Below are 126,724 nucleotides of genomic sequence, written 5' to 3'. Positions count from 1 at the left end.
CTAATGTTGCCTCCTTGCTGCTTAGTTCTTGGGATCAGAAGTGAGAAGAAGAGGAAGGGAAGGATGAGGGAGGAAGATATATACAAGGACAAGTATATAAGTGAATCCTTTGTATCTTATTTCTAAGACAAGAAGGAAATGTTTGGAGTGCTTTTTACTGTCTTTTTAGATGCTAATCAGGAGTAAGATATCCTATGACTGAGTAATAATGAGTAAGATGAGCAAAATTTGTAACAGACTGTAGATGCATCAAATATTGGATAATAAATTTAAAATTTTCCCACCACATATATCATTGAATTATTCTCATACATCTGTAGATTAGGAATTAGAACATAATCCCCATTCTACCACATCCGACAGATCAAGATCCCAATCACTATGTTAGGCATTAGCATATCTTGCAAGATCCCAAGCTATACTTAGAGGTGTAAATGAGCCAAACTTGAGCGAGCTGGCTCTAGCTCAGGCTCGACTTAGCTTAACTCGACTTGAGCTCGAGCTGAGCTAGACTAAGCCCAACCCGAGCCCGAGCCCAAGTATGAGCCTAATTAGGGGAGGAGGAGGATAAGGTGGTGGTGGCTTGCCAATAGAGATAGAGGATGTCGATGGAGGAGGAGGAGGAGGAGGTCGGTCGAATAGAGGTGTAAATGAGCTAGACCAGGCCCAAGCCCAAGCCGAACTCGAGCCCGAGTCTAAGCCTAATTGGAGGAGGAGGTGGTGGTGGTGGCTTGCCAATGGAGAAGAAGGATGTTGATGGAGGAGGCTGATGGAAGAGGAGGAGAAGGAGGCCGATGGAATAGAGGAGGAAGAGGCGGTCAAAAGAGGTCGCTGGAGGAGGTCGAAGGAGGAGGTGAACGAGGAGGCCAACGATGGAGGAGGAGGTTGATTTTGTTAGGGAGAATATTATTAGACTTAGGTTTAAATTGAAATCGGAGCAAGTAGATCAAATCAACCTCTAAATGTTCTTATGACTTTGTTGAGACTTCTGGCTTTAGGAAGGCAAACTGATTGCCACTTATCAAGTCTAATAGGACATTTTTCAATATCTTGCAAGATTCCAAAAAGATATTTTATTTCTTGACATAATATCTCTCATACTATCATATACGATCAATTAAGATTTCAAACAAAAATGTTAGGATTGGAATATATGGTAAGATTCCTAAGCAAATTGTTTATGCCTTAATATATCCTACTAATCAAGATCCCAATTAAGTGTTCTACTCCTTGTTTAGATATTTATTACTGATATCAATGCTCTCATAACGATCATACTTGTCTGTATATAAATATGTCATGTAAAGCTTATAGTTAAATACAATATAATTTCTATCTCATTTTTTTTTCCCCAAGCGCTTCTTCTTCCATGTTTTCCTGAGTATTTTCACTCTTTCCTGCAATCATTTTACATTCGCTTGAAGAGTTGAAGTGATAGACGGACTGTTATAATTTCATAAATTTGTGTTTTTATATTAATTGATTTAAATATAAATTTGTAAATTTGAGCTGAACAAAAATGATTTTTGAGCACTTATTATTCTATGATGTGGTTGGGCGGCTCGGTATAAATCTTATTGGGTTCAATGCAAGCTCATAACGGGTGAGCCCATTGATTTATTATATATATTCTCTTTGTATACATTACCCTACTTTATAATATAATTATGATTTACGGTCTATATTTTTACTATTTATAAATCGAGTTCTATGACTTAGTAAATATGTATAAAAAAAATACCATATGTTATATTTGAACTAACAGTGTGAGAATATTCCGTTAAGTAAATATATTTTATTTCTAAATAACTAAAATACCCTTATTTATAAAATAACTAAAATGTCCTTAGTATGACTTAGTTGAGAATATTTTCATAATTTTTTAGTATAATTAATTTAACTTAGAGATTTGGTTAAGTTTAACTAATTTATCTAACGGTAGGTTTTTTTTAATATATATTTACTAAATCATATGGCTTAATTTATAAATAGTGAAAATGTATGGTGTAAACTATAATTTTATTATCTCTATCAATATAAAGCCTAGGTCTCCTCACCACTCTATAACCTAATATTTTTGCCTCGTTGAAAGTCGTCGATTGAACCGGAGTAGGAAAGGAAGACTTACCTAATCATCTATCTATAGGTTAGAAAGTGAACAAAGATGAACCATACATGTATGATTTCTTATTTTAATCTATATTCTAGATTTTGTATAGAAATTGATCCAGATTTTATCCAACACCGACCATATGATTAGTGACATCGAAATTTATATCAAAAGAAGAAGAAGAAGAAGAAGAAGAAGAAGAAGAAGAAGAAGAAGAAGAAGAAGAAGAAGGTATACGCGTAGGCTATGGTTGTGGTGATGAAATACTACATGCATGATTAGCCGGGACCTGAGAGAGAGCATTAAGTTGTTGAAATTGCTCTTGGGTAATTGAAAGTTGTGGAGGATCATCATAAGGGAATAACCTTTGGTGTGGTAGCCTGGAGGATAACCACGAAATTTATATGGTATTTGTCAGTATTGTCACTAAATCCTAATGGTGAATCTGCATCTATTCGACCACATAGGCACTATATGCCTATCAAATTCTCTTTTTTCTTTCTATATGGTATCTTTGTATTTCATGTCGTCTCATATTTTTACTTGACCACTGCTTCATTTAAGACCTTTCGACATGGAGGATAATTGGGATGAGTAAAAAAGTCTCTACATCTCCAAACATCTGGCATTGCCGTCTTGCCATCCTTCACTCTCTTTGTCTGGACTTGTTGACGCATTCTAATTCTACTATTTCGATTGCTCCCATGATTATATTTGTTTGCCCTTTGATTGTTGACTTTTTCTAGTATGTTTTAAATCATGTTGACATTTTGTGGTCGTTTTCTATTGCTTCCCATGATGGCTTTTAAAATTTTCCAACCACTGTGGACGGTCGTTTTCTATTCTTTAATCATTTTGTATACTTATTTATACTAAATTTAATTTGAGTATCAAACAAGTGCACAGTGATAATGGCTATGAATTTAATATGCGAGATTTCTTTGATGAAAAGAAGAGATTCATCAACAGAGCTGAGCTGCCTCAACACCCCAAACTAAAAAATAGTTTTGAATGCCAACACTAGTATATTCTCAACATTGCATGCACTCTTCACTTCTAAGATAACATTTATCTTCATTTTTTGGGTGACTGCACTCTCACAACTACATACCTTATAACCTTTTTTTTTTCCTCCAAACTATCTTATACTTGTTTGCAGTATTTGGGTGTTTATGTTATGCTTCCACAAGTACACAAAATAATTTCAAATTGATATCATGCTAGGCATGGTTATTTTTTATGTTATATATATCCTTGTGGTGTGAAAGGCTATAAAATCCTTAACTTGATGTCTTCTTTATGGTGTATCTTTATCTCTGATATGATTGTCTATCTTCTGTTCACCATGCTATTGCTCTAGTTATATCTTTCTCATGTCAAACCTCACACGTTTAAGTAGGCCATCAAACATATGATCACTAGCATTGAAATCATGATAACTGATTTAGATCATGATATATATATACCAATTTCTCTATACGAGGAATTCTTCTATGCTCTAGTTTAAGATTTGAACCCAAAACTCTGCTTGTCATATAGTAATGCTTTATATAAAAATTTTCATCTGAAATCTAATCAGTATTATTTTACATGCATTAAAAAGTTCATACATCTTCTACAATTTTATCTAAGAATCTTTAAATTCAACTATTTATATTGATAAAATATTATTAGAAAAAGTTTATTGTTGCACTTTAGTCCATATCATAATAATATGTTTAAGTATTTAGATTGAAATACATGAGGGTTTCATACAACACGAGGGAGTTGCAATATTGAAACATATCCTTAGTCACACTTCTTCCTCCGGTAGCTATCCTACTCATAAGTCCATTTAGAAGCTTGGTCTTATTTGTTTTGAGTTCAGGAAAGTCTTTGAACTTGGTCAGGACTCCTAATCAAGTTCAGTAATTAAATACTAAATTAATTTTTTTTCTCTTAATTATATTTTGTCCTTAAATAAACAATAATATATAAAATTTAATATTCTTTCAAATTGATTCTAATTTTACTTTTGATAGTCTTGCTAGTCTCTTCTCTTTTTTAAAATATTTATATTTTATATTATAAAATATGTCATGTTATATAGATATATCAAATCATATCCATTCGAATATCTTCTCTCTCCTATCCTCTCTCTCCGTACTCACTGGGGATCGTGTCAAATCATATTCAAATGAGCCTCTCTCTTTTCATATATATACTTAAGCATGATAATGATTATTATAGATATCATATAAGTCAGTAAATCATTTTAAATATAATACACTTAAGTTCATAAATAACTATTATAGACATCATATAAGCCAATAAATCTTTTCAAATATGCACTTAAGGTAGCAAATACTTATTATAATATTCATATATTGTACTATCATAATATTCATAATATTTGTATATTATAAGATATCATATAATATTCACATATTATAATAATGACCACCGTTTCGACATGAAAAATATATTTTTGTAAATCAAATTTATGTATCATCAATTTCCCTCTAAAATAAATATTTTTTTTTCTTTTTCACGTCACATCATATCACAAATAATAAATATATTTTTAGCATAGCTCAAAATGAAATACCAAATTATCTTAGCCTAATTTAAGATAAAAAAAATTTATGTCAGCTAATCTAGTTAAAAGCTTAACCTCGAATCTCTGCATTACCGATTTAGGAAAGGATAAGTGAGTTTTTGACTATTTTAAGTTTGCTTATCAAACATTATACCAAAGTAAGTAAGATCTAAACTTATTTATAGAACTAAGTGGCAATTAGTCCATGAGAATACCACCTAAGATAATTTTGACATTTATACAAAAATTTATATGGGTTAATTAGTAATTGTATTTAAAAAAAATTCTCTATGAACAATTTTAAGTACACATAAATAATAAAATAGAAATGTATATAAATAGACAAATAAATTGCTTTTACATCGATATCTATTTTACTACGAGGTTAATAAAAATTGCTCATCTAGTTAGCAATAACAAATCTACTATCACTTACGTGACATCTATATAGACCAGAAGTCATAGTCTTACAGATATGTTTGCAATAGTTGCTTGATATATAGCATAACCAAAATGGTCAAGACTTCAATAATTCTCTCCACCTCTCTCTCTCTCTTTCTTTCGAAATCAAGCTAAATGAGAATTAAAAACATAATAAATTAATGCCAACTCCAACGTCACAATGATTAAAACGAACTCAGAAATCAAGCAAGTTGTAATCCCTACGCATCTAACGAGATCTTAATAATTGCATGTCAGGTTACGTACTGTAGATGCTCTACTTTTTATCACTTTGGCCAGACTCAATCATCAGACTAATTATTTTATCCCCCTCTCATAAGTTCTAAGTTAGGTGGTTGATACGCATCGCAATCTAGAATAGTTGATTGAGCTATTTCCGTGCATAAATTTGAGACAAAGAACACACACACACAAAAAAATAAACTTAAACTCATTGACTATTTGGCATGATTGTACGTCCTATGATAAAAACTACTAGTGTAAGGAGGGCAAATCTAACATTATTCTCCCTACTAGTGTAACATATACGTAAACTAAGGTGAGAGTTTATAATACTCACAGCTACAGCCTCCAATATATCCGATTGAGTACTGCATGAGCCTGGCATCACTGTGCAAAACATCTCCATTACTCCCCTCCTGGACAACCATAAATGGCGGACTATGCTGCTTCTTGCCAAAGAGGAGGACATTCCAAGACTTCCATGAGCAAAATTGGCTTAAGGATCCCAGACATAATTATTATGGAGAACCAGCGTGGCCCAATACTTTCTTTGTATATTTTTTTAGTAGTAATTCTAAATACTATTGAATGCAATGTCGGTTTATCGGTTCTAGAACAGTCAATGATTGATGAACTGGCGGGTCCATTTCTCAAACAGTAGCAAGAAAAAGGCTGCAATAGATTCATAGAATATGTCTAATTGCAGGCAGCTGAAATTAACACACACAAACATGTTAGATATATATTACTAAATTATTTATTATCATTAAAATAGACAGTGTTAAAAATATTTGTCAGTGATTTTCTTTTCTTGTACTATGAAACTAATAATTTTAGACAGTTTTTGAACCATTTTAGTTGTTCTTTTCTCATCTAAATTCAGATTTGCTCGTATTTAGTTTTGTTTAGAATGACATTTTCAAAAGAACTCAAAATTTTTTATGGTAATTATAATGTTAAAAAACATATGTAATAGTAAATGTTGTATTTTGAAACTATTTCCTTTTATCATGAAATGAACTGAGCACTTCGAATTTAGTAATATATGAATGTATCATACCCTCTCCTACATTTTATTCTCTCTCAGGATTGGTCTGGAAGATTTGCAGAGAGTTCTGTGATGGTCTACAATCCTTTCAATAGAAAGTATATATATATATATATATATTAACCGTCAGGCAATATAACTTTTTACTAAATTCATGCCGAGTGATTAGTAGTTTACTTATCAATTAGGAATACATTAATTTATTACGGCTAGGGAAAGGATTTCTTGGAAAGGGGGAGCTTTTGATCTATCTACTAAGGAGGTTGTCATTTTGTTTCAACTTTCAAAGCAATGGATAGGATCATGCTTCTTATAATATCATAATTAATAGTCCATTTCTTTTCTCATTTTACACGGGTAGTATAGTTAACTTAACTCATATATTTGATTAAGTTTAACCAACAAATCTAATAACTTAACCCACATATTTTCTGTATATATTTACTAAATTATGAAGCTTGATTTGTAAATAGTAAAAATATAATTATAAACGTAATTTCATTAACCGATAATGTGTTATATGCAAATTTCTTTTTTTATATATATATAGATGCCTCTCAAATCTAATAAACTATTAAAATTTTATCAATTTAATTATAAAAAATAAAAATATTTGTATTATTATTCGCTTACACAAGTAAGTAAGGAACTTCGAAAGGATATACATGCAAAAAAAATTCTGTTTTTAATTCAACTCTTGCAATATAGTAAAGTGCGACATAAAATCACATAGGGAAAAGTTTTTTTTTTTTTCCCTGCAGTTATATAAAGGTTGAATTAAAAATAATCAAAGATCAGGTGTAAACTGCAAGAAGCATAGATGCAGTGTGTGAAATGGGAAAACCCCACCAATCTAATGTGTTTTCTTGTAATGAATTACAGTTCATACCTCTCTAGTTTGGTCTGATCTTAACTTATCTGATTATATTTAAGCTTAAGTACTTAATCATTATTAAGGGGATATAAAGTATTTAATTACCTCTATAAATATATATATATATATATATATATATATATATATATATATATATATAGTCTAATTTGATAATGGTAAGGGTGGTGTAGTTATTTAGCAACTTAGTTATGGCTGAAAAAATTGATGCCAATAATTGTAGGGGGGAGCTTAAAAATGGATGATAAATTTAACTGTTATAACTTGGTGAACGACAAGAAAGTGTGAATTGAAATCATATGAAGTATATATATAATTATAATTTGTCCTTTTATCTTAGCATATTGATAGCAAACTTTGGAGTGAACTAAGCCTTATATATATATATATATATATATATTGACTTCTTTTCCAAAAAGAATGAAAGAGAGAGTACAAGTGCCACACAATGCTGCCGAATTGGTTTGTGAATATATAATACAGCATATCGTCTAATATAAGAAGACAATAACTCTAAATTTATAGTTGTTCTACGTATTAACAATGATAATAACTATGATAATAACTATGATAATAACTATGATAATAACTATCATGATCATCTCATCTCAAAAGGAAGAAACTAGTAAAGAATTACCATCCAGGTGTAAAGAACCAACCAACAACAACAACAATGATAATAAATATCATGATCATCTCATCTCAAAAAGAAGAAACTAGTAAAGAGTTACCATCCAGGTGTATGTGCATGGTTTTCACAGGCATGCCAGATATACTGTTAGTTTTGCATCACATCATTTTAAGTGGATCCAATTAACTCCACACGTGTCTATATATATATATATATATATATATATATATATATATATATATATATATATATATATATATATATATAACGAGTGTTTGTTAGGTGACTTCAATTGCACTATAAACTAATATCATATCACTCTAAGAAGAATACTGCTACAGTGGTGTTTTAATTAGTGACAGATGACGAGAAATATAGTGGCATTTTATAGACTTCATCATTATTAAGTTTTTTTCAGTGGCAGTCGTAAAAATACCACTATAATATTTATATTGGATTTTATATAACTGTAACTTATTATAAGGTGTTAAATGAATACTTTTTATCAAAAAAATGATTTGATTTTTTTCTAGGAAAAAAATAGTAAAGTGGATTTCAAATCATAAATTGTATATAATAAATGATTTTATTTAAAAGTCATAGTTTTAGATTAATTATTATTATTATTATTATTTTTTAATGCTGGTAGTCACACTCAGAGAGACGCGCAGCCGTCCGCACCCAACCACCACCATCAATTCGTCAAAATCCAACTACCTCATCTATAACGCAGATGCCGTCTGGGAATTGCTACCCGTTATGAGCCATGCAGACACCGGCTCAAGCCGATGAATCGGCTGGGCTCATCTTGAGCAAGCCGCACATGAGCCGATGCCGTTGGATGCAATGATCAACGGATCCCAGGAGTCAACTAAGAACGGCTTCTGTCACGCCATTGACTGTAACTTTCACCATTGGAAATCTAATAACCCCACTGGATATATCGTCACATAGAACTGCAATAAATAATGAGATGCATTATATTATATTTCAAATAAATTACTTTCCAGGAGGAAATAATGTGGGAAATGTGAAGCTATTATGAGAAAGTCGTTGAGACTTTTTTTTAAAAAATATATATATATATTTAAACACAACAACCCAAAGTAGGGTATTTTGTATGATTTTAAAGGCAGAGCTACATCACTTAGCATTCTTAAGACATAATTTTAAACAAAACAAGGATTTAGTTGGAAAATAGCACTGCAAGTTTTGGCCAAGCTAATAATGGATAAGTAACTTCCTGAACTTCATAGTTAATTTGTCCCAATGAAAGATAAAGAAAGGATAGAAGTTTTCATCAACTAGTCAGCATTTTTCCCTATCTGGCATACGAACAGTCGCAGTGGAGCCCTGCATAGGGATAGTTAAGACTTAATAAGAGACAACTACCTCTTCCCCTTCCCATTATAAACAAACAAGCATCCATCCACAAACTTCATCTGCATGTAGTAACTCAATCCTCCTCCTCCACCTCCACCTCCTCCTATTCGATCTCAAATGGAAAACGCTCACCGAGAACATCTCCTCTCCTCTCTCCTCCATCTCCTCTCCCTCCTCTCCCTCTTCCTCTCTCTCTCCATCGAAACCTACATCTTTATCTACAGGCTCAACCCCACCTACCACCTCTTCCCTCTCCTCCTATCCCTCCTCCTCCGCCACTTCCTTACTCCGAAAACTACCCAAACCCACCTCTTAGACTTCTCCTGCCTCAAACCCCAACCTAGGCTTCGAGTCCCCATCCCGGGCTTATTGGAGCACCTCTCCCTCATCAACTGCTTCGACTCCGATAGCGTCGCCTTTATGAAGAGAGTCATCACCTCCTCCGGGATGGGCAACGAGACCTACTTCCCCCCTTCTCTCCACTACATCCCTCCGTCGGCTACCTTTCATGACTCCGTCCAAGAAGCCCACATGCTCTTCTTCCCGACTTTGGACGACCTCTTTGCCAAGACCAACGTCTCGCCTTTGGATATTGATATCCTCGTAGTCAACTGCAGTGGCTTCTGCCCTTCTCCTTCCCTCTCCTCCATTGTGGTCAACCGCTACGCCATGCGAAGCGACGTCAAGAGCTTCAACCTCTCCGGCATGGGCTGCGCGGCTGGGGTCGTAGGCGTCGACGTGGCGAGGAGCCTCCTAAAGCTCGGCAACTCCTCCTACGCCGTCGTCATAAGCACCGAGATCGTATCCACCGGGTGGTACAACGGGAAGGATCCAAGAAAGCTGGTGCTCAACTGCTTCTTTCGCATGGGTTGCTCCGCGGTGCTACTTACCAACAGACCCAAGAAGGGAAACCCCAACCCTAAGTATAAATTAGTGAAGCTAATGAGGACCCAGTTCGCCTACGACGACCGCGCGTACAAGTCGGCGTCGAGGGAGGAGGACGACGAAGGCATCACCGGGTTCTCCATCGAGCGCGACCTCCTGCGAGTCGCCGCCGAATCGATCCGCTTGCACGTCGTCGCCCTCGGCCCGTCGATACTCCCGTGGCGCGAGAAGCTACGTTACGTACTCTTGCACGTAACAAAAAAGGCAAAGAGGATAGAGTTCGTGCCGGACTTCTCCGCCGTGATAAAGCACTACTGCCTCCCGTCGTCGGGGAAGCCGATAATAAAGAAAATAGGAAAAGGGTTAGGGCTGGGGGAGAAGGAGATGGAGGCGGCGCTGATGACGTTCCACCGGTTCGGGAACCAGTCGTCGGCGTCGATGTGGTACCAGTTGGGGTACTTGGAGGCGAAGGGGAGGGTGAGGAAGGGGGATAGGGTTTGGCAGCTGGGGATGGGAAGTGGGCCCAAGTGTAACACGTTGATATGGGAGTGTGTGGGTGAGATAGACGGGGAGGAAGAAGGGAGGAAGGAGAAGAAGACGAAGAAGAAAGGGCCATGGATGGATTGCATCCATAGGTATCCCATTGATGAAGAGCATCAGGATTTGTAGCTATGGGACTGTGTGGCAGATTTGTAATATAGACTATTGGCATAATTAATAACTAATGCCTAATTTTGGATTACAATTTTTACCCTTGCTGATTACTATCACCTTTCTTTCTATTATAATAGTTTTCTCTGCCACGTAGGACTACTCATTGAATTTGCATTTACTATCCTATATTTTTATTTATTTATAAATCGCACTGTTTTCTATAATATATCTTAGTGAACTACACATAACCAGACTCTTAAGTTAAGTTACTAAAGACATTACCAAAATGTTCTTACCCATTCTTAATTACCTCCTATCTCCTCACCTAAAAATTCCCATCTCGATTTGTAGAATGCGTTCATAGTGGATCCCTTGCTGCCTTTCTGTCGTAGTTCCTCGCCGGCGATAATGTTTGTCCATTATCATCCTCTAGACGAAGTAAGTATTTTTGATGGACAAACAAATTGATCTTGATGGAATTAATATTTGTTAAAAATTGGCTCAAATTCAGTTTCAGCAAAAAATTCAGCATTTCTGTGCCGCGTGTTCGAACGCGCCCTGAGAGCGTTCGAACGCGGGCTCAGACAGAGAGCAGTCTGTTAAGCAGGCGTTCGAACGGTCCCAGCTGCGTTCGAACGCGAGCCAACCCAAGAGCAGACTTTCTGCAGGTATTCGAACGGCCCCAGCCGCGTTCAAACGCGGACCAACCCAAGAGCAGCTGTTTCTGCAGGCATTCGAACGGCCCCCTCCCGCGTTCGAACGCCCCTTGAGTTTTGCTGTATTAACATTGGGTGCGTTCGAACGTGCCCCGAGGGAGTTCGAACGCGACTCTGAAAATCCCCAAATCTGAACCTGACTATAAATACTAAAGTGGGTTTTTTAGGGTTGGTAGTTGGAAGAATATTAATGAGGGTTGAGCCATCATTGTATTGAGAGTGATTAGAGTTGTTAAACTCTTTGTAAGTGAGGGATTTGCATAGTAAAGAAGATTGCTCCGCCCGTGGACGTAGGCACATCGCCGAACCACGTAAATCTTGTCTCTCTCTCTCTATTGTCTCCATTGTTGTCTTTGTTGGTGCTTGCATATATTAGGGTGTTAATCCGTGATTAGAACTTGCTTAGGGCTTTTCTAACACCATTAACATCCTTATTGGAGTTTTTTTCAAGCTTTGCATTGTGTTCTCTTTCACTATTCCCATTTGAGATATTTGGGGGTGAAGGTCTTGCTTCCGCTTCCTTCACCCATTTGGTAGATTTGCACAACAATATTTATTAATATTTTTATGCCATCTGCTCTAATAGTGTTAGCGTTAATCTAAACTAGGAGATTTCTACTAATAATTTGTGAAAATGCAAGGTATGATTTATAAATATTAAAATATAAGGTATAAATCATAATTACGTGAAAATATAGAATGTTGAATATAAATTGCTTTATTTAATTATTTTTTAATAGATCATGTGCCTTTGATATGGTGTTCGATCTATGGGTGTGATTAGGATGAAGATGATGGGTGGTTTGATGATGGATTCACGACTCGGTCGATATTGACTCTACTCGCAACATTGGGTTCATAGAATATTTTACAATGTCCAAATAATATCAAACCAACGGGATAAGATCACCAACCTTCAGATCTACAACCTTGGTATTTACGACTTCTCCAGATTCGGAATCTATTGATGATGAAACAAAGGATTAATCCGAGAAAGATAAAGAAGACTAATTTAGTTAGTTAGCTAGTTTTATCTTGTTGTTTGAATTTCAAATAAATCAGATAATCCGTATGTGGATACGATCCGCTATGGATTTTTACTTCTATAAATAGGAGTGGACATGTATTGATAATTAGATGGAATTGAATTGGGAGAAATCTGAGTTTAGCCAGTTATTATTCTCGCCCTTATCTTTTTTTACATTAGTCGTTAGATTGTCTTTATCTTCATAGGAGTAGATCATAACCGTAGATCCCCTTCAAGCATCCAAACCCTAGTCACCTCCTACCACCAGCAGCCACCCTACTACACGGCCGTCCACCACCCTCCGACGACCGCCACAACGTCGGATATTACTGTTCTGCCCTCCCTGACGTATCTCTACTATTTTATTTTTAATTTTCATCCCGACCTCCGATTTAGGTGAAACTAGAGCCATTAGAACCCTAACTCATGAGGCTACCTCCACCTAAAGTTTCATAATCATCCAATAGATAGATCATTCCAGATCTGGTCCGTAACACAATCTAACCATTGAAGGGGCTAACAAACTAGGGTTTATCTAACTTTTGACCACTGTTTGGCTCATATCTTAAGATCTAGCCATTCAAACCCTACGATCTTGAATTTATTTGAAAGCTCTTTATAAGAACAACAACATCCAAATTTCAGGAAGATCCAACAGTTAGATTATTCGGCTTCTTTTGAAAGTCACGTCCTCAATCTAGTTTAAAACTATTACGGATCGGATCAAGCGGATTCGTAACAAATTCGGTGGGCAAGAGGAAGAGAAGAAGCAGCCAAATCTAATAGACAAGGTTAGTATAATAGTTGAAGGAGGGAGAAGGACGATAACCTTAGCTTTAGAGAACAAGAGGAAGGAGATCGAAAGAGATGAGAGGTGGAAGAAGAGACAAATGCAATATTTATCAATGATTCCCTAGATTAGGTTGTTCTCTGCATATGTAGAGGCTAATCCTAAACTAAATAAACATATAAAATAACCTTGTTTAGACTAAGATTGTGTCAGGCATTCAAACGGCTCATCGAACGTTTAAACAAGTTGATGAAGCACTATAAAATGGTGCTCTTAGGCTACAGCATCATGAAGCCATTCGAGTGACGGCATTCAAACGACTCATCCGTTCAAATGCTTGAGGTCAAAACTAGGAATTCCTTAAAAAAAAAAAAAAAAATCTAGATAGACGGTTCGATACAACGAACCCAATATTCCCTTTTAAGATGATTCAATTAGGCTCGGATCACATGAGCATCTAGGCTATTTAAAAAAATATACTAATCCTGTTGAATATATAAAGTTGGATTGCTTAGTCAATCATACTAGAACGAGTCAGGATAAGTTTACATCAGACGTCTATAGTGCTTTAATAAAAAAATTCGTCACATATCAATCCTATCGTACGTATAAGAAAATTAAACTCATAATCTTTATTGCTAGTAGAACTCAGCTGGTCTGCTAGTCTAATATCTCTATTATAAACACCACAAAGGACGCTAATACTGCAGTTTGTTAATGCTGTATTTAATATGGTGGGGTGGAGTATTGTCACCTCATATATTTGGATTTCATTAGACCTGATGTCCGTCAACCTTCCAGCTCTCATGACGCATGACATCCGCTAATTTCCACTTGATTGTTTATTTTTAGTTTGCAGAAGTACCTAAATCGTTTTAGTCATAGTTGGTTGATTGTAATGAATAATGATGACTACCTTTGACTATTGGCTACTGAAATAGTAATTGAACGGTGTTAAGTTAACATTCGCTATCAAACTTGTGCTTCTTACGTAGGTAGAACCAACGTGATTACGTAATTTACTGATTAATATTTTAATATAATATACAAATAAAAATCTATATTTTCATAAATAAAACAAGTAAAAAAGTCTATAACACCAAGGCCACAATAAGCCCAAAATATATATCCATAAAAATATAAATCAAAACTCACGTAAGAGTTACAAACCATCTAACTTAATTTACATAAATAGAATAAAAATAAGAATTAGAAGACTAAAGGCTGGTCTTTGATCACGAGATCCTTTACGAGCCTGGGGGTTATTTACTAATCTGAAAATAATTTCACCAAATGGTGGTAAGCATAAAGCCCAACAAATATTCACTGTTATAGTCTAAAAGTAGTGCGATGAAAAATATAACAATAAGTAAATATGAATATATGCATCATGATCAAATAGAATGTATCAGTACCACATACTCGTCACGCTCATCCGATGCGCATATTCATTAGCAATCAATAATTTACTATACATCATCCAGACTATCAACTATCAAGTCCTCAAACTCGAGCTCACACTGAGCTCCGCCCATAGGCCAAGACAACACTTCACCACATAATAATCATCATCTCAAATTATCAAGTCTGTAACATGGGCTCATATAGAGCTATGCATGTAGGCCACATCATCATTTACACTCGACCACACACATCCCCCAAGGGAGGGTAGACCTTACCGATAGAATCGCTAGCCCATCACCCGGTGAACTACATGACCAAATGTCTACAATCGCAGACTAAGGATCTCAATTGTAAACCCATCACATAGGTTAATGTCACACATCAATACTACCATTCGAGCCCTCGGCTCCACACCATCGCATCACTATGCGAAAATCATGAGCCGTCGTCACTCACGAACGTCCTTACCCTATATCATCTAGTACTGTTAGGTCTACGTCATCCTACCCTTCTCTATCTCTATCTTAAATACTCTAAAGAGTATGACTCTCGTCAATCAATAGTAAATCGCTCATCGCCCGATGAAATAGCTACCTGATTGTCTATGATCAACAGATTGAGACGTTTTGTGTAGGCCCTAATATATATAAATATAATAGTATCCCCCGCCCCTAATCCTGGCTAGAGAGGTGTTAGGTACTATCGAGACGCAGCAATCACCCCCTTTATAGTCGTGCATGTGTATAAGTTGCATGATATTTTACAGCATAACAAACATAATACACACATCGTTATCATGTTTTGCATGCTAACACACATGTTCATGCCCAATAAATATAATTAGAAATCATAATATATGAAATCTTACCGAACAACAAAATAAAATTACCATGCATGGCGTGCAATAATAACGGTAAGGAAAATATATGCATACACATGCTATAATGTGATAATGTTATAAGATAGGTTATTTCATTCTCTACACTACTCCTAAATCATAGAAGTTTCACTTGCCTAAACTGCTTTCCTAATACTAATTGGCACTACGCCATGGAGTCATCCTTATAGGGTATAGAGTCCACCTTGCTAAGAAAAATAATAAAAAGCATAAACACAAATACCTCCCATTGATTAATTAAATAACTCTACTAACCTTCATTATAGGCTTGGATAGGTTTATCTATGGATTCTCATATTTATTAATTAGGTTGAGCTAGCATAGCTGTACTAGCGCCTAATACGTTATTAAAAGTAATTTAAAATAATTTACCTCAATTTTGTGTTCAACTAATTATTATTATTTAGGTAAATCATATAAGCAATACTAAGTTAATTTGCATAAGATAATCTACTTAGTATAATTTTCCTACAATGATCTGTATTAATTCTTCGGTAGGAGCAAAAAATACAGATACAACCAAATCACTAACTCATTTTCTAAAGTTAATTTTACTGAAGTTCAAATCAACCATGCTAAACGTTACGTAGAACTAAATCCTATTAAGAGCAATTATTAAAATTAATCAAACCACTCTTTATCAATAATTAATATTAAGGCTCAAGTTAACAAAAATAAAAGAATAAGATGACTAGCATAATTAAAATGATTATGATACAACTAATTGGCTTTGCCTCAAGGCCAAGCACAAACCCACAAAAATTAGGCCCATAGCCCCAAGGTTACTAGGCCACAACCTAACCCACCAACAAACCTAGGTTGAACTGCACCTAGCCCGACCCAACATACGGGCTGGGCCGCACCCAGCCTGAGACGGCACTTAGGCTAGCTGCACCCAACCTCGAGTCCGAGACACCCCCCCTCTCTCCTTCCTTACCTTTACCAAAAAGAGGAAGGAAGGGTAGTTGCTGGTGGTCATCGCCGCTGGCAGCCGGGGCCGACAGACTAGTTGATGCCCCATCGATGGAGGAAGGCACCCACGATGCTTACTCAACTGGTGGGGAAGACAGGGACCACCCACTGACAGGCAAGAACCTAATCGGTATAGGGGAGGGGAATATGTCAGCAAACCCGGCCGCCGGCAACCTAGCCGACCTACCAACATGCTCCCCTCGGTAAGCAGAAGCTAGCCGAGGGGAAGCCCAGCTACTAGAGGTGGCCGACAGCTAGGCGAGGGGCCATCCGGCTGCTCCAACCATAAGGGCGTTGAAAGAAACCACCAAGGGCATCCTCGCAAAGAAGGGAAGCTCACCGAACTAACACGATAAGGCACGAGACTATCGATCGGCCAGATCACGGCGAGACCGAGAGGAGGAGAAAACTAGAGGAAATTCCTAATTAAATAACGAATTGTAAATCAAACTTATCTAGAGGATAAGGGAGTTCCGACCCTTCGATCTAGGGGGTCGGTGGTTCCGGCGGTGCTCTGGCGCTACAAGAAAAAGGTAAAAGGGAAAAGGCTACTGGCTAGGAGAAGAAAGAAGAAAAAAAAAAGGGAAAGAAAGAGAAGAAGAAAGAAAAGAGAGGGGAAGAGAGGAAAAGGGGTGAGCGGTTTACCCTCGTATTAACGTTTCCTTTAACTTAGCAACTCAATCACATTTGTTTCTAGAGAAGGCAAAGTAGAGGAAGGCCCAAATATATCTGGAGGATTAACATTGTTCTGTATGCCAGTCTTTATTGATTCATCTTCTGGCTTGAATAGGAAGAAATGAATGAGAGCAGCAGCAAGGATCTTTTTTTTTTTGGTTGAATTAACGAGCTAGAGACTAGCTAAGAGTTACAAGGGAAACAAGGTCAATTTAGCACTGGCTATCTAAATCCTCTGGCAAGGGGGAATTCTTTCCCCACCTTACAGACTGGGCAACCTGCCAACCTAATCAACTCAACCAATCAGCGGCTCGATTGCACGAGAACAAAATTCTTTCCCCAAGCAAATTGAGGATCCGTTGCACCATAGACCGAATAGTAGAGAGAAACAATAATATTCTATCCCTTAGTGAGTTAGCATAGGTAATAATATTCTATCACTTGAGCCAAGTCGGATTTGAGCCAAGCTAGAATATTTCAATCCAACTACCAACTAGCCTGTGAAATATCGAACTCAAATCAGGCGTAACAAGTCGAGCATATCAAAACTATTTTAGCAATATTATTAATGAGTCGAATGTATCGGATCAGGCTCATCAAATAATTTTATTGTCTTCGTTTAGAAACACTTAATACTAGCCCTTGGTACATCAAACTTTTAATATGGAACTAAACAACCATAGAAACTAGGAAACGAGCATAATGGGCCGTGCTTTACGAAAATAAATAACTCAACCCTTTCAATTCCATTCTACGACTAGAAGAAAGGCCAGCCAAGGAGAGAGGCAGTTGATTTCTCTTCTGTCTTGCCCTAGTTTAGTTGAAGACAACCCTTGTTTCTCTCCCATCAGTTAAATGAACAGCCTGTAACAATGTGAAAAGATACAGAAAGTGTCGTGACAGTTTATAGCAATAGAATCAACATAAGTGAGGTGGAAGAGAAGTTACTCAGTACAATCTATCGCTATTTGAGTTCCTACATGTTCAAATAACCACTTGAACAATCTCCCTATGCTTATGAACTTCGAACTGAGAAATCCAATAATTTGCAGATTTCTTGACAGCTTCCTGACCTTTCCGAAGTTGTTATGTATATTAATGTTGAAAACTCTTTGCCATGAAAATCCAAACAAACTGCAATGAAATACATAGAAATTACATCAGAATCAAAAAGGGAAACGTGAGCTATATGAAAAGAACTATTGATTTTAACTGTTTATGAGATGCTTGCACATTGGAAGAGACTCATTCCACGTATAGAATCATGCATAGAAGCTACTGCAGAGGAATACGTAAATGTAATCTTGCAAAAAGAATAAGCCATACTGAATCTGGCAGAGTCATGCTGATAAAGCAATTAGAAACAACAATTGCATCATTGAGCAACCATTTATTAAATAAATCTTATATCACCTAGTTGTAATCACCTCTATGTTCGTTGGGTGCTACTTGGAAGGTACTCGCAGTTATTTGTTTTTGTAGGCTACTGGCACGAGTCTCTGTCCTGCTAAAAACAAGCAAAGCTCCATGTTAAGTCCAACAAGAACAATGAGTATTTCCTCCCTCCAACATTCTTTATTATTTTTAACTTGATCCAAATTGCTGAATGTATAAGGAACTACAGTATCGATACTGTGTGCTTTGAACAATAAATGATAAAAATCCAAATCATTTAATGCGATAGTTAAAAATGCTCATGTTGTATGAGTGTTTCTGATTTGAATAAACATTGGTTTGATTGGGACATCGTTACAAAAAAGATCTGAATTGCCTAATCTTAAAACTCGTTACCAAACTCGAGATGAAGAATTCAAGCAATCTTTAAACTTATTGTCTCCAAGATTATTTCAAAGGCAGCTATAAAATGAAAATACATTATTACCATGTGCATATGTATTGATACTGTATGCCTTAGAAGAATAAAAATCCAAAATCATTTAATTCGATAGTTAAAGATGCCAATGTTATATGAGTGTTTCCGATTCAAATACCTGTTACAAGCCAAATTTTGGATAATCTGAACGTAAAAAAATTATGAAAGTTAAGGTAGTGATAGCCTCGTGAATTAAAATTCTAATAACTATTCATCTAATTAGATGTCGGGATAAAAAAGATATAAATAAAAGAGTGGAACAAGATCCGAACGGTAAAGATCCAACGTTGTGGCGGTCGACGGAAAGTGGCGAACGACCAAAAGGGGTGGTGGACACGTAAGGTAGAGTGATTGCTTAAGGTGACGACAGCTATGAGTTGGAGATAGAATTAGGATTCTAAGTTAGATCTACTCCTAAAAATTAAATGGCTATATTAATTTACTTATATTTTTAGATTATCTTACTCTTACTTCTAAGATAGTCTAAGGCTAAAACATAATTCCTAATTCTTCATTGGATGCTTGGATGAATAAATAAAAAAGTTCAGCTTCTCTATATATAGATGTCGAGTATGATAAATCATATTCAGACTTAACCCTAAAGACTTATACTACTTAAACTAGAACTTACTTTAGAAACTTACATGACTTAATTAAACTTATCTTAGTAGCTTATATGACTTAATTGAATTTGCCTTAGTGGTTTACATGATTTAACTATACTTATCTTAAGAGCTTACATAAAAAATAAATATGATTTAATTAAAAGATAAATAGACTCGATCCATCGAGTCTAATATCCTTATGATACGACCCGGTTTGCATCAATACCAAGAACTTTGGTTCAATTAGAACATCATTACAAAAAAAATCTGAGTCGCTTAATCTTAAAACTCAGTTACCAAAATCAAAATGGAGAAATCAAGCAATCTTTGAACTTATTGTCTCTGATATTTGAGGCACCATAAGTGGATATAATTAAGCTCCAGTTGCAAGTAATAGGAAAACCACTCACCTTCACATTAGTAGATCTATAGATCTTTAAGATCTTTCCAATATCAACCATTGCACTGACGGACTCATATGGAATCTTGAAAGAGATTAAAAAAAAAACTTCAGGTAACTCAATAGTTAAACGTTTCCAGAATATTAAAAATGTGTAAACTAATTTATCTAACGGTGTGCTCATTTCATATTGCTTACATTAGAGTTCGAAAAGATCAACTCCTTCTGAATCTAATAATATTCCCCTTGCAAGCCCCTTCTGAATCTAATCATATTCCCCTTGTAGCATAAGAGATCTATCTTATTCAGTAATTAGTATATCACACATTTGCAGACTAGTTGATGTTAGATGATAACTCTCTCACATGTATAACCTGAAGTATAAACTTCACACCTTTTATGTCTATGATTGAGATCAATGGAGATACTTCCCTATTGGATAACTAAGACTCATATTCAATGTCATGATTTACTGAGTCCAGGATAAGTAACTCCAGCATTACCCAATGCACTAAGATGCCTCCGCAAGTCCACCAATTAATGTATTCTCCATAACATCCTTGCGGTGATTAAATAGGTTCTCAGTGCACTTCAATTCACAAACAATACTGTTTAAAACCCATTCCAATTGGTCAATCATATCCTCAGGCATCCCTTTTGCAGAAAACTCAAGAATTTTTCCATCAATTTCAATCATACTGCAACCAGGTGTAGTTTTCTTAATTCCATGGTCCTTCATATAAGATCTAATTTTTTTCACATCTGCAAACCTATTAGCCCTTGCATATATATCTGAAAGAATTACATATAACACATGATTGAGAGGATCCAACCCAATCAGATAACTGGCCACTCGCTCTCCTATTTCAACATTCCCGTGCATTCTGCAAGCACCAAGTAATGCCCCCCAAACAAATGAGTCTGGCTCCACAGGCATGCTGTTGATGAGGTGTTCGGCCTCTTCAAAATGCCCTGCTCGCCCTAGCAAATCAACTATGCAAGCAAAATGCTGCTGTTGTGGCTCAATGTAGTAAACCCGTTTCATCACATCAAAACACCACCGACCTTTTTCCACGAGACCAGCATGAGCACAAGCACTTAGAAGAGCACCAAAAGTGACATGGTTTGGCCTCAATCCTTGCCTAACCATCTCCTCAAAAAGACCAAAAGCCTCCTCTGCAAGACCATGGGTGGCAAAGACGGAGATCATTGCCGTCCATGCCAAAACATCTCGCTCCGACAACTCCTCAAAGACCTCAATAGCTCTCTCCACACATCCGCATTTCCCATACATGTCTATCAGCGCAGTCCCAATAACCACATCAAATTCCAGCATATGCCTCTTCAAGTAACCATGCACCCATCTCCCCTGATCCATTGCCCCCAAGGAAGCACAAGCTGCGACCACACTCGCAACAGTCACCTTATCCGGCTTAACATACCCATCAGATGCAAGCTGCATCTCATAAAACAAACCCAGTGCCTCCCTCGCCCGCCCGCCCCGAACAAACCCCGTAATGATCGCATTCCACGTCCGAACATTCCTCTCCTTCATCTCCGAAAACACGCTCATCGCTTCATCCAGCTTGCCACACCTCAAATTCCCAGTCAAAATCGAGTTCCAAGAAACTACATCTCTAACACGCATTTCATCGAACAACAACCGCGCGCAATCAATAAGTCCGCAGTTAGCATAAACAAACACCAAAGCATTTTGGACGAAGAGATCCGCGTCGAAACCCAATTCAAAGACATGGGTATGGAGGCATCGGGCTGTAGTTAGGTAGGAGTGGACAGAGCAGTGCTTGAGGAGGAAAGGGAAGGTGAGATGGTCGGGGAGGATGCTGAGAGAGAGCATCTGGGCATAGAAGAAGAGGGGGTTGAGGGGAGAGGAGGTAGAGGAATGGATTCGGATCATGGAGTTATAGGCGGAGAGGGAAGGCGACGGGAGGTGGTAGAAGAGGGCGGAGGCGTAGGAGAGGGAGGAGGGAGAGGTGGTGGTGGTGGAAGAGCAGGAGAAGAGGAGGCGTGTGAGGAGGGAGGTGGAGGTGGAAGGGGAGAGGTCGGGGGAGGTGACGATTTGGGCGTGGATTTGGTGGAGGTGGTGAAGGGTTTGGGAGCGGGCGATGAGGCGGGCGAGGACCCGCGAGCGCATCTCATATTTGGCGCAGAGGGAACTTCAAAAAAGTCAGGTAGAGGTGGAGGTGGAGCCAAGAAGGCTCATCAATTTGCCTAATCATGCATTTGCCTATCAAAGTAGGATGTCTTTTAATAAAAGAAAAAAAAGGGAAAAAAATATAAACCTTTTAGGCTTTTTTTGTTTATCTGAACCTGTTCCGTAATCAAATATTTTTTTATTTTTTTTATATCTAATTAAGTTTACTTTTAAAAAATCAAGACTAAAAAATGAGACTAAGTAGGTTTGGTCGAAATTAACACCTAATAGCTTATATAATTAGTTTCTTTTTTTTTAGGATGATGAGAATGATTTTTGATATTTTTGCGAGATGATTACTCTTCACTAGGGCTATCAAGCTTGACGAACGGCTTGGGCTCAGGCCCGACTCAGCTAAAGCTCGAGCCGCTAAAACCGGCTCGAAATTAATATCGAGCTAAGCTTGAGCTAGAGCCGGTTTGCTTAGGCTCAGCTCAATAGGCATTATTGCCTAACTTATCACCCTCGCCTATCAGGCCATCACTGAAACACCCAAACCTTCAGATACACGTGTAAACCGCGTGGGTAAATCCTCCACGCGGTACATCACATGACCTGTCAGTACAAGGATTTCACAAGGCACACAACCACACAATTTCACCATAAATAACTCAACTAAAGGAGTCCGGATATAAGTTCCACAGGCCACAACAAGCCTTTCAAATATACATCCAAAATACTATGTTAAAGTCCAAAAAGATACAACGTCATCATCATACCCTCGCAGGGGCTTAATACAACTACTCCTCGCTACCCGCACCTGCGTCCCCTAGCTCTGAAATAATACGCCACGAGGGGTGAGCTTACAGCCCAGCGAGTAGGATCCATATAATCTAAAATAATGACATCACAGGTGTATATCCAATGTATGCCTATATTTGCTAACGATAACGACATGCTTATTAAAATGACTTACCATAATTTACTAAGTCAATGCAGTTGATAAGGATTACCAATCACTATCTTGGAACATGCTAGTTCCTAAACATATTATGATAAGTTCACACAGATATAAAGTTTGAGACAATCTCTTATTCGTACACATCTCAATCATAGGTTTACATATTATGCATAGCAATAAAATAGCAGTTTAGTCATCTCATGTCTACCAAAACAATAATCATACTTATCATCGCTCACCGAGCTATTCACCACACAGGGTAAATACTCTTACGAAACAATCATCCATCATCACATACATCGAGTGGGGATATATACACATCTAGTGGTAATATCACCTACACGTGTATGGCGACACTACATGTGATTGGTTGTCTGTGGCCATCAGACTCAGGACCCCGGTCGTAAGCCCATATCTCACTCTCTTTAAATCATCACCGCCCTCGGCGGGAGAATCGGGAGCCCTCGGCTCATCAACAGACGCCCTAACCCTGCGTCGTCGGGTACCGCTAGAGTTATATCCCCGCCTCACAATCATGTTCTTCTATCATCATAATCTAGTCCTAACTATGCAGTATAACTACCTGAATGCCACGCAGGCTTCCCGACCTCAGGTGTAGGCCGTTAATAGTATAGACATATATGATACACTCTGCCCTTAACCCTGGGCTGAGTGAGTAGGGGTACTGCCTAGTCAGAATTCGACTACTAATGATAGGTGGAAGTGGTGCAGTGTTTATGCGTGTATAAAGCATGTTATAGTCATCATGATCATTACAGTCCATATTCACAGCAATCATACATCTATGCAACGGTATACCATACAGGACACATGTAAAGCATTATCATACACATTAACATTCTCATGATACTATGATGAACAGGTTATAAATAACTACATATGCAAAAGATATAACAGGGAGTACCAACTGCATGCATTAATACTGACATTTCCTACTGTATCATGTTATTCTAGATTTGTATAACTCTACTCGCCTGGGGGGTCTCCACGGTATGGTAAAACTCGTCAGCTAGTCCGGGATCCCAAAATCTTCCTCACGCGGTGTCAATCCTATTAATTCACGCAAGTAAAGTCATTAGCGAACTAATAGAATTAATTATCTTATTAGCACATTTATGTTTGGTACGAGTCAAGGGTATCCTAGGAATCTTATGTTATCCCGAAATTAAGGATCATGCTAATCAATTTAGGTGAAAATGATAAACAGGGTTATAGGGTCCCAAATGGCCCCAAATGGGCTAGGCTAGAGGCAAAAGGGTAAGCTCAAACCTAACCTAATAGACAAGGGGCCAAGGTGGGCTGCAATTGGACTGCAGCCCACAAGTTTGGCCGAAGTGGGCTGGGTCCAACCACAGCCCACCAAAGGCTTGGTTGGTGGGCTGCGGTCTGCAGCCCACCCAACCCAAGCCTAGTGGGCTGGGGTCTGGACCGCAGCCCACCAAGGGGCTCGGTGGGCTGCGTCTGACCACAGCCCACCCAGGGATCAGTGGGCTGCGGTATGACCGCAGCCCACAAAAGAAAAGGGGGAGGGGCACGGGGGGTTAAACAAACCCCCCCTCCCACCCACCCACCCACCCTCCCTCGGTATTCCCCAGCCGAGGGAGGAGACGAAGGGAAGGTGGAGAGGCTAATGGGCTGCGGGGCTACGGCGGCGCGGCACGAGGCCGGCGACGCAGCGCGGGGACGGCGACAGCATGGGTCCGGCACAGCACGAGGCTGAGGAAGGACTCAATTAGGGAAAAGCAAAAGGGAACGGGGAGGAGGGCTTACCGAAAAGGGGGCTGGTCGGCAAGCTCGGCGGCTTCGGCGTCGGCAACCCACGAGAAGAGATGGAGAGAGGTAGCGAGGTGGAGAAATGGCGCGATCGAGGAGGGGAAGATGGGGTTTAATGGCGGTGGGAGCAGGGTAGTGTGCACGGCAAGGGAAAGGGAAGAAGAAGGAGAAGAGAGGACGCGCGGGGGGTGGGGGGTGGCAGGTGCCTGTGACGCACGTGCTCGGCGCGTGCGTCACGGGATTTTTTTTTTAAATTATTTTGGGGTGTTACAATCACATTCACCTATCACCCTCATCCTCACCCTCATCCACCAGGCCACCCTTGCCCCACCCTCACCCGCCCGGCCTCTTCTCCGTCGGCCTCCATCGGCAAGCTACCGCCACCTCCTCCCTTTTTGTTAGTCTCCATCGGCAAGCCGTCGCCACGACGCCACCTCCTCTCTGTCAGCCTCCTCCTCCTCCTCTATTGACCATCTCATATGGTCTCTTTTGGCAATCTCCTTAATCGACGTTGGGCTCGGCATCGGCCTTCTCTTCTTTCTCCACTCCGTCGACCTCTATCGACAAGCCACCGTCCATGCCACCGTCCACGCCACCACACCGCCTCCTCATTCTCTAATCAAGCTTGAGCTTTGCTCGGGCTTGGTTAGGCTTAGCTCAAGCTCGAGTTGAGTTGAGCTAAGCCGAACCTGAGCAAAATTATAAGGCTCGAAAGTAATTTCGAGCTGAGCCGAAGCCGGAGTCGGCTTGCTCAGGCTCCGCTCGTTTACATCCCTACTCTTCAGAATGGTCATTTGGGACCTTCGAATCTTAGGATGACTAATTAAATTTTAGCTAATTTAGCGGCTTTTCTTTTTAATTATAAAAAATATTTATAATATATAAGCTTACTGCACAATATTTTTTTTATTCTTGTTGTAATTTTAATATTTTTTATATATTTATTTATCTATTTGGGTTTATTTATATAATTATTCCTAAAACCTTTCAAAATACATAATAGCCATTACATTTTTAAACTATGAGTATGGCCATTAAAATACTTTGACTATTTTAGAATTGACATTGTAGTTAGTTTTAATATGATATTTCTAATAAATTATTATTTAAGTAAATACATATAAATGACTCAAATATTTTATTTTAAATTTAGAATGTAAAATAGTTATCAACAATTTTCATTGTGCATAAAAGAATATTTTTTTGTTGTATTATAGTATCGGATCACCTCATAGGGGACATTAGGTTTGCTAGGATAAACTAGGTTATGGTCATGATTTTCATTTAGTAGTAGCAATTTTTGGCTATGGTGTTCGAATGACACTAAACGTCATTCGAACGCCACAACCCCATCAAAGAATAAGTGCTCTTGGGTTTTGGCATTCGAACAGTCTTAGCCTGTTGTTCGAACACCACAGTCTCGTTGAAGAATAAGTGATCTTGGGTTTTAGCGTTCGAACGACCACAGCTCGATGTTCAAACTTGAGACTACAGCCCAACAAATAATGTTCGAATGCTAATCCAACAATATTCGAATGCCTGGCGCTGGTGTCATTATATTAGGGTTAATTTGAATTTTTTAAATTTTGGTTAGCCTCTAAATATGTGGAAGACGACCATTTTAAAATTAGAAAAGAATATGGATATTTCTATCGTCTCCTACCTCATCTCTCTCAATCTTCTCCGTCGATCCAAGGCCGATGCCGTCAAGCTGACGTCATTCCCTTCCCTCTCAACTACCGATCCCTCTAGTCTAGTAAGTCGGCCATCTTCTCCTTTCTCCCTCAGACCCTAACCGTTAGATAGCTCTTCCCTCCTCATTCGTCGATCCCCTTTCTTCTTTAGGATTGACTATCTTTTCCCCTTTTTTTCTTTTTAAATCATATATTTATTATACATTATCATCATCTCCATTATCCTTCTGCTCCCATTATATAGATTTCACCATCTTTATTAATTCGATCACCAAATCGCCCCATTCATCGCATCAAATAAATCATCTTAGCCTGGTACACAATATAGTATCAAAATAGTAGATTACCGTCATGGTCACCACTAGATCCATGGTAGCACAGCATCTTAAGGAAACATCTATGATAGTCTTCAAAGGGAGAGAACCGAACCCCAACTCACCAACGGTAGCCATGACAGTCCGTTGATTTGGTCCAAATGATGAGATCGATGCAAGTGTCATTTTTGGATTTACATGCCTCGATTCTAGTATCACAATAGGCTCTATAGGCCTCAATCAAAGGATGGATGCAAGTCGTCATCGACTCAACTTTAGCCCAGGACATCAGAGATCCTCCTTCGCAAACACACCCCACCACCACCTTTGCTACGTGATGGAGGATCACTAAGGCATACACCACCACCAATGGAGCCCTTGCTACCCCCACTAACAATGGGTGCCGACCGTAGGCCAGCAAATATGGTTGCTCTAATTTGTGAAGCATTTTGCCCACCTCCACTATCATTGGAATCTAAGGAGGATCTCGAGCAGACTAATGACCCTTGCATCTTAAGCCAAAACCTCCACTACACTTGAGTCACCTGGATTCAAAATAGTCTAGGGTCCTCTCAATCTTGGTCACATTGAAGATCCAAGAAAATTTGCCAATAATGGATCTTCACCCCTTGGCTCCCTGAGAAGTGAATGTCATGCTTGGCACTCCATGGTTCTATAGTTTGGGTCCAGTCATTTTTGACTTTGTAGAGACATGGTTAGGCTATAAATAGCCTTGGCCGACCATCTTCTCCCCTTATTTCGTTCTAAATTATAGATCTACCTCATGCTATCATCATCCCTAGTATCCCTTCCACTCACATCCTATAGATCTCACCATCTCTACTAAATTGATCATCAAATCGCCCCATTCATCCCCATCAAATAAATCATCTTAGACTGATTCACAACAATAATCTTTTTAAATCTAAATTGTGTTTTAATTATAATTAGTTAGATCTAACTAATAGAACGAGAACTTTGAAATAGCCCAATGATTTCAATAGCATCTATAATGTTTTAAAGAATGTAGTGGCGATTATAATTTTAAAACATTTCAGTGGCAATAATGTAAAAATTATATATTTGTAGACCTAATCATTGGGCCGATTCGCACAAGTTCTCTCTGGACTCGCTTAACTTTAACAATGCTAAGCTTGGCCTAACCCGAGCCCAAAATGGTAATGGACAGGCAAAACCTTTGCCTGCCTAACGAGCATGTGACGCTGTCCATTATGCTCGTATATTTCTATGATTTTTTAGTCTCGCATTGAATATTTACTATATTAGATACCACTATATAAATATGTAACTAAAATATTTTCATAGGAGCTCTATTACATTTAGTTGTTATGATATGACACTTTTTATAACTTGATCCCTTATGTCTGATATTTGGCTCGCACGATAACCACAGTATATATTTGCCCGCTCTAATCTTATAGGCTAGTACATTCAATTTTGGGAAATAATTGAATGGACAATTTTTTTGTATTCTTGTTATTAAAATTTTAATATTATTTAATTTCTTTAAGTTTATTATATATTTAATATAATAATAAATTGTGGATAACTCCACTTAGACACTGTACTGTTACTATTTTTCATATATGCCTCCTAAACTTTTTTATTACTTACGGAAAAACTATGAAGAATTTCCATATATACCAATTGTTTGAAGAAACAAAAATAACTATATTGATCTTTAAACTCAAAAACTTTTTTAGATTAGGGGTGTGTGTGGTAAAATAAATGTTCAAGTAGTGTATACGGAAAATTGTGATAGTTCAGATAGTCTAAGTAGAATATCTCTTTAAATTAAAATTGAATATAATATTAATCACTCTTTAATTAGTAAAGTAAAAGATTAATTGGAGATAGCGATAAGATAATTATAATTAATTAAATAACCAAAAACATAATTCTTCTTCTTCTTCTTCTTCCTTTTTTTATATATAAGTTTTTCTAGTTATTATTTAATAAGAGATCGTTGTGAGATAATTAAGATTAGTTAAATAATAAAAAATATTAATATGCATGATTACTATTTATTTCTATGTAAATCATAATGATGAAATATGTAATAAAAGTTGTTAAAGAATAATGAAAGTTGTTAATAATATTTTTTATCCTTTAATTCTTTTTTATACAATTTTCTCTAATCACTTTTTAAATAATAAAACAAAAGAGTAATTTGAGATAGTGGTGAGATATTAGAATTAGTTAAATAACTATAAGCATGACTCTACATGATTATTATTTATTTCATATAAATTATAATAGTAAAAAGTAATTTTGCAGTGTGTATAAGAAAAAGACAAAATTTGACAAAAATATGAAATTTGTTATATATTTGGGTTCCATAATTTTTTGATCAATTCAAAAGTCTAAGTAAAAGTTGTTTATATATTTTCTTCCTTTTCTACTTTTTATTCTTTTTCTTCTATCATTTAATCATCCTCTTTTTTTTATACAAGTATTTCTAATCGCTCTTTAATTAATAAAATAAAAAATTTATCATAAATAATGTTGAGATAATGAATTAAATAACAAAATATATAACCCTATATGATTATTATTTATTTTATGTAAATTGTAATGGTAAGTATGTAAATTCTACGACATATATAATAAAACAGTGATATTTGCATATATTTGTGAAAGTTGTAATACATTTTCTTCTTATTTATCATCTTATTTTATCTCTTAATATTTCTCTTTTTTTTTTATACAAGTTTCTATAATTATTTTTTAATTAATTAAAAAAATAATCGGAGATAGTTGTCAGATAATTAGGAGAACTAAGTATATTTTTGGTGCAAATAATCCTATAATATTCCAAGCTGTTATAAGGATAGGAAAATTTACATATAATACCCTGCTTTTAACAAAATTACGGTTTACCCGCCCTATATTTTTACTATTTACCCTGGATTAGATATAATAATATTTCATTAAGTAAATATATTTTATTTTTAAAATAACTAAAATATCTTTATTTTATATAACTAAAATGCCTGGATTTATAAATAGTTAAAATATAGAGGATAAACTACAATTTATTAAAAGATAGGGTGTTATATACAAATTTCCCGTAAGAATATAGGCTGCGCCAGTTACCGCACCAATACGACACTAATTAGAGGTAAGATCTCAAGGAGAAGTTTGCAAATTATCTCAGCCGTGTTAGAAAACGTTTACTTTCCTTTCTCAAGCACAAAGCACCGTTTTTAACCAAATAAGCAACCCTATTGACGATCCAATAGCACCGAAATCCATCTCAATCTTCCCTTCTTTCCCCGTTCTTCTCCTCTCTTGCTACTTCTTCGACGATAATATTTCAACAATCTGGTTTCCATATTATCTTCCATCCCCTCCCTAATAACGGCTTCAATTCCGCCTTCTTGATTTGATTCCCCTGCCAATGTATGAGCTACTTCAAGAATCTCGTTGATTCCTTCTCCACTTTCTTCTCCGGCGCCGGATTGGGTTCTCCTTCTTGGTCCTCGCCGGAAATGGAGAGTAGCTCCGGCGAAGGTCCTTCCGTCGTTAGCGAGAGGGTCGTCCTCAAGCTGAAGGGATACTTCGAATTGGCGAAGGAGGAGATCGACAAGGCCGTACGGGCCGAGGAGTGGGGTCTCGCCGACGATGCCATCACGCACTATAGGAATGCGCAGCGCGTGATGCTCGAAGCCAAGGGCGCGAGGGTTCCGGATGCCGTCTCATCTAGGTCAATGATCCAATTCCTACTCTTTATCTTTTTTCCGTTTCTGGAATTCTATTTGAACGGGCGCTCTTATTGGGGATTATAGCAGCGAGAAAGATCAGGTGAAGATGTACCAGCAAAAGATAGCGAAGTGGCAGGGGCAAGTTGCAGAAAGATTGAAGTTGTTAACTCAGAGGACAGGGGGAGGTATACCGTACCTTCCAATCTATATTTGCTTTATTTTGCTTTCAGTATGTAAAAATCTGATACTTTTTTTCTTCTTTTCTTCTTTCTTTCTCTTGTTCTCTCTTTTATTAGGAACGTCAGGAGTGACGGCAAAAAAGGTATGGATATGTCGTGGCATGGCGTTTGTACTTATCTCAGTGCTTTGTACCTTCATCATGTCAATTGTTTACGTTCATGATTTCATCTAATGAAGATTGCACATGCCCTAATTGTAATGATGGCTGTCAAGCTTCTACCCTCCTTTTTATGTGCTTGCAACTAACTGTAGGACGACAAAAAGAATATGAAGGCATGTACCTATTTGATCTCACAAATGGTGCTCAAATATGTTTGCTGATGACATTTTTCTAATGATGAAACTAGAATAGATGTAATCTTCTAAATAAGAATTATAGAGAATCTGACGACTAAAGTCATGTCATTTTGAAAAACTTACTACATAGAATTTCTTTTTATCAACGATGAGAATTCTTCATTAATATCAGCTAGCGATATTAAATGACTACCAGTACTTATGATAGCATCTCAGCTATCTATTCTTGATTCTTTTGGAGGCTTCCTTGAGTGAAAACAATGAAACCAACTTTGTTGTTAGAATCCTGACTCCTGTCATCTTTCTCTAGCATCGGATTATCTCATCTTATACTGCTTTCTCTTACTTGGTGATCCAACATTAGATTCCTGGAATACTTACGCTTTTAGAAAAGGCGATATTTCCTTTGCTTCAGATTTCATGAATTACACTTGATTAGAAAACTTATGCTTTTGCTTCAGATCTGATAGAAAAGATGACCTTTTCTCTTGCTTGCTATATTTTCAGCTTAAGAAATTGATTGAATGATTTTTTTTATTTCTTTAATACATGTAATTTCCTTTGCTTGTATAGCATGTTCCAGGCCATAATGTAGTAAGAATTGATTCACCAAAAACATCTGGCATCCAAAAGCCCACATTTCAGAGCATGCCCACTTTAAAGAGTAATCAAGCGATTGGGAATCAGAAAAATGTTAATGGAGGGTCCAGATCTGTTCAACGTACTGCTGATAGCTCTGATGAACGGCTAGTTGAAATGATAAATACAACCATTGTAGACAGAAGTCCGTCTGTTAAATGGGATGATGTTGGTAAAGATATTCAGAATCATTCCTTTCAATTTTTTTTTTTGTAAGTTTGGATAAAATTTTATATTTATATACTCGCCTTATTTCATTATAGCTGGTCTTGATAAGGCTAAGCAAGCTCTAATGGAAATGGTAATTCTACCAACTAAACGAAAAGACTTATTTACTGGCCTCCGAAAACCAGCTAAAGGTAAATCTACTGAATTTTATCATCCTCATTTTAGAGCTTGCAATATTAAGAGGCTCATAAATTGGTAATGTCAATCAGGGTTGCTTCTCTTTGGACCTCCTGGTACTGGGAAAACGATGCTTGCCAAAGCTGTTGCATCAGAATCTGAAGCAACATTTTTTAATGTTTCTCCCTCGTCTCTGACATCAAAATGGGTATGGTCTTGTTCGAAGCATACACTTATATTTCTATTTAGTGGTCTATGATAGTTTTCTTGTTATGCCAAGTTATCAACCAACTAACAATAACTTCTTTTTTTGTGGCAAAATAGTTTGGGGAGGCCGAAAAACTTGTTCGGAATCTTTTCATGGTTGCTGTTGCTAGGCAGCCATCTGTAATCTTTATGGACGAGGTCTTTATTTTAACCTTTTTCCTTATGTTCATTTGCTAATTGACTTTTTGTTGTAATGTTCGCATGAACCAATTAATTCTTAATTTGGTTTCCATATTATCTTCCAGTTCTGTGTTCTAGTGAAAGGCATTGTTGTATTTCCAATTTTCCATGAATGAGTTCAGATACTTCGTCAATATGTTTCATGTGATTATCAGTATTTTGTTATATTCCATTGGTGCACTGAGAGAAAGTATGAAGTGTCTCAATTGTACCTTGGCACTCACTCTCATTAGTTGTTATGAAAAGTTAGCATATTTCTTTATCCTAATATGATATTGATAGGAAAATTTTAAGTCAAAGAGGATGAATATATGCTGATTGATTATCGTTATGAAGGGCGAAAAATGGCATCTCAAGTGCACATGCAGTACAACCAGATTGGATGAAGTGATAAGGGCAAGTTCGTCAGAGAATTATTTGAGAATTTTGGAGTGAGAAACTATTTATCATGTTTCACAAGCATTAATTATAGCAGTTGTCGACAATATGAAGAGATAAATGGTTGTTGTCAATGTCAGGAATGAGAGCTTGGGCATTTTGATTTTTAAAACCTTGTTTGTGAAAGTACCATGTACGGAGATAATTCTTTTGAAGCTTTGAAGAATAAGTAGGTGAACCACAAATGGCTTGCTATTACTTGAAGAAGAGTAAGCATTCTAAATTTATAAAGCATCATTTGAAGGAGACAGAATGATGTGAAACAAATGGATCTTTAGGATTCTAGGAACGATGATGGTGAAAGAAAGAGAAAAAAGAATGGGATTTTACACCTCCATTCTTAATTAGGGTTTCACACCCAAAACTCACATTGGAGATCTCAAAAAAAAAATTTATTTCTTTATTAATCCCGATTGAGTAAAAAGTTGGCCTATATATAGACTTTACAAATGACAATAAGCAAATAACACCCTAAACAATTGCAAAAAAGTAAATATAACCCTAAACACCATAAATAGTAAATGTATAATAAAAATAATTAACTTAGACTAATTTCTTAAAGGAGAAACTACACTAATACATGTGATTGTGTAATATGTTATCGATGTCCGCATCATACTCCCCGAGTGGGAGAGAACTCGACTCTGTCGAGTATGTCTATTGCAGCATTCAGATTGCTCCAGTCTCACAATTTCCTAGCACCCCAAGTCACTTCAATTAACCCTAATATCATTAAATTTAGAGATAGGTTTCACACCTCCATCCTCAAGCAAGGGTTTCACACCCAAGTTTTTCTAATGATAAGACTTATCCTTAGTGACTTTAAGCAGTGGACTGAGACTTTTCTCATACTTCTCTAGTCTGTCGGGCTTTTATCGTTCTCAGTCAAACCAAGTATCATTATGTTTAGTCATAGGTTTTACATCTTCACCCTCAAACTAGGGTTTCACACCCAAATTTTCGTGATGTCAAGGCTTGTCCTCAGTTTCAAAAATGACACCGATCATAGGGACCGAGAGAAGAAGTTGATGGGAACATGAGTCTCTCTTTCCTACTATTATTTTGTGGAAGTACCATGTACGTGCACAGTGCTTGCATGGAATTAGCTTTGATTCATTATTATTATTTTTTCAGAACCTCTTATTATTCCGATTTTTGTAATATATGGACATGAGTCTCTCTTTCCTACTTTATTGGTAAATTTTTAGAAATTTAAGAATCCATAAAAAACACTTAGGTGCATCTGCCTGCCCCATGTGAGCATTGTTTATGACGATGGACTTCAATTAATTCCTACTGTCATCAGTACCATCTTTTGGACTACAATATACTAGTTAAGTGTTAAACCAGATGCTATTGTTACAAAAGAGTAATTAATAACTCTACCTTTTGTAGAAGCCAAAACCTTAGACGGCCTTTGTAATATCAATGTTGTTCCAGGAAACTGATTTGAAAATTATTTTCTTGAAGAACTGTAGATGTAAACAGGCAGACAATAGTAAAGGATAAATGATGAAACTGCATGTGGACTCCAAAGTTCAAACTATTTGAAAAAAGATGTTCAACAACCAATTTAAGTAGAAGCCAAGCTGATTTAGTGGTTATTGATAAGGTACTTGGAAAGAGTGGGTAGACTAACTGATTGTAATCAACTAATCATACAATAGGTTCAAAAGTATAATTTGGGCATCAAACTTACTAGTACCTAGGAAAGGTCTTTGTGATGTTTATGGGAACCTTTTCTGCAAGATACAACATATGTCTTTGTATTTGGATCTGCATTGTGGCACGATGTCGTCACATGGTTGTTGGAGCTGCTTTGCATTCTGAGACTTATGATTTGTAAGTTGCACATCAAGACAAGACGAGAAATTGGGTTGGGTGATCATTTTTCATAACAACTCAAAAGAGGGAAGGATCTATATTCTTTTTATCGTTCACATACTTATAATACAGCTATAATGGATCAATTGCATGTTCTAAATTTTTAGACCACATTAGTTGATGGAATCCTACATATGGTCATGTTCATGGATTTTCTTGTCTTTTTTTTTCTTTACTATTGGTTTTTAGTTGAAGCCCGATGGTCAATAGATTCTTTTAGTTTATTAACAATGAACTGCATATCGTGTCATTCCGCAGATTGATAGTGTCCTGTCTTCAAGGTCAAATAACGAGCATGAAGTCAGTAGACGGCTCAAGTCAGAATTCCTTCTCCAGTTTGATGGAGTTACTTCTAATCCGGATGATTTAGTAATTGTTATTGGTGAGCTACTTCATGCTTTCTTGTGGGCTCTAATATTACCTCTTGAGATATCTAGTACCTTCAATGTCTGTGATGACATAATTATTTGAATTTGGATCCAAACAACATTTTGATTTAAGTCTATATCCTATCAATTGAAAGCTAACTAGGAAATTATGATACTTTAGTTCAACGATACATTCATCTTAATATGTTTCGTAGATGTTAGAATTTAGATGGCAACGAGTGTTATAGCCTAAGGATTTTATGCTGCCTAATTATATATTATAATATATTGGAACCATGAGTGTCATCTATTTCGTTTCACTTGATCATCGATCGAATGTTAGTACTTCAAAAGAACTGATATTTTGAGGCACTGTATATTATCAAGCTATACAGTGAGGTTCTTAACTTGGATGTCATTATTGATATGCATTTTGGTAAAGTTGGCTTTTTATCTTGTTTGATTCTAAATCTTTACTCTCAATTGCATACAAAATGACATTCAAATCTTTATCTTGTTCTTCTCCAATTTTTTACTTGTTTATATAGCCTACTTAGCTCTTAATTTGCTGGTCTATATGTTCAAGAAAAGGTATCCTGGTGTATGTAACTTCTCCCATGAATGTTGGGTCTGATGTGGGAAGATGTATGTATTCTTACTCTTGTTATCATAGTTATTGCTTCTATGACTTGGACTCATGACCATTTGGATGCAAAAGGCAAACATTACAATCACACTAAGTGTTGCTCTGTATTACTGTCAATAAACATTATCATCAAAGCAATAATCTACTAAATTGATGCCAAGGTAGCACTTTCTTTTCTCAGGGAATCAGTGGGTGGTCATTGCTTCTCACGACCATCATCCATTGTTGACATATTTAGATATTATTTTTTGTTTGTTAAGATGATTACTTAACATCCTTATTTTATGGTAAATGCTATTACAGGTGCTACCAATAAGCCGCAAGAGTTGGACGATGCTGTTCTCCGCAGACTGGTGAGGTTCATCGTCAAATGCCTAGTTGCCTACTGTCTAATTCCCTCTATTCTTTCATGTTAATGTCTAGACAATTCTATTTGGTCATATTGATAATCCAGTAGGTCTGGGATAGTTGCATATGCAATAATTGTATGTAGAAGATTTTTTATTTATTACAACGAAAATAATCAAAAAAATTGTGTGGTTTAAAATTCTGATTTTAAAAGTTGACTCTAGTTTCTATGTTAAGAAGCTGCTAGTCCGAAGAGAAAATATCAGCATTTGGTTGAAAGAATGTAAACGGAAATTTATTGCTTGGTTCAAGCGAAGAAATGGACAATGTTATTTTGAACTTTCTGTAGTTGTTCTGTGAATCATTTTTCTTACTTGAATTAATGATCATTTGATTTGCAACATAACAAACTTGAATTACTATTGCTATAGTATTAATACAAATGAAATGTGAGGAGCTCAAGTTTTGGTACCAATTAATGCAAACAAGATTGCTAGGCTAGTTTAGTTTCTAGATGAATTTATTTAAGAGCCAATAGGTAAAGAACATCTTATATTAGATAATCTCAAACAAAAGTTCAAAATTAGAAAATCTATGTTTTTAACGATGAACTCGGTTTGCCAGTAAACTGAAGAAAATGTTAAAAATTAATTTTGAAGTTTAGTATTAGAGATTGAGTAAACAATGCTGAAGCTCCTAAAAAGCATAGTGCATTAGACTGATCTGATGGGCATGAATAGGGTTAAAAGGTATTGGTAGTGTCAAGATGTCTTATTTATACAAGGTCTAGACTCTAGACCAGCCATGACCTCGAGAATTATTCAAAGTTTCAAGACCAAAATTACACTTGTCCGAGCCAATTTAAGGCCTTTGTCCTTTCGGTTAGAGAATATATTAACTCACTTGTGTTGCTAGGATGCTTACCGGAAGCTGGAAGCAGGAACAAAACGAGCTGGTTCCTGTTCTCCTAGAGAGAGATGCTATGTTTAATGTTTTTATGAATCATTCAGGGCTTTGATTGGTATACCTACTATTTTGCTAACTAAATAATTAATGTGCTTATCTTAGAATTTTACATTGCATTAAATCACTGCTGTTAGGAAATAACTCTATAGCTCAGAAACATTATTTAGGAGATTACCAAGTATAGAGAAATCCTCCTATCTCTCTTTTTCTAGCAATCTAAACATTGTGACACAGATTTGAGTAGCAGGAAAAGGCTACTTTCTTTTCCATTTTTTTTTTCCCTTGAAGTTAGACTATGTTTATGCTAACACTGGTTGTTTTGATTTCTGATGCATAAAATATTCTTAATTTCTTATTAATCAGATCAGGTATCATCATTATTAGATTTGCTATGTTTTACACTATCTCACCTTTTTAATCAGGTGAAGAGAATATATGTCCCCTTGCCAGATGCGAGTGTTCGGAGGCTACTTCTCAAGAATCAACTTAAAGGACAATCATTTTCATTGCCCAGTAAGTAGCAAGTGCACATGTCTCAGTTGTTTCTGTTGGCATCTTCTATAGCAAATGTTGTTCGTATGAGGGTTTTCACGACATTATTTATGTGTATCTGTAGATCATGTTATCTTTGCTACATTCTGAAACACTATTCTAACATGTTATGTCTATAGATAACATTTCACCTATATATATGTACATATGTTGGGCATACATGTAAAATGAATGGCGCAAATAGTGTTGTAGATGACAAAAGTAAATAATATTGTAAGTTAATATTAGTGATCTTTTCTTGTTTATGATAGTAATTCTATATGGACCACATGTATAAAGAGATTCACATACCAACAAAGGGAAAGATTAAATATATGCAGAGTCAATGATTATAATGCAGAAGCTATATCTCATTTGACACATTAAGAACACTTGTATTGTCATTTACTTTGGACTGTGCCTTGTCTCTCCAATTTTCTTATTTCATCAAATAACTTTTGTCAAAATTCGAGTGCATATGAAACATCATTCTTCATTTAGTAAGTCATGTTGAAAGCCTATCTTGTGGTCACAAGCATAAAATCCTCAGTTATCACCTTTAATTGATTCCAATCCTTATAATTCATGATATTAGTCACAACCATCATAAGAAAAGTCCCACGATCTCTAGTCTAAAGTTGTATTGTCATACAAGAATAATGAAATCAAGTCATAAAACAACACTAGATGACTTCAATTTTATAAGTCCATTCTGTGAGGTTAATTTAAGAGCAAACTGGGAGAGAGAGAGAGAGGAGCATCACTCCCACTATGGATGAAAAAAATTTGCTCAATCACAATACTGAATTCTTTTTGAACGTGGTAAAAGTCCTAGCTTCAGGACTCATTGAGCCAAGTTGATCTCAGTAGAATCAATTCTGGTCGGCCAAGATTGTTAGATATTGGTTTGGACAAAATTCACTATATTTATAGCTTGGATTGAATAGAGAGAGATGCTAACTACCATAAACCGATTCAAAGACAGATTTTGAATAGTATTACACAAGAGGGTGTCTTAACGAATGACATGGGTGTAGCAAACCAAAGAACTAGGCAGGCTTAACCCCATTGTTGTGATGTTGGTTCCACAGATTGAACCTAGGGTCATTTGCATTAAAGGAAGCAAGCTTCATCATCACAATAAAAGAGACCCTCTATACATATTATAGTATGATAAATATACTTGATCAGTTGTTTTATGTTATCTTGGCGTAGGGTTTGCCAGTGGCCAGTTGGTACATTAGGATACCTACACTGATACACACAGTACAATGGACTTGTTATGATAAATCAAACACAGAGAGTTGAGAGTTTCTGCAAGGTTAGGTACAGTTGTTTCTTGTCTCTCTTCACTTTTCTCTAGCTTTTTAATCTCAAAAATCTAGAAATATACATACCCAGTTAAGAAGTGATATGATTGCATCACGTGCCTAAGGATGCGGTCTAATGCATTTGTGTATCAAATAGTATCCAATCTTACTAATGTTTTACTTTTTATTTTCAATCTCAGTACATCCTTTTCCATATTCTGTTTCTTGAGAACTTCTAGCAGTTCATTTTAGAAACGAAGTCTAAAGAAGTTTAATAATAAGTCTTTTCCTAGTATTCTTCAAATTCTTTATCAAAATAAAGAAAGTGTACTATCCTTTTTTCATTTATTTTTACAGCCATCATGAACATCCTTTCTATCCTAGTTTTACAGTCATCATAAACCTAATTTCCTTGCCCCCATATGTCACCATCACATCATAGGGCAGGCGTCATTTGTATTACATCACAATTTTCATTATTATTTGGAAACAGATATTGTTTGATATTCCCACTCCTAGTTCCCACTTTCACTAGCAAAAATAAAGTTCAGAGAAATATTTGCCCAAGATTTTCTTCTAATTTGTTATTCATCTAAGAGCTTATAACTTGTATCTTGCCAAGAATAAAGACTTGAACAATTCTATGTGGAATTATGCATGAGAGTTACACTGGTTTGCACTTGCATATTATTGTCCAAGATTCGTGAATTTTTTAAAAGAAGAGAGTAAAGGACTGCTTGAAGATGTCAGAGAGAACGAGTAATATAAATTTATTGGTCAGCGAAGTGGGTCAGGAAGAAAAGAAATGAAACGCTCTTCTTGATTTAATTAATGTACAAAATCGATGATACATAAACAAATAACCTTGCAAATTGACATATGAATATACCTTATGCAATGAATAAGAAAACCTAGCAGATGTTCAAGGGTTATGGTTTATATATAGCTAGAGCATTGCAAATGCTACTCACATGGGAGGAAAGCAACGCAATTAGTCGAATATCACTCTGAACAAACTATGGGCCATTTATCTATTAGAAATGTATCTGGGTCCTTTTGTAGTATAACTGATTATATGGCTTGGTTTGTTTCATTTAGATCCTCTTGTAACTGAAATTACTCTCCTACAGGTAGTGATCTGGAAGGACTTGTCATAGAGACCGAAGGTAGTAATATTCATCTGGCATTATATCTCTCAATTATTGTGTCTCTGTGATGCTTCCCAAAATAACTGTTTGTCCTCCTAGGATATTCTGGAAGTGACTTGCATGCGTTGTGTGTGGAAGCTGCAATGATGCCAATCAGAGAACTTGGTCCACAAGACATTCTTACAATAAAAGCAAATCAGGTGAATGTCAACATTTGCAGTACTCTCTGGTGATTGTGAAACTCTATTTCAAGTTAGTTGGAATGTTACACAGTCAGCCTCATTTCCTTTCATTTTTCCTTGGTAGTGGGAGCTGGAAGGTAATGTGCCACCTGCTCTCTTATAGTATTACGTTGTGGATCCTTTCTTCCCTAGCTCTAGCAAGCTTCTGAAGGATTTCGCTAGCAGGTTACAGCTGAACCTCAGAGAGGTTGCCCATTTTGCTGAACCTTAAAATGGACCACTAACTATTAAGCATTTGCTTCATTATAATTTGAGGGACAGGCCACACTTTTGTTGTCTAACCACTTAACAGGTCTCTCTCAAGTACCATGGTACCACCTGCACTAAGATATCCTCCATGTACAATACCATTATCTAAAATGCTTCACATATAGTTTAACCCATAGTGAAGCTTAATCCTTGAGTATTATCTATAACTAGCAGTGTCCCTGCTAAACTTTCTTTACCATTGAAAAGTAGTGTAATCAGAAATAGTTTGCAAAAGTTTGTCTAGCTTTCGAAATTGTAGTTTTGAGGATATCCACGCTTGTTAGGAAATTAAAAAAGTTTGAGAAGTTCATTGCTGGTGTGTCAGATATATGCCAGTCTTAAGAACTTATAAGTTACATTCCTTTGCAGGTAAGACCACTGAGATATCAGGATTTTAAGAAAGCAATGGCTGTTATCAGACCAAGCTTGCAGAAGAGCAAGTGGGAAGATCTTGAGAAGTGGAATGAGGAATTTGGTTCAAATTGACACGTGATACGTTATTACATCATACAGCTGCAAGAAAACATTTATCTTGTGGTCTTGATATGCTGAAGGAGGTACCTCGCTTTGATTCAGATATTACTTTTATTACACCATTATTGGCTGCTCGCTTCCATGCATATCCAAGATGCAGGCGGATAGGTGTATCTTTCCCATGGTTTCGCATAGTTGTATAGAAAAGGAATTATATAATTGTATAGGAAATCACTCTTATTGAAATACTTCATGCTGGTTGAAATGAGAGTTGTAATCTTGAAATACAGCTAATAACATAGTGTAAATTATTCGTGATGCTTCTTTGCAAGTATTGCTGAGATTCTGTTTGTATTTATATTACACATTTACTACTACTATATATAGTCCTGCAATATAAGTCCTTTGCAGTAGATGTTGATTTCAGGTAGAAATAGTTACTAATATTTTCTGGTTTTCATAGGTCTCACTTAATCATCATAATTATACGTTGTTTTAACTGACAAGCAACTTTTATTCTTATAATACATACAAAGAAACGTATGCAAATTTGATGGATCACGTGGGCGATATAGATTGCCCATATCGAACATGCCCATCCCATCAAGGTCATCATCCTTTATCTACAGTTAAATTCTCTTATGGCTTCTCGACTAAGTTCCTCAGCTTACATTAGTTGAATGCCCATTTTTGACGCAATCATAGTTGTGTCAATGATTTAGTTTACTTGTCTCTAATCACTAAAAAGCCATACAGAGAGAGAGAGAGAGAGATGTGGGCCTAGCCATGCGCATGTTCTGTCCCTTTTATCCGCAGTCTGAAGGATACCTAATTAGGTATTATGTTACCAATTGCAAAAATTCTTGGACCGAAGCCACTGGACCCTCCATTCACTTGAACCCTCTACATTCCTTGCACTATGTTTGATGGAGAGAAAAGATGCGAAGGTAAACCAAAAGCAAAAAAAAGCAAAAAAAAAAAAGTCTTAACTCTCTTTGGAAAAATTTAGAGAAAAAAAATATAAACCTCTACATTGCTTTCTTTTCACTTTTGGAGAGTAAAAAAGAGAGAGAGAGAGAGAACACGGTTAGAAGCTACTATTTCTTTTTCTTTTTTTCTCCCTTTCTTCCCTCCCTATGCTCTTCTAAATATTTTATCAGAAACTTTTTTCTTAATTTTCTCTCCTAATCAAAACAGGGTGATACTGCTGCTGAGAGGTGCACTTCGCTCCTTTTTAACCTTTCCCGGTAAATGAGTATTTGGATGGTCATTATTAAAATAAGTGGACGTCAGGTGCCTTTCTTTCGAATTTTTCGTTAAACTGAAAAAGAATAAAAAAAAAAAAGAATAAAAACACTCCCTTTCCCTCCCACCACCGTCATCTACCGACACCCTCCCATCATCCTCCCTCGAATCCCAATCCGACGTCCTCCCCCCATTTCTACTCTCTCACCTCTCCCCATCCATCACCAACCGTCCGATCCTCAGATCTACAAATCTCCCCCTCCCTCCTCCCTTACATCAAATCACAAATAGCTCACAGATCCCATCTCATCTACCTCCCCCCCCCCTCTCTCCCCCTTTCCTTCCTTTACTACTACTACTAGTACTACTACTACTACTAAGAAAACCCAAGACCACCGAGAAAGCACACCTCCTCCAATGGTGGAATCCTACACGCAGCGCCGCGGCAGCAACCCACGCCTCGACCCCTCCTCCCTCATCGCTATCGACATCCCCCAAACCCCTCCCTCCAAATCTACCACCACTTCGTCCTCCTCCTCCACCGCCGCCACCGCCTTCATCATCTTATCTTGGTACTTCTCCAACATCGGCGTCCTTCTCCTTAACAAGTACCTCCTCTCCATCCATGGCTACCGCTACCCCATCTTCCTCACCTTCCTCCACATGCTTTCCTGCTCCTTCTACACCTTCCTCTCCGTCCGCTTCCTCCGCCTCGTCCCCTCCCAATCCGTCTCTTCCCATTCTCAGCTCCTCAAGATCGTCTTCCTCGCTGTCATCTTCTCCCTCTCCGTCGTCTGCGGCAACACCTCCCTCCGCTACCTCCCCGTCTCCTTCAACCAGGCTATCGGCGCCACAACCCCATTCTTCACCGCCGCCTTCGCCCTCGCCATCACCTGCCGCCCGGAGCCCACCCCAGTCTACCTCGCGCTCCTCCCCGTTGTCCTCGGCATCGCCGTCGCCTCCAACAGCGAGCCGCTCTTCCACGCCCTCGGCTTCCTTATCTGCCTCGCCTCCACAGCCGGCCGTGCCCTGAAGTCTGTCGTCCAGGGCATCCTCCTCTCCTCCGAGTCCGAGAAGCTCAACTCCATCAACCTCCTCATGTACATGGCGCCCATTGCCGCCCTCATCCTCCTCCCGGTCGCCCTCCTCTCCGAGCCCGGCGTCGCCGCCGCCACCCTCGCCAAGATCCGAGAAGAGCCCAGCCTCGCCCTACTCCTCTTCGGGAACGCCACCGTCGCCTACCTCGTCAACCTCACCAACTTCTTGGTCACGAAGCACACCAGCGCCCTCACACTTCAAGTCCTCGGCAACGCCAAGGCCGCCGTCGCCGCCGTCGTCTCCGTGCTCATCTTCCGCAATCCCGTCACGGTGATGGGGATGGTCGGATTCGGGATCACCATCCTCGGGGTCGTGCTCTACAGCGAGGCCAAGAAGAGGTGCAAGAACAATCCCTCTTCTCCTCCTTCTTGATCTAATTGATACAATTTACTCCATTTTTTTCCTCCCCTTAGACGAGATTAACATTGTTGTTGAGATAAATCGGTAATAAAATTTTGGGTACAGTTTGAATTCTTGCATTTTGGTACTCGCATTGGTTAGAGAAGAAGCAAAGCAAAGGACCCACTTAACCCAATTCCTCTTTTTTTTTTAATCTTTTCTTCACTTTAATGTCTCTTTAAGCCAAAGCAAGATGCATTGGGTGGGGGAATATGATCTGTGATGAGAGAACCATAAGTGCAAGCTTTTGTTTCTTAATTTTTCTTCTCTCATACCAATGGATCTGATTCAGGGCATTTCATATATGCGGATTCCTTAGCACAGAGAATAATTGTAAGGGAATTAGTTTTTAAATAAAGTGCAAGTGATGATTGCCTTCCAAGCAAAATATGTCTCATTCTTTTTTATCAACACAAGCATTTCAAAATTGTGCCACTCGGATAGAGTAGACAGAGGTCCAAGATCTATATTGTGGTTTTAGATTTGGACCCAGATCCAAACCTGACCAGTTTTTAGTTCAGTGGGTATATATATCATATTAGTGTTAATTAGTTTCTCATTTACTTTTTATAATATTTTTAACCTCATTTCCTATCCATTATTTATCCAATATGCTCTTATCTCACACAGATTAGAAATTCCAAATGATTACCTTTTTATATTTAAAATCTTCTTTTAAAAATAAAAATTGAATAATCTGCTGAGCACCTAAACTTATAACTCGACAGTGATGCAATGTTTTCTTAACAAAAATATAAAAAACCAGACTGATAACTAGATTTTAAGAAAAAGAATTTCTTAATAGATTATAAGTTTGTAGGTTAATTATAAATCAGTACCAAGAAACGAGTTTTTGACCAAAAATAAACCTCCTTATAAACTATTGAGCAAATTTATTAGCAAAGAGGGTCTCTATATCACTATTATCTTAGAGAATAAAGAAAGTGTCTAACAGTTCAATATTTTATCTTTAAATATTTTATTTTAACTGAGTACTTTATATACAAACTATTTCATTATAATCATTCCAGTGAGTTATAAATGTATCAGTTGAGTTGGTTAAAATAGAGTCTCTAATTTTGATGGGAAAATAATAAGGATAAATAGTGTTGTTTTAAATTTTCGGTCAACAACTCTCAGGTAAACGACCAGCATTTATCATTATAAGCTGCAATCGTGTACGGCGTACTCCTCAAGTTGCGTCCTTGCTCTAACTCGATCCCTGTTTGGTTTTTCCTACGAGACTGCCGGATTAGTAGCGGGTACGGGTGGCAATTACGGATTGGGTCAGGATAGACAAGTTTGTGTGTGTGTTCTGTACCTCATAGATATATTTCAGCAAGATCTATCTGAATTATTACACATGTTACATGCTTAAATCCCTTGTCCCCGTCGGTGTTCATCTGGTCGGCGGAGTTGGGCTTAGGTCGAGCATAAGGTTAAATTTAAAAAATATTATATTTTATCATATCAATATAATATACTTTTATAAAAATATTTTTGTTATCTTTCATCGAAATATACTTATATATTAATATTTAGTTTACTGAATTATTAATATGAAGACTAAAATAATTATGCGAATATATAAATATTATAGGTTGAGCCATAGACAGGCATAGTGAGTCGAGCGGGTAAAGATTTAGCTTATGTCGTCTACAACTATTTCGGGTTTGAATTGGGCTTTAGCCTAAATAAGACTCAAGTCGAGCTTAATCCAATTAAAATTGGATGAATTCGAGTGGAGTTTGGACGGGTTAAGTCTAATGATCACTTTTTACTTTTTCTGTATAACTTTATAGTTATCTTTTCTAATTTATAATACAGAATTTTTTTGAAACAATACCTAAATGAAATAGTAAAGGTAAGGAGATGTTGCAGCTCTTTTTGACAGAGAAAAATATAAGGACAGAGCCACATTTAGAATTAACTAATACACCATTTAAGAAGTGCAAGATTAAATAAAAGAAGAGAAATCAAGATGTGATGTCTTATGATAAAATAATTCAAAACTCTCACAAATCCTAAATAAGAGTATTAGAAATCAGATCCTTACTTCCAACCGAAATTGTTTATTAGTTCTTTTTTCTAAAACAATATGCATCAAGTGCTAAGAGAAAAGTCCAAAACCTTCCTAATCTTTGTTGGGACATGTATTTGGGAAAGTGAAATTCACTCCCAAAATAATGAATAATATGCTGAAAGAAGAGGCAGTGGGTGAAAGAAAGAGATATGAAGAAGACTCTCTTGGAAGACCATAAAGCCCACAAGAAACTTTAGTATTAAAACCTCTACGGAAAAGAGCTTTTTAATATGAAACCTTTTAGAGATGGCAAGACGAAGAAAGAAATATTCTAGCTTTCGAAGGTAAGGATAGCTTCCAAATCCATGCTAAATATCGACAAATCTTCATCAATAATAATTCAGTAGAAAGAGCTGGTGCTAAAGACTTTATTAGAGTTGAATCCCCAAGTGACAACATCATGAAGATGAAGAAGATAGGAATGAAAAATTATGTTGGCTGCATCAATCTCCATCAAAACGTTTGTAGAGCATCGACGAGGCCAAGATAAGTGAGAGCTAGAGAGTTCTGCTACTTTAATTGAGAAGGCTAATAAGAATAGCCTATAAAAAGGGTCTGTAGAGCTACTAACGTAGTTGTTTCGTTAATATGCAATTTAACGTAGTTGTTTCGTTATGTAATGTTAGCATATGTAGTACGATGTTAGTACATTGGAAATGGTGATAGGCTTTGATGGTTGTTTTGATGTCGCATGTAACCTATCTTGGGTAACCTCAAGAGATTTCGTTTTGTAATCAATAGGCTTTTTGTCTTCTTTATTTTTGTTTTTGGTTTTTCCATGTATAAATGGCCAATAAGAATGATAAAATTATGTCACATAAGTACCATAATCCAAGGGCAACAAACTTTGCGATATAATGATAACTAAGGTGAAAATAAGATAGTTCCGAGCAAACTAGATGCCTCACTAAATAAATTTATATTTGTTAGCAAGTATAATTGCTAGTAAAAATCATATTTTTTAATAAATAAAATTTTTAATTAACAATAAAAAAATTATTTTCTACGATAAATATTGTCACTAAATCTTAATTTAGATGTTACAAAATATGTACATGGATGACATGACAAATTAAAATCATTAGAAAAATTATAAATATTACAATCACTATTTTTAAGATGACGAAGAACTTATAATAATATATATTGGCGACAAAAGAAAGTGTTTTATGATTCTATTGAAATTTATTAGTTTCCTATAGGCATTTTGTCAAATATATTTAACCAATTAAATAATAGAGTAATTATATATTCATATGCTCTTATTAAATATATTTAACCAATTTTACTACACCCAGAAAGAAAACACCCCACCATAATATATGGTACCTCTAAGACATAGTTTATATTGCCAAATATTCACACATTCACATAGTGTATCAATTTTAATTGCCTATATTATATATATAAAAAGATAAGATAATCTACTACAAATATATTAGTTTTCTTCAACATATCTGAAATAAAATAAAATAGCAGATAGAAATTACCATTTAGAGAGAGAAGAGGCCATTGGCTTAAGATTTAATTCATCTTTAGTTATATTAATTTTCTAATATAAAAAATAAAATAAAGAAAAGGCTTAATATATATATAAATGGCCAAGCAATAGGCAACACCTCACTTTTTATCATTGGCCTCGTTTGTTTGTAAGATCTTTAATTTTATATTTTTTCAAGAAAGAAAAGAAAAGAAATATTATTTAATCACCACGATTAATTACAGTAAACACCGCTCACGTCAAAATTTGTCACAATGGTTCTGGGATTTACTTTGTAAAGATCTCGGACTTCACAAAGGTACTAGCTAGTATTTATTCATTTTTTCCTGCTTCTAAAACTTTACTTATTTATTTAGAAAATAATACATGGAAACAGAATACAAGCTTGCAAAAGAATTACAGGAGAGCAAACGGATGGAAGACACATTCTCTACGCATTGTTGTGCTCTAATTGTTCATATATATCTCTTTCAAAAATATATATTTCAAGTGATTCACCTGGAAGTCTCACTTAAATTTCCCCAGTAAAACACCCCTACCTATCTCGGAACCCGTCCAATGGATGAAGTGGCCACCTCCCTGCGCATTATTTCAAGTGATTCACCCTGTAAGCTCGCATCAGATGTATCTGCACTAGAAACCTTCAAGCTGCTTTGTTGATAGACCTCCAGTGGATGATGCAATCTCTCTTTCAACTCAGCTACCACTTCACTCATGCTTGGCCTCTGGCTGCCCACCGGCATCGTGCACCTCTTCGCTACGTCCACGACCTTCCAGACGGAGTCGGCGTCGACATGTTGGCCATGCAGCCTCGCATCGACGACTTCTGTCACGTCCCCTTTGGAGAGCTTCTGCTGCACCCATTGCAATATGTGACATGTTTCTCCCAACTTCACCACTGCAGGTAAGCCTGTGATCAGCTCCAGGAGAACAACACCGAAGCTGTATACGTCGCTCTTCTCCGTCAACTGGAAGGTATTATGGTACCTGTGTAAGATTTGTTATCACCCATACGTTGTCTAAATTAAAAGCTCATTATGTAATGGGATAATTACACTAGGAGTTTATTGTCCATTTTTACATGAACTCCTCATTTACTTTTCATGGCATTATGAGTTGGGATATGATCGATCGGAAACAACTGGAATTTAAATTTATATCCTATAGTTTCAGGTTGCATAGATTTCTTTTGGGAAGAAGGACTATGTTCTCCATTTCTGTCTAATGGATGCTGATCGGTGGTTAGTAGGAAGAGTAACACTATGCCCACAAACATGAGTATTTTGACCAAATTATCTAGCTAGGACTCGTCACAAATAATCTATCTTCCAAAATTGTTACCTCAAGAAGTCAATTTTAGACACATCGACTCATTAGTATTTTACGTAAGATATAAAATACTAATTTTATTAGCAGTTTACATGGGATTTACATATAAATATAAGAATATATGAAGATAGTGAGTATGCTAAGAAGATTTGACCTTAATTTATCTTATTCAGATCTGAATTCGATATATTTCTCTAGTTTATGCTATTGTAATATAATAAATTTCTCTAATTTATCTCTAGTATTTTAAGATTATAAATAAATATAAATTAAGAAATAATATTTTTATTCTTTGCATAATATCCTTAGCCTGAATAAATCACAGACGAGATTAACTTTTTATATTTAGATAAAACGTTCAATTTTTTAGTGCTTAGTAAAAGTTAATAAGTTCAGTACTTTTACATTGATGCTATGAGGCAGCAGCTACCATGTCTAAAATAGGATTTATAGTATTAAATTTAAAATAAATTTGTATATAACATCCGATATTTTAATGAAATTATGATTTCACTCTATATGTTTACTATTTATAAATCGAGTCTTATGATTTAATAAATATATGTAAAAAAACACTCTACCATTAGATTAATTAGTTAAATTTAACTAAATTTTTAGGTTAAGTTAACTATACTAAAAAAATTATGAAATACCCTCAACTAAGTCATACGGAGAGCATTTTAGTTACTTTAGAAATAAGGGTATTTTAGTCATTTTAAAAATAAAATATCTATAACTAAAGAATATTCTCACGGTGTTAGTCCGAATTTAATTTAAGATATTTTTTTTTGCACATATTCACTAAATTATAGGGCTCGATTTACAACAGTAAAAATATATGGTGTAAATTATAATTACGTTAAAAATACAAAGTATTATTTGGATAAATAAATTTATAAGGCCTAATTTAGTTTTTTTTTTAAAAAAACTACTTACGCCGAACAATATAGCAACTTATCAACTCTTGTTGGTTTCTCTACCACCCCACAACCACCTCCATCAACATACAAGGTGATACCAAGTCCAAAAATACTTAGAGACTCTCCACAAACGGTATCAGACGTTGCATCCTCCTGTGCAAGCAGTGAGGGAGGTGCTTGTGAGGTGGTGAGAGAAACCAATTAACAAGAGTTGATAAGTTGCCATGAATCATTCTGTTTGAAGTTAGCATATATACGTACATTGTTTGATGCATATAGTTGCATATAGATGCTAAGATAGAGAATTAACATACTCTGGATCTAGATATCCTGGAGTGCCAGCTATAACGTTGGTCGAGATATGAGTGTCAGCATCGGTGTGGAAAGCCTTAGAAAGCCCAAAATCTGCAAGCTTAGCCTCAAGGTTACTAGACAAAAGGATGTTGCTGGTCTTCACGTCTCTATGAACTATAGGAAGGCTGCATCCCTTGTGCAAATACTCCAGCCCTGCTCAATAAATTAAGCTTCTAAAATAAATCTTATCGAATGACAAGCTAAACCTTACAATGTGAAGACACACCTTGTGCTGCGTCCACTGCTATCTCAATTCTCTTTCTCCAACTTATTAAGATTTTTCTCTCTCCAGCTTTGTCTGCACTAACATAATTAATGATACATGCTTGTGAAAAGAATAGTGTTTCCCTGACTTGTTTTAAGCAAGTACAATGTCTCACTTATTTTGGTGGAGTAGAGATTGATCAATCTCGGTCCACTCACTATATATCCAGAAGAACACGTTATGTTGATCATAAAGTAGGGTTGTATTAGGGGATAAAAGATTAAAACCACCTATCACTGTACCAGATATATGAAGTATTAGTATTTGCCATTCATGCTGGCAACTTTCTAGGTATCTCTCCTACGTGGGGTAGAAATTTAGATAATTTGATTTTAGATAAAACCAGGTGGGGCAATTTATAATTTACCTAATTTAAAACTTTTTTTTTTCATTTATCAATAATGTAGCATTATCAGTAAGGAAAGATTTTAACATCAAGTGGTGGGGGGGTGCCCCCATGCTTGAATAGCTACCTCTTTTAAGCTAATTAACTATTAAAATTTGTTCAATTTAAATATAAAAAATAATCTATCTTATATTAATGCTCATACCCATGAGATGATCTCTGAGACTTCCTTGTGACATGTATTCATAGATTAGGGCCAGATGGTTACTGTCTTTGCAAAAGCCAATCAAAGTCACCAGTTTTCTGTGATGAACCCTTGTGAGGAGCAAGGCCTGCAACCAAAAGAAATCATGATTACTCTGTCTGCCAGCAACTGGATAACCTTATGCAGCATTATATTAACAAAGGATAACTTAGTTATTAGCTCCTAACACACCATCCACTAATCGTCACCCTTTCTATCACCAAAGAACTTCGTGACAAAATAACATAAATACTGAGTTGATCCAAAAGATAAAGTTATAAGGTAAGGACAAATAATATATATTATGTCTTTTAACACACTTTTGGATTGCATTGCAGGCCCTAATAACACTGCATGTGAAAAGATGATAGACAAGAATCTCCAAGCGATGGCTACATATTTGGAGCCTTTACAAGAGCCCCGATGGACTCAAATATATATATTAGGCTCCATATTTATTAAAATAATATTTAATATATATTATTATATTAGCTATTTTAAATTACTTAATAGGTCATCTTAGTGTTATTATTTTTTTAATAAAAAATATATGGTTAGAAAACTCTCATCGAGATCTTCAAAATAAGACTAATATTCAATAGTTTCAGAAGTAATTTTAAATTGCTAATTTTTTAATTAAACGCATTGAAATTACATTACACAAAATAAACATCGAAATAAGCACTAAATATCATTAACTAAAAATATTAAAATTATATTACATAAAATAAACAGAAATTAACCAAATATAATAAAAACAATAGATGTTTAATTTTGAGTAAATATATTTCAGGACACATAATTTATTAGACTCATTTTTATAAATAATAAAAAAATTTAAATTTAAATTAACTCAAAAATGATTTAATATTAGACTCATTTTAAAGGTCTCGATGAGACCTTTCCAATAGTATTTTTTTTTGTTAAAAATTGATTACTAAAACTAATTATATACTCAGTTTAACCAACTAAATTATTTAATAAAAGATACAGATGAAATTAAAATTATTGAATGCAATAATTATTGGGTAATTTTGATATTTTCAAAAAGTTAACATGACTAATGGAGCCTGGCTCCATTTTCATAGTGTGGTTGCTAGCTCCAAATTTGGAGCTAGCTTTGGAGCCTGGTCGGAGCTATACCGGGCTTTAAATTCTAAATTTAGAGCTCACTTGAGCTCTAAAACTAGCTCCAAATTTGGAGCTAGTAATAGTGGAGCTCTAAATTTGGAGCCCTAATATGAAAATGGAGCCCGGCTCCATTTGTCATTTCAACCTTTTGAAATACCAAAATTGCCCAATAACTATTACATTCAATAAATATTAAACATCTATTGTTTTTATTATGTTTGGTTAATTTCTGTTTATTTTATGTAATGTAATTTTGATATTTTTAGTTAATGACATGTAATACTTATTTCGATATTTATTTCGTGTAATGTAATTTTGATGCGTTTAATTAAAAAATTAGTAATTTAAATTACTTTTGAAACTATTAAATATTAGTCTTATTTTAAAGATTTTGATAAGAGTTTTCTAACCATATATTTTTTATTAAAAAATAATATTGCTAAGGTGACATATTAAGTAATTTAAAATAGCTAATATAATAATATATATTATATTATTATTTTAATATATATGGAGCCGGGTGCGTTGGAGTGCACCGGGCTCTTGCTCCGTTCGTTTTCCTTTGGCCTCCAAATATAGAGCCACGGTTGGAGATGCTTAATAAAATATGGTGTACAGTATAAGCTAATACTAAGAGTTAGGAAATAAAAGTAGATTATAGTTCTAATATCATATTAGATAACTAATTGATCTAGAAACTTAAAGTTGTCAGTTAATTAGGTATCAGCAATGTATGTCATAACCTTAACAAATACCTCAGCCCAAAACTCTCTGTCTCCTTTTGCATTGTAATCACTTTCTTCCGTTGTCGGATCAGTACTGGACGTCTCCTGAGCCGATTTATTATAAGAGCATATCTTGACTGCCACCTCCATCCCGTCTTTTAAGCAACCGTGGTAAACGGTTCCAAAGCCTCCTCTGCCGAGGACTCGTCCAAAGTTTTTGGTGATTGTCTTCAGCTCTAGATACGTGAATTCGTCAACTCCTAAAGGCTTGTCGAAAGTTACCTCGTCTTCTCTTGGTTGTCTTTGTATGGAAGGCGCCGACGCTACTGGACGTAAAAATTAAAGAAAGATAAGATCCATCATGAGGTAAATCTTATTAACTGTTTGACTTTATACTTGTAGATAGAGTAAATTAATTAGTTCACATGTGCGAGTTAGAATGGAGATGATGGCTGCTGTCTCAACTTACAGTTTTGCTTTGGTGTGCTTCTTCTCCGATAGAGAAATATCAGCAATAGTATGGTTAATATTACGAAAGTTGTTGGAATAACGGTTGCTATGACAATGGTGGTAGGAGTCTTTCCAGAGCTACTACATTTATTCCCGGGTTGACACAGGTTCGGGTTGTTTCCAACTCTTGCATCCATCAAAGAGAGAGAGAGAGAGAGAGAGAGAGAGAGAGAGAGAGAGAGAGAGAGAGAGAGAGAGAGAGAGAGAGAGAGAGAGAGAGAGAGAGAGAGAGAGAGAGAGAGAGAAAAATAAGAAAAACGAGGCTCATGTTGGGCATAGCTAGGTTGTATAGGAGGAAGAAAGACGTACTCTAAGTCAAGCAAGCCCCTTGCTTGCTTTTGAAGGAGAGCGTCTGGGATCGAGCCACTGAGTTGGTTCCCTGAAAAATTTCTGCAACAAAAGAAAAAAAAACAATTGATGATCAAACTAATACATATTTCTTCCAGGGCTTCATAGATCTATGAAAAGAATGTGCTTGCTTACAGCATGGCCAGGGGTAAATCTGCTAAGAAACTTGGTATCGAGCCTGATAGATTATTGTTCGATAGATCCCTAATGAAAGAGATGGTCAAAAACTACTAAAAGAAGGAGGAAAAAAAAGTTGGGAAATGGCATTGGCTAACATATACTGTTCTTAGATAATAAACTGGAGAAGTACTTTGCCACCTACAAGTATTTGATGGCTTTAAGTTTCGCAAGAGCTGTGGGTATGCCACCAGTTAATCCATGTGAAGAAAGGTTTCTGCAGGACATTCGAAGTCATTAAGTCTTTGTTTTCATACTAGTTAGAGAAAGAACAAAGGGAGATGAGAGATGATTTATCCGATTATTTCCAATATTTCTTTGGAAGAGCTATTGTACTTACAGACTTGTAACTCTAGGAGGACTAGAACCAGAAATTGTACAATTAACGCCTTTCCAAGCTAATTTCTCCGGAGCGCATGGATCACCTTGCCAAAGTTTTTTATGATACAACCCTTTGAGGTCCACCATTCCATCAACTGGTAAAAGGTCGATCGACAAAACATAAACAAAGCGTTAGCAGATAAAACGTTTGCAATAAACTCTCATCTCAAATAGATTTAATGTAGGTGATTACGTACCATCTCCTCTATCCGTTGCTAAATAACTAAAATACATAGCTCTGTATATCTCTAAAGCATTGAGAATTGGCGGAAGGGTGGAACCAGCCGCTCGTTTTATGTCAAGAGTATATTCAGTTGCCGTTCCAAGGTCGAAGGTGAGGTTTATGTGACTTGTCCAAAGATAGTCAGGTTTGAAATTGCTCACTTTGAGTTCATCGTTAACGAAGACGTCCAAAGATCTCTTGACAGAGTCGAAGTCAGCAAAGTGCATGTATATATGAAACATAGGACGATTGTCTCTCCACGCAGCGTCCCATCGATAAGCAAGGGTAGTATTATCTTTCGGTGTGATTGCAGTCTTCATGACGATAGATGGCACTCGAACGGTGTCCTCCGGCCTGTTCTGGATGTCTTTAGTTGCACCGATGGGAGTCCAAAGTGCATCGTTCCACGGTATCCAAGTGCGATCATAAGTGTCGTTTGGGTACCTGTCCACAAAATATTAATAGAAAATTCCTTTTACATATATGAATATAAAATCTTTAGCAAACTGGAGGGGGTGGAGTACTGCGAGACGGTGTTTGCAAGAATAAATATGTTGGATAAGAATAGCGGTTTGGTTGCAATATCTAGGATAAGAGATACGGAGGATCAAAGTTAACATTATTGTCATTTCCTTAGCTTTTGATGTATAGTTGATGTTAGTAATTTCATTTTACATATAGAAAGATATGTTATAGTCAATTTTGGGATTATATCATCACAAATATATATATAATTGTCAAATTTTGTGAGGCTCATGAATCGCTCGGCTTGAATTACGCTTGGAATTAACCTCATTAATGGCCAGATTTGATTAGCAATTATACTTTCAATATTATTCAAATCCAAGCTTGGTTACATTTAGGTTACATCAAACTCAGCAAGATTGCAATTTTTAACTAGACCCAGCTGGTAACATGTCGGTCTTTAATTATCATATAATTAACAACACCCACATGCATCATTAGAAATGGATAAATAAATGTAAAGTTAATTACCTTATTATATCAGAAGTAGTTGCTCCCAGATCGGCCCTACCTAATCCTTCCAGTGAGATGGTCGGGGTCACGTCTGCGTAGGAATTTGGATCGTCAATAAACCTCAGCTCAAGGGAAGATATGAATGGAGTTCCTTTTCCGGTATTCTCTAAACAAATAGAGAAGTAGTCCGTTGTGGCCATAGTTATGATCTCATAAAACTGGAGAAAATATGGATCCGTGAGGTTCACAGTCTTCCAGAGATTAACCCCTATATAGAGATTGAATTGCAATGGAGTACTGGAGCTTGGACTAAGTCGACCATCGTAGTTACCATAAAGGAAGTAGCTTCTTATAAGATATTTTCCACCTTGATGTATGCCATTGATGGTATAACAATTTAGAGATCCATCTGGGAAGCTTCTAACGTCCTCAAGCTGTTTTAGATACCAATAGTTGATTATGTAATTCTTAGAAATGTTGAAGTTTTTCCCAGTGTCAATGTACTGGGAATCAGGAGTGTATACTATCCCTGTACTGCTGTCTGTGTAGCTGATATCTGCGGACGTACCACAGTCGATGCTCACAAAGCCTGCATAAGAACACGGATATACTATCAGTTGCTGATGCATCTCTCCCAGGAAAAACTAAGAAAGATGGGTATTTTTTCTCCACATTGTGGTTGTCTTAATGATTTTTATGCAATATACTTTCTCTTTATATAATGTGGACGAAAAAAATATGATACTTGAAAGCATTGGATAATTGGGCTTAGCAAGCAGTGCGCATTTTTTATGTATAATATGTAGATCTATTTAAGCAGTATGTATGCATTTTATACAGTCAATACCAACCTTTTATGGTTACATAATTTTATTTTAAGTAGTTATAACCTTTTGTTGTACGTACTGCATGTATATGTATAGTATAAGATATTATGATCACAGAAAAATTTGCATTTAACGATTTATATTTTCAAGTATTTGCGGTTTCAATTTTTGCAAAATCATACCTTATGTTCTATTAGAAATTTGTTCAACACATGTTACCATTAAATTTATAATTAACTAAACTTAAATAAATTTTTTATGTTAAGTTAACTGCATTAAGGATGTTAAGCACTCTTACCTAACCTAAAGTCATATTCATGTACACAAAGAAATTCATCTTCTCTACAACCTAAAATACAATAATCATAAACAATAAAGAAATCGATCAATTGAATCCATGACAAGGAATTAACACATAGTTCTATTCAATTAATTTAATTTTAAAGACTTAATATAATTCTCTAGAATTTCAAATGAATTATTCTTGGGAAGAGTTGTGACATTTTTTCTTAGAAGAGTTAACAGATCCATTCGTCTAGTTTATAATTAGCGTACGGGGCTCATGATCTATCAATAAAAGAAAAGAAATCTGAGTGTCTTTTATGACTCCAACATGCTGAACTAAACTTCAGATCCCAGCTAGTTGAGAAAGCTTAAACAATAAGGGTTATACTAATACAGTAAGCATACATACCGGGCTGCCCATAAACTGCAATAGCTCCTGCTAATAGACCTATCAGGGCAAAGTTTATTAACACTTGTGTCTCAGAGCAGTAGAGGTACATCGCCATGGCCGTGATCTCCCCACTATCAATAACACTGCATAAGAGAAGTTAATATATACGCCAGTGATAGAGGCATCGATGGGTTGGTTCCTGTGAGCCCTAAAATACTGTTGGATTGATGTTTGTATATATATATTTACACATCGCCAAGTAGTGGTCCCCATGAGGGTTATGTGTTTTCTGATTATTAAGTTCATTGCTTTCCCCCATAAGTTTATTTGCTCAGAAGTGCTCTTTCCTCTTCAAAAGGAAAAGGAAAACAACTTGCTGTCTGTTTCTCAAATCCTAACTTGTTAATGGAATTTGTACAGGTGATGACTTCGAATTGTCTTGAATGAGAAGACACGTAGCTTTCAGAACAAATTATCGCCTTGTTGTGAAGATTACATTGAGCACAAAAGGTCAGCGCCTGGAGAAGTATAAACCAGCGCTAGGAAGCGACGTGATTAATTAGTATAAATTAACTATGTAATCCCTACCTATGCTGATTAATTGGCTAGCTCTAAATATTACATGTCAGACTAACCTTTCTCTCGTTTTCTTTATTTTGTCAAAGAACCTTTCGAAATAAAATGGCGCAAGGAGATCAATTGAAACCAAACCACACGCGTTAGAAAATCTACTGGTCCTTTCACAACGACCTCGTCAGCATGACATTTCGTCCACCAGAGAGAGAGAGAGAGAGAGAGAGAGAGAGAGAGAGAGAGAATTTTCCCTGATGAATTAGGGTTGTTTACCATGGTTGACAACCCCGGTACATAAATTGTTGTTTTCCTTTCTTTTTTCTCATGGCTTATCAGTAAGCTGAAGTAGGTACTGGGAGTTTGGCTTGTTTTCAGCAAAGGAACGATTAGAGAGTACTCTTCTAGATTGGTATCAATTCTTAGGGGTCTCCTATTGCTGTTGATTACCGGATCCTAATTAATGTTAGAACATAAAGTATAAAAAAATATCATTCTTTGATATTTGAGTTTTTAGGGTAGCAGATTAATTAATACGGTAGATTTCAAGTCCTATTCATTTGTCATTTGAAAAATAAAATACTTTTACCAATTGAAATCACACACATTAGAAATTGGGTTTTATAAGAATATTTTGTTTTTGTATTTTCTCATAGTGGATTTGATTATTTGCATTGTCTATGGATGTACACAAATTGCTAAACCACGATAATCTTGTGTATTTTTTATGTGGATGAATTTTCTTTTCTTTCGCAGGTTAAAATCTTTACTTTCTTGTGGGTAGTACCATTTAGCAAATACAAAAAGGAAAAAAAAAATAGAGAGAAAGTTGAGGAGTGAAAAGAGAGGAAGAAGAAGACTGAAGAGAGTAGTGAAAGAGGCAGAGAAAAATGAGACAAAGAAGAAGACACCAATTTTGACTAGGAATGTGCTACCAACAGCTAAAAGTAGGAAGGGAGGGGAAGGTGTTACCATAGGCTAAGGTGCTACCATGTGGGTTAAGTCAGTCGAGTCAAATTGAGTTAGCTCGTTAGATTTATCTTATTAATTTAAATTTTAAATAAAGCTGATAATATGTATATGAATCTGATTTGCTAGGATTTTACTTATATTGAGAGTGGTCATGTGTTAATTATTATCATTGAATGTCTATGAGTTTAGCGAAATATTTATTATCGTCATTATCTTTTAATATAGTCGTTAGATTGATTTTATCTTCATAGGAGTAGATGATAGCCGTAGAACTTCCAAAGCTTCCAAAATATAGCCACTATCCTTCACTATGAGCCACTTTACTATATGGTTGTCCACCACTTTCCAATGATCGTCACAATATTGGATATTTACTGATCTGCCCCGTTCTGATCTTTCTCAACTATTTTATTTATATCTTTTTATTTCGACTTCCGATTCAGATGAAATTAGAGCCATTAGAATTATCATAATTTTTTTATATTTAGATCAGTCTAAATTTGGTTCATAATATGGTGGTAAAAATCAAGAAGAGAGAGGAAAAGAAAAGAAGAAAACGAAGAGAGTAGGACAAAGGCAGAGAGAAAAGAGAGAAGAGGGATGGTGATGCCCATAGAGATGCTGACTTGGGGCGTTCACATTTGAGACTGATTAGGAGTTGGAGTTGGCAATCTAATTGATGTTAGAATTCAACTTTGATTAAGAAACAAGAATGATGATAATCACGAGTCACGAGTCATGACTACCTAGAAAGCTATCAAGGCAAGGCGTTTTCATCCAAATTCAATTATTTAGGTATTCAAATTAGGATTTTACCTTTTAGAGAGTTTTATTCTTATTTCTTTGGGTGATTTACACCATAAATCAAAATGATATTTTATTTTGTTAGGTTACTCATTTTAATTCTACTTTGTAGCCTCACCTAATTTAATTTTTAAATATAAAAATGATCTAAGCAAAAATTTTGAGAATTTCCTTTACATCAAAATGCAAGGAGATCTTATTTACCAACCCACACGTGAAGCTAATGACCCAGCTGCCAGCCCGCAGCCCGCAGCCCGCAGCCCGCAACCCACAGCCCACACCCCACACCCCACACCCCACACGTGAAGCTAGTGACCCGTCTTCACCCATGCTACTCGCATCAATTTCGTGCAATCAATAGAAAAGCATAGCCGACAAATTAAATGCTAATGCTTAATCAATATCAGTTAATTTATAAATTGACTAGAGTTGGTAAATACGCTTTCCATGACCAAGGTAGGGCTACTCGTTTAGAGCTCTACCCGAGCTCGGCTCGAGCTCTAAGCCGAGAATATGCTTGATATATAATATGTAAGATATTATATATATATATATACCAAAATAAATATATAAATATTAGATATTACAGTTGGTTAAAATTTTTTATTACTTAGCAAGTCTGGGTTTGAATCTTACCTACTAAATGCTATTTTTTTTCCATAAAAACTATTAGATGTTAGTCACATATTAGAATCGGCCCACGTAAGCTCAACTCGCTCAGCTCATTTACACTCCTAGATTAAGGAGGTCATATGATCAACTCCACCTCTAAATAATTATTGTGGAGAAAATTATTTTGCAATTTGGTGGCTTGGCTTGATGTTGGAGTAGGTCTCGGCGACATTTAGTTCAAAACAATTGTTCGGCGACACATATGACTTGAAGCCTAGATTAGATAGTTTATTATATAAGCAAAACCTTGGTAAGGCCCAGTTAGCAATTTCGACGCACAATGAAATAATGTTATTTTGAGCCAATTTCAAGCTTATTTTGAACCCGAGTTAAGCTCGAGCTTAGACAAGCTGCTCAATTAGCAATTAATTCAAGCCTTATCAATTCAATATTTTTGAGTCTGAGCAAGCTTAAGTTGATTTAGGCTTGAATCAAGCTTGAATCTAACTTGAAATAAAACCTAATTCAACTATAAAGATATAAATATTATTAAAATATAAATTACAAGCAACAAATATAATTGTGTCACAAAAGTACAAGCAATCAAATATATATATATATATAATATATAATAATAATAATAATAATAATAATAATAATAATAATAATAATAATAATAATAATAATAATAATAATTTTTTGAGCCTTATCGAGCCAACTCGGATCAAGCCAATTTAATTTCGAGCCTAGCCAACTCGCATCAAGCCAATTTAATTTCAAGCCTAGTTTCAAGATCAAGCTCGGCTCAGCCTGTTTTAAAGCTGATTGAGCCTTATAGAGCTGAGCTTGAGTTGGCTCGATTATTTTTACAGCGCTACATATTATACCTTGGACATGAAATCCTTCTCGGCAATTGTACTCAATGACATAGCTACACTAAGTCTGAAATGAGGTACAACGGTGTACTCACTAATTTTATTTTGTTATCAATATCAAACCGCTGTAATATTTATTCAAATATTGCTCTAGTGTCAAACATACTATCCCCTTTCTTTTGTCTCTTCATTTTAAATTCTTTATGCAATTGGAGCTTTAATTTATCAATTTCTACCTTGCTCTTAAATGCTATCAACATATTATCTATGTATCAGAGCAAATAGATAAAAGATCCATCTTGAAGCTTTCTGAAATAGACACAATGGTTATAATGACTTCTCTTGTACTTTTGCCTCTGTATAAACTAGTCAAAATATTTATATTGTTGCCTTGGAAACTACTTTAGGCCATATAAGAACTTCAATTTGCAAACCAAATTCTCTTTTCCCCTGACTTTGAATCCTTCTAGCTAGAAAATACAAATATCATCTTCGAAATCCGCATGCAAGAAGGTAGTCTTCACGTCCATTTGAGTCTTTAGATCAAATTGTGCTGCCAAAACTAATAAAATCCAAAAAGAGGAATGTTTCACCACTGAAAAAAAATACCTCATTATAATCAATTCCCTCGTTTCGTGCATATCTTTTTGCCACTAATTTAGCTTTCAATCTAATTCCGCCTTTTGATTAAGAATCTTTCTTCTTGGGATATATCCATTTACATCTAATTACTTTCTTCCTTTTAGGGAGCTTCACCAAATCTCAAGTCCTACTCTTATTAAGAGCTTTTATTTCATCATTCATTGCCACTTTCTAATTTGTCCTTTCGGTGTTCCTCATGTCTTTGAAGATAGTGGGAAAGTTTTCATTAATCATTAGAAGTGCATAAACCATCATATTTGAATAGCATGGTGGTCATCTAATTTCTCATCTTAGCCTTCTAACTGCTATGGAGTCTTGCTTATCTGTTTTTAGCTCCACTATGTCATTCTCCTGCAAATTTGATTTTTCTTCTCTATTTGTCTCTTTTGAAGATATATCTTATAGTGGACTTGAATAGCCTCAAACTCCACCTGCCGTGGAACCTCTTCAATATTATCCTCAATAGGGTTATCTGACTCTTACTTCAGCATAGATGATTCATCAAATGTAATATCCTGGCTGATAATCAATTTCTTCTACTTCGATCTCCAAACTCGAAATCCCTTCACACCAATGCTAAAGCCCAAGAAAATGTCATTTTTAGCTCTAGGATTAAACTTGCTCTCCCATACATAGTAATAGGTAAGACAACTAAAAATATGTAAGAAATTCTAATTTGAAATAGAGTTGCAGACCATACATCTAATGGGCTCTTTTCATGTTTTGCAGATGAAGATAGCCGATTGATGAGATGACATGCATAATTCACGGCCTCAGCCCAAAACTCTTTACCCAAGCCAATATTGAACAATATACATCACACCTTCTCTAGTAAGGTAAACTGTTTAGGTGCTCAGCTATGCCATTTTGCTGAGACATCTCTAACAATAAAGTATCATTCAATTCCTTTTGTTTTGCATAGCTTCATAAAAAGATTCGATGAATTCTCCACCATTATCTGATCTGAACTTCTTAATCTTCTTGCCAGTTTAATTTTCAATCATCCTTTTCTAATTCTGAAATATTTCTAGTACTTGATGCTTATGATGCATAGTGTACACCTAAGGCCTTCTAGAATAGTTATCTACAAAAGTCACAAACTAATATTTTCTACCTACGGAAGCCTTCCTAGTAGGTACCCAAACACCTGTATGAATATAATCTAAAATACCCTTAGTTCGATTCACTTTTATGGCAAACTTGACTCATGTTTGCTTGTCCAAAACACAATATTTGCATTAATTTAAGACTTTTCATGCCCTTAAGCAATTCTTGAGTTGACAAGCCTTGCAATGCTTTCTCTCCTAGATACCCTAACCTCATGTGCCATAATCTAGTAGTGTTAGCCATATCAACTAAATTATTTGAAGTCGCTGTTACACTCTCGATTATGTAGAGCCATGCAAGAAGTATAGATTTCTTCTTTTTATATCCTTCATTACAACAAAGGCTCCCAAAGAAACCTTCAATGCTCTATCTCTCAAAGTAATAGTGATGCTATTTGATTCCAAAACACCAAGAGAAAAATGTTCCTCTTCAATTCTAGTATTTAGCAGACTTTAGTTAGCTCATTCACAAACCTATCATGTAGCTTTAGGCGGATGGTGCCAATACTTTAGCTCTACATGCGCTATTATTACCTATGAATATAACTCTACCCGAGCCAATTCTGGTTGGGACGCATATGGTATGTCCACCAGGAATCTAATATCCACTTGTTGGGGTCACAAGCAAAATTCGAGCCTATTAGGGTATTCTCTGAATCCTCATCATCTGAATGTGCCATACTTACCTTTTGAAGTTTCTTGTCCTTCTTTTTCAATGCAAGACAATCCTTCTTCCAACGCCATTTATTTCGGTAATAAGAGCATTGATCTTTTGTAATCATTTTTTTTTTAAGATGCACCCCTTGACTTTGAGAAAGATTTACCTCTCTTCATAAATTTCCTATTCTCTGACTGACCCCTTACTATCAAAGCATCTGATGGTGACTTATGAGTAGCTAGTATATCTACTTCCCGATACTCATTGTTAATAAGTGTACAACATCATCATAATTTATAGAGTCCTTTCCATATAGCAAGGTAACCATAAGATGGTCATAAGTATCCGGCAAAGATTTCAAAAGTACAAATTCTTTGTCTTTGTTCAAAATTTTCACATATAAATTTTGCAAATCCACAAGTATTTTGTTGAAGGAGTTTAAATGCTCATCCATAGGTGTTTTAATCTTATACTAAAATTAGAACAACTTCTTTAAATAGAGTCAATTTTCGATTCTTTTAGTCATGAATTTGTCATCAAGTTTCTTCTACAAGTTCTTTGCTGAATTTTTCTTCATCACAAAATACTTTTGATCTTTTACTAAACGAAGCTGAATAGTGCTACACGTTTGCTGGTTTATCTTCTCCCATTCTTTTTTTGATACTTCCTCAGGCTTCTCTTCCTAGGTGATGCCAATTCTTGTTGGAATAAGATGTCCATCACTTCACATTGCCACATTTCAAAGTTATTGGTGCCATCAATTTTTTTTTACTTTAAATTTTGCATTTGAGACAATTTTCTTCGATTTGAATGATTTTGATATTTTAGCAAAATTTCTAAATCCACACTATTCCCAAAATCAATAGCCTAGGTTTGAAATCTTGAAGCTCTAATAGCAATTTGTTGTGCTAAATGCTAAGTGGGTGATAGAAGTGGAAGCAAAACCCTCTCCCCTAAATGTAACCAATGAAATAGTAATGACAAAAATAATAAATTTGAGGGAAACTTTAATATGTTGCTAATAGTGACGGAGTAGAAATAAATGACTTCTAATCATGTATTAGACACCTTAATACAAGTAATCATAAAAATAAAAGTAATAGAGGCAATAAAAAGAGAGACATAGTTTACGTGGTTCAGCGATGTGCTTATATCTATGAGCGAAGCAATTATTGTTTACTATGCAAATATCCAATTACAAAGAGTTTTTTAACTCTAATTTTCCTCAATACAATGGTGGCTAGTTCTCATAATATTTCTCTTAAGCATAAAAACCCTAAAACCCTAACTTTAATATTTATAGGGCTGACTTAAGCTGGCGAAATCCCATGAGGCATTTAAACGCCTGTAGGCTTGTTCCAACACCCCTGGAATTTAAATTCGGAATGCAAAATGACATTCGAATGTCTGTGGGGCCATTCGAACGCCTATAGAGTACAAATACTCTCGAGTTTTTACGTTCAAAAGCCTATGGGCCTGTATTCAAACGCATTTGGCATAGCAAAATAAAACGCTTGATTTGAGCCAAACTTTAACATATTTTATATTGTATTTTTATATTAGCATGTATTAGATCCTTATAGGCCTTGCATAAACTACTCATAAGAACTCGACACGCATTGCACCATCACACTCTCCACACACACCATTCATAAGGGGAGCGTCGAAAGAGGTCGATCAAATTTTCATCCTTTTCGCTTCATGCACAAATACTGGACGAAAACTATTCCTTAATATGTTGATTATAATAAATGCTAAATCAATGCATCACTTTTGGATAGTTAAAATTTCAAAGATGGAAAAAAGTTCTCAAATTTTTATTAAGAAAATAAACTAAACTGAACATTCCCTTTGACCAACATGACTATTTATAGACGAACAAAAACTCAAAATTGACCAAAAGACAAACTTTTCAATAATGGAAAGTTTCCAGCTAGACTCATAAAATTCGTTCTAAGTTGAATTAATTAGCACACCGAAATAAAAAGAATCGAATTCTAAGCTCCACACTAAGAGATGAAAGCAAAATAAATTCTTCCTAAACAAGCAAAATTAATGATTTCAAGACCTAAATAATAAATTTTGGGAGGAATAGACTTTGGGTCATGATAACCTTTATTTATGATGAGTTTTGGCTAGAAACACATCTTGAACAAAATACCAAATATCGTTCAAATTCAAATTCAAATTCGTCATAGCTTGCTTTCCTATTCAAAGTAAAATTTATTTCCTATTTTAATTTAAATATTATTAGAATATTTAATTTTTAATCAATATCTCTTAAGTAGATAGTAGATAGATCTTAATCTTAGATTTTTTAAATAGACCAAAATTACTTTTTTTCCCATCAAAATTTGTGGACACCAGTTCACTGTAATAGCTTGCATAGGTATTCAAAGCTCATTCCTACTGATAGCCAAATTAGATATCCATCTTCGTTTTCTAATTTAACTAGAAGAGCTCTAAATTATATCTCTACTTTATTTAGGAGACCAAAAATATAGATGAACTAGTATTCTCGCTATTGATGGCCCAAATCCAGTCATTTTGCTTCTATTGACCTAATTTGAACCACTATACTCTTTTACCAGCAATTAGAAAACATCACTATAAATTTGGGACATTGAACTTCTATTACAGCAATCATAAACGCTCGGAGGCTTTCACTTTGAAATCCAGCGAAACTTGTACCAACATTGCCAAGAAATGCGAGTGGTTTGTTTTACTGTCCCTTCCTAGATGTCGAGGTAGGAAATTGATGGCCAGTAGTCTCAAATTTCTTGCAGTGGTAAAATAAGTTCACAGTAAATCCTTTTTCCTACTTCTAAAACTTTATTTATTGTAGAAGATGAAACATATAAATACTCAAATATTTGAATGCATACTTGAAACGGAATGACAAGACAGCAAATAGATGGAAGATGACCTCGCCCACACATATATGTACACCACTACACGGAAGTATCGTTCTCCACGGCCAAACATCTCCTATGTCCTATCTCAAAACCGGTCCAGTGGTTGAAGTGCGCATGTCCCTACGCATTACTTCAATTGATTCACTCTGCAGGCGTGCATCAAGTGTATCTACATAAGCATTATGCATGGTGCTTCCGCGAGGGATCTCAAGTAGATGCAAGCTCTCTTTCAACTCCATCACCACTTCACTCATTCTTGGCCTCTGGCTGCCTACCGGCGTCGTGCACCTCGTCGCTATATCTGCAACTTTCCAGACCGAGTCGATATCATATTTTCCGTGCAGCCTTGCATCGACGACTTCGGTGACGTGCCCTTTGGAGAGCTTCTTGTGCACCCATTGCACTATGTGACCCGTTTCTCGCGACTTGAGCACCGCAGGTAAGCCTGTGATCAACTCCAGGAGAACCACACCAAAGCTATATACGTCGCTCTTCTCGGTTAACTGGAAGGTATTATGGTATCTGCATGCATAAGAATTATTACTAGCTACCCTTAATTGGAAGCTCGTTATTTTTGATCCATCACTTCTGTCTAGGCGTTCGAAGTTGCTTTCTTATTTTGTTTTCAAACAGTTTTGAAAGTGTTTGTAAGCATAGAATTACGATCCACTTGGAAATCCGCATCACATAGAAGTTGCAACTTGTTTGTTCAACTGTGAGAAATTTACATTTAGCGGCACGAAGTACATGCCGCTAAAGCCTAAAAATTCACAGTTACACCCCTCAGTTTTTATTCCACCGCAGTATTTATTAGTTATTCTAAAAAATAATTTATAATATTATTTTATTGGTAATTAAGTGAACAAAACCTTATATTAATTGTGTTGATAGATTGTCTAAAAGAGCAAGATATAAAAGATTAGTTTAAACAAAGATTTTCTTCCAGTGTTCCGGCATTCGAATGATCTTTGGAGGCATTCGAATGCGCTAGCATGATAATAGAAGCCAATTTTAGGCATTCATACGTGTAACAGTAACACTTATTAGGCGTCTGAACAGCCTCTGGAGGCGTTTAAATGCATAAGCCCGAGAATAAGCAGCTTCCTTAGGCGTTTGAACGTGTCTTTAAATGCCTAAGGACCTTGATTATAAATGCCTTAGGACCTTGATTATCTTTTGTTCTTGAGCGAACACATTCAAATGTCTAAGGAAGCTAATTAGTCTCAGGCTTATGCATTTAAACGCCTCCAGAGGCTGTTCGAACGCCTAATAAGCGTTACTATTCTTGAGAACAAAAGATAATCAAGGGCCTTGGGTATTTAAACGGCCCCCTTGGGCATTCGAATGCATATGACCGAGTGTAGAAGTCATACTAAGGCATTTAAATGGTTCTTGCGGGAGTTCGAATGTCCGAATAAGTTTAAGCAAAAGATAATCAAAGGTGTTCAAACAGGCCATCAGGTGTTCAAACAGGCCATCAGGTGTTCAAATGCACCTATGTATTGAACTTATCCTAGACTGATTTGAATTAGGTTTTCATGTCTATCTTGCAGATATGGGTGGCAAAAATTGACCCGACTTGATAACCCAGCTGTTAATCAGGTTTGGATTTAGTCTAATTGGGTTCGGATCATAAACGGGTCAACCCGCCTAACCCAATTATTAATTGGGTTGTGTTCGAGTTTATACCACTGACCCACTTGACCCGTTTAAGTAAATGGGTCGGGTTGGGTCAACTTCTCTCCTCATATCTCCAATGGGCCTCCCACCCTCTTGCGGCCTCGCCACTTCTCACACTTTAGACGAAAATTCCAAGGCTCGATCTCCTCTGGTCCTCCCTCTCGTGGTCTCGCCTCCACCGTTGCCCTTCTCTCCTCAAATCTCCAACAGATCACCATCCTTCTTGCACACCTGCACCATTGACCCGACCCGAACCTACTTAACCCAACCCGATTGCTACCCCTACTTGCAAACCTATATAAGCCTATAAACTCTAGAAAAGAGTGACGGGATTGAAGAATAAGAATTAAAGTTGTAATAAAAATTTGGTTGAGAGTTCTTCATTTATAAAGAAGATAATCAATTTGCGCCATCAAGAATTCTTCTTTATCATTTCATCATTGTTTGTTGAAACAACTCATCGTCTCAAGGGTTCTTAAGACAACTTTGTTCGATCTCAAGAGTCAAAAAGGTCGGCATAATCAATCACGTGTAGCAATTTATCACGAGATCTAACGAACAAGAAATATTCATTGTGGAATTCAACAGGTAATCTATAAGTAGTTTTTGTATTTGTTCTTTATTGGTAGTTGATTTAATCCTAATGAAAAGTATTCATAGTTTTTCACATAAATCTTGCATGTTTTGTTGCTTGCTGTTTATCATTTATTATTTATCATCAAGTATTCACATAAAGGATCATGTAGTCCCATATTAGGGTTTGCCCAAGATTTTTTTTTTCCACAATTGTTGGTTCCACGGGAGAGAATGAGAGACATCTCCTCCATAGTTATCCGTTAGATGGGTAACCTGGTGTTCTTACACAGAGAAACAAACAAAATTTTAATTGTGCAACCTCACCCATTTATTGTTTCATTTTACTAAAACCTCAAATATTTTTATTACTTACAAAACTTATAGATAGTAAAACCTCGCCTAGGCCCCGACAATAACTAAAAATTTTAGTGAACTGTCTGTAAATAGGTATTGTTTTAATAGATATAGTTTAATAACTTTGTCTCCCTAATAACAACTTCTGTTTCCGCTAATACAGTGGCTATTTTATAAAACCCGCCGGGCAAAATTTGTAAAAGGCGGCGTGGCCCCCGGCAGTCCTGCCGGAGTACATATACTGAGTGCAACAAATTAAAGAGATGAGCTTGTCGGAATTCGATCTGCATAGATGGAAAGATAGAGAACATACTCTGGGTCTAGATATCCCGGCGTGCCAACTATAATGTTGGTCGAGATGTGAGTGTCAGCATCAGTGTTGAAGGCCTTAGAAAGCCCGAAATCTGCAAGCTTAGCCTTCAGATCACTAGACAAGAGGATGTTGCTGGTCTTTACGTCTCTGTGAACTATAGGTGGGGTGCATCCCTCGTGCAAATACTCCAGCCCTGCTCGATAACGTAAACTTCTAAATAAATCTTATTCCTCCGGGTTGCATGCATGGTAAGATAAAACTTGAAGAGTACATACACACCTAGTGCAGCATCGACTGCTATCTCAGTTCTCTTTCTCCAACTTAAGAATTTTTCCTTTCCAGCTTGGTCTGCACTAACGAAACGAGACATGCTTATGAAAATAATAAGCAAGAATAATGTCTCATTCATTTGATCCATTTCCCTTATATTGTGCTCTCCCTCTCTCTCACCTCTAGGTGGAGTTGAGAATTACCAAATTAAATACATTTTCTTACTCAGAATATAGAAGATAAAAACCACCCTTCTCTCATAGCTTATGCTTTGAAAATAATTAATAGACCAGAGCATGAGCAGTTCCAATCCTACGCAGCCAACTTTCTCAAATTAAATTAAATAGGCCAAGCCCAGAAATGGGAAGAAGTGTTAGAAAATAAAAAGTCAGCCTCCTTTTATAGCTTAAGGTGGCGTTTGGATGTAGTTTTACTTTTAAGCTTGATTATCTATTTCTCTTTTTTTATATACTTAAATAAGGTAGCTTAAACTAATTTAGCAAAATATGATATTTAGTTGTGAAATGATTTTGGTGTTATAATTATACGTAATGTCATATTAAAAGGTAGTAGATTTAAGATATATTTTCTGTTAAATAATTATAGAAATACCCTTTATAGTTAATAGATGAAGAGAGAACAGAAGAGAGAGAAGAATGAGTTTAAGTGGGTTATCCTAAAAATATTTCTTAAACTAGTGTTTGGATATTGGTTGCAAAGTGAACCTAACCCACATCCAAATGCAATCTAAGATTTCAGTTTATGTTAACCAAGTAAGTACCAAGTATACTGTCAATTATAATTAGTACGCCAAGGTCAATTGAAATGCTAGTATTAACTTTTCTTGACAAACATTACAGTAATCCGAATGATACAAGCAAACTCATTAATTATCGAACATGCATAGCATCATGACAATCTTTTTAGTTAATTTTCTAAAGAATCTGCAGAGAACCAGGAGAAAAAAAAGGCCTAAACTATTAGTTTAAGACTGTTAACTTATCAACTACAGCTTAATTAAGCTCTTATAAGTTGACGAGTTAACATGGTATAACAAAGTAAAATTCTGACTACCAAATTATTTAGGTTCATATATTATTTAAAAATATGAATCCTCAGTCTATTTAGTGAAGCTGTCATGGATTCAAATTCTACTATGGCTAAAAGTATAAAACTCCGTAGCTTAGAAAATAATTATAAAAATTATTATTGTTAGCTTAAAATTCTAGAATAGTTGGAGAGTTAATCCGGACAATCATTTTCAATTTTTCATTCAATAAATCATCAAACGTACATGCGTGATACACGTACCTATGAGATGATCTCTGAGACTTCCTTGTGGCATGTACTCATAGATAAGGGCCAGACAGTTAATTTCTTTGCAAAAACCAACCAAACACACCAGGTTTCTATGATGAATCCTTGATAGGAGCAAGGCCTGCAATCCAAATAATTCATGAGTCTGTCTGTCAAAAATTTGATAACCTCTTATAACTTTTTATAGTACAATGGATAAATTAATTAGCTCCTAACACACCATCCACTACTCGTCTCCCTTCCTATCACCAAAACTAACCGAGTTACAGAATAAAGTATGTACCTCAGCCCAAAACTCTTTGCTCCCTTTCGCCTTGTGATCACCTAGATCTTGGGACATCGGTTCACAGGACGTTGCTTGTGGTGATTTATTGTGAGAGCACATCTTGACTGCCACCTCCAGCCCGTCCTTTAAGCAACCGTAGTAAACAGTTCCAAAGCCTCCTCGACCAAGGACTCGTCCAAAGTTGTTGGTGATTGTCTTCAGCTCTAGATAAGTGAATTGATCAGCTTTCAACGGCTTGCCGTCGATGACAGTTACCTCGACTTCTGTTAGTTGTGTTGACAAATTAATCAAAGAAAATAATATCCATCATGAGGTTATTCTTTTTAATTGTTTGACATTATAATTGTACATAATTAAATAGAATTTATGTATTGTTCTAGAAAAAAACTAAAGTAATTCACATGTAAGAGTTGGAGAATCTATATAGCAATTATTGTGTAGAAGCTCTGAACTAATATTTTTCATATTTGACTATTTGCAATTAAGAAAAACTTACCCCTTACTAGATGAAGAACACTATTAATAAGACTCTTCATAAACTATAATACAAGAATAAAACATGCACAAACAACACAAATTTAACATGAAAAAATCCTTATCAATCAAGAGTAAAAAAATTACGTACTTATTTTATGAGGTAAAACTAAGCACTATAAATTCAGTATTTTTAAGAACACTTACAAATCAATTGCTATTACCTACAATTGTCACGGTAGTGTTTTGTTTGACTCCCCCTGAATACACCATCTTTTGTGCTTGATTCATAACCTTGTTGATCGCTAATGTTGTAGCTCAGACCTGGTGACCCTTGGGGAATCAAGAATACCTTTTTCAATCTTGGACTAAATGAGCATAAGATGACTTCGCTATCTTCTTGCTTCAATCCTCTCTAAGAGCATACCTCCTTTCTTTTATAACCCCAAAGAGATAGCCTTAAGAAAACCCTAATCTGAACCAATAAAAATTAGCTTAACAAAACCATTCAAATGAGGTTTGGCATGTTCAAACGGGTTAAGTTCAAGCCAATGGCGTTCCAATAAATCCGTTCAAACGGCTATTTAACATTTGATGACCGTTCGAACAATTTTCACATGTTGGACATAGTGAGCTCTTTGAAAGATCCTGTTTAAACGCTTTTCCAATCTAGGACACAGTGAGCTTGCTAAAAAATTTCGTTCAAACTACTTTCTCATATTAGATAGTCATTGACTCTTGCCAAGTGTATCATGTTTTCTCCCTTTTTCGTAGAGAAATTTTCTTGCCCTACTGTTAGTAGAACTATATATGTCTAGTTTAACAGAAAGAGAAAAATGGCGTAACAGTATACTACTGAACTGCCAAAAGATAGTATCCTATCAATATTGAGATGCCTTCACATTCGTAATAGGTATATCGTCTAATAGAATGGACAGCTATCTCAACTTACTCTTTTGATTTGGCGTGCTTCTTCTCCGATAGAGAAATACCAGCAATAGTATGATTAATATTACGGAAACTGTTGGAATAACTGTCGCTATGACAACGGTGGTGGGAGTCTTTCGACTAAATCCAGCAGATCCAGGAGAGCTAGTACATTTATTCCCGGGCAGACACAGCTTCGGGTTGTTGCCAACTCTTGCATCCACCACAAGGAAGAGGAAAAATAAGAATAACGTAGTAAATGCTGCGCATATCTAGGTTTTATAGGAGGAAGAAAGACGTACTCTAAGTAAAACAAGCCCCTTGCTTGCTTTTGGAGGAGAGCATCTGGAATCGAACCACTGAGTTGGTTTCCTGACAAATTTCTGCAACAAAAAGAAAACTAATTGACTATCAAAATATGTGTTTCAGGGCTTTATCAATATATGAAAAGAATGTGATTGCTTACAGCATGGCCAGGGATTGTAAATCTGCTAGGAAATCTGGTATCGAGCCTGATAGATTATTGTTCGATATGTCCCTAACAAAAAAGATAGTCAAAGGCATTACAGTCGAGCGGAACTACTAACAAGCGAGAGGGTGATGGGCACTTTGGATCATACTCATTTAATAGGGTGACTTCTTTTGTATAATTTTATAACATATTACAAAAATTTTGTAGTTGGATAACGAGAGAGAAATTAGAGGTTATTATTGCATAATTTGTTTTCTGACAAATAAAAAAATTGCGAAAAAGAAACGAAGTCCGAATTTTTACTAACAAAAATCTTTGTTGAGCTAGCTAGACACAGTTCAACATGTCTGAATGCAAAAGAAGCCAACCGAAGTCCTTTCCAACAAAATATAAAGGGATAAAAGAAGATTGGGTGCCCAATTAAAAGGACTATGACACTCTCGGCCACCTCACTCTCTTCCTATTTCCTTGGAATTTTGTCACTAGTTTAAATGTAATTGCGAACATGCACTATTTTTAGATATAAAATGGAGAAGTTTGCCACTTACAAGTATTTGATGGCTTTAAGTTTCGTAAGAGCTGCGGGTACGCCACCAGTCAATCCATGTGAAGAAAGGTTTCTGAAGGACATTCCAAGCGAACAAGTCTTTTGTTTACGGGCTACTTAGAGAAAGAACAAAAGGGAGAGGGAGATCCTTTATAAAATAATTTCCAATATTTATTTAGAAAAGCGATGGTACTTACAGAGTTGTAACTCTAGGAGGATTAGAAGCAGAATAGGTACAATTAACGCCCTCCCAAGCAAATTTCTCCGGAGCGCATGGATCACCTTGCCAGATCTTTATACGATATAATACTTTGAGCTCCATCATTCCCTCGACTGGTAAAAGGTCGACAAAACATAATCAAAGCGTTAGTATGTATATAAGACGTTTGAAATTGATGTCATTTAATGTACCATCTCCTCTATCAGTTGCTAAACGGATAGGATACATAGTGCTGTAAATCTCTACAGCATTAATAATGGGTGGAAGGGTGGAAGCAGCCGCTCGTGTTATGTTAAATTTATATAGGGTTGCCGTGCCAAGGTCGGAGGTGAGATTTATGTGATTTGTCAAAAGATATTCTGGTTGGAAATTGCTTTTTCTCAGTTCACCGTTCACGAAGACGTCGAAGGATCTGGTCGTAGGTTTCTGGAGAAACTTCAACTCAGCAAAGTGCATGTAGATATAATACACGGGGCGTTTCTCTCCACTGTCTGAGTCCCACTCAAATGTCAGGCTAGTGTTATCTGTTGGTGTGACTGCAGTATTCATGACCAAAGATGGCACTTGGAAGGTGTCGTCGGGAGTGTACTGGACACCAAGTGTATTGATGGGAGTCAAGTCTGGACGTTTGTAGCTACCCCAAATTCGATCATAAATGTCGTTTGGGTACCTGTCCACAAAAAAGCGTTAGCAAACTGTTTATCATAATTCAAAAAGAGTGGAAGGCTGCGGAAGCAATAGTAAATAGAATAGCAATAGATTAGAGTAAATTAAATATTAGTAAATCTAATATTAATATCAAATGAGAAATTTATAATCAAGATACTAGATGTATAAATTTTCTAATACCTAAGTTAATCATATACAAGAACTCTAAATATATGCAAACTACAAAGAAAAAGAGAGAGACCAAATTTATGTGGCTTTGCAATGTGCTTACATTCACAGGCAATGCAAGACTTTAATCAATTAATCTGATACAAATACAAAGAGTTTCTCCTCTCCGATATCTCCCGAATACAATAGAGGATTGCTATCTTATAGAGCCCACTCCTCTTGTAAAACCCTCTCACATTTTCTCTATTGCAACTTGCCCCCACAAACCCTTAAACTCACCTTATTTATTTATAGAGAAAGTAGGTCGTTTGAACGGGTTAATGGCGTTCGAACGATCGTGCACAATTGCTATCCCATTCCATAGAATTGTTCAAACTGGGGGCCGGAGTTCAAACACTTGTGAATTATTGGAAACCCGTTTAAACGCCTTTTGAACACTAGCTCGTTCCAAACTCTTAGGTTATCAAACGTTCGAATGTCATTTGAACACCAAAATAGAAAACCAAATGCTAGCAATCTACAATAAATCTGTTCGAACACTATTAACCCGTTCAAACGTTCTTAATTCAAGCCAATTTTCAATACAAACAATAGTTTGACAATATGAAAATGGAAAATAAACCAGAAGGTCTAAGTGTAAATTTACTCAGAAATATCACGTTTTATTTTATAGAACGGACAACAATTTTCCACAACATCTTGCCATTTGGAAACTCCAATCTTCTTTCAAGGCCTTTTACTTTGCTCCTAGATATAATAATTTGTATCGCTACTAAGTCTTATTCACATAGTTAACTAGACCGGACCGTGTTACAAACCAGATCTAGACGTAAAAAAATTATGAAAATTTAGGTGATGATAGCGATGGAGTTCCAATGGCTATAGTTTCACGTCAAATTTTTGAATAAAAGATATATTTAAAAATAGTGGAGCAAGGTTAAAACGGAGAAGAATAAGAAATATTTGACGTTGTAGTAGTTATCGGAGGGTGGTGGATGGTGGTGGTCGGCCGTAGAGTGGGTGGCTCTTAGAGGTAAATGGTGGCTAGGGTTTGAAATGTGTAGATCGGATTTCTAACTTAGATTTACTCCTAGAAATATAAACGGTTATGATTAACTTACTTCTACTTTTTATATTATCTTACTTTTACTCACAAGATAAACTCAAAACTAAAGTAATTTCTCAATGCTTTGATGCTTGGATGAATAAAACTTGTCTCAGTAGCTTATATGACTTAGTTAAATTTATTTTAATAGTTTATATGACATAATTGAACTTGTCTTAGTGGCTTATATGACTTAACTAGACTTGTCTTTAGGGCTAACATAAGCATGAATCAATTAAAAGATAAATAGATTCGATCCATTGACTGTAATATCCTCATGATATGATCCAATCTGACTCAGTTTGCATCAATCCACCACGCTTTCGACCACCTTATCCTCAAACTATCCATAGTTGTTTTGATATCTTCCATCACTCTCGAACCGCATATCCTCGATCTCCATGTGGGTCTCATCTACCATGGGGAGGAGGGCCCCATGGTAGGTTCTACTTTAGGGCCTACTTATTCGAGCCATAGTCTACTTTAGCTATGGGTGACTCGAGCCAAATCCTACCCACAAGCGGATTAAGCTAAGGTCTTACTGCATGTGGTTTAGGCCATGGCTCGGGTGTGAGTTGTCTAAGAAAAGTGTTGGTGGTGATAGCTTGGACCAAAATTGTCTGGATTGTTACCGGTGGAAAACTAGGATTTTTGGCCCTATCCTCCACCGCGGGTGGGGAAAATGACATCAGAGCCATCACGGCTGGCTGCTCCGACATCGCTACGGTGATTTTTTGGTTTTGTAGTGCACAGGGGGGCCTCCATCGTGGCCAGAGGAGGGGTCGAGGCCATGATTTCGCTTGATTGGTTTCCCTCCCTCACGGCTTGGGTTTGCCTTACCATGGGGGGCTAGTTCTAGCGTAGCCAGCAACACGAACGACATAGGTGGGTAGTAACAAGCCTGTATAGCTATCGTCAAATCCTGGAGAGTCTTCTTGATATTTTTGGGGCCCTCCTTTGATGATTCTCTCGAAGAGTCCATGAACTCTATCAATGTCTTCGCCCACGCTGAAGGCTCATCACCGGTGGTTGCTGATAGTGCCGAGGAAACCTCTATAGGAATGAAGATGAGCTCTTGGTCCTCCATTACCGTGATCTCAACTAGGTTAGCTTTGGATCACGTGTTCACTATTATCCAATGTTACGAATCAGATTTGGATCAATTTGGAGGTAAGAAAAATTATAAAAATTTAAGTGGTAGTAGTTTCACAAGATAGGGTTCTGATGGCTCTAGTTTTACGTCAATCGGTTGTCTAGATAAAAAAATATATAATTAAAATAGTGGAGTAAGGTCAGAATATGGCAAAATGGTAAATATTCGATGTTGTGGTGATCGTCGAAGGGTGGCGAACAACCGTGGGATGGTGGTGGTCGGTCGTATGAGTGGGTGCCTCATGGAGGTAGATGGTGGATACGGTTTGAATGTATAGATAGGGTTTCTAACTTAGATCTACTCCTAGAAAAATAACGGATATGATTAACTTACTTTTACGCTTAAATTATCTTATTCTTACGCCTAAGATATACTTAAGACTAAAATAATTTCTCAATGATTGGATGCTTGGATGAATAAATAAAGAAGCCCAGCCCCTCTATATATAGATGTTGGGTACAATGAGTTCTATTCAGACTTAAAGCTAAAAACTTATACAACTCAAATTAGGACTTACCTTAGAGGTTTACATAATTTAATTGAACTTGTCTTAATAACTTACATAACTTATTTGAACTTGTAGTAGTAGCTTACATGACTAATGACTAAATTAGACTTACCTTAAGGACTTATATAAGCATAAATTAATTAAAAGATAAATAGGCATAATCTATTGTCCCCAATATCCTCATGATGTAATACGATTTGATTCGGTTTGCATTGAACATGGTAGTCGAACTGTTGAATTGGTGAATTGAGCACCAAATCGGTTTTTTTTTTATTAGAACAGATAAGCAATTGATCGACACAGTAAAAACTAAGTGACTTGGTGGTGAACCGGCCACACCCCTACCCCCGCCCCCCCCCCCCGACCACCACCACCTCCAAAGTTGTTTTTGGATATATACTCTTGAAAAGTCTTTTATTTGTTTGTTACATGCAAATCTCTGAAAATATAAAAAATTTGCACGTATATCTTTTAAAATCCTTATTCTTTACATCAAAACTACTTGGAATAAATCAATTTAAATATAGAAAGACAAAAAGATATCATTATTCTTGTTTTCAAGTATTTCTCTTAGAGTTAATATTTTTATCTATATAAATAACATTTGTTTTTAGGGATACACATATAATTATACTACTTTTATAAATATTTATCTATCTTCAAAATTATTTAGATCTATTTATATATTATTTAAATATTTAAAAAAAAATCAGCAATCCAGTGACCCTACCCCTGATTGAATCAATCTTGTCCAGTTCTAATAACTATGCTTATTCAACTACTAAACCGTTTTACATCTTTTGTTCAAACATCTAACACAAAATATCTAGTCTTTATCGGATAAAAACACCCAAATGCATCACTATAAATTAAAAAAAAAAAAAAGAAGAAGAAAAGAAAAGCAAAGATACCTGATTATGGGAATACTTGCTCCCAGATTGACCCTTTCGACGAATAGGACTAGCGAGGTGGACGGAGTCACATCTACGTAGACATTTGGATTGCCAATAAACCTCAGCTCAAGGGCAGATATGAATGGATTTCCTGATTTAATATTCTCTAAACAGATAGAGAAGTAGTCCCGAGTGGCGATAGTTATGATCTCAGCAAAATAGAGATCAGTTGCAGCAGTAATGTTCATGGTTTCCCAGAAATTAACCCCTATATAGAGATTAAATAGCAACGGAGTACTGGAGCTTGCGCTTTGTTGACCATCGTAGTTACCATAGAGGAAGGAGCCTCTTATGAGATATTTGCCACCTTGATTCACATGATTGATGGTATAACAATTTAGAGATCCATTTGGGAAGCTTCTGAGGTCCCCAAGGTGTTTTGGATGCCAATCGAGTATGTAATCCTTAGTAATCTCGTAGTTTATCCCTGTGTCAATGTACTGGGAATCAGGAGTGTATTCTATCCCTGACCTGTTGTCTGTATAGCTGGAATCTGCGGACGTCCCACAGTCAATGCTCACAAAACCTGCATGCATCGAACTCAAATACCCTTAGCTTAAAGAATAGAGTAGTTGAATATTAATGACAACTATTTTGTTTTAGAAAAACGATATACTGCTGTGGTTTGCAGAAACCTATCTGGGTTGCATGATTTGTTGATTGAACTATCAGGTCGATCAGTTTTTAATGGGTCAATTACTTTTTTGATGCGGATCAGTTGACCCATTAATTTAATCATTTTAATGATTCAACTACCAAGTTCGGTCCAATTATGCAGCTATCGTTGTGGGAAACACATCCATGTTTCAATAAGCCCCTATGCGCTAGTATGATGCAAGTTTACTAGTTTCGTGTAATCTACAAAATAAATCCACCATCTGTCTAGGTCAAGCTTTTTTCAATAGTTAATTATGTTTTAAATGGTTACTATTAGGTGGTGTAAATGAGCTGAGCTTTGTTCAAGCTTGGCTTAAAGCTAATTCAAGCCTAATCTAAAGCATTAAGCTTAATTGATTAGATTCTAATTCATGTATAAATCAAATTGGAATCAAATTCGACTTGAATTAATTAATCATGAATTCAACTTGGAATCATATTTGAGTTGAATCATGGATGGTCTACATTTTATAAAATCTAGTCATAGTAACCAAATTGAACCTTATATATTATGTTTAATATATAATAATAAATATAAATCTAGCTTAATTTAGTTTTGCACTCAAGCTCGGCTTGAAATTAGTTTCGAGGATCAAATTGATCAAGCTTGACCAGGTTTGAATATGACCTGAGCTTAGTTGAGCCAAGTGTGAGTCGGCTTGGTCATTTTGAAAGGCATCCTACCTACTATAAAGCATGCCAAGGTCTTTTCTAAGAAAATAATCTGAGTGTAAATAATTTGAGCCTAAGCGAGCTAGCTCAAGTTCAGCTCGAAATTAATTTTGAGCCTATTAGCTTGACTCAGGCTCAACTTAGCTTAACTTGAACTGAGATCGAGTCTGAATTGAGCCTAATATTGAACCTTATTCAAGCCGAGATGGATTGAGCTAGATAAAGCCCAAGCTCAAGAATCTACTGCTCTAGTAGAACTACTTGGTTGGCGTCATACCACCGAAGTTGGTGGGTGACTTGAGCTAGAGGTGGTCAACCTCTCGATGAATGGGTTGATTGAGCGAATACCGTCGTCCGTCGGTAATGTCACCACCCTCTAGGAGCTCTAGTTCATTATCAACTAGGTCTCTGGCACGATCGCTTCTGAGATCGTCGGATGTGGTAACCTGACCAACCTCGAGCTCGACAACAACTAGATCTCCGGCACCATCCCGACATAGCTTAGTAGGTTGCTCCTGGACAACAACCTCGTAAGGGAGGTCGCACCAGATATGGGGAACTGTATGTTGTTGATCTGGTACGGCACCAGGGGCAACCGATGGCAAGAGCGATCCCTTCAGAGATCGAGACGCAAAGGAACCTTATCTTTCTTGACCTCGTGATGCTAGAAATCAGGACATCAAATAATGAAGGAGGATGGGGCTTGTCAACGGTGGAGGATGGGGCTTGCCGACTAAAGTGATTACATCTTAAACAAATTAAATATATAATTAAGTTATGATGTTGTACGAACCATATATTTTGATGTACTTAAACCGAAAGATTAGTTCAAAATGGCAAAATAATAGAAGAAAGAATATTACGTTGCTTTTATAGATATTATCTTAGATTTAAAAATTACTTGGAATGTTTAAATATTTAAAATATTTCTACAGAAACAAACTATTCTATTAGGTGCCCACAGGTTGAGTTAATAACAAAGTTACCTACTTCTAACCGGGTCAACGTCAGATCCAGTTGTGATAATTATGCTTATAATTACTTTCTCTATTTTGAAGAAAAGAATAGCAGCATGCAGACAATATATATATAGAGAGAGAGAATTTTGACAAAAGTTTTATCACATTTTTAATCATTAAATGCATTTCTAGATTCGCAAAAGTTAATCCATGTATCTTCTACTTTGATCATTTTCAACATCCCAAACGTGAAAACCTCAACAAATGTGTAGAAAAACATCGAATATAAGACTTCTCATTTTTAGATTTGTAAATTCTATATATAACATCAACAACTATCTTTCAGTGTATATATATATAGGGAGAGAGAGAGGCCAACTAAATTCTCAAGAATTCTGTGGCTTCTAGGACTCTTAACAATATGGAAACTTGGGATTTATAGATAGTTGAGAAAACTTGAACAACAAGGGTTCCTAGTCTGTATACTTACCGGGCTGCCCATGAACTGTAATAGCTCCTGCAAAGAAACCTATCAGAGCGAAGTATCTTAATACTTGTGTCCCAAAGCAGAGCCGCATCGCCATGGCCGTGATCTATATAGTATCAATAACACGGTACATTTATATATGTGAGGGAGGCATCGAAGGGTTGGTTCCTGTGTGCCCTAAAGTAATAATGGACTAATGTTTATATGTTTGCACATCGCCATGTAGTGGCGTACACGAGGATCTTGTATTCTGCTTATTATAGTATTTATAAATTGCTTTTCCCAACTAGTTTGCTCGCTCATAAGTTCTCCTTCCTCTTAAATAATAATAATAAATAAATAAAAGAAAAGGAAACAACTGCTGGCTCTTTCTCGCATCCTAACTAGTCGACGGGTTTGTCCTTCGAATTGTCTTAAATGACATGTAGCTTTCAGACAAATTCTGGCAAGTTGTGAAGATTACATTGGACATAAAAGGTCAACGGTCGGTTAGTAGAAACTAATTACATCGAGCATAAAAGATCACATTAAGCACAAACTAATCCCTACCTAATGCTGATTGGCAGTAAATAGTACATGTCATACTAACCTTTCGAATAAATAATAATATCCAAGGTGGATAATTGAAAACAAACCACATGCGTTGGAAAATCCAGTTGTTCTTTCACAAATAATGACTTCGTCAATATAACATTCGTACGTCACAGAGAGAGAGAAAGAGAGAGAGAGAGAAAGAATATTTTCCTGTTATCCCTGACGAAATCTTGGTTTTAACGTTGGCATTCAACGTTAGGAATCACTTGAAAGAGTCCTTTTTAATTAGTGGGTCGCTATTTCTGTTGGTAACCAGATCCTAATTAACTGGTTCCTTATTCAACCAGTTTTACTACGTGAGATGTGGGGGTCACCAAGAAGAGTAAAGAAATACTAATCTAGCCCGTTCCTGCAGCGCTAAGAGAGATGGGCTAAACCAATATAAAATAGCTAAGGTTTTAAAAAGAAATCTTAGGCTTCATTCACTTGTGGAATATGGCTAATTCTAAATTAACTACTTTAAAGTTTTACGTAAGAAGAGAACTAATACTAAAATGAATTATTCTTATAACACCCACATAAAAAACATGCACCGTCTCGTCTCCTACAACGATCCCCTGAAGATGTTATCAAACAAAATAAGAGAGAGAGAGAGAGAGAGAGAGAGAGAGAGAGAGAGAGAGAGAGAGAGAGAGAGAGAGAGAGAGGTTTGTAGGAATTAATTATTATTAGTGTCAGTTTTCCATCATTCCTCTACTATTTATGGACTGAATGACTCTTACATGTCAAATCCTCATTGGTTTACGTAAAATAAACTTCTAATAGAATAACAAACTCTTAACAGAATAATAATCCCTTTGTCACCTTGAGCAGCACGTCACTATCATTGAACTCTTTACTAATAACCCCCTTCAAACACATAATTCTTTCACACAGCATAAGTTTGCACCGAAGGAGAGAAAACTGATTTGTAGAGAGACTCTTCGTGAGAATGTCTGCAACTTGATGTACAGTGGGAATATGATGAACGAAAACATCTCGAGCCACTACCTTTTCTCTAACAAAGTGATAGTCGATCTCTATTTGTTCAGTTCTTGCATGAAAAACTAGATTGGAGGCTAGATGTATAGCTAACATATTATCACACCAAATTACTAGAGGGGACGTAAGCAAAATATGTAAATCACATAATAGAGATCGAATCTAAGAAATATCAGGAACTGTTTAGGCTAGTGATCAATATTCTTCTTCTGTGGATGATCTGGCCACTATTTGTTATTTCTTAAAGCTCTAGGAGATCGGATAAGAAAAACACAATATCCTGAGATTGATCTATGATCATATGAATCTCTAGCCTAGTCCGCATCACAAAAAGCCTGCAATTATAAATCCTTGCCACTCAACTAAATGCCATAGTGCTTTGTTCCAGCTACATACCGTAGCAGACGCTTAACTATATAGAAGTGATCGGATGTAGGAGCATGCATATATTGATAGACTTGATTTACTCTATATTGAAGGTCAGGTCTAGTGATAGTTCAGTATTGTAGAGCACCTACAATGCTTCTGTATTCAGAGGGATTTTGAAAAGTAGTACCTAACCATTTGGACAAACTAGTTGTTTTTGAAACCGAAGTACTGCTTTGAATGATGCATTCCTAGATGCTCAAGCAACTAAGAGGCATATTTGGACTGTGATAAGAAAACGCTAGATGAATCCCTAGTTACCTCCAATCTAGATTACTTCCTTTCACAATTATATCATTGTGATAAGAAAGTGACTCAATGGGCCTAGAATTTTTATTTCAAAGTTTGCTTTTAAAATTTCTAATAATTCTTTAATAGAATCTGCATTACTTCCTGTCACAATTATATCATCGACATATACCACGAGAGCAATATAAATTATACCATGATAATAGATGAATAATGAAATATTTGTCTTGGAAGCAACAAAGCCAAAACTTTGCAGAAAACCTATGAATATGTCATACCAAGCACGAGTTGCTTGTTTGAGGCCTTATAGAGACTTTTGTAATTTACAAACATAATCTTGGAAATGCTTCTACTTGAATCCAAGTGGTTGACTCATGTTTATCTCCTCTTTAAGATAGCCATGTAAGAAACCATTGTTAACATCTAATTGAATTAAAGGTCACTGTTTAGATGCTGCTAATGCTAGGAGAACTCGAACAGTTGTGAACTTGACCATCGAGCTAAAGGTTTTGTGATAGTCCGTTCCATATTGTTGATTGAATCCTTTCACGACCAAGCGAGCTTTATATCTGGATATTGAAAGAGTTGTATTTCAATTTGTAAACCAACTTGCAACCTACAATATTCTAATTTGGTGGTCTAGGAACCAAGGTCCATATTTCTTGCCTTTGCAAGGCAAGATATTCTTCCTTCATCGCATTCATCCATTTAAGACATGAGTATCTTGAGTGTAGCTTGTTGGTTTAAAGACAGAATTTGTAGAAGATGTAACTGTATAAGCATTTTTCTTTGAAATGCATGACTTAGATCTGGTTATCATAGAATGTCTATTTGCAATAGACTGACTATTTGTGTCTGTACTAAGAAGTGCAAAAACCTGCTCAAGCACAGAGTCATTTGAAGTAGCATTAAATGTAGTAGAGGGATGAGAATTTGTAGAAGTGGAGATTTTTGAAATAGAGTTTTCTGAAGTGGAGTTTGCTAAAGTTGTAGTGGAACTATTAGGAGGAACAAGTGGTAGAAAAATATGAGAGTTTGTAGAAGGTATAAAAAAAGGAATAGGACTTGGCACTATATGTGTGTGATACGGAATCTCAGAAATGGGTCATGAAGATTGTTATGTAGACTTAAAAGGAAAATGAGATTCATTGAAGACCATATGTGATTTAGGCTATATCCTATGATTATGCATTATTTTGATCTTAAATCTAATTTTGAAGATGTGTAAGGTTGCAACCAAGGATAGCAAGCACAGCTTAAAACTTTGAGAAAAAAATAGTTTGGCTTACAAGTGAATAAGGCTTCCCATGGTGAGTTGTTGGATATGGAAGACGATTAAGCAAATATGTTGCAGTAAGGAATGCTTCAACGCAATATATTTTGGGTACTTCGAATTCAGCCATTAAAGAGTGAGCTATGGTCACAATGGAACGATGTCGTCTCTCAATGTGTAATGCCATGCTTGGACAGGAATGATTGAAAGTTATGACTCACAAATTCACTTCCACCATCTGTTAGAAGCATCTTTATTAAAGTAGAAAGCATAGTTTCTACATAAGATTTAAAAGATTGAAACACTAATAAAGCTTCGCTTTTATATCTAAGAGGATATATCCAAGTGTATCTGTGTTGTCATCTACAAAAGAGTAGCTGCTATGGGAACTTGTTATGGGTCCCTAGACATCATTATGTATAAGCTGAATTAGACATGAAGCATCTCTAGTGGAAGCTCGAAATGGAAGACCGAGAGCTTTTGTTGAGCTGACACGTCTAACAAAGGAAATGTATAGGTAAATTATGAATTGGCAAGCTATGCTTAGTTGTTATTTGCTTCAAGACAAATCCAAATAGATGACCAAGTCTGGAATTGCATATGGAATTGGTTCCTTTGGTACTAATCATGACACTATACTTATTTTGCTTGGAAACAAACGAAAGTGAAAAATGATAGAGTCCATCTGGCAGATTCCTCTGAAAAGAATTCTTTTCGACCCCTTGTCTTGGACAAAGAAGCCATCCGAGACAAAAGTAAAACTACAATTATTGTCTTTAGAAAACTAGGATACTGAAAGTAAATTGGTACTCGTTAAATGCACATGTAGTATATTGTTCATGTAAAAGGATTCATTAGAGAAATTAAGTAGGGATGAACCCGTGTTTGAAATGGAAAGTCCTTGGCCATTGGCAACTGCTACACGATCATTCCCTTGATATGGAGACCTTATTGACAAATTCTCCATCTCAGGAGTTATATGATTAGATGCTTCAGTATCAGTAAACTAGGTATTCAATGGAGTGCTTGAGCCAGAAAAAGATGCTGCCATAGCTGCTAACTTTGCAGGTGGATGTCGTCCTTGTTAGAATATTAAGCTAGCCCATTTGACTAGTCAATTAGATTAATTGGCTAGTATAGAATTCAAGAAAAATGCTTTGATTTTGAGATGACTCTTAGTGTTTGTATACCTTTAAATGATAGTAATCTTTGAATTCTCTAGATGATGAAAATTAAAGAGTTATATATGATAACTAAAAGTCATATAGTATATCTAAGAGTCATGTAAACCAATATATATATGTGGTCTTATCTTGTGCAAGAACATGAAGATAAGCTTAAAGTTTTTTATCTACTTCATCTTGTGTTAAGAGAACAATCTTCTTCTCTTAAGTTTACCATCAACTTCACCTAACAAAGTGATATTAAAGCTAGCTTTCCTTACAATACAATGGCTTCCAATACCTTGTTGCAACCCCAACTTTCTCGCTTCACCGGAAAGAATTTCAACCAATGGAGTATCTAAATGAAGGTTCTCTATGAATCCTAAGATCTATGGGATATCGTAGAAAAAGGCTATGTTGAGCTAAAGAACGTGACAACACTCACCCCACAACAACTCAATGAGTTAAAGAAGACTCGCAAGAAAGACAAGAAGGCATTGTTCTTCATTTATCAAGCGGTAGACGAGGCAATCTTTGAATGAATCTCCACCGTGTCGACGGCGAAAGAAGCGTGGGATATACTCAATGTGTCCTACAAAGGAGAGGAGAAGGTGAAGATGGTGCGGCTTCAAACTCTTCAAGCCGAATTTGACACGCTTGACATGAAAGACTCCGAAGTAGTTGAAGACTACTTCAATCGGGTAATCTCTATTGTTAATCAATTGAGGACTAATGGTGAGAAAATTTTAGACCAAAGAATAGTTGAAAAAATTCTTAGAAGTTTAACTAAAAAGTATGAGCATATTGTTGTTGCTATTGAAGAATCTAAAGATTTATCTACTATCTCCATTGAAAGTTTATTGGGATCACTCCAATCCCATGAACATCGCATAAATCAATTTGATTCCCCTTCTTTAGAGCAAGCATTTCAATCTCAAGTTTCATTGAGAGGAGGTTCTAGAGGGAGAGGAGGACGATATTTTCGCCGTGGGAGAGGTAGAAACAATGGAGGAAGAGGCCAAGAAAATGAAAATAATAATACATTCTCATCTACCTCAACTAGAGGTAGAGGTAGAGGACGAGGACGATATGCAGACATCCAATGTCATCATTGTGACAAATATGGCCACATAAAAAGAATGTGTAGAAAAAGAATTGCCGAGGAGGAAAATAAAGATGCGAATTATGCTCAAGAAAATAATCAAAAGAAGGATGATGGTTCTCTTTTTCTTGTTTGTAATGTACAAGAAGATGTTATTAATGATATTTGGTACATTGACAGTGGTTGTAGTAACCACATGATAGGGAACAAATGTGCTTTTATCACTTTGGATGAGTATCCAAAGTGAGGTTCGCATCGGCAATAACAACAAGCTACCGATCAAAGGTAGTAGTGATATTCTTGTCAAAACAAAGAAAGGTGTCGAATGCATTACTAATGTCTTCTATGCTCCAGATCTTAAGCAAAATCTTTTTAGTGTTGGACAACTTCTTTCTAAAGGTCATGATGTTCTCTTCAAGGAAGACTCATGCGAAATCAAGGACAAGAACAATATTCTTATAGCCAAAGTGCAGATGACACCAAACAAGATGTTTCCCTTGAAGATACAAAGTGAAGTTCTTCCATGTTTCAACACCATCATAAAGGATGAGTCATGGCTTTGGCATCTCCAGTATGGTCATTTAAGTTTTAGCTCTCTTTCTCACATGTGCAAGAAACATATGGTACAAGGCATACCAAATATTTATCAATATGATCAAGTATGTGAAGGGTGTGCACTTGGAAAACATCATTGAGACTCCTTTCAAGTGGAAAAGCTTGGAGGGCATCCAAACCTCTTGAGCTTGTTTATACCGATCTATGTGGCCCTATGCACACAACATTCATTGGAGGTAATCGTTATTTCCTTACCTTTATTGATGATTATAGTAAAAAGACATGGATTTATTTTCTTAAAGAAAAGAGAGATGTATTGAACAAGTTTAAAGAATTCAAGGTCTTAATCGAAAAACAAAGTGGATATATCTTAAAAACTTTGCGTTCCGACCAAGGAGGTGAATATAATTCACAAGATTTTATCTCTTTTCTCAAAGAGCATGGCATAAAACATCAAGTTACTACTGGCTATACATCACAACAAAATGGAGTGGCGAAAAGGAAGAACCGGACTATTATGGAGCTTGCTAGAAGCATGTTAAAGGCAAAAGGGATGCCTAACACATTTTGGGCTGAAGCCGTTGCATGTGCAGTCTATCTTTTGAATCGTGCAACTTTCAAAAGTGTGTATAACATGACACCTCAAGAAGCTTGGAGTGGACACAAGCCGTGTGTTGCTCACTTGAGGGTTTTTGGAAGCATTGCCTATGCACATGTGCCTAATGAAAAAAGGAAGATATTGGATGACAAATCTGAAAAATGTATTCTTATAGGTTATAGTGAAATGTCCAAAGCCTATAAACTCTTTAATCCCCTTACCAAGAAGGTTATTGTAAGTAGAGATATAAAATTTAATAAAGGAGAATCTTGGGGGTGAGATGGAAAAGAGAAAAGAAAATATTCTATTCTTGCAGGTGAAGAAGAAAGTCAAGGTGGTGATCTTGGAGAAGAAGAAAGGACTCCGCCTACTTCCCTGTCTTCCTCTTCCACGTCATCTTCAACGTCATCTTCAACGTCTTCATCATTGGAGTCTCTACTAAGGAAGACAAGGAGCATTAGAGATATCTATGAAACTGCAAGAGAAGTATCATATGATGATATGAGCAACTTTGCACTATTTATTGATGCAGATCCTATCACTTTTGAGGAGGCTTCAAACCAACAAAAATGGAGGCATGCTATGGATCAAAAAATTGATTCAATCATAAAAAATGATACTTGGGATCTTGTAGATCTTCCTACTGGGCACAAACCAATAGGTGTTAAATGGATCTACAAGACCAAGTTAAATGAAAAAGGTGAAGTTGAGAAGCACAAGGCTCGATTGGTAGTAAAAGGCTACAATTAAAAGTATGGCATTGACTACGACGAAGTTTTTGCCCCTGTTGTTCGACTTGAGACTATTCTCATGGTTTTGGCTTTGGCAGCTCAAAATAAATGGAAAGTGCATCAAATGGATGTCAAATCAGCATTCTTGAATGGTGTTTTTGAAGAGAAGGTCTATATTGATCAACCTCCAGGCTATGTGAAAAAAGGTGAAGAGCATAAAGTATGCAAGTTGAAGAAAGCCTTGTATGGCTTAAAGCAAACACCAAGGGTATGGTATAGTCGCATAGATGGATATTTTTTGAAAAATGGATTCAAGAGGTGTCCATTTGAGCATACTCTTTACATCAAAGAAGGTACACATAGTGAGTTTTTAATTACATGCATTTATGTTGATGATTTGATCTTCACTGGCAATAGTCCAAATTATTGTGAAGCTTTCAAGAAAAGCATGATGCCTGAATTTGAGATGACAGACATGGGACTTCTACATTTCTTTCTTGGCACTGAAGTTAAACAAAGTGGAGACAAAATTTTCATCTCACAAAAGAAGTATGCAACGAATCTTTTGAAGAGATTCCGAATGGAAGGTGCTTCACCTATAAACACACCAATGGAGGTTGGCTTAAAATTAAGCAAGCAAGGTGATAATAAATCTGTAGATGCTACTCGTTATAGAAGTCTTGTTGGTAGTCTCATGTACTTAACAGGTATAAGATCAGATATTTTGTACTCTGTTAGTCTTTTAAGCAGATTTATGGAAACACCAAGAAGATGTCATTGGAATGCTGGGAAAAGAATTTTAAGATTTATTAGTGGTACCTTGGATGAAGGTATTACTTATAAAAGTACTAACAATTCATGTTTAGTTGGTTATTATGATAGTGGTTGGGGTGGAAGCACCGACGATAGCAAGAGTACTTCCGGCTATGTTTTCAATGTCGACTCCGGTGCAATCTCATGGTCTTCCGGCTATGTTTTCATCTTGTGTTAAGAGAACAATCTTCTTCTCTTAAGTTTACCATCACCTTCACTTAACAGTCCTTAAAAAAAGAAATCCATTCTACTGTAGCAATCAAGAGCAGAATGACCGGTTCTATTACAGATCTGGCAAGGGGTCTTTGGATTAAAGAAATGCTGATGTGATCAAAACTGCTTGTTGGTAGTTTGATTGGATGAAGATTGATGATTCACATTTTTATTTGAAAGAGGATGCATGCTTGGATCCTTTGAAAGAGCCTCTAAATTTGTTTTGGTCACTGTTCTTTGATGTATAATTCTTGAAAACAGTTCGATTATTTGACTTAGAAACTGCAAAAGCTGTACTAACCAGATTAGAATCCTGATGTAAGGATGTAAGATGAGCCTCTTCATTGAAAAGAAGAGTGTATAACTCTTCTATTTCTATAGAACCTGCACAAATGCAAATAGAGGTTCAAAATGGTGCATACTTCGAAGGTAAACCATTGAGAGCCTCTATATATGTAAATTCTTGCAGTTCGATTATTTGATCTTGTACAACCAGATTAGAATCAGAGACCGGAAGAGTGCAGAAGCACAAATGATGCCAAGCTAGAATCTGTAATGCAGAAGCTTTAAATAGCTTTAAACTTTAGTAAGTAATTAGAAACAGATGAATCACCTTTTCTAAGTGCTTGTAGTCGAGTCTTCAGGTGAATGATATTTGATCTTCATTGTGAAGAAAATATCTTATTAATGGTGGTCCATACCTACCAACAAAAAAGAGTACACTTTTAGATAAGGTGGCTTTTATCCAAGAAATGACAAAATGATCTTGATGATTCCAGATTGCATGCTTTGGATTGTTGATCAGATTACTACAAGCGTCTGAAATTTTATTATAAGGGGACAAGAACAACTTCCATCAATGAAACCAAATAAGTTGTTTCCCTTTAATACTAGAATGATCTGAGATCTCCAGAGTAACAAATTTGATGCAGACAATTTTACTGAATCTAGATTACAAATGTTTGAAATCACAAGAGTCAAAAGATGCCATAGAATGGCCTCCGGAGATCTTCACTCAGAGAATATAGAAGAGAAAAAGAAAAAAGATCTTGAGGAGCTCCACAGATCAGCAATGAAGGATCTCGTCTGGCGAAGAAGATTTGGCAATGAAGAATCTCGCCTGTCGAAGAAGAAGTGGAATCTTTAGAGCTCTAATACCATGAAGATGTTCTTAGACAAAATGAGTGAGAGAGGTTTGTAGGAACTTTATTATTATTGTTGTTGGTTCTCCATCATTCCTCTACTATTTATTGACGGTATGACTCGTATATGTCAACTCCCCATTGGTTTACATAAAATAAACTTTTAACAGAATAACAAACTCATAACAGAATAAATTTCCCTCAGTCTCCTTGAGTTGGCACATCACTATCACTAGACTCTTTACTAATATCAACTCATTCTAAGGAACAAACCAGCAACAATCAAACAAAAAACTTCGATGGATCTCTTTTGATCATGACGAACATTTAGATAAAACTCTTGTAGGACTTCAAATCTTTTCAATTAGTGTTTAGGGATATTTGGTTTCTATATGTGCAGAGAAAAAAAAAATGAAAAACTAATTTAAGTTGGACTGAAACGGTTTAGGTTCGGTTGGAGCATTCGAATGCTTGAAAGGTCATTCAGATATGTTACAATTTTATGCTCTCTACCAAAGATGTTTAAACGTCCGATGGTCCATTTGAGCGGCCGAGTGGTCAACGCGGAGAGTTCGTTCAAACACTCATATGTTTTATTTTCATCTGGCTCCAACTACTATGATACCATTTGAACATTTTAAAAATAATCTTTGTACTGCTTGAAATATTATAAAATCTTTTAAACATCCTTCTATTGATGAAGAAGATATCTTTTAACTCATTCTAACTCTTATATAGTATGTGTTAAATTTATATATTCTCATATAAAATATTTTAAATACATCTAGATAGATTTTTTGTATGAGAATTGCCACTAAAAAATCCAACTGACTCAATCTTAATGTACTGCTTTCCTTGTTTAATTGTCAACCTTAATAATGCTCGAGATTGAACGATCTATCTTAGTAGCCCTCAAAATAGCAACAATCACGAAACAAATGAAAGACAAAATTATGTCAATGTTTTAAGTCAAAATCAGCACCTCCTCCGTGGAATATCCAAAACCCTAATTTCACAGTGAAAAAGGCATCTGAGCATTCAATACAATTTTCAATGTTTTGAAAATTCATCCCCAAAATGTTTGAAGCTCCTTTGAATTTTTAATATTATGAAAATTCTATTCGGAGAATGATAAATGGTCTTTGTCATCTTGACCTTCTTGAAATTTCAACATGAGAATATTGGAACTTGGCTTTCAAGAAACACTGCAGCCATTTAAATGCACCAGGAGGGGTTTTTGGATGATATTTGTGAAAAACTTGCTATGACTTCTTTTGAATAATCTGACTTGAATTTTAAATGCATTTGAATAGCTAAAAATAATCAGTTGTATTTTCGGATGACTTCAAATATTTTTCAGAATGCATTCAAATAGTCAAAATTATGTCTTTATATCTTCGAACGACTTCGAACTTTTTCTAGGCATAACTTAAATATTGTAAATCTTAAAATATTTCTAATTTAATCTTATGAAAACTTGTAGATATACTCGTATGCATCAATAAAAATACTTACAATATTTTGTCCTTGGAAACCTTATAATATATCCTTCTAAAATATATATAGAAGGATATATTATAAGTGTCACTTAATTTCCACAGACAAAGACTCCTATCACCAAACCCATTGAATGGAAGAAGCGGACACAACCGAGCGCGATAGTTCTGGTAATTTATCCAAGATCTCATTCAACTCCACCACCACTTCTCTCATGCTTGGCCTCTCCCAGCCTGCCGGCAACGTGCACCTCATCGCTACATCCACGACCTTCCGAACCGAGTCGGTATCATATTGGCCTTGCAGTATCGGATCGACGACTTTTGTCACGTCCCCTTTGCATGTTTCTTGCACCCGTGACTTCTCCGTCGCAGGTAAGCCTGTGATCAGCTCCAGGAGAACAACACCAAAGCTGTATACGTCGCTCTTCGCGGTCAATTTGGAGGTCCTTTTGTACCTGCATAACAATTGTTAGCAGCCTTATATTCTGTTTCATGTTGCATAGATTTTATTCCGGAAGAAGGATTAATACGTTCTCCAATTAATGATTGTTTTGATCCATCACTTCTGTCCGATGGATGCTCGTACATAGTGGAAGAGTAACTCTAGGGCTCCTCATAAATTTTGTTTATCAAAATAATAATAGATCTTCTAAACTTATTACCTAAAGATGACCAATTTAAACACATCATCGGCCATCAGATGTGTTGTTAGAAAAATACTGAACTCGTCGGCTTTTTATGTAGATATAAAACATTAATTTTATTAATGCTTTACATAGGACTTGCATATAAATATATTAATAGGAGGAGAGTGAGGAGGATAAAAAAATTTAATCTGTATTTATTTTATCTAGATCTGAATTAAATTTTTTTTATTTAATAAATAAATATAAATTAAGGAGTAATTTTTTCATTCTTTATAAACATTTTTAATAAGAATAAATTGTCTTTGAGATTAGCTTTTTATGCTTAAAAATAAAACATTGAATTCTCTGCAAGTCACCTTTTTTAGTGTTAAGTTTGAAGAGTGGACTGCAAATAAGTTTAGAAGGAGACCTAATTTGGTCAGAAACTCTACGAAACGTTGTGTAAACTATTTAGAAGCAGAATATGATACAACTTATCAACTAGTTAGTTTCTCTCACCAGCTCACAACCACCTCCATCAACGTACAGTGACGGAGTAGCTTAAGAGGTGGAGCTAGAAGGAGGTAAAAACTAGCTACCAAGGGTTGATATGTTGCCATGAGTCATTCTGTTTACAATCAAATCAGTGTATATATAACGTGCTTGATGCGTAGTTAGATGCAAAGATAGAGAAATAACATACTCTGGATCTAGATATTCTTCAGTGCCAGCTATGCCGTTGGTCGAGATGTGAGTGTCAGCGTCGCTGCGGAAAGCCTTAGAAAGCCCGAAATCTGCAAGCTTAGCCTTCAGATCACTAGACAAGAGGATGTTTCTGGTCTTCACGTCTCCATGAACTATAGGTGGGGTGCATCCATTGTGCAAATACTCCAGTCCTGCTCAATAAATTAAGCTTCTAAATAAAACTATCGAATTACAAGGTAAACCTCACAATGTAAAGACACCTTCTGCTACGCCCACTGCTATCTCAATTCGCTTTCTCCAACTTAATAAGAATTTTGTCTCTCCAGCTTTGTCTGCATAACATTGTATTTATACTCTATTAGAGCTATTTCGGGAATTGAAGTTTGTTCTTTATGGAAAAATAATAATATTTGGAAGAAATTTTAAGTTAGTGGGGAAATAGTGATACCAATAAGAAAATGTTTCCATTTATCCAAAAGGTAGCATTGTTAATTAGTAAGGGGCATGCTTGCATTGGTACCCCTCAAAATTAACTAGCTATTAAAATTTGATGAATTTAACTTAAATAATAATTCATCATTATTAAAAAAAAAAGCATACCCTTGAGAAGATCTTTGAGATTTCCCTGTGGCATGTATTCATAAACAAGAGCCAGATGGTTACTATCTTTGCAAAAGCCAATCAAAGTCACTAGTCCTCTGTGATGAACCCTTGAGAGGTGCAAGGTCTGCAACCCAAAGAATTCATGAGTCCGTCGGGCAACAAATGGATAATCTTATACAGCATTATATTAGGAAAGGACAAATTAATTATTAGCTCCTAACACACCATCCACTAATCGTCTCCCTTCCTATCACCAGATTTAACTCAAAAGTTTAAGCAATCAGATAAGGAACCACAATGTATATAATTAATTTACCGTGCCACTCCCCCGACCCATGTGCGAACTTTAATATCATGCACAGATTGATAATAGATAATATAAGTGCAATTCACCATATCTTAATAATAAGAGTTAGAGAATAAAACTAACTTATAGTTCTTTGATATCATACTAGATAATTAGTTAATCCAAAAACTTAATCTGTCTAAGAAATTAGAGAAGACCAACGATATATTATTCCTTTAACAAGTACCTCAGCCTGAAACGTCCGTTGAGCCGATGTATTATGAGACAACATCTTGACTGCAACCTCCACCCGGTCTTTTAAGCAACCGTGGTAAACAGTTCCAAAGCCTCCTTCACCGAGGAATTGTTCAAAGTTCTTGGTGATTTCTTTCAGCTCTGGATATGTGAATTGATCAAATCGTAAAGGCCTGTCGAGAAGTACCCCACCTTCTGTTGGTTGTGGTTGCATGAAAGCTACGTAAAAATCAAAGGAAGATATTTATTATCCTGTTTCATACTTGTACGTAATTACGTATATTATTTAGTTCACATGTGCGAGTTGGAGAATCTACATAAGACTTATAGTCACCAAGTTAGAATGGAGATGATGACTGGTTATTTCAACTTACGGTTCGGCGTCGTTCTTGTCCTTCTTCGATAGAGAAATACCAGCGATAGTATGATTATGATTAATATTACGAAAGCTGCTGGAGTAACGGTTGCTATGACAATGGTGGTAGGAATCGTTGGACCCTTTTCAACAGGTCCTGGAGAGCTAGTACATTTATTCCCGGGCTGACACAGGTTCGGATTGTTGCCAACTCTTGCATCCACCAAAAGGAAGAGGAAAAATAAGAATAACGTAGTTAATATTGGCTACATATAGCTAAATTTTAAAGCAGGAAGAAAGACGTACTCTAATTCAAGCAAGCCCTTTGCTTGCTTTTGAAGGAGAGCGTCTGGGATCGAACCACTAAGTTGGTTTCCTGACAAGTTTCTGCAGCAAAACCAAAATTAATTGATGATCAACATAGTTGTTACCTGTATATGAAAAGAATCTGCTTGCTTACAGCATGACCAGGGACTGTAAATCTGCTAGGAAACTTGGTATCGAGCCTGATAGATTATTGTTCGACAGAGCCCTAAACAGGAGCCAATGTAAGCCTTCCAGATAATTTTATCAAACTAATTTAATTAAAATTGCTAACATATACTAAGAATTATAGATATAAACTGGAGAAGTACGTTGCCACTTACAGGTATTTAATGGCTTTAAGTTTCGCAAGAGCTTTGGGTATTGCACCAGTCAATCCATGCGAAGAAAGGTTTCTGAAGAACATTCCAATTAATTAGCGACAGTATTTAAGTATTTATTACACACTATTTAGAAAAAGAAGAAAGATGGAGAGGGGAGATATGCTTTATCATTTAATAATTCTTAGTACTTACAAAGTGGTAACTCTAGGAGGATTAGAACCAGAAAAGGTACAAGTAACGCCCTCCCAATGAAATTCCTGAGGAACACATGGATCACCTTGCCAAATCTTCATATGATACAATTCTTTGAGGTCCATCATTCCCTCAACTGATAAAAGGTCGACAAAAACATAAACAGAGCTTCAGCATATATGACGTTAATAATTGATAATATTTAATGTCCGTAATGACGTACCATCTCGTCTATAAGTTGCTACATTGATAAGATGCATAGATATGTATATCTCTGCGGCATTAAGAATTGGTGGAAGGGTGGAAGCAGCCGCTTGTGTTATGTTAAAATTATATTCGGTTGCCGTGTCAAGGTTGGAGGTGAGGCTAACGTGACTTGCTAAAAGATAGTCAGGTTTGAAATTGCTTATCTTCAGTTGATCGTTAACGTAGACGTCGAAAGATCTGATCGTGGGCTTCTGGAGAGTCTCGAGCTCAGCAAAGTGCATGTAGATATAATACACAGGACGATCGTCTCCACTCGCTGAGTACCAGGAAAAAAACAGGTAGTTATCTATTGGTGCGAATGCAGTATTCATGACCTCTTGTGGCACTTGGAAGGTGTCCTCGGGCCTCTTCTGGACGTCGTTAGTTGCATTTTTACGAGGCACAGCTTGATAGATCACCGGAAGCCAAAGGCGATCGTAAGCGTCCATTGGGTACCTGTCCACAAAACATTAATATAGAGAGTCTTAGCAAACTACAGTTTGATCAACTGAATCATGTGGTTAAAGGGTTTGGTGTGGAAACTGGGGTCTCAATTTAAACTTAAGTTATTAGTTTACAGGTTGACAAACAATGTATATTACTTCTTCATGTGTAACCTATATATATATATATATATATATGCATGCCTATTCTATTAAAGTACGAAGGTAGTTCGGCCAACTTCGTTCACCTCGAGTTGCGTTGCGCTGGCTGGCCATGAGAAGTTAGTTTAGGTTCAAGATGAGCACTTTTATGTCCAAACAGGTGGAACACGACAAGCCTCACTCATTTCGCTGGCTGTGTTCCTCCGTCTTGAATAACCAAGCAATGCGATCTTACTGTGACAATTTGGAAAAGTCCAAATGGGTGATATGGCACTGAATTCCCTCACCTAAACGCCCTCACGCATCCTAAAATGTGCAGAGATCAGTCTAGCCTCTAGCCGGACTAGTGTCTCCGTAATACGCAACATCTGCTTCTTCACCTCATTGATGCTATGATTCACTGCCTATATGGTATCCCTATGTTACAAGTATGTTCTTGCTTGTTAATGGAGACCCACTCCTAGCGCATCAAGACAGTTATTGACCGTCAGCCTAGAGATGAAAAAGGAAGGATTAATTCTGATCGGACTTAGCTATCCCACTCAATTCGGATCGAAGATATAGAATCGAATACAGGTACGATTTTTGAAAAAAAAAATTCGAATACAAATACGAGTCAAATATAATTTTTCAGATACGATTATTTAGTATCGAATATATTGCTACTAATAATGTGCTCTATATTATTTCCAAAGATTAATTTTGCTAAATTTATATGTATTTGACATATAAAAAATTTATTTATTTTTAAAACTTTTAATATTTCGTGTTAATTATCTTCAAAAGAATGTCATCATTTGTCTAAAATTTGGCCATGACCCAATTATTGGAGAGAATTTCCTAGGATTGCATCAATTTAAGATCTGATCTACTATTCAAAAATTATTTATATTCATTTAGTTAAGATATTGTTCAAAATTTTACTATCCATCTATTATCCATATCTGGATCCAAAATATAGATTCAGATATGAATTGAACACTATCCAATCTATATCCGGTCCATTTTCACCCTTATAGTCACTGCTCATGTCTTCAACATCCTTTATGACCTTATGACAAGTTGAGTACTAAAGCCAATCAAGCATGCTCCGATACTAATTGATAGGGTCTAACCTGACATATCTACTAAGTAATACAATAACTGTGAAATAGAGAAAAAAATAGAGAAAAGAAATCGGTAAACCTAGCACTAGCTAGTAAGATCGACTCGAGAGAAAAGAGGAGGAGAATAAAATATCTTATTGCTTGCCCAAAATAGCAAATTATAACTCCTTTTACAATAATCTTAATTAATCCAACGATTCAAGGCGACTTAACTTATATATTAAACCAACTAAAACCTCATTCACTAAGATAGACTCAATGACTTAATCTTCACTAACTGATTCAACCTCCTAAGTCGTACTCTGAGTTCAACGACTGTTTGATCGCATCGAAGTCTGTTTGAACAAAGATACAAATATTGATGTCTGTACGAATGTCTGTACGAATGTCTGTTCGAATGAGGTGTGAAACATGCCATGCATTCAAATAGATTGTCGTGCGTTCGAACGCATGGATCAAACTTCTCGTACCATCATCTGTGTTGCCTCCTCCATTAGTTATCTAGTGTTGCCTCCTCTAATAGGTAAACTAGAATTGAGCGACTAGATCTTTATTCCCATCAACAATGATGGTCGTGCCATAGGTACGAACCGTGCTGACCACGGATGGCACGGCACGTGTGGCGGCACCTGCCGACTGTGCCGTAAGAGAATGAGAGAAAAATGTAAGGGATACTCACTTTTGCCTTTGCAGTCGTCATCGCTCGCCGATCGCCGCCCGCTGCTCGCCATTGCCGTCGCTTCGTCGGGTACCCTAGCCTGCCCGAGAAGGAAGAGAGATCAAGAGAGAGAAGAGGTTCGGATCCAGATCCACAACTAAGTTTTTAACCCCTCTCTCTCTCTCTCTATGGTGAGCTAAGGCACCCGACAAAGCGACGACGATGACGAGCGGTGATTAGCGATCGGCGACGAGGTCGATGGTGAACGGTAATGCTATTAAGAGAGGTGTCGTGCGGCACCCCTCGTGCCACGTGCTGGTACGCCGCCAGCATGTCAAGTGCCGACCGGCACGCCTCGTGTCGGTCGACATGGCCATCCATGCCCATCAATATAACTCGATCAGGTATCATGCTTCTTTATCATATTCAAGCTAGATCAATCTCAGCAAATTGCAATTCCTAACTCGTATCAGCTAGCATGCTGGTCTTTTTATCGTTTAATTAACTAAAGACATGCATCACTATAAATGAACAAATAAAAGCAAGGTTACCTCACTACATCAGCAGTTGTATATGCTCCCAGATTGACCCTGTCGAATACTACGAGCGAGGTGGATGGAGTCACATTTGAGTAGACATTTGGATTGTCAATCATCCTCAGCTCAAGAACAGATATGAACGGAGTTCCTGATTGAGTATTCTCTAAACAGATGGAGAAGTAGTCCGCTGTGGCGATAGTTATGATCTCATTGAAATAGAGGTGAGTTGCATCAGTGATTCTCACGGTATCCCAGAAATTAACCCCTACATAGAGTTTAAATTGTAATGGAGTACTGGAGTTTGCACTTTGTCGACCATCGTAGTTACCATAGAGGAAGCCGGCTCGTATAAGATATTTGCCATCTTGATTCACGTGGTTGATGGTGTAACAATTTCGAGATCCATTTGGGAAGCTTCGAAGATCCTCATACTGTTTTGGGTACGAATAATCTTTCTTAGGAAGGTCGTGTTTTGGGTACGAATAATCGGTTATGTTTATCTTAGGAATGTTGTAGTTTATCCCAGTGTCAATGTACCGGGAATCAGGAGTGTATACTATCCCTGTGCTGTTGTCTGTATAGCTGGTATCTAGGGATGTCCCACAGTCGATGCTCACAAAGCCTACATGCAGGAGAGAACATGAACACTATCAATTGCTGATGCATCTCGTTAATTCGGAGAAATTAACAACATATGCTACAGCAAGTGGACGTTACTTCCAAGCAACAGCAACAAGAGATCCATAATGTGATTATAAAGTAAATTAATCTGAAAATCATTCATTGTCTTGTCTTATATATCACGATCTATGATTAACAACGAAATACAAAAGTCGATTGCTGTCTAGCCACTAATGAAACATATCAGCTGTTCCCTCAATTGATTTTTTAGTTTCATTTCTATGATTTCCTATTTTGCGTGATGCTTCTTCCTACTATTAAACCATAGAATAAAGGTCAACGCTCTTATCACAAGCATGGAGAAAGTCATAGTTATTGGTAGCTTGAGCTGATGGGCTTGATTAAACCGTTTCCTCATTAATCGATCATAGAATAAAAGGCTAGACTCTTACCACTAACACGTAGAAAGTATTAGTTATCAGTAGACTTTTCAGGTGATCATCAGAGGAAGCCATAGAATTACCCTTTGCTATAATACTTTGTAGTAGCCCTTCCAAACATAATGACTTACCTTAACCTAGACACAAGGTGGATTTTTTTATAGATTCCAACAAACTCATAAGCTTGTATCGTAGTAGTAGTGCATGGCGAGCTTAAAACATGCATGGGTTACCACTCATAACTTATTATCTTTTAATGACGAAAAGAAAGCATTGAAAAAAGTTATACCCTAATTTTAACCATTAAATGCATATTGAGATTCGTCCATGGGATCTCTGATATTCGGATTTAACATTAATTTCTCATTTTTTAGATCTGCAAAATCTTTAACAGCTACTATCTTTCATCTCTTTTTAACGTTTCATATGTCTAATTACATACAACTCCCATCTATAGAGAAGCAGATTTACCATCTCCTCAAAAATGCTTAGAGTAAACTTCAGATCCCCCAGCTAGTTTAGAGAACTTGATAATGATGGTTATGCTAATGTAGTAAGAATACATACCGGGCTGCCCATGAACTGTAATAGAGCCTGCTAAGAAACCTATCAGGGCGAAGTACAATACTTCTGTCTCGGAGTAGAGGTAGATCGCCATGGCTCTTCTCCAAAGTATCAATACATAAGCATGTTATGGAGGCATAGAAGGGGTGGTTCCTGTGTTCCCTAAAGTAATAACGGATTGATGTTTATATCTTTGCACATCGCCAAGTAGCGGTATACACGAGGGTTATGTATATATGTATATATAGAAAAGAATAAAAACTGGCTGCCAATTTCTCTAATCCTAGTTGACGGATTTGTCCCGTTGACGGCTGATAGATAATTAACGTTGGAGTTGATTTATATCGCTTGAGCTGGGTTCGGATTGTCTAGAATGAGAAGACATGTATATTCGAATTAACAAGTTGTTTGCTACCGTTGACATCCCTGATACTTAAAACTGTTTACGGGGAAGCCGACGTTGGTATTGAGCGTTTGGCTCGTCGTTTCCAGCGAAGGAACGACTTAAAAATATCCTTTCATTAATGAGAATCTATTCTTAGTGGCTTCCTACTATTAGTATTTGTAGTAACCAAATCCTAATTGTTTCCTTGTTCAATTCGGAAAGTGGAGCCATTAGAGACTGCTGCAGCGGAAGAAGAGATCAGGCCTTGCATATACAAAATGTTTCGATGTGGAGTTTATTTTGGCCGTAGGGCTACAAGACTAAATGTTGTTAAACTAACAGAAGATGAGAAGACTCAAAACCCAAATCATGCATCTTCATTTATGGAAAGTTTCGACCCAGAATCAAGAACTTAACTCGATCTAAAAGTAAACGAAATCAAATCCCGAGTTCTATAACAAAGATATAGAAAAAAATAATAAAATTGCTAATTAGGGGGCCAAAATGATGGACTTTGACTGACATTCACCTTGGACCATTACAAACCGATTCTGAACTCGTGATAACCTTCTTTGTTATTTAAATCCAATCTCTTTCCTTTTCAAACATTGATAGCTACGTAAGATTTGATTTTGATCATTGATTATTGAATAGATGGGTAAATAAGATTACAATCATGGATCCCTTTTTTTCTTTTCTTTTTTTTTTTTAAATTGACGTCTATAGACTTGTAATATTCATTTGGGAATGTGTTATATACTACTTCAGTTGATGAATTAGTCCAGACTCTAGTTATGCAAGCTTGAGAAGCCTGACTAGTTAACCAATGAGCCTCATTCTTTACATGATTCTTAAAACAAACCTTAATCCTAAGGTAATTAACTAGAAATCCATCATTTATATTCAAGCACTAGAGGGTATATAGATCATTCAGTGTTGTCGGTTCACTTGTTAATAGTTTCACCATATTAAGAGAATAGTTGAAAATCCAATAGTCCTCTTGCTTCAAAAAGTTGGCCATCGTCTTCAGTCCCTCAGGTAGCGCTAGCGTTTCTCCGGTTAGTGCACTATGTCAATGCTCTAAGTGAATGCTTTTGGCCACACAGAACGAGTCTGAATGTTTGTAGAGAATAATGCCAAGCCCTTCTTTGCTATTCCTCCTCCATGATGGCGTTTCTCTAGTTAGTGCACTATGTCAATGCTCTAAGTGAATGCTTTTGGCCACACAGAATGAGTCTAAATGTTTGTAGAGAATAATGCGAAGCCCTTCTTTGTTGTTCCTCCTCCATGATGCGTCTATCCAACAACAGATCAGGTCATTAATTTGAGGCATTTATGAGGGATGCAGGCTTGACACGGCATGAAGCTCCATATTTTGTAGAGCATTAGTGCTGACACTACTCCTTTTAAAAGTCGTTAGCATCGAGATCGGAGCACAATCTATCCCTCTAAAAACCTTGTCATTACTTGCTTTATAAATCTCCCACATCAAGGTGAACATGTATATGAGCTTGTCCAGATTCATCCTCTCCATCATAATATTATCTTGCTGTCTAGGCGGTCCAGCACATTGTTAAGTGTAAGCCCAAGATCGCTCGCGAACTAGGTGGGACAGGCAAAATTGCACCCTAAGAGGAGATGCTCAATGCTCTTAGCAGCAAATTGGCACACAGGGCAAGTGGGATCCACTTCAGGTAGGCGTCTTGCTATGACCTCATTTACTGTGGTGGCACCATTTAGACACCAATAGATAAAAGTTTGCACTCTTGACAGAATCTGCTTGCACCCCCATAAAGACTTCCATAATTTTTGTTTGTTTTCGCAAGAAGAGGAGCTGGACCATTTGAGAGCAAGTTGAAGGTAGTTTTAACAGAGAATTCTCCTGTTGCGGAGTGAATCCATATAAGTATGTTTTGTCCAGCACCGCTATGGTTGCTAGGCTGATGGAGATCTTCTTAACTACCTAAGCAACTTCACCTACAAAGAGCGCTTGGATTTTGCCTTCGTCCTAAGCAACGGCTTCATCCTCAAAGCAAGAAGCTTGGTAATGATTTTGTAAGTTGTATTGCACATGCTAATAAGGCAGTAGTTGTTAACTACCTTCGAATTCTCTTTTTTTCTTGGTATAAGGACGATGCTTGTACTATGATTTCTTGTTCCACTTATTTTATCTTGGTATGAAGGTTGTTGGAGTGTCTACTAGCCCAAGCGAAGCTTGCAAGTTAGCTTCCCAAAGTTGAAGCTGATGGTGTTGCTGGGATTGTAGGAGTCCTCGAAGAGTCTCTACAGAAGGGAAGGAAGGACTCCTCCTTGAGCCACCATGCCTTAAATCTGAATTTTATTTTCTCTTTGTCGTTGGAATGGTGTCGAGTAGGATAGGATTGTGGTCAAAGGATATCGCTGGTAGGTGGAGGACCCAAGCTCCAAGAAAGGCAGCACACTAGCTAGGGCTGTTGAGGACAAATTGAGTCGTTCCTTGATTAAATTGTAGGAAGATCTTCTTTTGTTGGACCAGGTGAAGGCCGGGTTTGCAAATCCTAGATCCATGAGTCCAGCTTTGTCAATCCAAGTGGTAAACTCTCTCATTCTGGCAATGCCACCATTGATTCCGCCTTCCTTTTCAATCTAGGAAGCAATGCAATTGAAGTCTCCAACACAGCAAAGAGGTAGCTAGTTTTTCTTGGCTTAGGAAATAATTCGAGTCTCCATATATACACCCCAAGACCCAGCTTAGATTAGGAGTTGTGCCATTGATGCGAGCAAAGATGAAGTTTGAGCTAACTTCTATAATATTCACAACCATGCTTTTGTCCCATAGAAGCCATAAGCCACCCGAGATTCCAGTAGAGCTGACAATGAAGTTGTTATACAAAGGAAGAGAGGAAATGATGGGAGTTGCCTTCGTCTTAACACACTTTGTTTCAGCAAGAAAGTCCATGTTTGATTTGGTGCAACAGAGGAAGTTCTTGAGGTTTTGAATTGTCAAGGAACCTTTGCATCCTCGGCAATTCCAAGCTAAGAGTTTCATTGTTGCCCAAGCGACGAACTCCTCCATGTCGCTCGATGTTAACGATCGTCTTTTATGTGTGTTTGTATGGTGGTTTGAGTGGATAAAGATCGCTTGGCTTGCGAAGAGAGTAAAGAAGTGGCTTTCCGTTTGCTTGGGGAGAGCAGGTTCAGGATGGTGATATCGCCTCCGCCTTCAGCAAGCTTTAGTTTCACATACGCCTCACCTTTGCATGCACGGGGAGGAGAGGTAGGGTTTGTGCACTTAATGCTACTCTCTTTCAGATGTGTTAGATTATCAATGGCTCCAATTGCTTTAGGATAGCTGGCTGCGTCAATCCCAACTATCGACAATATGTGGCTGTTATCGTTCCCTATAGTGCTCCCTCGGGGAGTCTGAAGGCATGGTTTGTCCCTCTCAATTGTGGCCCTGGCAAGTGGTGTCTCGATATGCACCATTGAATGCTCAATACCTAGGCTAGGATGAGCGGGAGCATTTAATGTTTCAAAGGTTGAAATCGGCTAGGTCGACACATTGGAGAGATTTGATGTGACCACATGATTAGCCTCATCCAAGTCACTAAGGGAGTGGAGTGGATTGATGGGAGACAAATCCACCCTCATCAAGGATAGCCGCCAAGGTCCTAATGTTGGCCTCCCTTAGCTACCAAAGTTGGCATGCTCTAGCGACTTTTGATTAGCTCCCGTGTTTGCAAATTTAGGTTTCAAAAGGTCCATGAGCTTGCTTTGAATGTGTTCAGAATACTTCGTTTTTATTTTTGTTTCCAGTGATCCTCTTTGGGTGTATTCCCCTTAATCATGCCCCACTCTGTCACAAAAAAAAGGCAGTGTCGGGGGAGCCTCTCGTATTTCACTTGTATATCAAGAGTGGTTGTGTTTGACAAAGAGACTATGAGAGAGTTGACTAATGGTTTCAGGATGTCAATTTTGCTCCTTGATCATATAAACCTACAATACGATGAGTCCAGAGCTTTAGAGGTAGCCGAGATGCCTATTCTCTCAACTATGCTTCCTTATTGTGGTTATCGAAAGATATTCCTTGGGCAAACCATGGAACGAAACCTAAAACTAACCAATGAACTTCCAGCTTTCCACTGGGGTGTTGGGTCTAAACTGATCAAGTGCAAACAGGTCACAGTTGGAAGGGCCACTGCGAGCGAAGCCAGACCCTCCGTTTGTCGTTCTCCTTTTCGAAAGCAAGGAGAAAGACATTCTTGCCTGCTTCAATGAACTCTAGAGTCCCCTCAAAATTCCAAGCTTTCAAAAAGGCACTCTTGAGCCCAACAATGTTGAACAATCTTTCACCGACAAGTTTGTTGATGAGGCAAAGTTCTAGATTGCAAGAAGGAACCATGTTGTCCTCCTGCAAAGGGATGACTTCGTCCATTTTGCCATTTGAAAGAAGTTCAGAGAACTGTTTTAGGAGCTCCTCATCCACAGACATGAGGAAGAGTTGAGAATCACCTTGAAAAAGGAAAAAGAGGGTGGAGAAGGGAGAGCCGAAGGGTGTAAGAGAGAAGGTGGATAAGGCTAACTCTGACAAGAGAGGGTAAGGATAGAAGGTGGAGAACGGAAAATTAAGAATTGAGAAGTTCAATGACCAATATCAAATCAAAGTTATAGATCTAGTAAAAGTCATAGAGAACTGAAAATTAAGAATTGAGAAGTTCAATAAGACGAACTTTGGATTTGAAGATAAGATTGAAAATTATTTTCTTTCAAACAAATCTTTATCTATCACTTAAAGAAAAAGATAAAAAGTTGGCAATGAAGACTAAAAAGTTTTATATAGGAAAATAGTTTTTTCAGATAGGTCTTTATCTTTCTATCAGACTGTTTCACTAAGTGATGCCACAAAAAATTTACATGCATAGTCGAAACGAATAAAACTCTAAGTAGTTGCGACCAACTATTTCCTATCAACTCCTCTATTATAAGTAATACCTCTATTTCCTTTTTAGTCCTAACTTGTAACACAAAAAAAGAAGTAAAAACTAGTGCACGTGCTTAGCGCATGCACTCCAACTTCAACACACATGCCAAGCATGTGTGCTGACCTCTTCCCTTCTTCCCCCCCACCTCTAGCTACTAGCTAGAAGAGAAAGGGAGGATTTTGCCGCCCTCGTCGGAGTGGAGTCCGGACTCCACTCCCCCAACATCACCACTTCCCCTCTATAAAAACGTAGTCATCTCCTCTGAATTTTCTTTTCTAGCTACTCCCTTCTCCTTCATCTCTTTCCTCTCTCTCTCTCTCTCTCTCTCTCTCTCTCTCTCTCTCTCTCTCTCTTCTGTTTTGTGCCGATGAAACACTCGACGAACCCTGCGGACCACCAGAGCACCGTCGGATCAATCAGATTTATAGACCCATTACTATGCGTGGAGGATCTCGAGACATAGAAGGAGCTCGATAATTAAGGAGAGCTAGTTGTATTCCAAATATATTTTAGGCAAGTTAAATCTTATTTAGTCTATGGGTAGTGCAAATGTTTAATAATATGGTTTACTTATTACAACATATTACTTATACATGTATTTTGCTATTTATTCTGAAAAAATCCCTAGACACACGCATGTATCTAAACACTAGGCAATGATATCACTCGTTCGCTTAAGTAAAAGTCCGAAGAAATATTGAGAATGAAAGCAGAGATGAACGCCAAGATTTTAACGTGGAAAAACCCAAAACGGGAAAAAAAAACCACGAATCCAAACTCGGATCAAAACCAATCACTATGATAGTAGCAGTTACAAAACTGACTCACAAAACAACCCGTCAATCCAAACGACTTTGTTCCTTTCAGTCTTACTTGCTCGAACCCACGATTCACTATTTCTCATGATTGAAGTCCAACCTCAGTAGCCCTCGAGATTGATCTTTCGTCTAGATAGCCCTTAAGATAAAAGATTAAATTCTTGTAGATGAGTAGAACCTTGTTCATTGAAGAACCGATGTAGCCTCAAGAAGTCTCCTTCAATAATGTTTCTTCCACCACGCTAGAGATAGGGTTTCATAATCCTTATATATGATATTCAAGATAGAGCCAAATCCAAGTCTTATCCATACTCATGATCTTCAAGATAGAGTCAAATCCAAGTCTTATCTGTACTCATGATCTTCAAGATAGAGCCAAATCTAAGTCTTATCCGTACTCACGAAAGTCCAAGATTTTCAAACTTCGTTGGTATGACTTGATCTCATCAATTTTGCTTCAATAATTTTGCAATTCTTCAAACCAGAGATTTTCTAGACTTATGTAAAGCTCATATACATGTAAAAAATACACTTAGAATATTTTGTACACAATTGCCAATAATTAAAAAACCTAACAATCTCCCCCTTTGGCAATTTGTGACAAAACATCTAGTTTACAAGATATTACAAAGAATTCAAAATGAGCATTCAACAAGTCTAGAAGATTTCACAATTCAATCCCTGTAAATAATAAAAATATACCAATCCAAAATCAAGTGAAAATAACTTGAAATGAATAACAATCCAAATACAAGTTATCAAGTAAGCATAAGTTTAAAAGTACTTAAGCAAAGTTATTATGCAGTAAACATAAACCAGTAAACTCTAATAAACTCCCCCTACACTAGTAAACTCCTAAACTTTAAACTTGCGTCTAAACTCACCACATACCACACACTACACACTCTCCCCCTTTTTGACACAAATGCTAAAGACTAGAAACTCAGAGGGAACTGACGATGAAGAATCGTCAACATGGAGTCGAGATAGGTGACGAAAGCGGCCTTGGTTTCTCAGTAACTGTAGCTTTTTTAGGCATTGTAGAGAAGGAAAAAAAATTGCAAGATTCAACATATGCCCAAAGCATACAAAAAAAATAACAAGAAATCCAAAAATTCTAGAAACCTTGAAGACCCTAAATGAAATCCATCTTCCACTTGAAAATGCTAAGTTATCACGTTCGAACTCAAAAATCTGCGTTCGAACCCCTAATTCAGAAAAATCAGAAATAACCACGGGCCATTCACAGATAATAGGTCGAGTGCCAAAATTATGTTTGTATCGCCCTACAGCCGTTGATGTAGAAAACGTTGAAAAAACCCTCTTTTTTTTAAGTAAAAAGTCTAAGAAAATATCAGAAATCTTTTTGGAAATGCACTTCTAAAAAATTCAAAATAGATTCAAGACATAGAGTATGACAATCAAATGAAATAAGTCATACACAGATCAATCAAATTATAAAAAGCATATTATAATCAATTCTAATGTATCACTCAAAATTAAATTAATCTTGATTGATCATAACAATATGCATATACAAGTTGAGCATAGATAACATAAAACTATCTTCTTAAACAAACTTTTCTATTTAACCAATGATGCAACACAGTAGTCAAACCGACTTAGTATAGAAAATTTTGTACTTTTCGACTTATTCTTCATAACATGACAGGAATTTTTCCTGTTATTTTTTTCTACTGAAACATATAGGTGCAATATGGCTTTCACACATGAGTAGGTAGCCCTTTTCTTGTAGTACAAATCAAACAATGTGCAAGAAGATATTCATATATATTATTCATTTTTTTTTTTTGAATTTGCAAATAATGTACTGAGTCAAACTGGACTCTAAACAAGACGGCTTTCACACTAATTCATTATAATTGCAAATAATGTACTGAGTCAAATTGATCTTTATGAACATATTTTTGATGACTAAGCATGTGGTCAAACTGTGCAAATCAAAGTCAATAGTGAGCTATTTAAAAAAATAATTCATGATATCATGCTTACTCAAGAATACACATACGTTATGAGTGCATTAAATTTGGTTTCATTATTATAGAAGTCGAGAGAGTGATAAAATCAAAATTGATACAATATACTACAAGATGACAAAATTAACTATAATAACTCATAATCAAGAGAAAAATCATATTTTTATGTCAGGAGTATATTATTGAATCTAAGACTGCATCAATTTTTTTTATGACAAAAACTTTCGACAAATTTGAAACTAAAACCAAAGAAAATTTCAGAGTAAAAAAACAACTAAAAAAAAGAAAATGAAATAAAAAGAAACTCGCAAACTAAAAACACAAATCCCAATAAAATCAGTCCAAAGCACAAATCCCTAAAGAAGTACGAAGATACTCAAATCTCTATAAATCCAAAGGTTTTGTAAACAAATCACTCAACTGCTTCTCCGTCTCAACATGTTCTAGTGCTATTGTTTTGTCTTCAACTAACTCGCGTATAAAATGATGTCGGATGCCAATATGTTTTGTATGCAAGTGTTGAACAGGATTTTTTGATATATTAATAGCACTCATGTTGTCACAATAAAACACCATAATATCTTGCTCAATGCCGCAATCTTTGACCATCTGTTTCATCCATAGTAACTGAGAATAACAACTCCCTACTGCAATGTACTCGGCCTCCGCGGTAGATAAAGATATCGAGTTTTGTTTCTTACTATGCCAAGCAACCAGATTGTTTCCAACATAAAAACATCTACCTGAAGTACTTTTTCTATCATCACATGAACCTACCCAATCAGAATTCGTATATCCCGATATGATAGCACCCGAGTCATAAGTAAACCAGATACCTAAATCAACTGTGCCACTTACATATTTTATGATACGTTTCACAGCAAACAAATGAGTCTCCTTAGGTTTAGACTGAAACCTAGCACACACACCGACACTAAATGCAATGTTTTGTCTACCCAAAAGACTATCAATTATGCTCCTATATAGTGTCTCATCAACATTTTTTCCTAAAGTGTCTTTTCCTAGTTTGGTAGTTGTACTCATAGGAGTTCTAGCATGCTTTGCATTGTTATATTTTAGATTATGTGAATTTCTAACAACATAGCAATTATCAGATGTTCTAGATCCATAACATATAACATTACCATCATGATCTAGAATAATACAATCATTTTTGAAGAATTTTACCTCATAATTTTCATCACAAAATTGACTAATGCTCAGTAGATTTGCTTTCAAGCCCTTAACATAAAGAACATTTTCGAGACTAGGAATCCCTAGAGTACTTACCTTTCCTTTACCTATTACCTTTGATGAATTACCATCTCCGAATGTCACAACTCCCCCTTCATGTTTTTCAAGATTAGAAAATAACGACTTGTCACCCGACATATGTCTTGAACAACCACTGTCTAAATACCACAAATCAGAATTTAAAGCTTTCAAGACTGTATGCACAACATAACATTTTAAATCACTTTTCTTGACCCATATGGCCTTTGTTTTCATTCCATAAATGAAAGCAGTTCTAGGTTTTTCCAAAAATTTGCAATGAGATCGAATATGCCCTAGAATGCCACAATGATAGCATGTCGGAACAAACCCTTTTCTACTCACCTTTTGTCGAGGAGTGTGACTAGAGTTTACCTTTGGTACCGTCGAAGATTCACCAGTTTGTAGATTCAACTTCAGTTTAGAAGGATTCATCCAGGATTGCTTTGAAAATGCGATTGATGGCTTCAGGTATTCTTCCTTTTGTATACCTGCAGAAACAAAAACAGTTTTATTATTATTTGAATTACCAGTATATCCAACACCATACCTATCTTTTCTAGAGATCTGAGCTTTTAGAATCTCGTCCAATTTGTTCTTCCCTTTTAGAAATGTAACTTCCTTATGCAATCGCTCTAGTTCAATTTCATCAGCCTTCATTTTATTTTTCGCATTATCAAGTTGTTCAGAAAAGTCTTTGACACGTTCAAGCTCCAATTTGTACTTCTCCTCAAATTGAATTCTTTCTGGTTCAATTACCTTGAGTCGTTGAAGTAGTCTAAGATTGTTTTTCTTGAGTTTAAACGACTCCAGGTACAAGTCATTATATGCTTTTTGAATTTCAGATTCATCTTCCTCAGCTGGTAACATATCAAAATCATCTGTACTATCAGTATCAACAACAAAATCAGTATTAAGCAGAGAAGAGGCAAAGGCTAAAGTTTTCTTCGTCTTTTTCAGAATCATCATTAGATTCATCTAAATCATCCCAAGTAACTTTCATAGCTTTACCCTTTCTCTTAAGACGATTAGGGCATTCTTGTGCGATGTGTCCAAAACCAGAACATTCAAAACATTGAACTTTATTCTCAGAATTCTTATTTTTCTGTTTGACATTGTTGTTGCTACCACCTGTATTCGAACTCATATTATTCTTCTTTTTCACAAAAGCTTTGCTTTTTTCAAATTTTTCAGCATTCAACTTGTTTGGCTTCCGAAAGAATTTATTGAATTTTTTGACAAACATAGCCAACATCTCAACATCTAAATCACCTTCATTATCAGACTCCTCTAAATTTTGTTCAACAGTAGATAGAGCCATCCGTTTGGACTTCCTCGGTTTTAAAAGACAAGACTCAAATATTTGTAGATTTCCTACCAATTGTTCAACTTTTAAAGAGTCGATGTCCTTACTTTCCTCAATAGCTATAACTTTTGCCTGAAACCTTTCTGGAAGAGACCTAAGGATCTTACGGACAATTCTGTTTTCAAAATTTTCTCTCCTAGGTTGAAACTGGAGTTAACTATATCACTCAGCTTTGCATAAAACTCATCAAATGTTTTATTCTCCTCCATACGTAGGGTTTCAAAACTAGTAGTCAACCTCTGAAGTTTTGAAAGTTTTACAGCCATAGTTCCTTCATGAGTTGTTTCTAAAATCGTCCAGGCTTCTCTTGCTATTTCACAAGTAGAAATTCTTCTAAATTCTTCCGAGGAAACACAACTAAAAATTGTATTTATTGCTTTGCTATTCCAGCCAACTTTTTCATAATCTGTCTTATCCCATGACTCAATCGGTTTCTCAATAAACTCATCATTCACCATGTACATTAGTGGACTCCAACCGTTCACAATGGCTATCCATACTCGCTCATCTATAGACTTCAAATAAGCTCTCATCCTAGCTTTCCAATATCCATAATTTGATCCATCTAGAATAGGAGGTCTAATAGATGATGATCCATCTCTATGAAAATTCATGCCTATATGATCTCTCTCAAAGGGTGAGAGAACCTGCTCTGATACTAATTGAAAAAATCCCTAGACACACCCATGTGTCTAAACACTAGGCAATAATATCATCGTTCGCTTAAGTAAAAGTCCGAAGAAATATTAAGAACGAAAGCAGAGATGAACACCAAGATTTTAACGTGAAAAAATCCAAAACGGAAAAAAAACCACGGATCCAAACTCGGATCAAAACCAATCACTATGATAGTAGCAGTTACAAGACTGACTCACAAAACAACCCATCGATCCAAACAACTTTATTCCTCTCAGTCTTGCTCGCTAGAACCCACGATTCACTACTTCTCATGATTGAAGTCTAACATCAGTAACCCTCGAGATTGATCTTTCGTCTAGATAGCCCTTAAGATAAAAGATTAAATTCTTGTAGATGAGTAAAACCTTGTTCATTGAAGAACCGATGTAGCCTCAAGAAGTCTCCTTTAATAATGTTTCTTCAACCATGCTAGAGATAGGGTTTCATAATCCTTATATATGATATTCAAGATAGAGCCAAATTCGAGTCTTATCCGTACTCATGATCTTCAAGATAGAGTCAAATCCGAGTCTTATCCGTACTCATGATCTTCAAGATAAAGCCAAATCCGAGTCTTATCCGTACTCACGAAAGTCCAAGATTTTCAAACTTCGTTGGTATGACTTGATCTCATCAACTTTGCTTCAATAATTTTGCAATTCTTCAAACTAGAGATTTTCTAGACTTGTGTACACTTAGAATATTTTGTACACAATTGCCAACAATTAAAAAACCTAACATATTCATTATTAATTACTACTTATTTTTTGAATGTTATACTCTTATGCATCCATTTGTGATATACGTGTAAATCTTAATGACTATGACATAGATTATATGACAAAAGACATTAAACCACTTGGGCATATTATTACTTAGTCAAGTCCTGACTAGACAGTACCACCCATTCACTCAATCTAGGGTTAAGAATGGAGTTTATTATATAGTATTTATCTTTTTAGCCGTCTACACTTGAAGTCGTTAGCCTATATAACATTCAAGTGATCATATTGTCTTTTTTGGAGACTAGACTATAATGATAGTAGAAAGATATTTCTGAGGTAGGGTTATAACTTTAACAGTACTTGATGACGCAAGGGCAAGGCATCGATTGAGCTATGTGCTTATTTTTCACTATATACGATGATTCTGTTGTATGTCATGATTCTGCTGTGTGCAATGATTTACTGGAGTGATAATGATGCTGGAGATGTACTAGAATCCTTAGTCTGATGGCCATAGATAATCGGTCATATGCAACATCGCTAAATATATACAATCGGTATTTTCACTAAATTATGATTCTCTCTTGTTTTTATGTTTACTTTGTGGATTATGACTATGTATGAGTATGTTGATATATAATTATTTATGATTCTATGTGAGTTTATCTTGATGAAATGAGGAGTTGATTTAAGTTATGATATTATTATAGATGTTCGTATCTTAAGATTATGTGAAAGTTCATTACAAATTATTATGGATATGTTTATTGAATTATACTTGCTAGACTGTGTGCTGACCACCATTTGATGGAAACATTTCAGATTTACGGGAGGAGGAGGATGATATCAAGGTGTATCTGATTTATTTCTTTATTGGAGTTTATTTATTCTATTTCCTAGCAAGATTTAATCCTTGTAAGAGCTTTATGTTTTGAGTTTTTGTATATAGATATATATCTCCGGAGGCTTGTTGAAGCATATGATACTTTGTATAATAGATTATATTTGGTTAGATTTTTATAGTATTTAATTTAGATTTTTCTTGGATATTTTGTAAGAACACTATACTAATAGATCATGTAAGAATCACATGGGTTGTCCCACGTGAAAGGCACGTATTTTTGGAGGTGGATATTTCATAATTTTTACTCGTGACGCTATAGACGAAACTTGTCCAATTATCTGCCTTCATAATAAAGATTGCTAAAACACCACTAGAGGAGATAAGTTATGAGCGAAGATCTTTTCGTCTACCAAAGGGATGGAGAAATCACCATTAGTACCTCGTTACCCTCTCTCATTCCTCAATTCTTGTCAAATTTCATTTTGTCTTTAATTTTCTTTTTCATCTGGTGAGGTCGTGACATATTACATTTTCAAAGAAGAAAGAAGATCAAAATCAAAGAATTACTATTGGAAATTCTCGCATAACCTAACTTTAGAATATCGATGCAACAAAACTAAAAGGTGGAGAGGAAGGAGACACTACATAAGTAATTGCGATGTATATCAGAACTTGAGAAAGATAGAAAAGAAGGATCCGATGAAAGTAATCATATTTGAATTTCTCTCACGCGTTGCACCAGAGAAGATAGAGGGACGACATTAGAGAAAATGGAGAAAAGAGACAAATTAAAGGAAAGGAGTCATGCATCTCATGTGACTAGGAGTGAAAACAAGTCGAATTAACTCTGACCCAATTCAAATCGAATTAACTCCAACTCGATTCAAATCGAATTCCGATAAAATTTTCTTATCCGATTCGAATATGGGTCGAATATTATACGGATATCGAATATCCTCTTACTTGCATATTTTTTGAATGATTTATAATTTTTAATTTACTTATTTAAATAGTGAATATTAATATTGTTACTAATAATGTGTTATATATTATTTATAGAGATTAATTTTTTTATTATGATTCAACCATGGGAGTCAAGTCAGTTTGGTTGAGTTGAGTTGAGTCAACTTGAGTTAGTTAGTTAGATCTATCTTATTGTTTTAAATTTCAAATAAATTTGATAATTCACATGTAGATTTCATTCGTTAGGATTTTTACTCTTATAAATAAGAGTTGCATGTGTTGATAATTATCATTGACTAAATCTAAGTTTAGCCAAATAATTTCTTTCATCTTTATCTTTTATCATAGTTGTTAGATCGTCTTTTATCTTTCTAGAATTAGATCATAACCCTAAAACTCTAAGTTTTCAAGCCCTAGTCATCATCTGCTTCTAGCAGCCACCTTACTTTATAACCATCCACCACCACCTTTGGCCATCCTCCATCCTCCACCCTCCAACGACGTCGGATATTTAATGCTCAACCTAATTCTAACTTTGATACCACCATCTAAATTTTATAATTTTTTTATGTCCAAATTGGCCAAGATCTGGTTTGTAACATTTTTCTAATTATATATATATTTGACATTCAATAAAAAAAATTTAAACTCTTAATATTTTTTGTGTTAATTGTCTCTAAATAAGATCATAATTCATTAAAGTTCGATTAGCATCCGTTTAAGATCTGATCCTCTATCCTAAAATTATCTGTATATATTTAGTAATTAGGATATAATTTTAAATTTTGTTATCCATCCATTATCTGTATCTGAATCGGTATCCGGACAAAAAATATGGATCCGAATATAGGTTGAGTACCATCCGGTCCGTACTCAATTTGATTTTACCCCTAAATGTGACTTATTTTAGTTAAGTTTTTCTTTCATGTATAACCTTAAAAGAATATATATTTACATGTATGCACCTCTAAATGTGATATTTGCATCCATATCCTTTTTTTTCTTGTTAACATGTATAACCTTCAAAATATACGTTTTCTATATGTATATTCTTTAAAACCCTTATATTTTTTATACGGAGAATCTCGGTGTTAACTACCATTGAAATTTGAATAATTTAGATATAGAAAAGATTCAATTATCCTTATTCTAGTTCTTCATACATTGTTGTTAGTCATTGTGACCATTGCTGTAAGTGGGCCTCCTCTTTGTCCCATTTCATTTATTAAAAATAAGATATTTTTATCGTTTTCCTATTAAATTATTGAGACAACTTGAAAAGTAACAGGCTAGGTATATAAATAATATATGTTTTGAAAGAGTATATATACAAATATCAACTTTAGAATGGCATACAAACAAATAAGATATTTTTGAAGCGTATACACAAAAGAACCTAAAAAAATAGTTAGCGAAAGTAAACGAGTCAAATTCGAGCACACTGAGCTCTGCTTAACTCAACACAAAATATAGAATACTTCAAGTTCAAGATGAGCTAACTAATAGGGGCTCGAGCTCGGATCACACAAGTACCGAGTTAACTTAGCTATAAAGACTATTCCAAGTTTGTTATTTTCCGAAGTAGGAGTAAAAGCGGAACTTGATTTAAAAAAGTAACACACTAGAATTAGGTAAAACAAATTACTTAAACTAACTGTGCTAAATAATTGTACATAAATTAATTGAACTAAATATATATATAATACATATTATGAGCTAATTCGTGCCGAACAGACTAGGCTCAATTAAATTTTCAAACTAAGAGACTCAGCTCAGCTCAATTTATTTAGTACTCAAGAGCCGAGCTTGAGCTTGAGCCAGCATCCAAACTTTTTTAACACCATGTTCATCAAATCCCTCTTCCAACAGTTGATGACAAACAATTTAGATCCAGCAGGCAGAAAAATATTCTTCTTCATTCATACATAATAAACTTTCCATCCTTCCACTCACACTCACAAACAAAACACAAAACACAAAAAAGAACGCTTGGTTATTTGAGTCACAATAATTTGTTTTCTCGTCGTCACTCCATCTCCTTGTCATCATCTGTAACTTGTGTCCCCCTTTACATGGCACAAAGTGCTCCTCCCACTATTACCCAATAGAGGAAAACTGATGAGGATTTCCAAGGAAAGAGAGAGAACCCAACAAGCACCAACTCCTCTCCTTTCTGTCCTCCGCCGTGTTATCATGTCTTTGCTCTCTGCCTTCATCACATGGGTATTGGCACTACGCAGTGATGCCGTAGCGGACCCCCACCCCATCATACAACAAGAGAAGAAAGAGAGATGCTTTTGGACGCTATCTCTTCCATCATGTCCTTCCTTCCTTCCTTCCTTCCTTCCTTCATCTATCTATTTATCTATCTACAGAAAGAAAGAAAAAGAAAAAAAGAAAAGAAAAGCTTTCACGGATTCTATGATGGGTTCAATCAATCCATCCTCGAGGATCTAATTAAAGCTGTAGGACCATCATGCTCGCAAGAACCCACGTCATTCAAGTTCTTAACTCTTTCACACCCCACCCCACAACTAGCCTTCTCTCTGTTTACTGTCTGCACATGTTAGAATTTTGTATTATTTGTTTGTTCTTCTTCTGAGCTGCTAGCTAATCATACTATTTCTTAATATATAAATTTAAGTCTCAATGGCTTTGTTTAGCACTAATCCTCGAACTCCATTACTTAATTTTATTTTTTTAATTTAATATTTTAAATAGATATAAAAAAATAAAAAAAATATTTAGTTACTGAACTAATTCTTAACTAGTTCAGTAGGAATTATTAAACTAAAAGCAAACAAGACCTAAAAACACCGATCATAACATGCTCAAATAATTCACATAAAATATTTTAGTGGAAATCTATAAAATATTTGACGTAATTGAAATCAGTGAAATTTCTAAAACACGCCATATGTTTTTTATCTTTTCTTAAAAAAAACATATATATAAATGTCGTAAGAAATCAGATCTACCACATGCTATCAATATAATTACACGACAAATAAAGCGTGGAAAAACAATCACAAATATATAAATTTTTACGTGAAAAAACTCCTAAACTCGGGATGAAAAATCACAAATACTATCTAGGATTGAATCAATAATTAAAGTAACTATGATCGTTACGAGATGGATCTGTTCATCAACACTCATGACTATAACTATAAGATCTTGCTCGCTCAAACCCACAATGTATTGCTATCCGTAGTTGGTTTACAACCTCAACGACTATCGAGCTTGAAAATTTCATCTGACCCTCAAGACGAAGCCCTTAGGATCTGAAAAAAAAAGTAATTTACATAGAAAATCTATTCAGCATGGTCCTTCTTAGAGCTTCTCAAAATTGTTATATAATCTCGAAAAGTCTCAAACAAAGACCAAAGACATGTAATAAGGTAAGGTTAAGTTAAAACCTTTTTTAATACTTTTACCAAATAAATTTCAAATAGCCCTCCATGATTGTCTAGGAAATCAAAATAAACATAAAATTCATAAATGCAATCAAACATATATTGTTCACTTGGTGCTATTTATGTCAATTTTCATTCTCAGAATGCCTAGAAGCAATTTTCTAATGCATGTACATTAAAAATTCTGTCTTAAATGGTTAAAACAACTTAGAACTACATCCTGAAAGTATGGTTATAATCAATTTTTAGATTGTTAGAACAATGTACCAAAAATTCATATACGTTCTTGTTGCAAATCAATGCAATAGAACTAAAATACTTTACTTTAATATCAATCTTTTACTGTAATATTTTTAATCAAATATAAAATTTTAATACATTATATGAAAATAATTTTGTTTGAAGCACAATTTACCAATTACATAAATATAAATCATAAATTCTTCGTCAAGATGTCTAACTCCTGAAAAATTGCACACAACGAAATAATTTCACAATAGCCACAAAAATCTAAGGAGAAAGGATAGGAAATCCCTCAAATGTGAACAATCACCTAAAGATAATATTCAAGCTAAAAGCGTAAGTGATTAACTAACTAATGACTCACATAGTGTAGTAACTTAATTTTAACCTAGTCACTTTAATCCATGGAAATACATCAAGGTTTTTATTTTTCAAAAATCTGCAATCCCAAGATGCATCAACAGGCTAACAAATTATTAACAAGATGAAGAACTCAAAAACCCAAGACAAAATTTATGACCTAAAAATATAAAACATATATATATATACAAAGATATATTGTTGTGACATAAAAATAGTCAAGCAAACTCTCCCAAGCTAATTTCACTAAAGGATCATTTGGAACATCATCCTGAAATGGTGTTGTGATGTCACTTCTACTCAACAAAATTGCTCTAATATTTTATTTCACATCTCTCATTCAAGATAGTGATAAAGTGCTAAACCTAGAATGTGTCAAATACTCCTATCATATGTTTTTCTAGTTTTACCATGTACTTTTCCCCAGCCCCGGTTTTTAGATAAATAAGGAGAAGTAGACAACATACTATTGCCAACAAACACATCAACCCTAGAATCATAACTGTCATAAGAATGATGTAGTTTTACTTAGATATGTTGTGCAAGATGGGTTGAAGGGCTTTGTTACTTCAAATTAAGCACTTTGACTTAACATGATCGTTAACATTGTATGTGTGTCAAATAGGAATATGAAATTTAGTTCTAGGATCATTGATATCTCGATCATTTCTTCATTTTCTCCTTCTTATGAGCTTCAACATGCCAATCAAACTTCATTGACCTTGCATCAAATTTTTCAAGAGCTTAATTAGCCTTTAATGAGTCGGGCTTTATTTCTTTTACTCTTCCATCTAGATAATTTTCTAGATTCTACATGTTCTCTCTATGAAATGAGAACTTCCCCCTCGTCGGCCGTTGGTGAGGTTTACCTCACTCCCCTCCGTTAGCCAACTGGCTAGGAGAGGAGAGAACCCACTTCTCTCCCTTCCCCTCACTTCTTCCTCTCCCTTAGTTCTTTTTCGCTCCTCTCTCCTCCTCTCTCTCCTCCCCTCTTTTCCCCAAGCTCTTTTCCTTCTCACCATCATGTCAAAATTGCTACTCACCGTAACCACCGTTGCCACCGTAACCAAGCTCTTTTCCTTCTCACCATCATGTCAAAATTTAAAGTCCTTGGCTAGTTGATTTTGTTTGCATTCTAAGTCTATCTTTGAGTATTTTCAGGGCTATGTATTGGGCTGCTGGACTGATAGAACTAGCAGTTAGTAGACGGATAATGCCAAACTCGAGACTCTTTGCTCCTGAGAATCTCTTGAGTTGTTTTCATTTTATTACTATATTGTGTCCTCAAGCTTGATCTGCTGAATAATTTATTGTGCTATCTATTGTAAGGCAAAGTGTGGGACTAGTATTAAAGAGTTATCACTCAAAAAAGAATTTTTAAAATTATATCTTTATCAAGTAAAGAAATTTTTTCAAAAGTTAAATCACGATAAAGAACTTTATAGACAACAAGTTGGGTGGTGAGGGCCTCTAGAGAAATGTTCATTTTAAACCCCAAAAATGATAAAGAACTTTATAGGAAATTAACACAAACACCTAGTGTATATTGCACCTAGAGTTCTATATCAATAAATATGATCGAAGCAAAGATAGAAAAATAAAGCTACTAGATCATAAACAACGCCAGCATAATTATAGCTTGAAAGTAATATGTTAAACAAGAAGACAAAATAGAGATGGTATTATACTGTCTTAATTGCAGGTGTCCTCTGCACTTTTTTAAATAGTTAATAAATTTAAAATATTTTTTGCACATATTTAATAAAATATAAGGCACGATTTATAAATAATAAAATTAAAGATTTAAATTCCAAATACATTAAAATGTAAATATATACTCAAAATTTATCTGAGCAACTGATTTGTTCAGGTTAGAGCTTAGCTTTAGAAAACAAGAAAAAAGGCACTGGATGAAACTAAAAGAGCCAAGCTTAATTATATAATCTTGGTTTAAAATTAATTTCACGCCAAACTCAAACAGAGCTTGGCTCGACGAGCACATATATTAGATGGGTTAGAGAAAATTAACAAACCCAACTCGCCTAAGCAATGCTCCTATCATATCTCTGAGAGCCCTTTAATCATACAAATTTCAATACAAATTCCCTATCTTGTCGTGTCTATAAAAGCTATATAGTCTTTACAACCACGCCATCCACCTATGGAGATATGCACACTTACACTTAAACGTTTTAAATTCCATTCGAACAGTCTAATCCTAGCACCAAGAATTTCAAACATTTTAGCTTATTCCCACTCCCTGCGCCTATTTATTCAAGAAAATTCAAGCTGCAGGTATAACAGCCAGACTCTTACGAGGCTTACCAATTCTCGTCACGTTGGGGTCTGTCACGTTGGGGTCTCGGAGCTCAACAACGTATAACCAAGAACGAAGAGATCTAAAAAAAAAAAAAAAAAAAACAAAAAGCAAAAGGGGATCTATAAGCCACAACAAATTCATCCAAAATATAATAAAAGAGTTAGAATCCTTTACAAAAGTATATGCTCAAAGTAAGCTACAACTGGGGAACATAAATCTCTTAATATAAGTATAAAATAAAACATGAAAGAAAATGACCATAAGTCAATCTGCATCTAATATCAGCACGGAATAAGCTTAAAGCTCAGTAAGTGACACTACCACTAGTTAAGCATCATGATTAATAATACACTCAATCTCAAAAGATAATGGCATGTGCACTATGCAACTGAATATAATGTAAACTAAAATATACATGTCATAAAACCGCCTTAGAGAGAAGCAACCGCGAAAGTGGGGGTCGATGAAGCAGGATAGGCTAGCATGGTCTGACAAGGCTACAATTATTTTATCCATCGTGTGTACATGGCACTAGGGGTGAAAACGGGTCAGATAAACTCCGAACCAACTAGCTATTCAATCCGATTCCGATCAGATTCGAATAAAACATTTCTATTGATTCAGATATGAATAGAATTTTTGAAAAAAAAAACCTAGATATGGATTCAGATACGCGTTGGATATAATTTTTGGATTAGGATTAAAATACGAATATCGAATATCCGTTTATCCGCATGATTTTTTGAATGATTTATAGTTTTAGTTTGCTTATTTAAATAGTGAATATTAATATTATTACTAATGATACGTTATATATTATTTGTAGAGATTAATTTATCTAATTTTATATATATTTGACCTACAAGAAAAAATTTATGTTTTGCGAAACTCTTAATATTTTTGTGTTAATTATGTCTAAGTAAAAGATCATAATTCATTTAAAATTCAATCAACATCCATTTAAGATTCGATTAGTTATAGATGTCGGTCGCAACCTAGTCCAAAATCCACCACATTTGGCCTGAATCATATCCTCTAAGGTCTTAATAACACGCTTCGTCTACCTGTCTGTTTGAGGATGATAAGCTGTGCTGTACTACAACTTGATCCCGAAGGACTTATGCAGATGGGGCTAAAATTGGGACACAGATCAAAGGTTCCAATCTGAGGTAATAGAGATAAGAACTCCATGCTAGCAAAAGATCTCATCTCTAAACTGAATTGCAAGATGCTCCATCGAATCGGTGACGCTAACTAGTAGGAAATGCATTAACTTAGTTAATTTTTCTACAATAACCCAAATAGCATATTTCTTTTTTCTTGTCTTAGATAGCCCGGTAACAAAATACATAGTAATATGCTCTTACTTTCATTCAAGAATAGCCAACGTTTGAAGGGTACCAGTAGGCCTTTGATGCTCAATCTTCATCTACTAACATGTTAGACATCAAACTACAAACTCTGCAATGCTTCTCTTTTAACCTGGCCACCAAAAATGTCATCAGAAACTATGGTACATCTTAGTCTCTCTAGGATATATAGTATAAGTAGACTAATAGGCTTCTAAAATGTTCTCCCATAATCCTCCAATCTTAGGTATACATAATCTTTCCTCAAACCTCAACACTCCAGCTGGATCCAAACCAAAATCGCTCCTCCTAGCATTTAGCACCTGCTAGATAATCTAGAGAAAGGTAGGGTCGTCTCCCTAGGCCACCTTAAACTTGTCCAAAAGGGTGGGTTTGGCGATGAGCTGGGCAAGAAGTCTCCCCCTTCCCCTTCGGGCTAGAATTGGAGTGTCCAGACGCTGCAAGTCCCTCAATAGGATCGACTACCCAGTAAGTAGAAGAGCGAGGTTGCCCGAGGATTTCCTACTCAATGCATCAGCCACGACATTCGCCCTTCCTGGGTGATAGTGATGGTGCAATCATAATCATTCACTAGTTCCAGCCATCGCCGTTGATGAAAGTTTAGATCTTTCTATGTGCATAAACACTTTAGGCTCTTATGATCAGAAAAGATTCCACACTTCTCTCCATAAAGGTGCTATTGCTAGATTTTGAGAGCAAAAATAATCGCAACCAACACCAAGTCATGAATGGTGTAGTTCTTCTCATAGTGTTTTAGCTGACACGAGGATAAGCTACTACCCTCCCTTCTTGCATTAGCCTGCATCCCAAGCTACAAATGGATGCATCAAGTATACTTGGAATGCAGCCCCACTACTTGGTTCTATGAGGATAGGAGCTGATGTCAACTGATGTTTCAACTTCAGGAGACTCTTGTCACCATCTAGGTGCCACATAAACTGTTAGTTCTTACGGGTTAGCCTCGAAAGTAAAACTACCTGCCTGATAAGGATGATAAGTAGGTCTCCACTGGGAAGAAGAGCCACCTAACCCCAAGCTCATACTAGGATGGCAAGTATCACGTCCTCAGCCCTAACAACGACCTGATCTAACTCCATTCTGGTTCAAAGCCCTCTACTCCAGAATATTTGCCTCGGCAATCAAGGCCAACTCCATAGTCGCGGCGTAGGAAAGGGGTCCCAAAAATAGATAACCGTTCCTAATGATGAGGTCAAGGCTGAGCGCATAGGAAAGGGGTCCCAAAAATAGATAACCGTTCCTAATGATGAGCTCAATGGCACCACTGAAAATTGGGGGATTCAACTGCATGAAACGATTCAGGGATGTCCTTCCTCCACTGCTCTTTGGGTGGCTAGGAGCCTCATCAATTCATGAGGAGCCTCGATCAGTCTCTCCTACTGCTGAACTAGGCGCATAAATGTATCTATGCCAATCTCTACCGCATCAGTTTTGGGGTTTCCTACTGGGCTGATGCACCCTCTGAAACAGTGGTACGATGTTGACGGGGCAACATCATGGATTTCGTGAATCAACAACCTAAATTAGGGCCTAGAAGAAAACACAGATATTGGCAACTAGATAGGTTTTCTCTACATATGCTATATTTTAGATAGATTTGTCAAAAATTCTTTGGAAACCTCGCTCTGCTACAATGTTGTAACAACCGAACTCTACCACGTGACTCTCACAAGGCTTACCCCCTCCTCGTGAGTGTCACATGGGGGTTTAGAAGCTCAACAACACGCTACTAAGAAATGAAGAGACCCAAAAAACTTAAACGGAAAGCAGAATTCCTCTAAAATACAATAAAATGGTGATAATCTCTTACAAGAGTACATACTCAAAGTAAGCTGTAACAAGGAAACATAAATCTCTTAAGCATGATGGATAATAATACACCCAATCTAGAAAGATAATAGTATGTGCACTATGTAATAGAATATAACGTAAACTGAAACATACATGTCATGAAATAGGATAGCTTGGTCCAACAAGGCTACAATTATTTTATCAATTTCTTATGCATGGCATGTCTTCTACACAGGCCCATCGACCACTAACCTCGGCTCAACAATCATAGCGACCCTCAAGAGAGGGTAGACCTTAGCGATAAAATCACATCCCTGTCACTTGGCAAATAGTATGACTAGTTGTTAGCCACTACAAACTAAGGATCTCAGTCATAAGCCTATCACATAAGTTAGCATCCCACATCAATATGACCATCTGACCCCATGGCTCCACATAATTGCACCACTGTGCAGTAACTCATAAGCCATCACTTACGGATGCCCTTATCCTACATCATCGAATACTGCTAGATCTACATTATCCTTCCCTTACTATCCAGCTTAAACACCCTAAAGGGGTTGACTCTCGCCAATTGATAATAAATCATTGCTCGACGAAATGGTTGTCTGATTTTCTGAGATCTACAAACTGAGATCTCAAGCGTGGGCCCTATTATGTAATACTATAAATATCCTCGCTCCTAATCCTGGCTAGGAAGGTGTTAGGTACTATCGAGACGTAGAACATAATCATCTTGTCGTGCATTTGTGCAGATGGTATGATAAGATAAATATGACTAATATAACATAATCGTAAGTAAGAATATCTAAGCATATAGATGAATACGCATTGCAATTAAATTAATAAAAATTATCTTACCCTCCTTTCTCCCCTTGGCCTGACAAAGACATGGCCAAAGGAAAAGAGATGGGTGAGGGTGGGCACGTCCCGCACCCTTCCCCCACCATCCATTTTTTGTGGGTGGGTGGGGGTGTTATAGTAGGCATAACTTCAACTTTTTCTAGTATTCTAGACTACCTGTATCTCTTCAATTTGTTTCAATAGAACGGCCGAGGCGCAGACTGAGGATAGCTATCTTACTAGTGAGGTTGAGACTGAAACGAGGTGGGAAATCCGATGAAGATGATTCCACAAATGATGCATCAAATCTTTCCTTTCACTCTTTTCAGCGGCCAAATCTAACCAAAAATCATGAAAAGAGAAGGCACTCTTTTTATCCGATGAATAAAAGGGAGAACGACTTGGAATCTCCCGTGCCTTCTCCGAGTTCTTCCGAGTTTTTAATTGTTTTAAGCTGCCCATAATTCCTTTCACACATCTAATTCATTTTAAAATTTAAATACGAGACTAAATTATAGTTTAATTTTGTTAACCTAGCAACTTATATAAAATTTTAAATCGTTTAACATTTGTTAATCTCTAGGATAAATTTTTAACTATAAGTCACTAACCCTATTAACAACTTATATATAAATTCTTTTAAAAGATTTAAAATAATCCATTCAGCAACTTATATTTAGAAGTCTTAACTGAATTTTTCTAAACATACCTAATCTTATACTTAAATTTTGAAGTCGGTTCAAAAACTCCTTTTTTTTCTTTTTCTTTTTTGTTGATATTACTCGGTAAAGGTACACTATGTTTTGTAATCCTGTGCTTGAGAATTAGGATAAAGTGAGTTTATTCTCAGTTGTCTTCGTTATTCCGAGTCATTTCTAAAGAATAGGAGATGAATAAATTGGAAGTCATTACCCTTGAAGTTAAAATAGAAGTCCCCCAGTTCTCTAGTTTATAAAAAATCAAAAGTTGAAACAGAAATATTTTGAAGCTATTGAAAGATGTTATTTAATCCCACCAATTCTTATATATGAATTAGAGATAAAACTATTCTTAATTCTTAACATTAATTAATGTTTAGGGCCAAAAAGTGGACCTTAAGGATTTCTTCTTCATTAAAGAAGTGGACCATAAGTTGAATGCCGTATTATTTGAGTTTTAATTGAAAATATGTTTGTAATAAATTATAAGCTTTAGGTTAATTATAAATTAAACAAAGGTGTTAACCCTCCACATATATAGTTTGGATAAATGTGTCAACCTCCTGATGTGATTCAGACTAGACCGGATCACTTCAAAAGACATTAGGCTTAATAGATAAAGTCTAGTTATCTTATTTATTATTCTTACGTGGTTTAGTCAAAGTCTTAGTATATTAAAATTTTATTTAATTAGCTAAATTTAGCTCTACATAGTTTTAAAAAAATATCTGTAAAATATTCTACAGAT

General features: G+C 36.1%; 7 protein-coding genes and 1 long non-coding RNA gene across 13 annotated transcripts; 3 read left to right on the top strand and 5 right to left on the bottom strand.

Moving 5' to 3' along the window:
- The first annotated feature begins 9,379 nt into the window (after positions 1-9,379).
- On the top strand, positions 9,380-11,003 carry LOC140770926 (3-ketoacyl-CoA synthase 7-like). Its single transcript, XM_073112258.1, has one exon. The coding sequence runs from the start codon at positions 9,444-9,446 to the stop codon at positions 10,878-10,880; it is 1,437 nt and encodes a 478-aa protein (XP_072968359.1). The 5' UTR covers positions 9,380-9,443; the 3' UTR covers positions 10,881-11,003.
- A 6,924-nt stretch (positions 11,004-17,927) lies between these two features.
- LOC140770310 (pentatricopeptide repeat-containing protein At5g66520-like) lies at positions 17,928-22,452 on the bottom strand. 4 transcript variants are annotated; one of them, XM_073111444.1, is made up of 5 exons: positions 20,424-22,452; positions 20,236-20,310; positions 18,775-18,851; positions 18,296-18,481; positions 17,928-18,211 (listed from the first exon to the last, which is right to left on the bottom strand). In XM_073111444.1, the coding sequence occupies exon 1, from the start codon at positions 22,378-22,380 to the stop codon at positions 20,737-20,739; it is 1,644 nt and encodes a 547-aa protein (XP_072967545.1). In that variant the 5' UTR covers positions 22,381-22,452; the 3' UTR covers positions 17,928-18,211; positions 18,296-18,481; positions 18,775-18,851; positions 20,236-20,310; positions 20,424-20,736. The 4 variants fall into 4 exon arrangements, with proteins under 4 accessions (XP_072967545.1, XP_072967543.1, XP_072967542.1 ...); XM_073111442.1 differs by having other exon boundaries at positions 18,328-18,481; XM_073111441.1 differs by having other exon boundaries at positions 17,928-18,481; positions 18,775-18,854.
- Positions 22,453-30,300: 7,848 nt separating this feature from the next.
- Positions 30,301-41,757, top strand: LOC140770724 (uncharacterized). 3 transcript variants are annotated; one of them, XR_012106047.1, is made up of 13 exons: positions 30,301-30,870; positions 30,953-31,053; positions 31,165-31,190; positions 31,979-32,216; positions 32,308-32,403; positions 32,482-32,597; positions 32,714-32,794; positions 35,417-35,540; positions 36,476-36,525; positions 37,909-37,999; positions 39,233-39,343; positions 40,458-40,493; positions 40,575-40,675. XR_012106047.1 is itself a non-coding variant. In XM_073111985.1 (13 exons), the coding sequence occupies exons 1-13, from the start codon at positions 30,569-30,571 to the stop codon at positions 41,450-41,452; spliced, it is 1,476 nt and encodes a 491-aa protein (XP_072968086.1). In that variant the 5' UTR covers positions 30,303-30,568; the 3' UTR covers positions 41,453-41,757. The 3 variants fall into 3 exon arrangements, 2 of the variants coding, with proteins under 2 accessions (XP_072968086.1, XP_072968085.1); XM_073111985.1 differs by lacking the exon at positions 39,233-39,343 and adding an exon at positions 41,336-41,757 and having other exon boundaries at positions 30,303-30,870; positions 30,956-31,053; XM_073111984.1 differs by lacking the exon at positions 39,233-39,343 and adding an exon at positions 41,336-41,757 and having other exon boundaries at positions 30,303-30,870.
- Positions 41,758-42,998: 1,241 nt separating this feature from the next.
- Positions 42,999-44,260, top strand: LOC140770500 (probable sugar phosphate/phosphate translocator At1g12500). The gene has a single exon (XM_073111718.1). It carries the CDS (start codon positions 43,103-43,105, stop codon positions 44,153-44,155), a length of 1,053 nt encoding a protein of 350 aa, XP_072967819.1. The 5' UTR covers positions 42,999-43,102; the 3' UTR covers positions 44,156-44,260.
- Positions 44,261-48,305: 4,045 nt separating this feature from the next.
- On the bottom strand, positions 48,306-57,315 carry LOC140770612 (probable LRR receptor-like serine/threonine-protein kinase At1g05700). Its single transcript, XM_073111865.1, has 13 exons — positions 57,219-57,315; positions 56,823-56,873; positions 55,716-56,286; positions 54,694-55,163; positions 54,456-54,591; positions 54,261-54,332; positions 54,074-54,142; positions 53,850-53,980; positions 53,111-53,403; positions 51,180-51,312; positions 50,596-50,655; positions 50,330-50,522; positions 48,306-48,753 (listed from the first exon to the last, which is right to left on the bottom strand). The coding sequence occupies exons 1-13, from the start codon at positions 57,313-57,315 to the stop codon at positions 48,306-48,308; spliced, it is 2,724 nt and encodes a 907-aa protein (XP_072967966.1).
- Positions 57,316-66,434: 9,119 nt separating this feature from the next.
- On the bottom strand, positions 66,435-81,218 carry LOC140770611 (probable LRR receptor-like serine/threonine-protein kinase At1g05700). Its single transcript, XM_073111864.1, has 14 exons — positions 81,125-81,218; positions 78,305-78,872; positions 73,982-74,460; positions 73,768-73,903; positions 73,572-73,643; positions 73,018-73,089; positions 72,854-72,934; positions 72,641-72,764; positions 71,647-71,689; positions 71,148-71,413; positions 70,853-70,985; positions 69,557-69,625; positions 69,278-69,470; positions 66,435-66,876 (listed from the first exon to the last, which is right to left on the bottom strand). Exons 1-14 carry the CDS (start codon positions 81,216-81,218, stop codon positions 66,435-66,437), a joined length of 2,772 nt encoding a protein of 923 aa, XP_072967965.1.
- Positions 81,219-92,575: 11,357 nt separating this feature from the next.
- On the bottom strand, positions 92,576-101,002 carry LOC140770609 (probable LRR receptor-like serine/threonine-protein kinase At1g05700). Its single transcript, XM_073111863.1, has 13 exons — positions 100,912-101,002; positions 99,296-99,905; positions 96,353-96,831; positions 96,130-96,265; positions 95,938-96,009; positions 95,751-95,822; positions 95,597-95,677; positions 95,310-95,503; positions 94,928-95,154; positions 94,392-94,518; positions 94,052-94,123; positions 93,790-93,982; positions 92,576-92,915 (listed from the first exon to the last, which is right to left on the bottom strand). Exons 1-13 carry the CDS (start codon positions 101,000-101,002, stop codon positions 92,576-92,578), a joined length of 2,694 nt encoding a protein of 897 aa, XP_072967964.1.
- Positions 101,003-117,939: 16,937 nt separating this feature from the next.
- On the bottom strand, positions 117,940-125,684 carry LOC140771377 (uncharacterized). The gene is made up of 3 exons (XR_012106153.1): positions 125,456-125,684; positions 121,262-121,335; positions 117,940-118,201 (listed from the first exon to the last, which is right to left on the bottom strand). It is a non-coding gene; the product is annotated as an uncharacterized lncRNA (long non-coding RNA).
- Positions 125,685-126,724: the final 1,040 nt, after the last annotated feature.

This window comes from Typha angustifolia, chromosome 11 (genome assembly GCF_048772165.1).
Source record: "Typha angustifolia cultivar Huaian chromosome 11, ASM4877216v1, whole genome shotgun sequence".
Taxonomy (NCBI): domain Eukaryota; kingdom Viridiplantae; phylum Streptophyta; class Magnoliopsida; order Poales; family Typhaceae; genus Typha; species Typha angustifolia.
Note: the sequence above shows the minus strand (reverse complement) of the source record. Positions and strands in the feature narration are given on the sequence as shown.

Bases quoted from the DNA above. Each gene is read 5' to 3' on its own strand.
- LOC140770926 (XM_073112258.1), top strand. From the start codon at position 9,444: ATGGAAAACGCTCACCGAGAACATCTCCTCTCCTCTCTCCTCCATCTC.
- LOC140770310 (XM_073111441.1), bottom strand. From the start codon at position 22,380: ATGCGCTCGCGGGTCCTCGCCCGCCTCATCGCCCGCTCCCAAACCCTT.
- LOC140770724 (XM_073111984.1), top strand. From the start codon at position 30,569: ATGAGCTACTTCAAGAATCTCGTTGATTCCTTCTCCACTTTCTTCTCC. The intron at 32,404-32,481 runs GTAAATCTACTG...AATGTCAATCAG, and splicing joins CCTCCGAAAACCAGCTAAAG to GGTTGCTTCTCTTTGGACCT. The intron at 38,000-40,457 runs GTAAGTAGCAAG...ACTCTCCTACAG, and splicing joins ACAATCATTTTCATTGCCCA to GTAGTGATCTGGAAGGACTT.
- LOC140770500 (XM_073111718.1), top strand. From the start codon at position 43,103: ATGGTGGAATCCTACACGCAGCGCCGCGGCAGCAACCCACGCCTCGAC.
- LOC140770612 (XM_073111865.1), bottom strand. From the start codon at position 57,315: ATGGCGATGTACCTCTACTGCTCTGAGACACAAGTGTTAATAAACTTT. The intron at 53,404-53,849 runs GTTTTTCTTATT...TACGTCCAGTAG, and splicing joins CTATGCCCAACATGAGCCTC to CGTCGGCGCCTTCCATACAA. The intron at 50,523-50,595 runs GTGTGTCTTCAC...TTTATTGAGCAG, and splicing joins AGCAGTGGACGCAGCACAAG to GGCTGGAGTATTTGCACAAG.
- LOC140770611 (XM_073111864.1), bottom strand. From the start codon at position 81,218: ATGGCGATGCGGCTCTGCTTTGGGACACAAGTATTAAGATACTTCGCT. The intron at 73,904-73,981 runs GTACATTAAATG...ACCTTTTACCAG, and splicing joins AGCAACTGATAGAGGAGATG to TCGAGGGAATGATGGAGCTC. The intron at 73,644-73,767 runs GTAAGTACCATC...AATGTCCTTCAG, and splicing joins CCTCCTAGAGTTACAACTCT to AAACCTTTCTTCACATGGAT.
- LOC140770609 (XM_073111863.1), bottom strand. From the start codon at position 101,002: ATGGCGATCTACCTCTACTCCGAGACAGAAGTATTGTACTTCGCCCTG. The intron at 99,906-100,911 runs GTATGTATTCTT...TCCTGCATGTAG, and splicing joins TACAGTTCATGGGCAGCCCG to GCTTTGTGAGCATCGACTGT. The intron at 96,010-96,129 runs GTAAGTACTAAG...AATGTTCTTCAG, and splicing joins CCTCCTAGAGTTACCACTTT to AAACCTTTCTTCGCATGGAT.